General features: G+C 41.0%; 1 protein-coding gene, 1 non-coding gene and 1 pseudogene across 4 annotated transcripts; 1 reads left to right on the forward strand and 2 right to left on the reverse strand.

Moving 5' to 3' along the window:
* The first annotated feature begins 16,848 nt into the window (after positions 1 to 16,848).
* Positions 16,849 to 79,801, forward strand: ATL2 (atlastin GTPase 2). Of its 3 annotated transcripts, XM_065890662.1 has the most exons (14): positions 16,873 to 16,990; positions 47,327 to 47,571; positions 64,017 to 64,151; positions 64,446 to 64,550; positions 67,867 to 67,917; positions 68,217 to 68,273; positions 69,743 to 69,835; positions 71,921 to 72,059; positions 72,844 to 72,971; positions 74,254 to 74,310; positions 75,239 to 75,310; positions 75,993 to 76,424; positions 77,967 to 77,981; positions 78,079 to 78,186. In XM_065890662.1, exons 1-14 carry the CDS (start codon positions 16,873 to 16,875, stop codon positions 78,184 to 78,186), a joined length of 1,755 nt encoding a protein of 584 aa, XP_065746734.1. The 3 variants fall into 3 exon arrangements, with proteins under 3 accessions (XP_065746735.1, XP_065746734.1, XP_065746736.1); XM_065890663.1 differs by lacking the exons at positions 77,967 to 77,981; positions 78,079 to 78,186 and adding an exon at positions 78,568 to 79,801 and having other exon boundaries at positions 16,849 to 16,990; XM_065890664.1 differs by lacking the exon at positions 77,967 to 77,981.
* A 4,736-nt stretch (positions 79,802 to 84,537) lies between these two features.
* Positions 84,538 to 99,870, reverse strand: LOC136133593 (DNA polymerase subunit gamma-1 pseudogene; annotated as a pseudogene).
* Positions 98,639 to 98,711, reverse strand: TRNAG-CCC (transfer RNA glycine (anticodon CCC)). Its single transcript has one exon. It is a non-coding gene; the product is annotated as a tRNA-Gly (tRNA).
* Positions 99,871 to 144,179: the final 44,309 nt, after the last annotated feature.

Consider the following 144,179-nt stretch of genomic DNA (forward strand, 5'->3'; position numbering starts at 1 on the left):
TTCATACCGAATATTGGCTCTTTCTGACTGAGATCCTGAGATGTCACGTTAGTACATTTTAACTGTTCTGATTGAGTTTGGAATTAGGCACTTATTGAAAACAATTGGTGGAAATATCCACCCTCCACCCCCTTTCTTTCAGTTTTGGACTCTCTCATTGGGAAGATGGGTTTTAAAGGGCGTGGTCATGAAGGGGGGATGAAAGAAGGAAGAAAAGATGGATCTCGAGAAACATATATAGCGTGCTGATCAAACTAAGCCAGTTTTCCAGACTCCATCTGGGCCCCCTGCTGTCAGGCATATCAAGGTAGAGAGTGTGTGTGCTTGTGTCTGGGGGATGGTGGCAGAAATGAGAAATCCCTGAAAAGAATATTGTGGTAAGATCCCCAAAGCATATCAGATTGTAATTGTATACAGTCACTAATGGGAACAGGCTTGTTCTGCAATCTGCAATCATGATCAGCAGGTAATCAGATCTAGTGCTCTGGGGCCTCCCACGACACAGCGATTGTTGTAGACTAGACTCAAAAACAATGGGCTGTTTGACTCTCTCTTATCCGGGCTGGGCAGCTTCCCAAGATTTGTGGGGAGAGGGAGGGGGGCTCTGAGTTTCAGAATGTTTTTCCTCTGGGGATGGGCCTCATGTCTCAAATCTCCTGATAGGAGATCACATGTCACATACATATACGTTTCTCCCTTCGTTTATGTATTTGCTTTTCAATCTCAGATTGAACTGGCTCTGACTCTTGGGTTTATTAAATTCAGGTCCATTAGGTTACTCCATGGGTATATTTGTCAGGTAGCCAGGTGCCATAGTTCAAATGCTTGGGGTAGATCAAGCAGGCAGCATGAATATGAAGTGGGGTTTGTAGCGAGCTGGAGAATCTATTTCTCTTCCAAAGGGGGATACACTAGTCAGCATCAGACAATGGTAACTATGTAGGTAGGCTGGCCCAGGGGGCCAGATCTTCTGATTTTTCAAGAAAAGCCTGAAATCCAGATTTAAAAAAAAAAAAGTGTGTAATTTGCTGATTTTTCCAATGTTTATAATTAATTCAAAATTTTAAAAAATCATTTTGCAGGCCAACTGTGTAACAAACAAAACAAATCTGCAGGTCTTATCCAGTTCCCAAGCCTCAGCCTCCAGGTTAAACTGATTTTCTGGTGGGAAAAACCCAACTTATTCAAGTCACTTCAAGTTATAGAGGACTATATAGATGGTACCTGATGTGTGATGTTTCGACTTAATGATTTTTCGACTTTATGATGGTGTGAAAGTGGTATGCATTCAGTAGAAACCGTACTTTGAATTTTGATCTTTTCCTGGGCTAGTGATGTGCAGTACCGTCCTCTCTCAGTGATGCTGGGTAGTGGCAGTGAACTGCAATTCCCAAGCAGCCACACCATCATGATGGTAAACAACCGATACACTTACAACTGTTCTGTTCCCAGGCAACCATTCTATTTTTCACTTCCAGTATTTAATAAATTATATGAATATTCAACACTTTCTTATAAAATAGGCTTTGCGTTAGATGATTCTGCCTGACTGTAGGCTGATATAAGGACTCTGAGCACGTTTAAGGGAGGCTAGGCTAAGCGATGATGTCCTGTAGGTTAGGTGTATTAAATGCCTTTACAATTTAATGATACTTTCAAATTAAGATAGGTTTATGGGTTTATCATGGATTTATTCCATCGTGAGTGGAAGAAGATCTGTATTATAAGGATACGTGTGACAATAAGATAAACAGGATTTTCAACCACACGGCAGGGTCTCGTAGAAAGCCAAGAACTCTATAAACATGCCAGGTCAAGGGCTGAATAGGAACAGCACATAACTGGTACTTACTGAGAATTGGATGGTTCTTTGTCACCATCAGTGGTGTAACTTACGCTTCTCGATTGGTGGCACGTTTCAATATAAGCTGCCTATGACTACATTAATTTCTCTGGTAATTGTGGACTTCTTGAGTGAGTCTCAGGGCTTCCAGGCTGCTCCTAGCTTCATTACTTCAGTTATGCCCAAATTTGGGGGGTGTGGGGCTAAGTTTATTTTCCTTGTGGCAAGTGGATTGTTGGAGCAGAGGAGGAGGAGCTGCTGCTCAGGGTGTATTTGGAAGTCATGCCCCATGTTCTGATCTATGACAGACAGAGCTGCTTCTCCATTGACCACACCTCCTTTCATCCTTGCTAACAATATCCCAACTTTGTTCAGGTATCCGGCAATTTATGGGCTTCAGAGAAATCTGCTCCCAGCCCAAAGCAGGGTGGATCTTAATTACCTCAAACCAGTCATGGTAAGTCCATTTTCCTTGTCAGAGATTAGTTTTAGAAATCAGCATGGGTAGCAATTCTGAGCATTGAGATTGAGAGAAAGCCTAAGGGAAATTTTTGTCCTAGATTTAAATCCCCCTCACTCATTGAACTGCAAATGATCTATAAATGATCAAAGGATCGATGAGCCTAGGAAGTTGCCTTTTGGCTGCGATCTCCATTTGCAAGCCCAGTGCAAGCCGCCCTGAGGCTGTCTCCCAGATCCTAGCTCACTGTAGATCCTGCACTCGTCTCTCCGTGTTTCCCCAGCAGCACCTCCCAAGTCTCTCTTATTAAGATATTTGCTGCCTGTTGTCCTTTATATTTCCTTCCCACCTTTGCGGTCTGCATCCTTCTCCTTTCCCCTGCCACCCAAGAGAGAATAGCTGGCCAGATTGCTTTGGTGGATGTTGGAGACTTTGGTGGGTGTTGGAGAGGATAGACTAGAAACCAAGATCTTCTTATTCTTCATTTCCTTGCTTGTGGGGCTTGGGAACACCATCATTTAGTGAGCAGGTGCAGATCGACCAGACTCACATGGGACTCCAGTATATCCCACTTATACTCTCTCTTTTTTTTCTGGTTCCTGAATTTTTGTTGCCTCATTTCTCCTTCTTCACTCTTGACCCACAATGGGCTTTTTCTCACCTTTATAAGTCTAACTTCCTCTTAGCCTCACTTTCCCATTCTTGACTGCTGACAACTAGCTCTTTTATCCCCTAATATCCCTTTTCCTTTCTCTTCACCAGAGGCCCGTTATTTTCCTTCCACTCTCCCCGAAGCATCTGTGTGTGCATGTGGAATTTCTCCTGACTTAATTTGGAAAGTAGCCGTGTATTAGTCTTCTGTACATACTACTTAACCTCCCCCCAGAATGACTACCAGCTCCTCAGGCCTCAAGTAAGCATCATGAAAGATATTAAAACCACTCTGTAATCATTTTCCTTGTTAAAGTATTACACTGAGAGGCTTTGTGTTCTCTTCTACAACTACAAGTTTTATTGTGGGAAATAACCTGCTTATCTTGTAAAGAACGAGTACCCTACCTCCAGTCATGGTGAGCTTCCCATGGTTTTTTCCATTGACCTGAATTTGATAAATCCTATCAGTCATCATCAGTGAAGGATGAAATAAAAGAAAACATGAATGTATTCGAGGAGAGAGTCCCAGCATGGGATCCAGGGTGCTGTTGGTCATGACCTCCAGATTTAAATACGTCCATGATCTAAAATTTTTAAATGATGTTTCCCAGATGGACATACCCTTTTTTGGTTCTGTATCAGTAAAACAAGAACAGGAGGAAAGTATCTAATCCATGCTGAAATTCCTAAGTATGTTTATTTTTAACATCTGTTACAGGACAATTTTGCCGTACAGAGCTGGGGCCAAAATACAGTTAGTGAGGACAGTATTTCTCCTTCAAATCCTTTTCAGCTTTGCACCCATTGTCATCACTAATGTGCATCGTTTTGTGCTGGGTTGGTCAAATATCCAGTGCCCTTGATGGGAGGACAGGTCGGAATAGTTGAGAGTAGGGCCTGAGAGGCAGGAGGTAGAGGAGAGGCACAGCATCTGCTCCCTGCCTGTCTTCTTGGAAGCTGCTGGAGACCTTGGTTAGAGGGGTGAGACCAGAAACTGAGGAAATGGCTTCATGGCACTTGGAGGCAGCAAGAGGTGGGAGGAAAAAAACTGCAAAGTCTCCCTTCAGGAAAGACTTTGGGAATCTTTAGACACACGCAGAACTGCTTAGAGCAAAGCATAGCAGGGCTGGTTGGAGGCTGATCTCGCTGTCTCTGTATGGAATCTTTCAGCCATGGTACCCAGTAGACCAGAGGCTCTAGGAGCATCAGTAGTCTGCAGGCTTGGCACAGATCCTAGCTCTCTCTGCCAGCAAGGATATGGCTTTGTCCTCAAGAGCTCTGAAGAAAGCAGATGCTGATGGGTGTTGGAGGAGGTGGCAAGGCTGGGCAGAGAAGAACCCTGAACACGAATACTTGCTCAAGAAAAAACAAATCAACCAGCCTATAAATGATAGTAGTATGTTGCACCCCCTTCAGTTTGGTGGAAATGAAAGTCCATAAAGGTTAAATATATTTTCAAGGGTTCTCATCACGGAGTCAGAATTGCAATCCAGACCCCTTGCTGCTCCATTTTCTGGGTTATCCTTAGCAAGTGTGGTTATTTTTAAGGATGAATTTCCATGGATTAAAACATGGTTGTGCTGGAAGTGAGCGTGTCTTTAAAAGGCACCATAGGCTTCTGGAATGGAAGACGTGGTCAGCCACTGCCAGCATGCCCCAGTGTGGTATCCACAGGGTGGTGACAGCTGATGTGTAGTTCTTCTCCAGCAACAGGGGACCCTCCTCCAAAGCAGTCTGGGCTCTGGATTTGAGAAGCAGACTACACCTGATACATTGGAGCAGCAATCTTATATTCTGAGATCTGCCATTGATGTCACGTGGTGACATGTAGTGGGGGATAGTCAGGCCAACCCCAAGGAGCTAGTGGTATCATACACCTGGAATTCCTCAAGTTGCTACAGGAGAACCGAATTTAGTAGTTCCAAGTGTGAACTCCTGAGTTCTACCAGTAGGTTCAAAGCCTAGCTCCACTATTTTATAAGCTGGGTAACCTTGGGCCAATTATTTAATTTCTCTTGGCTTCAGGCTTCTTGGTATAAAATGGAAATAGTAATAGTACCTCTGCTTTGGAGTTATTGTGAAACTTAACTAAAAATAAAAAGTAATATAATATAAATATACTTATTATGGTAACATGAATTACCAGACACATACAAGTACCTGATAAATGTTACTTTTTTGTGTGCTGTGTACAAGAAATGCACTTTATTTTTTTCTTCCAGTTTTATTGAGATATAACTGACATACAGCACTGTACAAGTTTAAGATGTGCAGCATAATGATTTGACTTACAGACATCATGAAATGATTGTCACAATAAGTTTAGTGAACATCTATCATCTCATATAGATACAAAATTAAAGAAATAGAAAAAATTTTTTTCCTTGTGCTCTTATAAGTCTTAGTAGAGGATTCCAGGAATCTTCCCCTGTGACTTGAAAATCCAATTCTAGTATGTTAGGTTCCATTGTTTCTACTTGCTCCTAAAGCACTAGCTAAAGGAACACAGAGGGTTGCAGACAGAGTGGAGAGCTTATTCGGTTGACCACTTGGCAAGGGGAGGGTCCCAGATACACATCTGGATCCCAGTGGTCTTGTTCGGGGCCTTGCTGGACTCTGCTGTGAGGTGGCTTGGCTAGTCTGGTCCCTAGGCACCTTGCACTCATCTGCAGAGCTGGAGCTGACCTGCCTGTGCTTTGTTCTTTGGTGTGTCCAGGACCCAGTGCTCTTTTTTGCTGGTTCAGGGCACCTTGGAGTGGCATACCTGTATGAATCTCGCCTACAACCTCCATCTGACTCCTAGCTTAGGGTGAACACTCTGTACTCACAACGATGACCTCTGGTTCCCAAATCAGCTACCTTCCTAGTCCTCCATTGTGTGTGTGGTGGCCTCTAGGCCCCAGCCAAGGGGAGCTCAGAAGGGATAAATAAGGCCTGTTTCCACTTAACCTCTGTGCACCATCGTTTTTATTTTTTATTTTTTTGGCTTTACCACTCGGCCTGCAGGATCTTCTTCTCTGACCAGGGATCAAACCTGAGCCCCCTGCAATAGAAGCGTGGAGTCTTAACCACTGGACCCCCAGGGAAGTCCCGCACCATCGTTTTTAATCTGCTATGACCATTTCTTGAAGGAGCAAGGACACTTAGTGGAGCAGTTTGCTCCCTGAGTACTAAATGGGGGAGAGGGCACAAACTCTCTCTGCTTTCTGTTTAACATCGACTTCCTGATATAAGCCCTAGCGGGGCAGACCAGATCCCATGTCCCCTTTGTCTCTCTTCCTGCTCTCAGACTCAGAGGAGAGAGGAACGTGTGCAAGGTCAGGAGTAAAAGTGTCGACAGTGTATATGTGGGGAGTGGAGGGAAAATAATGTTTGAAAAGTATGTAGCCAGAAACTAGCCTCTGGAAAATTCTTCCAACCACTAGATGGGTAAAAATGTAAAAAGAGGATTTTGTACTCATCAGTGATGATGAAAAATGGAATTTCTCTCCTGTTAAGCCTCTACTGCGAAATGCAGCACATACAGTTATAAACGCCCCATGCATTTTCAATTCAAAGAGTATGTGAGGGCTTCCCTGGCGGCGCAGTGGTTGAGAGTCCGCCTGCCAATGCGGGGGACATGGGTTCGTGCCCCGGTCCGGGAAGATCCCACATGCCGCGGAGCGGCTGGGCCCGTGAGCCATGGCCGCTGAGCCTGTGTGTCCGGAGCCTGTGCTCCGCAACGGGAGAGGCCACAACAGTGAGAGGCCCGCGTACTGCAAAAAAAAAAAAAAAAAAAAGAGTATGTGAGATTAGTCACTGAAAAGAAAAGTTGATATGCCCTGAAATCTGAAGCTCCTACATGAAAGAGACCTGATATTTTCCCAAATTTGACAATAATCCTAAAAATTTACATATCAATAATAAAATGTTATGAAGCTAAAAGAGACTTTTCTAAGCTATCAATAAATGAAAATTTTATTAACTATGTTGGAGGAAAAACTAAATTGTCTTTATTTTCTCTTCAGAAGATGATATCCCAATTCACATAATATGAAAAGCCAATCAAGGACCGTGCAGCCACAAAAGTCAGGAAAAAAGTATGAGACGTATGCCATGGGCTTAATCAATAAACATATAAATCTTCTGTACATTTGTGGAATGTTAACTTTATAAAATTTGTGATTTCTTTTCTTATTCTAAATATTTACTTTCAAATCTACTTTTGATTCATAATTTGTTTTCTTAAAGAAGTTCCCCAAATTTGTAGATGCTTTAGACCCCACAGATCCTGGATCTGCTCCTGTTGGGAGTTGCACAGCCAGTAGTCTAATTGACAGTGGCCAACAGAGGATATTTGTGCATGCCTACGGGAACACGACCTGTAAATGAATGCCACTTGTTATCTGTATCACTGTCAAATAAAACAAAACAACAACAACAAATTAAGAACCACTGCTCTAACTTAAATGTCCATCGTTGGATGAATGGATAAAGAAGGCGTGGGGCTTCCCTGGTGGCGCAGTGGTTGAGAGTCTGCCTGCCGATGCAGGGGACACGGGTTCGTGCCCCGGTCCGGGAAGATCCCACATGCTGTGGAGCAGCTGGGCCCGTGAGCCATGGCCGCTGAGCCTGCGCGTCCAGAGCCTGTGCTCTGCAACGGGAGAGGCCACAACAGTGAGAGGCCTGCGTACCGCAAAAAAAAAAAAAAAAAAAGAAGGTGTGGCACATATATACAATGGAATATTACTCAGCCATAAAAAGAAACAAAATTGAGTTATTTGTAGTGAGGTGGATGGACTTAAGAGTCTGTCATGCAGAGTGAAGTAAGTCAGAAAGAGAAAAACAAATACCGTATGCGAACACATATATATGGAATCTAAAAAAAAAAAAAAATGGTACTGATGAACCTAGTGGCAGGACAGGAATAAAGACGCAGACATAGAGGATGGACTTGAGGACACCGTGGAGGGGGAGGAAGCTGGGGCGAAGTGAGAGTAGCATCGGCATATATACGCTACCTAATGTAAAACAGTTACCTGGTGGGAAGCAGCCGCATAGCACAGGGAGATCAGCTCAGTGCTTTGCTAAGACCTAGAGGGGTGGGATAGGGAGGGTGGGAGGGAGGCTCAAGAGGGAGGGGATATGGGGACATATGTATGCATATGGCTGATTCACTTTGTTGTACAACAGAACCTAACATAGTATTGTGAAGCAATGATACTCCAATAAAGATCTGTTAAAAAAAACAAACCCACTGCTCAAGACAGCAAAAGCAAACGAGTAACTATACCAGAGTGATAACCACTGTCCTGAAGTCAATGCTTATTATTGTTATGTACTGATATTAGTTTATACTTTTCTATGTATATATGTTCATGTTCACACATCGGTAGTACGCTCTGGGCATGTGGTCTGGTTATCTATTGCTTTATAACAATTTTATTATATTGCTTTTATTATATTGCTTTATAACAATTTTATTATATTGCTTATAATAGCTCACCTTCTTAGAGGGTGATCAGGACAAGCTTGAAAGATAAATATTCACCAGTCAGACCAGATGGCAGTGGTATCACCTGCAGATATATCAGCTTGAGCAAGGAACTGTCATGGGAAAAGAAAGAAGGAACTCACTTTCTGAGTGTTTATACCTGAAGACAGACCTCAAGAAGATTGGGGGTGTGGAGAAATGGCACTGGGCTGGGGGGAAGTGTTTGAGGTGAGGTGCAGCTTTAACAGTCAAAATATGACGATGAAACTACACTGGTGGCAGTGAATCCAAGGATTAAGTAGGTTACAAGAGGGACAATTAATTCTAAGGGTATCGTCAAGGTGGAGTGTTTTGCCTGCCAACTAGCCAGCTAGTTTTGGGGAGTTTGGAATTAAGCTTGGGTGTGAGATAGAAAGATTTCGCTGCCCTCCCGTTACAAATACAATATGTTGATTTTAACAAGGCCAAAGTGGATATTGTCTTTTTTTTTTTTTTTTTTTTTTTTTTTGCGGTACGCGGGCCTCTCACCGCTGCGGCCCCCCCCACTGCGGAGCACAGGCTCCGGATGCGCAGGCTCAGCGACCACGGCTCACGGGCCCAGCCACTCCGCGGCATGTGGGATCCTCCCGGACCGGGGCACGAACCCGTGTCCCCTGCACCGGCAGGCGGACTCTCAACCACTGCGCCACCAGGGAAGCCCTATTGTCTTAATCTTAAAAGAGGCTAAGATGTGTAGTTCCTTCTGTGAAACATGGTTTTCCCACTGACTTCAAAGGCATTCCTGAGGGCGGGAGTAATGCGGGGGGCTGTAATGCAGGGGGCTGTTAGGTGTGTCTGGATGGGCTGTCTGGGGTGGATATCATTCACTGCCCCGTTCTCAGAGGAGTTGAAAGCACATGGCAGTGTTTGCTTCAAGCTTCTAGCACATTTTTGGTATCCTAGTGGCTGCATTCACTCCCTCATCGTTATTTTTGAAAAGGTGTTATTGAATATAGTATAGTTCCTAAAGAGTTCTCGCCAGTGTTCATTGCAGTACGCAGGCCTCTCACTGCTGTGGCCTCTCCCGTTGCAGAGCACAGGCTCCGGACGCGCAGGCTCAGCAGCCATGGCTCACGGCCCAGCCACTCCGCGGCATGTGGGATCTTCCCGGACCGGGGCACGAACCCGTGTCCCCTGCATTGGCAGGCGGACTCTCAACCACTGCGCCACCAGGGAAGCCCTCGCCAGTGTTCTTTTGTATGCTGATCATAATTTAAAAACCAATCACTATCTACTTCTCAAAATGTTCTCAAGCAAGTTCAGTTCACGAATTGGGATTTTTGTTACTCCCACTACTAGACGATTTTAGTGACCACAAGACACCCTTGAATTCCATAGAAGTCGATCAGCAAGTAATGTTTCCATTGCATCAAGGAGAGTGCTTGTCATGGTGCTCATGGGTACACTTGTGCAGGACTTTTCTGAAAATAAATTTATTTATTTACGTATTTATGTATATTTTTGGCTGTGTTGGGTCTTCATTGCTGCGCGTGGGCTTTCTCTAGTTGCGGCGAGCAGGGGCTACTCTTTGTTGTGGTGCACGGGCTTCTCATTGCAGTGGCTTCTCTTGTTGTGGAGCACGGGCTCTAGGCGCATGGGCTTCAGTAGTTGTGGCTCGTGGGCTCTAGAGCGCAGGCTCAGTAGTTGTGGTGCACGGGCTTAGTTGTTCCGTGGCATATGGGATCTTCCCAGACCAGGGCTTGAACCCGTGTCCCCTGCATTGGCAGGCGGATTCTTAACCACTGCACCACCAGGGAAGTCTCTTGGGTTGGACTTTGAGTGATGTTTACCTCCACTCCAGCTACCTGAAACAGCTTCCTGGATATCCAGAAGCTGTTTCTAGCTACTTAGTGGTCAGCATAAATGGTTCTTATGATTATAACGTTTCCAGCATCTAGCCCCTAGACCATGTGTTATCCAGAGCTAGACAGTTAAGAAAATAGACTCTGGAGGCAGACAGAGCTGCGTTTAGATCTCAACTCCTCAATTTACTAATCATGTGGGCTTGAACAAATTATGCCACCTTTTAAAGCCCCAGTTTCTTGTTCTGTAAAAGGCTGATGGTACCAGTAATGCTTGCCTCATAGAGGTATTTTATAGATTAAATGAAATTATGAACAGGTATTATCATTTTTAATTATGCTCTCATTCTTCAGTTTCTTCTTAGACTTGATTGGAGTAATAATCATGATGGTTATCATTTATTGCCATGTGCCAGCCCCTGGGCTAAATACTTTATCTATATTATCTGTAATCATGAAAAAATGCCAGGAAGAGACCTTTACTTTACAGCAGAGGAAACTGAGGATCGAAGAGGTTACTTAACTTTCTCAGGGTCATAAAACCAAGTGGCATAGCTGGGGTTTGAACTCCAGAGTTGGTGTTCTTTTCACTAAGTGACACTGATGCTCATGTACCCAGTTCAGATAATTACATCTGAGGATGAATATGGATTGGAAGGGTCATTATTTCCCTCTCACATTCATGAGGGACAGCTGTCCCTTGCTTCAGAGAACAATGGACACCTAATATTAAGCAGCAAGCTGGATGGAAACCCATCTGCCCACAGTGTTCCATATGGAGCAAGTGCCTTTCAAGATGTCCACAATTTTCAACATGAGTTCAGCACGGCTGTGTCGGAGAGGCGTGCACCCACGTCCGGGGTGCTACTAGTATTAGCCTCAAGGAACCCTTGATGTTCATGATTTGATCTCCTTTATAAGATGTAATTCAATGACTCTGGCATATCAGCTTTGTATATAAATAAAATTTCCCTGCCAATCAATAATTCAGAGTCCCTCTTCTTTTTTTTTTTTTTTTTTTTTTTTGCGGTACGCGGGCCTCTCACCGTCGTGGCCTCCCCCGTTGCGGAGCACAGGCTCCGGACGCGCAGGCTCAGCTGCCATGGCTCATGGGCCCAGTCGCTCCGCGGCATGTGGGATCTTCCCGGACCCGTACGAACCCGTGTCCCCTGCATCGGCAGGCGGACTCTCAACCACTGCGCCACCAGGGAAGCCCCAGAGTCCCTCTTCTTGTTCACAGCTACTCCAGCAAGAACTTTGATTTCCCTCCTTCCTTGCAAAAAAATTTCCTCTTTGGCCCCTCCCTCAAAATGGTAATCCCAAAGAAAGCCAAAGCCAATGTGGCAAATCGGTTTGTTAGCCACAGCCACTGTACAACTTCTGGGATCAATCAGTGGCCACTGCCCCCGAGGTCAGTGAGAGGCGCCTGCAAGTCCACCAAGAGATGCCTATGATTGGATTAAGCTCACTAGTGCTCCCAACGCTGCCAGGGAATTTCCCAGCTTTGTTCTTCTTTTTGTCTACTGGCCCCTGAAGCAGTCCTGCCTGTGCCCAGATCTGGTCTCACATAGCCTTCTGGAAATGGCTCATTCATCTTCTGTCAACCATTCTTGGACAAAAAAGCACATCTCTTCACACAAAGGAGCAATGGTATGCAAACATGGTGGTTACCTTAAATTATATTTCCAGTAAACACATCACTGAAAGGATAAGGTCTACAAAGATGCAGTTTGCCCCTAACACAACCTTTTTCATCCTCAGAGAGCATTTTATCTTTTAGCCACAGCAATATTCAACGTCTTTTCTATGGTGGTCACTGTTTTATATTTGTTTACCTGTTCCCCTACTCTCACCCTGCCCTATCCATCTGATGCCCCTAAATCAAGGTAATAGTTTCCATTAATAGATACTCAAATCTCTAGCTCTTACAGGGGAGAAGATTCCTTCTATATTACACCATTTCCATAAAGGTGAAAAAGATCCTAGGGTTGGTTCCAGTCACATCTCATATCCCCAGTACCCTGTGCTTTCCTTCCCTAGAAGACTCAGAAAGAAAGTCTCTCTGAGGTAGGCTCCATCATATTTTGGACTACCTCCTTAATTTCTGCCACAAAGATGATGCTCATGGTTTGCCTTGTACCTACCCTACCCCAGCTCTGGAACTAGCTGTTTCTCCAATGACTCCACTTCTTTTTAGAAGGGAATAGTATTAGAGATCAAGAGTGGGCACTAGGTATGATCATTACTACCCGGGTGTCGTTGCTTAGGCCTTTTCTGTGGACAGAGCTAGGAAATATATGCATGTATATACACATCTGTACATATGCAACACATATACATGAATGTTTACACTTGCATACACACACATATTCATACATATTTTAGAAACCTTTGGTCAGTATCAACACCTCCAATTTAATCCATCCCATATAGTTTATCTTACCTCCCCCTTTTGTTATTTGTATGTCCCTTCTTTCCCATCAAGAACGCTGGCTCTCAACAATAAAACACACTTACTCATTTGTTTACTTCTATAAAACGTTGAAAATAGGTTCAGAATTGCTTTGCCCATACCTCTACAAAAACAAGCCTACTAAAAAGAGTTCAGGACTTGTTTGCTGTTCTCCCTCCACCCTGACCAGGACCAAGAAATATTTGTAGTTCAATACTATGTTTGTAGGTTACTTGGATTAGTTGGCTTTCTTTTCTTCCCTCTTCAGTTTGGTTCTGTTATTCATTTAAATACTGTTAACATTTATTTGGTTTGCTTTCAGTTTTAGTACCCCCTTCCTTTTCTTGTTGATTTAATTTTATTTTTTTTATCATGTAGAACATGTTTCCAAAAGTCAACACGACATAAAAAGGTGTACTGTGTTCTGTGTTACTTCTATCTTATTCCCCCCACTCCCAACTCCTTGGAGGCCACGAACTTTACTATTTAACCTCGCCGAGTTTCTTTTTGGATAGGCAAGTAGATATTGTATGTTTCCTTATTCCTCTCACACAAAAGGTAGGCTCTACATAGGCTCTTTTGCAGTTTGGCTTTTTCACTTAAGAATGTCTCTTGGAAATCACTGTATGTCAGTTCATAGAGATCTTCCTCTTCTTTCTTTACAGTTAAAAAGTGCTCATCGTGAGAAATTATCATAGTTTATTTAACCGATCACCTACACTTGGATATTTAGATAGTTTCCAATATTTTGCAACTGCAAATAATGCTGCAGTGAATAACCTTCTGCAAAAAAAATTTTTTTTTGATTATTGGAGTTGTATCTTCAGGGTTAATGCCCAGAAGTGAGATTGGCATGTCGAAGTGTAAATGGGAATGAAATTTGTTGGATGTTGCCAAGTTCTTCTCCATAGGGGTTATACCATTTTGCATTCCCAGCGAGAATGCAATGTAGGAGAGTGCCTGCATTCCCCCATATCCTTGCCAACAGAGTGTAATCGTAAGCTTTTGAATTTTTGCCAACCTGACGGGTGAGAAATGGTGTCTCAGTGTTGTTTTAATTTGCATTTCTCTTGTTATGAGTAAAACTGAACCTTTTTTCATGTTTAAGGTCCACTTTGCTAATTCTTTTTGGTGAATTGCCTGTGGATGTCTTTGCCCAATTATTAATAGGATTTAAAAAATTTTTAAGTTATTTGGTAGAAATAGCTTTTAATACAATTTACATTAACTGAAAGCAGAATCCCAAAGACCTGGCTGTGGATAAGCTATGGATTCTGCCCTCCAGGAATTCACAGTCTATAAGCTGGGCTTCCCTGGTGGGGCAGTGGTTGAGAGTCTGCCTGCTGATGCAGGGGACGTGGGTTCGTGTCCCGGTCTGGGAAGATCCCACATGCCGCGGAGCGGCTGGGCCCGTGAGCCATGGCCGCTGAGCCTGCGCGTCCGGAGCCTGTGCTCTACAACGGGAGAGGCCACAACAGTGAGAGGCCCACGTACCAGAAAAAATGAACAAAGACAAAAAACCACAGTCTATAAGCTGAACACTATTAGGGTGGATATGAGCATAATATCTGGACCCAGATTGCCTGCCTTCAAATGCCAGTCCTGCCACTTAAGCAAGTTTTTCACCACTTGGTGCCTCAGTTTCTCTATCTGTAAGATGAGAATAGCATTAGCATTTACCGCTTAGGATTACTGTTAGGATTAAATGACTTACCATATGTAAAGTACTTTAAGCAGTAAACATTCCATAAATGTTGGCTATTTTAGAGCCAAGAAAATGCTCTCAATATGTTGATTTGATCCCATAAGAATCCTGTTATATAGTTAGTTATAAAAATGAGGACCTGGAAGTTTAAAAACATTAGGTGAATCAGTGGTAGAATCAGGTTGTAACCCATTCATTCATTCATTCATTCGTTTATTCATTCATTTATTCTACAACTATTTTTTGAGACCCTGTTATGTACTAGGCACTGGCTTAGGTGCTGGAGATATAGCCTGAACAAGACAGATATTTGAGCTCTTGGATGCTCACTTTTTTGTGGTGGGGCGGCCTGTGTGGGTGTGGAAAGAAACAAAAACCAAGGAAACCAATTTTGTCTGTCTTGTTTGTCCTTGTCTGTTCAGCACACACAACAGTGTCAAAATTCTTTTGTTAAATGAAAGAATAAAGGAATAAATGACAGAGTAGTGAAAAATGAGGCTTGATGCATAGGTAGGGCCCAAATCATGAAAGGTCTTAACTATTTTGAAGAGCTTGGACTTTATCCTGAGCAGAGAAATCACATGAATAGATTTGCATCTAAGAAAACTCAAGCCAGTCTGTGTGGAGGACCCACAGGAGAAGGGGGAACAGCAGGGAGGTTGTTGTAATAAGTCCAGTGGGAGATAATGGGGTCTGAATCAAGAGGGAAGTTGAGGGGATGGAGAGGAGGTGAGCTGGAGGGAAATTTAGAAGTCAGAATTGACTTCACTGGGACTTGATGGGTGTAGAGGGAGGGAGAAGTCTGCAGTAACACTGAGGTTTCACTGTGATAAGAAATTGAAGAGGGATGGCTGACGGGGGAAAATGGAGGAAGGCCTTTTAAACATAGGGATTTGAGGTGACCATGGGACAACGCTCAATCTCTTGACTGTATTTGCGTTTGGCTTCTTTACACTCCATGGAGTCAGGAGATTTGGACCTGTCAGGGCACTGTAGTAGCATATGGGATAAACTGTCTGATAGTGGAACGGACACTGGTTAGGAGGTCACTTGACTAGTAGTGCAGCCTTAACCCTCTGGGGGTCCCTAATGGGGTGTGCTCAGGGCTAAGTTAACTGCTAACTTGTAACTGGAAGTTTATTCTTTGATGGCAAAAATACTCATCTTTGCATTTTGTCTCACACCTTAGATGATACCCTGCATAAAGCAGACTGTGGCAATATTAAATAGATGCCTCATAGGGAGATTATGAAAGGAAATCCATCATCAAGCAGGGCTTATGGCTTGGGGCTTAGGTTGTCCCGGGGCATCAATCCAGGATGCAGGGACTTAGGAAGTCCGGGAGGAGCTCCAAATCCCTTTCCATGAATACAGAAAACAGATGAATAAACAGCCCCCAAAACCCCTCTAGAATGGCACCTTGCAAGCTTTGGTGACACACAGTGCTTTTCCAGAGGTCATGCTGGATGAAAGTCTGTGAGAAGACCTGCACAAGGCAGCGATTTGGACACCTGGACACATGCCTTTACCAGAGAGAAGGAATTTCTAGTGCAGCTGGTGATAATGGAAAAAATCCAAAAGAATAGGGGCCATGTTTCACAGAAGCTTCCACAGGCAGATATTTATTTTTAAAAGTGACCTGAACTTTCTATAGGATGTCACTGGATCCCCACAAGAAGGTTCATCACAGTTAGGAAAGGACCAGCTACAATTCATTTTCTGATTAGAGTGCTTTCTGGTTTGAACCTGTAAGGGGCTAGGAGCAGCAGGGGAAGGGTGTGCACAGTAAGAAGACAGGAGGAGGGCCTCATAAGTAGAAGGAAGCTATGCCAAACAAAGCATAGGATGGTCTCTAGATGGGAAACAATATTAGAGACCTGTGCAAAGAAAGATCAAAAGGAAAAGCAGGGCACCAGCAATAGCTTGGGAGTGCGGGGCGGGGGGGAGCGAAGGAGGGAGGGGGGAGAATAGCAGAGGAGGAGGTAAAAAGGAGAGAAGGAAAGGAGCATGAAAGCAACCTCACGTGCAGTGCACGAGTCAACGATTATGGAGAAGAGCCGCAAAGAGAATTGGGTTACTCGATTGGGAAGGAGGGACTTGGTTCTCTGGAGAGCCCTTCGGCTTTTACACAGACCCGCTCAGCGCTAAGGGGGTGTGGTCCTGGGCTTACGGCAGTAGGAGTGTGAGACGATTGCGGTGGAGGCGCCGCCCAATTTCTCCCCAAGGTGGAAGGCTGGGAAAACCGAGCGGCAGGCTGCAAGGCAAGCAGGGCGGAGGCGGAGCGAGGGCGCCGAGGGGCGGGACGAGGGAGGGCGTGGGGAGGAAAAGGAGGCCCTGGTGAGGGCGGCACTAGGACCCGCCGGCGCCCCGCCGGCTCCCGGGAGGTTGATAAAGCGGCGGCGGCGTTTGACGTCAGTGGGGAGTTAATTTTAAATCGGTACAAGATGGCGGAGGGGGACGAGGCAGCGCGGAGGCAGCAGTCGCACGAGGGGCTGCGGCGCCGGAGGCGAACCAGCGACCCAAACACCGGGGTTAACCACGTCTCGTCCACAACCCTCCTAGGTACGGGCCGGCGAGGTGTAGGCTGCAGGGCCCGGGTGGGGAGAGGGCGCGGGCCGCTCGGGCTCGCTGGCACCGGCCGCAGGCTGTGGGGTCGTCGTCCGCCGCTGGGTCGGCTCTCCTCCAGCCGCCGCGTCTGGCCGCCGCGCCTAGCCCCCGCCGCGCCCCCGAGCTCCCGCGGCGCGCGGCCTGAAAGGGCGGTCCTCCGGCCGCGGCTCCCGCAGCTGTCGGGTGCACGGGCGGCGCGCGCGTCTGCGCCCGGCCCGGCCCCCTGCCTTCCCGCCCGCCGCGTGGTTGTAGCGGCGTCCTCCCCCCCAGAGGGGGCGGCCTGGAGCAGGGGTCGCAGACCCGGGGCGCGGGGAGGTTGGCGGCGGCGCGGGGAGGTCCTAGGGAGCTCCGGGCGACCTGTCACCCGGCCGGCACTCGCTGTTCTCTGTCCTTCGCGCGGAAAGGGAGGAAGGGTTAACCAGGTCGTGATGGGCCCAGCAGAGGAGGAGGACGCGCAGCTCGCGGGGGGAGGAGACACCTCGCTGCCAGGTTGGAAGGTTCTCCAGACACCCTTCCAGGAGGGAACCGCGGTCCGCAGGCCAGGGTTGTGTCCGGGGGCTCGGATTCCGGGGACCCTCGGTTGCCGAACCCATTCATGCGGATAGCGCGTGTTTAGGATGCAAGTTCAGATTTAATTATCAAAACTGGGGTTATGAGCTGTTTACTAATATTGAGATAACAGTAAGGCCCGATCGGACTGAAAGTGTCGGTGGTGTGAAGTCACCTGATCCTTCGCTCCCCGGTTTTGCTGAATGTGAGCTCCTACTGTACGTGTACAAGGAGCGCCCCTGTCCCCTGGAAGACGCATTTGCCTTGGCGGCGGAGTGTTGTGTGTCCCTCTCACTCACAACGCCCTATTTTTAGGAGTTTAGCATTTGATCCTTCACTGTGGTGTGAAGTGAACGCCTGAAATCCTGATTGAGAATTTTGATGTTACTTAAAGACATAAAGTTTTTCCAAGGCTTATAAATAGTAAAAGCCTACGGTTAGGTAAGTATGGCCATGGCATAGATAAGAGTTTATTAACTATACTAAGTATGAACTGTGTTTTTCAAATTTCTCTCCACAATCTGATAAAGGTTTTGTGAGGTAAAATGTAAAACATTTTGATAAAAGACTCACTTTAAAAGAAAAGTTTATGTGAAATGTACTTCGTCATTCATGGTAGACCTTGGACGTGTGGAACGTATGTCAGAGGTGATGACAAACTGTAAGTTTTGCTAAGGGAAAAGAACAGGAAATAAAGCTGATTTTATTATTGCTTGCCAACCAAAGCACTTGACAGAACTGTTTACACAGAAGAAAATGCTGCCAGAGGAGAGAGGTTTGCCTTAGACCTACTCTGGTTGGAATTCTCAAGTAATAAGTTGTTCTGGAATGCTGATGGATTGGTTAATTTAGCTCTTTTGGACCCTGGAGAGGGAGGGTTGTGCGTATTTATTTACTTATCTACTTATGCCGTTTTAGATGTAGTTTCAAAGCGTTTTATGTGTTTGCCTTATTAGGAAAAGCATTGCTTTATGACTCAGGGTTATGAACATCGTTTTTAGGCTGTGGCACAGTGAGAAGAGATGCTATTCTTTTTTTAAAAAATTAATTAATTAATTTATTGGCCGAGTTGGGTCTTTGTTGCTGCGTGTGGGCTTTCTCTAGTTGCGGCGAGGGGGCTACTCTTCATTGTGGTGGTGGGCTTCTCATTGCAGTGGCTTCTCTCGTTGTGGAGCACGAGCTCTAGAGCGCAGCCTCAGTAGTTGTGGCGCACAGGCTTAGTTGCTCTGTGGCATGTGGGATCGTCCCGGACCAGGACTCAAACCCATGTCCCCTGCATTGGCAAGCAGATTCTTAACTACTGCGCCACCGGGGAAGCCCCGAGATGCTATTCTTAAGACTTGATAAATAGGGGTCATCATTTATTAAATGCTCCGTCTGCTACTCACAGGTTTTTGTTTTTGTGTGTGTGTGTGGAGTTAGTCCTTCACTTGATAGCCATTCCTATCAAACGACTGCCTAAAATAGTCCCTCTTCCTGCTCATTTGCTCTGAGTCACCCATTAATACATTAAAAACAAAGTGAACTTTTTGAGATTTGTGTTTAAAGTAAGAGGGCTGTGAATGAGTAGGGACTCATCTGATTTTGGCTGTAGAAACTCTTTGTCTCCCTCTGCTTTCTGGATAAAGTCATAAGAGTTGAGTTGGGGTGAGTCAGGTGCCACTCCAGTAGTTTCGTCTTAGGAAGATGCTTTGTGTCTCTTAAAAGGAAGTGCTTACGCTTTCTAGGGTTATATTGTAAGACCTTTATAAAGCACTTATGAACTCTTCTAATGACTTTGTCGGATGCCAAGAATCTGTGGATATGATTAAGTATTTAGTAAAGTGTTTTGAAATCCTTTGAAATTCTTTATTTGGGGAAGAAAGAGCTTCCTTACAGTAAAGCGGTACTTCTTATAGGGCAAATAAACCATGAGTTAAAATGAGATTCTGGCCTTAAGTCCAAGGCACCTATTTTTGGATTCATTTTTAGTTTACCTCTGTGTTTTAACTTTAGGATAAAGTTTTTGAGTATTCACAAGTGAAAGTAACTTTCTTGAAATCGTTAGACTGTTTCCAAAATTGTGTCTTTTCCATTCATCTGCTATTAAGCAGCTGCTAAGAGTATACCTGGAGGACTGTCATGTAGTTTGATGCTGGAGTTCAAGACATATTTAAAATTGTGAGACCTAGTAGTAAGATACATTTTAAAAAGTTGTTTATGCTCAATTGGAAGACCTTTTTGACACACAGGATTGTAAGCAAAACTGTTTGGCAGGCTGTCAAAGAGCCAGAAATGTAAGGGATGGGAATAGAAGTTAAACTTTTTTGTAGTAGTGATTTATAGCTTTACAGAAGGAGTTTTTTCCAGAGTGGGTGCAGGGAAACAGTTTTTCTTTTTTTCTTTTTTTTTTTTAAGTGTAAACATATTCTGATTGTCTAGCCATTTTACAGTTGTATTGTTTACTCTTTTGGGTATTATTTAACTTAAGGAAGAGAGATGTGAATATAGAATAACTAAACTTGATCCCCCAATTAATTCATTACTCATGTAAGTTTCTTCCTATCCTTTACTCTTTCACCACCCATAATACAGAAGAACTGTTGAGGGTTTTCTTCATAGCTTTAAAAGTGGATATCCAGAAAAAAAGACCAACCTGAAAATATGTCAGTAGGATAATACTTTTTTTTTTTTTTAAACATCTTTATTGGGGTATAACTGCTTTACAGTGGTGTGTTAGTTTCTGCTTTATAACAAAGTGAATCAGTTATACATATGTTCCCATAATTAGGATAATACTTGATACTTTATAAAGCACTTTAAACACCTTGCTTTGATTTTATTCTTAAAACCTTCCTGTGAGGGAATTAAGTTATTCCCATTGAAGGGAGTGATTGTGACTGGTCTACAGTCACAGAAACTACTCAGAGGTACTCTTACTGCTCCTCACCAGACTTGGAGGAGGGTGGGGGCCTTTCTTCATTGCAAATTATTACATATCATTAGAGATGACTGGGTAAAACTGTTGAATGAAGTCTGAAATCATACTAATGAGAAGATGGGACAGTTAAAAAGTAAAGATAGGGCAGGTCACTAAGTGGAGTGGGAAATTTTAAAGAAGGCAAAAGATGGATACTGTAGAAAGAAGTAGAAGAATTAATAAAGTAGGCTTTGGGGTTAATCTGGGCAATACAAGTAGAATCTAGGGGATTCCCTTGCTAAGGTACCAGTTTAATAAAATTATTTGTATAACTTGTATTTCTGTGATTGGCATCAAAATAAGCAGTAACTAATAACTTGGGGAAATGTGTAACTGACGTTATTTATCTAGGCTCTGTAGCACATTTTACCTGCTTATTGTGTAATACTCTGATTGTGAGGGTAGTGTTTCTTTAATCACAGGGAATCAAGATCGTGTAGTGGAAAAAGAATGAGGAATCAAAAGCTGAGTGACTTGGTTTAAACTCTTTGAGCTTGAAACCCCTCACATACAGTAGTGATGATAATTCCATAAGGGCTGTAGGGGGAACAAATGAGGTGATAGGGTACAAGTGTTCTGTAAATTGTAAGACACAGTAATATGTATGTAAGAATGTGCCAGTTTGACTACTTGTTCTATTATATATGTGTATATTTGCAATCAGAAAGTCTCTTCTAATTTTTTTTCCCTATAATGTGGACAAAGGTTTAATGTGGGTGAGGATGGTGGGTAGATTTTTAACTTTATCTGTAAAATGCTGATAACGTGTTCATGATTAGAGTTATTGTATTAAATGTGATTAAAATGCTTAACCCAATGGCAAACATTCTATTTGATGGTACTTACTACTATAATATGTGGTTATTTAAGAGATTTTGAACTAAACATTTAATTTTTAAAATAAGTGATTTAAAAGGTCTCTGTTCAGTTTTTTTTTTTTTTTAAAGAAGATGTTGGGGGTAGGAGTTTATTAATTAATTATTTTTTGCTGTGTTGGGTCTTAGTTTCTGTGCGAGGGCTTTCTCTTGGGGGCCACTCTTCATCGCGGTGCGGGGGCCTCTCACTATCGTGGCCTCTCTTGTTGTGGAGCACAGGCTCCAGACGTGCAGGCTCAGTAGTTGTGGCTCACAGGCCTAGCTGCTCCGCGGCATGTGGGATCGTCCCAGACCAGGGCTCAAACCCGTGTCCCCTGCATTAGCAGGCAGATTCTCAACCACTGCGCCACCAGGGAAGCCCGTTTTATTCAGTTTTTATAAGATAAAAACAAGCATTCACGCTTGTCAGCTATCTTTATTTTAATAAACTTGAATCATTTAATCATGTGGCAAAATAGTCTTTCAGTTACAGGATTCAATGTGAATTAATTTCTTAGTTAAGGTCATGGCAGTTTTCCAGTAGGGTTTTCAAACAGTAAAGGTACAAAATCTAATTTACGTCTCTTATGCACAAGAATGCCTAAAAAAGTGATTGACTTGAAACCACACTAATCGTGAATCCCATAAAAAGCTTTTTTTCCCCTTCATGTAATGGTCATTTATGGAAGAGTCATGGACTAAAGACTTAATTTTGAGTACTGTAAACTTCCTATGGCCTTCAGAATGGAATAACATTTTTTCCTTCCTGATGGTTAATATCTACCCTAGCAAGCTTGTAGGTCTTTTTTTGGGTTATTAAATAGATAATAATCTATGAAGGCACTTTAGAAACTTTAAAGCCTTCTACAAAGAAACTCTGTAAAGGGGGTGAAATTGGCACATTCAGCGAGCTGCTCTTTTTGTTATTTGAATGAATGGGTTTATGAGATATTAAAAGCTGGATTAAGTTCACTTTTATTGAAATGGTGGGGGGGAAGTTGAATTTTGAATGATAAGTTGGAGAGAAATTTTGGCACGAAAATCACCCCTCTTCTTAGTTTTTTTGACAAAACAGTTATTAATCATCAGAAAATGCTGTTTTATAGCCCTTTAATTTTAAGGTAGATTTGACAATGTGAGCAGGCTATGTGGAATTTTTGTTTAGAGTCAAGAAGCTTTTTATTGCATACACTTGGATATTGTTTCTCAAAAAATTCTGACGTAGGCTAAAAGTTCTTGTGAAGGTTGAGCAATGTACCAGATAACAAATGTCTTACAACTGGATATTAAGACAGAAATTTACTGCCTTTTAAGTTACAGCTAAACTTGTGATTTAACAGGACTTGTGATCACAGCTCTTAACCTAATTGAGTAATACGGTAATTTATGCTTTGTTATAAAAGTTTAAAATTTAATTCCAAAAGCAGTAAATCTTTGTAGACACTTTGGAAAATACAAATAAAGGAAAAAAGAAGAGAGTAGAAATCATACCAACTAGTGGTAACCACTGCTAACATTTTAGTATACATCATTTTTAAAATGCATAGTTTAATTTTTCCTAGATTAGGATCTTACTGTAATTTTGTAATTTACTTTTTCATTTCATATTGCATTTCTCTATATGATTAAATCTCTACAACATGATTTTTTAAATGGCATTATTCTGCTACTTAACTAATCTTCCTTTTGGTTATGGAATTGTTTCTCGTGAATAATGCCAGCTAAGCATCTTTATAGATAAACCTTGACATATAGGGTAAGGTCTTAAAAGTAGATTTCTGGGTCACATGGCCTTTACATTTTCAAAATTGAAGACGTGCATCAGCAAATCCATTCAAAAAGGTTGTATCCATTTATTCTGTCTCCATTAAGGTTAGATTTGTGCTTGTTCACAAGTGGGTGTTAATTAAAAATAAATGCCAACACATAGGAAAAATGGGGATCTCACTGTTTGTTTCATTTGCATTTCTTCAATTACAGTTGATGTTGAAATTTTAATATGGTAATTGAACGTGAATTCTTTTTTAAATTATATTTTTGTATTCTTTGACCAGCTCTCAGTGTTTCTTTTATCTTTGTGAAAACTCTTTTGTATACAAGAAATTCTTTTTTATGTCTGTTTTTTTAACAAACATGAATAGTATGTTTTAAAAATGGTATATTTATTATTATATTATTTGTATATTATTTATTATTTAAAAAATAGTATACTAGTATATAAAAAATAGAATAGTTTGTTTTAAAAAATATTTAAAATGGTTCCATATGGGTGTTTTTCTTAAATAAATTGGCAACTCTCAACTTAATAACTTAGTGCTAGTCTCTTTTGAATATTTAGGTATGCTGTTGGGAGTTTCTTTTCTCTTTTTCTGTTTTTATTGTTTTAAATTCTTTGTGAGATGTTGAATATTTATTCCTGTCTCTTTATAATGCCAGAGTATGGGCATCTGCTTCAGTGCCCAGTAGTGTGGTAGAAGTTTCCAAGCTGAGGAGCTGGGTTCAGATCACCACCACCACCACCAAGCTTTGGCTTCCTTAACAAAAAAATCTACTTTAGAAATTTAAGGTTAAAAGATAGTGTCTTAAAACACCTGACGTGTATTGAGCGTACAAAGGAAGTTATTCCTTCTCAAGGGTAAAGGAGAACGTGAAGGGGCTGAGATTAGTTGTCTTTTGGGAGTAAAGAGATGGAGTAGGACAGGCAGATGGAGGACCATACTTGGACAAAGAACTACCTTTTTTGTCCCCTTGATGTTATGTTGCTGTATTGAGCACCTACCTTGTAAAAGGGCTTCTTCTCTGTTGCTTGTAATTAATACCTACATAGAAAAGTGTAGAACAGATCCCTGTTTCTAAGCTTTTATGTAGATGGGAGATCAGATAGACCTTATGCATATTTGTGAGTAAAGTTTATCATTAAGTTTATAATTTCAGAAGTAGAAAGTAATGTGTGTTAATATTGTTGAGCAAGACTTCATGGGGGAGGTTGGGCTTATCAATCCTTGAAGAATGGGTGGGTCTTAGCAGAGTTGTAGGATATACCACTTGTTTGAAGATAGAAAGATAGGCAGTATGTTGGGAAGCTTTAGTTAAAGCCCTTGTTCCTGCTTTCTAAGAATATTTCTAAAAGGGATGCTTAAAAAGTATTTGAAAGCAATTAGATGAAACAATTGAAAAATCAAATGTGTTAGAGCATGTTTACTAAAAAAAGGAATATGAGTTTTCCTGTAGCCAAGTAGAGCAAAGAATTGATTTAAATAACTGAATAATTCCTAGAAAAACTGAATAGTCCCTCAAATGTGACTAAAAACGGTAAAAATGTGTGTTCCCTCCCTGCCCCTATTTTTGAGCATGTGTATTTCTCCGCCACAAGGAATCCTGACACATACTCTAAAATTGCCAACCTTAGGAAAGGACAAAAGGAGAGTATAGTGAGAACCTCTGACTCTCTTATCTCATTTGTTTTTTTCAAATTAGTCACATTTTATCTAGCTGGAAGGATGTTTAATTGTCTCTTTTTGGCACTATTTCTTTTTTACAACTGCTCTCTTAGTAGGAATTTTGCCTGTATTGAGCCAAGGTTGGGATTTGAGTATATGCTCTACTTTTCTTTCCTTTTTTTTAAACTGCAGCTGTAACAAGTCATTTGAGGTTGAGAGCTGGAGCAAAGTGGAACTTAGTGTCTTATTTCCAGAGTCTTGGCAGATACCTATTTGAGATTTGTCATGAAAACGCTATTCTAAATTTAAACTTGTATGTATTTTTTAAAAAAATAACTCCTTTGTTAGCTGGTTATCCCAAATTTCAATAGCTCTTCTATGAGTTTAATATCTTTTAACTTACTACAGAGTTAATTTGGGGGCCACAAAGAGAATGGTTAAACTATTTGCCTAAATCGAGGCAACGTATGTACTCTGGTTTTGTTGGATTCCCGATTGCTGTGTTACAAAACCTTGGAGTCAGTACCAACAATACTTTTGGAAGTGGAAATTTAGTACACTGTCGCTTTATAAAGGCCTATAGAAAATAGAATGTATACGGAATAATTTAGTGTTATCTGTTGCCTACTCCAAAGAAGGATGTTGAAGAACTAGCTAGCTCTTGCATGCATCGCTTTCTATTTTTACTGTCACATCTTGACTTTGGGCTTTTCACCTTACATTCAGGCTCTTCCATTTGCCTTATATCTGATTTCCCTGTTTTTAGACTCTCATTATACTTCTTACTCACTCATCACTTTCAGTTTATCTCTGCAGCACAGCTTTGATCCTATCACTCTGCTTCAGAATTTTCCATGGCTCTCCTCAGGATAATGCCTAGCATTCTTAGCCTAAACTTTTAAGGTTAGCTTAATCTGAGTCTCATGGATACAGCCTTCTCCAGGGTGTCTTCACTGATAATCCTAGTTTAAATAATCCAGTATAGCTCTTTTTCTTTGTACTGTCCTTTTATACTTGTTTGTGTCAGAACTTTGAGAGTAAGGACTATTAGTAGCAAATTGTACTACTTTAGTATCTAGCATAGTGCCTTGCTCTCTGATTACTAGTTTGAAGTAGGTATGGTGGGGAACCTTCCTCAATTCATGACACATTGTATAGGTGTACTGAGCCTTGTTGGAAACAGCGAATATGAAACAATGAGTTGCACATTTATTTACATATATATGCATATCTTACTAAATATGGGAAAGTATAATTTTATTGCATCTTATGTTTCAAAAGTCTGCAGTTTTAAAACCTGCCCTTCTACATAGCTTATGAAGAAAAAATTGTTTCCCAAATATTGGGGGACTGTATAAATGATTTGCTGACTATAAATCATTAAGTTTTGACAAGGAGATTTTTGGAAAAAATAAAGAGAAAAATAGCTGTTGCCAAGATTTGTTATGAAGATGTGAAATAAACTTCTCTGCTTTTAAACAAACTGTATTTTTGTTAACTTTTTTAAGCTTTCTAAAAATCTTGAGCACATAAGAATTCACTTCTGAGTTTGTTTAACGAACGTGCATAGTTGGAAAATGATGGATCTGACAATTACAAAGACCTGGGTGTACGTCATGATCCGATTACTTACAAAATGTTAAATTTTGTTTAAGCAAACTGCTTAATCTAAACCTCAGTGTCCTCCTTTATACAAATAAGGAAACTCTTAGCTAATCCCACAAAGTGATTTTGAGGATTATATAGTCATTAGTATAGAGTAAGCACTCTTAAGTGTTTTTCTCTCTTCTATAGTAAAAGGAACAACATCTTAAATTATTTCAAGGAATGAGAAAGTTCCTAATAATGTTTTCACCTCTTCTCCCAGATAGCCACTTCTTTCAGTTCTCTGTTCTCTGTTCAAATGTCTCCTTATTAGAGAAGGCTTGCCTGAATGTTCTTTTGTACAATGGCAACCCCGGCTTTCATTTCCCTTAACCTGTTTTATTTTTCTCTGTAGCACTTAACACCAGCTGATGTCATATATTTGTTTTCTATCTCCTCACCTTTTGGATGTAATAAATTCCTAAGGGAAGGATTTTCTTTGTTGTTTATTTTGTTTGATACCGAATCTGCAGTTCTTAGAACCATGTTATAGGTGTTCAGTGAATATTGAAGGAATAAAGGCTTATGCATCCCCACCTCTAGTCCTTTCACCCCTGCATCAGAATTGCCTTGGTGGTTGTTAGTGGGGTGCTTGTTACAGATGTAGATTCCTGGACCCCATATCTGAGCTGAATCAACTTTGGAGATGAGAATCAAGAGTCTGTATTCCAGGGCTTCCCTGGTGGCGCAGTGGTTGAGAGTCCGCCTGCCGATGCAGGGGACGCGGGTTCGTGCCCCGGTCTGGGAGGATCCCACGTGCCGCGGAGCGGCTGGGCCCGTGAGCCATGGCCGCTGAGCCTGCGCGTCCGGAGCCTGTCCCGTTAAAAGAGTCTGTATTCCAAACAAGCCACCCAGGTGGTTCTTTTAAGCTTTAGTGCATGGGACTCAGTGTTTTACGGTGTGGCTGGGGCTTATTAAATATTGACAGTATAACTTGGTTTCAGACCCATGTATAATTAAATTTCAGATGAATCGACTATTCTGTAGCAAACATTTTTTTTTCCTGTTGCTATGTCAAGGAATAGTTATGTATTTTTGTAGTTTTGATTATTTTGGTTACTCTAGTTTTTGTCCAGAAATCCAGTTTAATCCAGACCTTAAAATCTCAAATACGGGATGCTTATCAGTCCACCTTTCCCAAACAAAACCAAACCCTTTAAACCCATACATAATCTGTACTTGTTATTTTTTACTCATAAGAATAGATGAGCTAATATCAGGGATTTACTTTAAGTGATAAGCATCATTTAAAAATATGGACTGATTTGCATCTTCTTTCTATGGCTATACCACTGGAGAACAAAGATTGATCTTTATAAGAATTATCCTGTAACTTTGAAAGGCAGTTTGGTATAGAGGAAACAGCATGGGCTTAATAAAAAGACTTAAATAGAAATCTTGATTCCTTTACTACTTTTTAGCTGTAGAATCTTGGAAGAATTTTTTTTTTTTAAACTTCTTTGAATTTCTTTTCTGAAATGGGGATAACTGCTAAGTCACAGTGTTGTTGAGAGGATTCCTTTCACAGTGCCCAGCATAAAGTTACAGAGTCATTCAATAAATAAGTTCCTTTCCTATGGAAGTAAATTCTTAAGCAACTTAAAATACTTCATTAGAAACAATTGTAATGTATTTCAAACTTACAAAAATGACAGAGGAAAATATAGTAGATGCCCAAGTGCCCATTGCATAGATCTAATACATAATATTTGCCATATTTGTTTTGAATCCTTTTTTTTAAAAGAAATAAAATGTTACTGTACAGTTAGTGTTCTCCTGACATCTTTCTTTTTTCCTCTTCCCTCCCTCCTTAGATATACACCTATCTTGAAGTTAGTATGTATGTTTCCTGATTTTTTAATAGTCCTATAATATATATATTTATTTTTTTCATAAACAATATATGGTATAGTGCTATATTTAAAAATTTTTAGAAAGTGACTCAAACTATGTATTTGTGGCTTGATTTGTTTTTTCATTCAACATTGGTTTTGAGTTTTATCTATGTGTACACATTTAATCGTATTCATTAATTTTAATTCTCTATTTCATGGTTTATCTGTGGATATTTAGGTTCCAATTTTTTTTTTTTTGCAGTTACAAACAATACTTCAGTGAACAAGGAACCTTGTCTCTTCTGTGCATTTGTGTAGGAATTCCTCTAGCATATAAATAACTTGTCTAAAAATTAAATTTAAAAAGTTTCAGTATTGTGTACTCTAATTCTTTAAAAATCTGGACCACAGAACAAGAGTGTGTCTCCCCACCCTTTGAAAAAAGGTACAAAAGATGTCGGACCCTGTGGGTGACTTGGGTGAGATTTTCTGCAAGACTTTCCTTTAGAAGAAAATAGAGAAGAACCTTACTGAGGACTCTAAGTTGCAGAACCTAAATATAATTTTTCTGAATTTCTGTCTTGTTGCTTAGAGTCTCCTGAGCCATTATTTATTCTATGGAGTATACTTACTTCTTATTTCAATGTATGCTTTAAGAGCTGGTTAATACTTGATGATAAACTTTGGGGAAAATATTTTGTGATCTATTTTACAATTTTCTTCATCTGTTTAGATAAATGCATAAAAGCATTTTTATCTTCAGTATTTTTTAAATGGGAACAGCAAAGATTCTGTGACATCAGTGCTGGTTACTGTGGAAACAGAGTAGATTTCAAGTGAAAAATGTTTGAATCTTATAGGAAAACAACTTTTTGTTTATCTCCTGATTTGATAGTAATGGAAGAAGGAAATATGAACTACATTATATGCTCTTTAAACATATTTTTAAAGCTTGGTTATTCAGGATGGTCTTGTTGGTCAAGTGGCCAAAGCTGATGGGGGAAAGTATCTGATATCTGACGTTATTAGTAGGTCTTCTGGAGTCTTTATAGTTTTTATTTTTGCAGTTTGCATCATAGTTCCAGTTTTATATGAGAGAAATTTAACTTTATAAGTTATTAATAACATTATTTTATAGGAGCAAATAGTTAAACCCTTTCTTGTAGTAGCTGCTTCTCTCCTTAAATTTTTTTGAAGTCCAAGTTTGTGTCTTTGTCAGTATTCTTATTCCAGGTGGCATCTTTTTGGGCAGGGAGAGGGAAGCCTGCTATTAAAAGCTCACCCAGGTGACCGATGATGACTCCAGACCAAATTTGTACATTTATATTCTTAAAGTAGGGATGTCTATGTACACTGCCTCTTTTCACTTTATATAGAATCCACAGTACTTCGACTGGAGTGGTTAGTTTTGTCAGAGTATTAGCAGTCTCCTAGGAAAAATGGAGGATTATAGTTTAGCTTGAAAACTTTTTTTTCCTTCAGTGAAAACGGTAGCATCACTAGAAACTACATGAAGTAAAATAAACTGAACGATCTTTATGTACTAAATACCTGTAAAATATCATGATCCTTGGTACTCTGTTCAGAGGACAGAGGACATTGGCATCTCCATGAAGTTATTTAGAAATGCAGTTTGAGGCTCCATCCCACATTTCCTGAATCAGAATATTCATTTTAACAAGATCCCCAGGTGATTCATATGCATTTTAAAAGTTTGAGAAGCACTAATGTAGAGGAAATAACATTAAATTAATAAGACTACGCCCAGTTCTCCCTCAAAACAGTGGTCTAGTCTTGTGTTTTCCTTATCTTTAAAAAGAGTGAATTTGGCTGCATAATCTCTGAAGCCCCTGTGAGTGATATATTAGATTTAATTTTAAGTATTGAGGCTAATTTTTTTTTTATAAACACTTTACTATGGAGAATTTCAAACACAGAAGTAGAGAGAATAGTGTAATGAACCCATTACCCACATTCAACAATTATGAACTTCAGCAATTATTAATTTATGGCCTATTGATTTTTTTAAAACTTACTTTTGGCTGTGTTGGGTCTTTGTTGCTGTGCACAGGCATTCTCTAGTTGTGGTGAGCAGGGGCTACTCTTCGTTGTGGTGCACGGCTTCTCACTGCGGTGGCTTCTCTTCTTGCGGAGCATGGGCTCTAGGCTTGCGGGCTTCAGTAGTTGTGGCGTGTGTGCTCAGTAGTTGTGGCTCACAGGCTCTAGAGTGCAGGCTCAATAGTTGGGGTGCACGGGCTTAGTTGCTCCATGGCATGTGGGAACTTCCCGGATCAGGGCTCGAACCCACGTCCCCTGCGTTGGCAGGCGGATTCTTAACCACTGCACCACCAGGGAAACCCTTTAGAATTCACCTTTTATATTGTTTTGCCCTTTTTTGGTTGTTGTTTATTTTGGTCGCACCGTGTGGCATGTAGGATCTTAGTTCCCTATCAGGGATCAAACCTGCTCCCCGTACAGTGCAAGTGTGGAGTCTTAACCACTGGACCACCAGGGAAGTCCCTATGGCCTATTGTGTTTCATGTTTACTCCCTTTCTTCCCTGGCACTTCCTTCTTTCCCTTATTATTTTGAAGCAAATCCCACACATCATGTCTTCCTCCACAAAGAGTTCAGTATGTATCTCTAAAAAATAAGTATTGTAAAACTTCATACATTTAGAACTAACATACAGGTATGCACAACGATCAAAGATCATGTTTATTGGTTGAATTTTCTTTACTCAGTTCTTTTAAATTAAATAATAAGAAGGTAGATCTTAGAGTCAGGACATAATGGAGTTGGAAAGCAATTTAGAGATATCATTGAAATGTCCTTAATTAGCCAGTGCAATATCTTAAAGTCAAGGTGTTTAAGTGACTTCCTAAAGTTGACATGCTGTTTGGAGGTAAAGTCTAAATTAGTACCCAGGTTTATCTGGAATCAGTGAGCTTCAAAGAAATATACATTTATGACTGTATGGATTATAGGATTTTGTAACGTCTGCTACTTACTATGGTGACTTGGGGTTGTGTGAGATCAGCTGAGCCAGAAACATGTTTCCTTGAATGATTTGAGTTGGAATTGGCTGAAAGAGAAAGGTATTCGAGATTTAGAAGGTGGAAAGGGAAGCAGCAGCCATGTTTACGCTGGGAAGACTGGCTGAGACTCAAGCACTATTGTGGCTCACAGCATGCACATTGTCACAGATCTGCTGGGTCACCTTGGTGGTGTGGGGCAATAGCCAGGCCTCAGTTCTTCCAGCTCTATTGAGGCTAATTTTCAAGCATCTGTACTAGAACTTGAATGTCCTAAAATTTCTTGACATTCTAAGGAGTGTATGCATAGTCTCTTGATGCTTAAAACTTAAAACTCTTGTAGGAGTTAAAAAATGACCCCTTCTCCAATATACAGACATATGTGTTTGAGTTATTTGTTGTCATATGTTTAATTTCTCTTTTAAGTACCTAGGAGCATGATTGCTGGTTGTATGGTATGTGTTTAACTTTATATAATATATTGCCAGAAGGTTTTTTCAACTGATTGTATCGTTTTATACTCTCACCAGAAATAGATGTGAGTGCTAGTTGTTTCCCACCAATTCTATTTTTGTCAGTCTTGTAAATTTTAGCTATTTCAGTGAGTATGTAGTGGTATATCATTGTGGTATTAATTTGTATTTCCTTAGCATCTAATGGTGTGAGTATATTTTCGTGTGCTTATTTGATCATTCATGTATCTTCTTTGAAGCATCTCTTGCCCATTTAAAAATTGTTCTTATTGAGTTGTAAGAGTTCTTTATGTATTCTGAATACTGGATTTTGATTAAGGGTTTTTATGTCTGTTCATGAGGGATGTTGGTCGGTAGTTTTGTTTTCTTGTAATGTCTTTGTCTGGTTTTGATATTGGGATAATTATATTGGCTTCATAAAATGAGTTGGAAAATGTTCCTTTCCTTTTTTTTCCTGTAAAAGTCTGTGTAGAATTTGTATAATTTCATTCTTAAATGGTTGGTAGTTCACCAAATTTCCAGTGAAGCCATCTGGGCCTAAAGTTTTCTTTTTAGGGGTTTAATGCATTTGATTTTAAACCTGATTTTTTTCAGTTCTCCTTTCTAAAGACTGAGTATATTCTTTTAGTTAGCCAACTAGTAATACATTTCTTAGAATAGGGTTTTTTCTTCCAGCTTTTAGGAGGCAAGAATTGATATGTGTTTAGAACTGTATTTCTGGAGAAGTGGGGTGAGGGGAGTGATGGGGTGGGTTCAGAATTTTATAGTCACTTGACCTTGTATATTTTGAAAACATTTTGTTTTGCTCCTTCACAGCACCCTCCTGCCCCTCCCAATCACTAAAATCCTGTGGAAGCAGAAGGAAGATTGAGAAGCAGTGTTCTGGAATATTTGAGAGACTTTTTCTCGCTTCTAATAGCTGTAGCCTGTATCTCTATCTTTCGAACTTAGATCTACATTTCCTAATAAAGCCTTTGTTAGCTTCACCACTTAAAAAAAAAACACACTTACTCTTATGGAATTTTCAAATATGTACAGAAGTAAAGAGAACAACATAAAGAACCTGTGTATATACATCTCCCAAATTAAACAATTATCAATATAATGGCCACTTTGTTTTATCTATTTTCCATAGCCAGCCTCCCTACCAGACTATTTTGAAGCAAATAACAGATTGTATGAATGTTTTGTGTCTTTAAAAGATTAAAGATTTTTAAAAAACATAGCCGTGGTACTGTTATCATGCTAGAAAAATAACTCCTTAATACCAAATATCCGGACTTCATATTTCCCTGATTGTTTCAAATTTGTTAATAGTTGATTTTCTTGAACAAGGCCCACACACTGCATTTGATTGATACGGCTCTTGAGTCTCTTTCCCCCCCTTTTTACCTGCTTTCCCCCCTTTGCTCTTGCAATTTATTTGTCCAGGTTTGTTTGTCCAGTGGAATTTCCTATGTTCTAGAGTTTTCTGACTCCATCTCTGTGGTGGTGAACGTGTCTCTTATCTTTCCTTTCCCATAGTTAGATCTAGAGGCTTGATCAGTTTCATGTTTTTAAAAATTTTTCCTCAGACATACATCTTTGATGGTGTCTTATGCTTCCTGATGCATCACATCAGGAGCCACAAAACTTTTGGTTGTCTCTTTGTAATGTTAAGACTGATTCAGGAGGTTAGGCGTTAATCTAGCCATTACAATCTATCCCATCAGCTTTTCGCTCAGTAGTCTTAGTAGTCATAGTAGTCATTGTGCATTGCTGCCTTTTTGAAGTCCCCATTTCTAGGGAGTGAAGACCACCTGGATTCTCTTTATGCATGACCTTAGACCTTACTACTTAATTGGTTCCTGGGTAAACAGTGTTAAGTCAGATCATTAGTTCCTGTAAGTTTGCATTGTTTCTAATTGAGTTTTGTTTTAGGGGATCTATTTCATTCTATATCATGCTTGATCTTGAAAATAAATGAAGAGAAAATTGGACAAGATAATTTCAGGCATTTATTGAGCATAAATTAGATACCTAGCATAAATATAAATATATTATTACTTAGTAATGATTATATACTTAATACTAACACAACCTTTTAAGGACTATTTTTTTTCTTGAACTAGATTGGCTGAATTAATTGATTGACTTTTTTTTTTTTTTTTTTGGCCATGCCACAGGGCTTGTGGGATCTTGGTTCCCTGACCAGGTTGAACCTGTGTCCCCTGCAGTGGAAGCTCGGAGTCCTAACCAGTGAACCACCAGGGAATTCCCTAGAGCCTCTTCTTAAGAGCAAGATAAAAATGCAAGTCAGGAGACCCTCTTTCCCTGGTAGAATTTGCTTTAGCAAGTTTAAGAGGTCTACAATATTCCAAAGACCTTATATCCAAAGTTATTGTCATCTGGTTCATATTTTGCTTGGTGATACTTTAGAACTTTGAATAGCAAATGCTGTCTTCAGTGATTCCTTGCTTTTTCCACTTTGAAAGTGCCTTGTTGCTGAACTATTTTGAGTGAGATTCTAACAATTAGGTCAAGTTTGCCTTGAAACTATGCATTGCTGTCTCTTTCTTGGCTTTACTTATGCATTCACTTCCTGAAAAACTTTGTTTTGTTGATAGTGATTTCAAATAGTGAATTCCTTCTTAACTTCCAGGTAACACTACTGGAAAATTTTTCAGTCCATCTGTAATGGCATTTAACAGTTCCCACTGAATTTTCAGAGCTGATCAGTTTTCTTTCTAAACCTCTCAAATCATCTTTGAAGCTAAAAACCTATTCCTTTGATAGCTCACTTACCCAGTTTTTAAGCATTTTGAAGACTGTACATAGTGCCTTTAAGAAAATGTTCTCTTTGGTTCAGAGTTTTATGGATTTGCTGATACATACATTCTATCAGAGTTTTCCCACATTGTTAATCAATCTGTCCCTTTTAACAAAAATGACGGATAATTGTATTGACCTAGAGATCTATGCTTCTTTCAGTTATATTTTCTTGTCTTTCACAACTGTACTTCGTTGAACATGATAGATTGAACCTGGAATATAACCCGTACTCTTTTATTCCTCACTTCTCTAGATTTAAAATGCCATGCTTTATTTCTAGAGTGATAATTTTTTTACTTACAATTTTTTTTGACTTTTGATGATATACTTTTTTTGAGATCATAGTTAAAGGAAAATTCCAAAATTTGAAGAAAATATAAAAAAAGTAGAAAGTAGAATACATTTTTTTGTGCTAAGCACTGACTCCAGATTTTTTTGCTCGATTATTAATGTCAGCTCATTAGCCAATGATCCTTAATTTCGAGTTGGTCATAGTGTTTATAGTTATAAATTTGAATTTTGACCTTTATTGTGGGAATCTTAATTGTAATAAAGGTCATGAAAGCAGGGTAGGGTTATTGAAAGTAAAGCCATTTCAATTTGAGGCTTTGCCTGTTTGTGCTTATAAGAGAGGCAGCAATGGGGCTTTAACCAGTTTTGCTATCTGTTGTGTGTTTATAGGCAGTTCCAGCTTTTTTACCCCCATTCGGTTGAGAGAACCACATTATTCCTATAGGAAAAACACAATTTGCTTTATAATGTTAAACTTAAACAAAACGTTCCTGACTGAGCATTCTCTAAGAAGTATATCATAGATGTATTATGTAAACAAATTTATAGGAACTATAAACCTTTTTGATTAGTTTCCAGCATTAAATTATGTACTGTATACAAGGTACCCCACTGTACTCTAAAATATGCAAGCAGCACATCATTTTTTTTGAAAACTATCTGCAAAATTCACTGTTTAAGCATTTAATAATTTGCTACTATAGAATTAAAGGGACTTCTGGGACTAAAGGGACTACACTCTTTGTTTTCTTAAAGCTGCCTAGATTATGAATAGACAGTTCATACAAGAGGAAACAAACATTATACGTGGAAAAATGGTCAGCGTCGGTCAATTATATGCATGTTAAAGCAAAATGGGGCCTTCCCTGGTGGCGCAGTGGTTGAGAATCCATCTGCCAGTGCAGGGGACACAGGTTCGATCCCTGGTCCAGGAAGATCCCACATGCCACGGAGCAGCTAAGCCCATGCGCCACAACTACTGAAGTCGGTGTGCCTAGAGCCTGCGCTCCGCAGCAAGAGAAGCCACCGCAATGAGAAGCCCGCGCACCACAATGAAGAGTAGCCCCCGCTCGCCACAAAAAGCCCGTGCGCAGCAACGAAGACCCGATGCAGCCAAAAATAAATTAATTAAATGAATTTTAAATTTAATTTTAGTTTATATTTAAAAAACAGAAGTAATTTTGTCAGTATGGATGCACATATCAATGGAAAATGATTTTTAGGTGTTTGATTCAATTATTGGAAAACTTAAGTATGTTTGGAACAACTTGTGTATGTGAATCTACCTCTTCAGTTGTAAATTTTATGAAATCTAAGTGATCATGTGTTTTTGATAAGCATTTAGTGTCTGAATTGAAAGGTGCTGTAAGTGTAAATACACAGTAGATTTTAAAGACAGTATGAAAGAAGAATGTAAATATCTTAATTTTAAAATATTGAGTTTGAGTCCAAATGAGAGTATGTTGGATATATTGGGTTAATAAATAAACTAATATTAAAATTGTTTTCTTCTTTTACTTTTTAGTGACTAAGGAAAACAAAGTTACACGTGGCTCATCTATCATGTGGACAGGGCTATCTGTTCTATAGTCTTAGTGGTAATTTTTTGTCTCCTTATAGCAGTTACTGAGAGAGGGTTGTTAATATCTCCAAGTATGATTATGCATTTGTCTATTTTTCTCTTTAATTGTCTAAATTTTTGCTTCATGTATTTTAAATCTCTTATTTAGGGTTATTATGTTTTTCTGATGTTGACCCATTTTATATCTAGAAATACTTTTACTCTTGAAGTCTACTTTGACATTCATATAGCAGCACCATTTTTCCTATAGTTATTTGCATATGTATCTTTTTTCCTACCTTTTACTTTCAACCTATCTCTGTCTTTATATTAAAAGTGCCCCTGCTCGGGCTTCCCTGGTGGCGCAGTGGTTGAGAGTCCGCCTGCCGATGCAGGGTACGCGGGTTCGTGCCCCGGTCCGGGAGGATCCCACATGCCGCGGAGTGGCTGGGCCTGTGAGCCGTGGCCGCTGAGCCTGCGCGTCCGGAGCCTGTGCTCCGCAACGGGAGAGGTCACAACGGTGCGAGGCCCGCGTACGGCAAAAAAAAAAAAAAAAAGTGCCCCTACTATACACAGTATGTAGGGTTTTTTTTTTTTTTTTTTTTTGCGGTACGTGGGCCTCTCACCTTTGTGGCCTCTCCCACAGCGGAGCGCAGGCCCAGCGGCCACGGCTCACGGGCCCAGCCACTCCACGGCATGTGGGATCCTCCCGGACCGGGGCATGAACCCGCGTCCCCTGCATCGGCAGGCAGACTCTCAACCACTGCGCCACCAGGGAAGCCCCAGTATATAGTTTTGCTTCTGTTATCCAGTCTGACAATCTCTGTCTTTTTTGAATGTTTAGTGTATTTACATTTAATGTAATCATTGATTTAGTTGGGTTTAAGTTTGCCATCTTCCTATTTTTTTTCCATTTGTTCCTTTTGTCTTGTTTTTTCTTTGGGTTAATTGGATATTTTTTAATATTTCATTTTGGTTCCTCATTGGCTTATTTAGCTATATCTCTTTATTTTTTTAGTTATTGCTCTAGAGCTAACAGTATGTATCTTTAATGTATCAAAGTCCATTTAGAATCAGTGTTTTTACCGCTTTCCACTTCAAAATAATAATAACCTTAGAATGAATTTAATTACTTGTCCCCACAACATTTGTCTTAATTTTTAAAAGCCCCACCTTACAATCTATTATTTTTCTTCTAAATGATCAGTTATCTTTTAAGGAAATTACTTGGGGGAAACAACCAGTCTTTTATTTTTGTACCCATTTATTTACTACTTTGCATACTATAGGAGGGAATGAAAAGGCTTTCCATTTGGTATCATTTCTTTTCAGCCTGAAGAATGAAGAACATCATTTAGCATCTCATGTAGTACACATCTGCTGATGACAAATTTGCTTAGCTCTTTTGCTCATTGTCTTTATTTTGCTTTCATTTTTCAGTAATACTTTCACTGAATATACAAGTCTGAGTTGACATTCTTTTTTTTCTTTAAGAACTCTAAGGATATCATTTTATTGTCTTCTGGCTTCCATTGCTTCTGATGAGAAGCAGTCATTTGAATTATTCCCTCCACCACACCACTTTTTAAAAAAAATATAAATTTATTTATTTATTTTTGGCTGCATTGGGTCTTTGTTGCTGTGCCTGAGCTTTCTCTAGTTGCAGCGAGTGGGGGCTACTCTTTGCTGTGGTGCATGGGCTTCTCATTGCGGTGGTTTCTCTTGTTGCGGATCACGGGCTCTAGGTGCGCGGGCTTCAGTAGTTGCAGCATGTGGGCTCAGTAGTTGTGGCTCGCAGGCTCTAGAGCTCAGGCTCTAGAGCGCAGCCTCAGTAGTTGTGGTGCATGGGCTTAGTTGCTTCACGGCATGTGGGATCTTCCCAGACCAGGGCTCGAACCCATGTCTCCTGCATTGGCAGGTGGATTCTTAACCACTGTGCCACCAGGGAAGTCCCCACCACACCACTTCTTTAAAAATTTTCCCTTTACCTTTGGTTTTTAGCAGTCTGACTGATGTTGTTTTCTTTGTGTTTACGCTACTTGAGGTTTGCTGAGCTTCTTGGATCTGTAAGTCTCTGTCATCAAATTTAGTAACATTTTGACTATTATATCTTCAAATATTTTTTCAGTATTTTTTCTCTTTGTTCTCCTTCTGGGACTCTAACTGCATATTGGATGTAGCTCTACAGGTCCCTGAGACTCTGTTAGTTTTTCTTCATTCTTTTTTCTTTTTCTTCTTTGAATTAGAGAACTTTGGTCTGATTTCAAGTTCACTGACCCTTTGTTCTGCTGTTTACAATCTGCTGTTAAGTCTATCCAGTGAATATTTCATTTTAATTATTGTACTTTTCAGTTCTAGAATATTCATTTGTTTTTTAGTAGTCGGTTTATTGGCTGAGGCTTCCTAAGTATTCACTTATTAAGAACTTATTTTCCTTTAAATCCTTGAACATATTTATAATGTCTTAAAAGCTTTTATCTGCTAAGTTGAACATCTGAGCCATTGCAGGATTGCATTTATTTATTTATCTATCTATATATTTATTTATGGTTGTGTGTGTCTTCGTTGCTGTGTGCAGGCTTTCTGTAGTTGTGGTGAGTGGGGGCAACTCTTTGTTGTGGTGCGTGAGCTTCTCATTGCAGTGGCTTCTCTTGTTGTGGATCAGAAGCTCTAGGCACGCGGACTTCAGTAGTTGTGGCACGCAGGCTCAGTAGTTGTGGCTTGCGGGCTCTAGAGCTCAGGCTCAGTAGTTGTGGTGTGTGGGCTTAGTTGCTCCGCAGAATGTGGGATCTTCCCAAATCAGGGATTGAACCCTTGTACCCTGCGTTGGCAGGCGGATTCTTAACGACTTCACTACCAGGGAAGTCCCAGGATTGCTTTCTATTAACTGCTTTTTTGTTTTTTTTGTGGTATATGGGCCTCTCACTGTTGTGGCCTCTCCTGTTGCGGAGCACAGGCTCCGGATGCGCAGGCTCAGCAGCCATGGCTCACGGGCCCAGCTGCTCCGCAGCATGTGGGATCCTCCTGGACCTGGGCGTGAACCTGTGTCCCCTGCATCGGCAGGCGGACTCTCAACCACTGCGCCACCAGGGAAGCCCTATCAGCTGCTTTTTTTTCTTTACTGTGGGCCACATTTTCTTCTTTCTTTGCATTTCTAATAATTTCTGTTCATATACTTTATGTTACACAGTGTGGAGATTCTGGATTTTGTTATCTAGTTTTTGTTGTTACTTGCAGTTCAGTTACTAATTGCTCTTGAGCTTTTGGAGTCTTGGCTTTATACTTTTTAGTGTGGATCTGTGGGAAGCTTAGAGGCAATCCTCCTAACTTGGGGGGGACTAAATCTCCAAACTGTCTCCCGTCTTTTCAAGTCTTAGTATTAGGCTTTGTTTGGGTGGATCTTCAGTAGGCCTTACTCTAGAACATCGTCTTTGATTTGTAGATGTGGCCTTTCTGGTGTTTCAGCTTGATGCCTGAAGTGTTCATCTGTTCATCATGGCTGGGCCAAAATGCCACAGTGTCCCAGTACTGTTTGACTTCTGGTATCTCTGTTCCTCTTACAACCCTGTAGTTGCTGCTTTTTGGTAAGCCTTGCATAGTGTGTTCCTCTGCACCTGTGAAGCTTATCGCCCTTGGCCAAGGACTTCTGGGCTCTACCTCTGCATAGTTCCTTTTTCTCTGTCCTGCTGCACAGCTTCCAACTGCTTTTAGTAGTCCTGAACTCACATCTTTGCTTGTGCTTTGGTTCCCCACGCTGTTTAGGAAATTGTTCTTAGCAGAGTGTGGATGGGAGGCATGTGTGTGTGTGACCTTTTCTCAAGGATTACCCTCTTCTGCCTGTTGTCCAGTGCTTGAAAAAAGGTGCCTTGTGTATTTTGTTTAGATTTATAGTTTGTGGCACAGGACCAGTCTGGTAGCAGTTACTCTAATGACTGGAAGAACAAGCCTCAAGCCTCAAATGTTTCTCTCTCCCCCCCCAACTCCCAAGTGTACCTGTGTTTTTAAAAACAAGGCAAAACAGAATTGGGGAAGATTTGTACTACTTTGTGATTTGCCTTTTCTCCACTTATTTTATACTGAGTTGAAGACTATCTTTGATTTTTTAAATGTGTGTATGTGGTTTAAAGCTGCATAATATGTCAACATGTAGTTAAGATATTAGGCCGGGACTTCCCTGGTGTTGCAGTGGTTAAGAATCCGCCTGCCAATGCAGGGGACATGGGTTTGAGCCCTGCTCCGGCAAGATCCCTCATGCCGCGGGGCAAGTAAGCCCGTGCGCCACAACTACTGAGCCTGCGCTCTAGAGCCCGTGGGCCACAACTACTGAGCCCGTGGGCCACAGCTACTGAATCCCACACACCTAGAGCCCATGCTCTGCAACAAGAGAAGCTAACGCAATGAGAAGCCCACACACCGCAATGAAGAGTAGCCCCTGCTCACTGCAACTAGAGAAAGCCCGCGCTCATCAGCGAAGACCCAATGCAGCCAAAAATAAATAAATTTATTTTAAAAAAATATATTAGGCCAATTTCCAGTTTTAAGAAGTTTAACATTAGGGACTTCCGTGGTGGTCCAGTGGTTAAGACTCCGCACTCCCAATGCAGGGGGCCTGGGTTCTATCCCTGGTCAGGGAACTAGATCCCACATGCTACAACTTAAAAAAAAAAAAAAAAAAAGATCCCGTATGCTGCAGTGAAGATCCCACATGCCACAACTGAGACCCGGCACAGCCAAATAAATAAATGAATAAATATTAAAAAAGACATTGAACATTAATTTTCACTACCATAAATAACACTGATAAACCAACTTATATATCTGTGTTAGCATCTTTGTTTCTTATAATAAATATCTACAAATAGGTTTGCCATGGTATAACCTTTTTAAGGCTTTTTAAAATATGTGCTGGATTCAACTTTTGAATACTTAGATACTATTTTCATTTTGTTATGGAGTATAAATGTTGAGGTCCAAGTACCAGACATCAAAATATCACTTTGCTTTTGTTGAATAGCTAATTTTTTTTTTTTTGCGGTACGCGGGCCTCTCACTGCCGTGGCCTCTCCCATTGCAGAGCACAGGCTCCGGACGCGCAGGCTCAGCGGCCACGGCCCATGGGCCCAGCCGCTCCGCGGCATGTGGGATCTTCCCGGACCAGGGCACGAACCCGTGTCCCCTGCATCGGCAGGCGGATTCTCAACCACTGCGCCACCAGGGAAGCACTGAATAGCTAATTTTTTTTGTTTGTTTGTTTTTGTTTTTTTTTTTGCGATACGCGGGCCTCTCACTACTGTGGCCCCTCCCATTGCGGAGCACAGGCTCCGGACGCGCAGGCTCAGCGGCCATGGCTTACGGGCCCAGCCGCTCCGCGGCATGTGGGATCTTCCCGGATCGGGGCGCGAACCCGTGTCCCCTGCATCGGCAGGCGGACTCCCAACCACTGCGCCACCAGGGAAGCCCTGAATAGCTAATTTTTATAGATAGACTGAGTGCACTGAGTCCAGGCTACTATCCATAAAAATTTGTTACAAGTTTTTATTTGGAATGTGAATAATAAAAGTGAAATACTTTTGTTTCTCTTTCTACAAGTTTAGTTTTGGGTTGATGTAATCTAATGTTAGTAACATTGTAATGCAGATTTGTAGCACCTTTTTATTGTCATAGTTTATGATTAAGATTGAAATTTGCAAATATACCTAGGTTGGTCCTGAAGTGTAAATTTTCCTGTTGGAATGTGTGCTGAATGTATGAATTAAGATAAAGTATGATTAAATAGCAGTAAAAAAAGACAGATGTCTTTTTCTTTTTTTTTAATAGACTTATTTTTTAGAGCCGTTTTAAGTTCACAGCAAAATTGAACACAAAGTAAAGTCTGGCCGCACGCATGTGCACCCCCCAACCCCTGACCCCCCACCCCCGGTCCTCACACACCTGCAGCCTCTCGCCCTGTCAGCATCCCACACCAGAGTGGTACACTTGTCACAATCAGTGAACTTTTATTGACACCTGATTATCACCCAAAGTCTGTAGTTTACATTAGGGTTCACTTTGGGGGTTGTATATTCTATGGGTTTTGACAAATGTATGATGATACAGCTCTACCATTAGCATCATAGAGAATAGTTTCATGGCCCTAAAAATCCTCTTGTGTTCCACCTAGTCATCTCTCTTTCCCCACTTTTTTACCAAGACGGTGTCTTTTTGTAGGCCTTGTGGTAAATAGGTTAAGTATACTCAGTGTTAAGGTATGGAGAAATATTTGAGTTGATTGTCTGTATGTGTCTTTCAGCTTTGACCCTGAAAGATCCACGTCGGGGAGAACTGACTTGGAACAGTGAATTAGGAAAATCTGTTGGAGGGCCGAAATCTCTTTTTCCGGCAATCTCTTGGCATTAAAGAGTGGAAATAAAATCACTATTCTCTACATAGAATTTAACTTCAGTTTAAGATCTTAGTGCTAAATTTAAAAAGACTTCCAATTGTAGGTGATCACAGAGTATTAATATTTATAGGTATTCTAAAGAAATTTGCATATAATTCTCTTTTATATGGTGGCCTATATCAGTGTTTGATGAATGAAGTACTTTATCTGTAGTTCGTCCAAATTTAGTAGGGAAATTATGATGGGGGAGTAAATTTAGCTGAATCATGTCATTGTACTCCATGATACCTGTGAAACATATTCGCTACACTTCCCTTTAGAGGTCTGTTGACTAGAAATAGTGACAAATATGCTGCCTCTATATCTGCAGTATCTATCTTTATTCGTGCTAATAAAAGAAAACTGGCCACTGTAGTCAATTAATTTAGGTGAAATTTTAAAGTAGCAAAGATTTCCTGCCAAATGGTTTATTTTTATTTTTAAGAAACCAACTAATGCTTTCTTTACATTAAGAATAAGACTACTTGTTGGTTTTAACAAAATCAGCAATCTCCAAATTTGGTCATTATGATACTTTAGCACTTATTAATTTTGAGTTCTTTTTAATTAAAACGTGTTACTTGGTAGAACTTCATACTTTTAATTGTAATTTTGTGATAAATATACTACTCTTGAGTTGCTACAAGTATTTCCCCAAACTAATTATGTGAATGTCAAATTTGCTTATAAAACAGGTAGGGACATGTGTAAAACTCCTGAGTAAAATATGTAAATTTCATTCATTCAAGAAATATTTATTAAGCACCTGCTAGGTGCCAAGCGTGTTCTAAGAGAGTGGTCAGTAGGGTGACTGGGATCCTTATTTTTGTGGCACATACTTTCTATGGAGGGGGAGATATAAGGCACACATGTAAACAAATGAAAAAAGTTATTTTAAATACTGGAAAGGGCTGTGGGAAAAAACCCTGTTTTGTTAAAGTGATGGAGAGGGGTCTGTAACTTAGACTGAGTGGTTGAGGAAAGCCACATGGAGGAGATAACATTCGCACTGAGACCTAGATGATGGAGAAGCAAGCCACGTAAATTTCTAGGGACAGAGCGTTCCAGACAGGGGAGAACACAGGACAAAGATTCTGGGGTGGGAAACAGGTTTGGCCTGTTCAAGGAACAGCAAGAAGGGCAGATTGCAGTGGCCAGATCACACAGAACTGGGGAGACTATGGTAAGGGATTTAGAAGATTTTTTTTTCCCCCTCTATTTTCTGGTTATGGTGGGGAACTAATTGAGGGTTTTAAGCAGAGGATTGGCAGTCTAGGAGGGGAGACATGTAATAAATAAGTACTTACATAAATATTCAAATGATGGGTGGATTAAAATTGGGGGAGTGTAGGAGGACTGAATTTGGTTAGGAACCTTGGGGGAAGATATTCCTGAGAACATGACGTTTAAACTGAGATTTAAGGAATTAATTAGGGGAACAGCATGGGAAAGAGTATTCCAGGCAGAGAAATATCATGGGTGAAATAAGGGTCTAGAAAGAGCTTAATAGCATAAGGATCTGAAAAAAGGTTAGCTTGTCTATTGGTAGTTTACACAGGGGAAAATAGCACCAAATGGGGCAGGAGAGATTTGGCAGTGAGTACAGGATTTTATGAGGCACGTGTAGGATTTTAGTTGTTAATGCTCTGTAACAGTGATTTTAAGGAGAGTAACTTAATCACATTTACATTTAACCGTATTATTCAGTTTCTACTCTGTGAGGATTGGTTTGGAGGAGGGGGCAAGAAGGGAGACCAGTTCGATACCACCTTAAGTGAGATAAGATGGTGGTGATGATGAGAATAGGGATGGTATTAGAAGATTTTGAATGAAGACAAATTTAAGACTTCGTTATTGGTTAGATTTAGGGGTAAGGAAAAGGAGGGATGTATCATGGACAGCCCTCAGGTTTGTGCCTGCAAATGGGTAGATGGTGATGTTACACAGCTACACAGGTCAATTGAAGGTCACTGTAGAGTTTTAGCATTTTAAGGTGTAAATAAAAGGTTTTCTGTAGGATTGATTATTTTAAAATTACTGTCACCTTAATGACAAGCACCTGTAATGCTTACGATGTATCAAGCATATTTCAAATCATTTAATCCTGATGACAACTTAATGTGGTAGGTGCTATTATTATCCCCATGTTACAGATGAGGAAGCAGGCATAGAGAAGTTAAATGACACGCATCTAGGCAGTTTTGCTTCTTGGTTCATTCTTTTTAAAAAAAATTTATTTATTTTATTATTTTATTTATTTATTGCTTCTGGCAGCGTTGGGTCTTCATTGCTACATGCGGGCTTTTCTCTGGTTGCGGTGAGCGAGGGCTACTCTTCGTTGCAGCGCGCAGGCTTCTCATTGCGGTGGCTTCTCTTGTTGCGGAGCACGGGCTCTAGGCCTGCGGGCTTCAGTAGTTGTGGCACGTGGGCTCAGTAGTTGTGGCTTGTGGGCTCTAGAGCACAGGCTTAGTAGTTGTGGCACACAGGCTTAGCTGCTCTGCGGCATGCGGGATTTTCCCGGACTGGGAATCGAACCCATTTTCCCTGCACTGGCAGGCGGATTCTCAACCACTGCACCACCAGGGAAGCCCCTCCTGGTTCATTCTTAAACACTAATAGGTTTGGAAGGTTTTAATCACACAATTTGCGTACTGTTTGGTAATATATTAAATTGGAATTTAACTATGTTGTACTTTTCCTGGAAGGTTTACTTTTTGTGCATTCAAGTAGCATACCCGGCTATATCTGTATAGCATTGAAACAAGCAGTGATAATATCCTTTTTAATTAAATACTGTTTGCTTTTACTTTAAAAAATTCTCCTTTGAAACTGACTGCTCTTTATATTACATTATATTGTTACTGTTTGCAACAGCTTTTGAAATAGTGTTGATTTTGCTTTGTACAGTTAAATGCGCCTTGTGATGTGAAGGTAAAGACTCTAATAGTCTTTGCACATCAAATAAGCTAGATGTTTCTTTCTGTAAAGAAATTAAAAATTCATTAATGTAAGTATATAATCTTCGTGCTGAGAATAGTGTTTGTGTGGATAAGGTATTGGTGCACTAATAATGTGCCACTCCTCAGTGGACTGGCTGTCTCCTCGGTGAGGAGGGGCTGTCATTGCATTGAACACAGTAGATACTGTATGTCTCCTTAGATTGGAAACTGGCACTTAGTAGACAATCTCAAGGGGAGAGTCTTAAAAATGTTGATGTGGGAGAGGATAAGATCCCCAGGAGTGTTGCTAGTGGGATCAAGCAATTGATAGGGAAGAAAGGCAGACAAGGTACATAGTCTCTGAAACTAGCTATTAAGTGGGTTTAAAAACAAACAAACAGGGCTTCCGTGGTGGCGCAGTGGTTGAGAGTCCGCCTGCTGATGCAGGGGACACGGGTTCGTGCCCTGGTCCGGGAGGATCCCACATGCTGCAGTGCGGCTGGGCCCATGAGCCATGGCCACTGAGCCTGCGCGTCCGGAGCCTGTGCTCCGCAACAGGAGAGGCCACAACAGTGAGAGGCCCGTGTACCGCAAACAAACAAACAAAAAACAGAAAACAAAACACAAACCTAAACTTTAAAAAACTCTCTCACCTATTACATATTCTATAGTTATTTCTTCATCACTATTCAGTAAAGTTCTTCTGCAAAGGTTAACTTCTTTTGGTGTGCTGGGTGAACAAAAGAGTTTATATAGCTGTTTTTTAGGAGCTGTATAATTTTGAAGGGGTGTCTGTGGTGTTTGGTGAAAAAGGGCCCTAGAGACAGATGAATCTCTGTACCTCATTGACTGTTCTTCTTATGTCTTCCACTAAAACATTAATCCTGTGCTTTGTTTTAATAAGGGATGCTATACTTTTAGGTAACTCTTACTAAATTAGGGAACCATTAGCTTTATCATGTGTCATTTTTGGAAATTTCTTAGGACCTTAACCCTTGAAGTTTCAGAATGAAAAATAATGTTTACAATTTATATGTATATTTTAATCTTTGTAACTTGGAGTAATTTCCAGGTGATGTCTATAGGGAAATTGGAATCTGAATTATTAGGTGAAATTGATTTTCCATTCACTACATCTGGTTTGTGTGTGCATACAGTAGCAAAAGTTGTTTATAGAATCATACAGTGTTCAAGAACAGCTGCTGTGCACGTTTAGCTGTTAAGACCTGATTGAGATAGAGGCCTTACTTAGTATTCCTGCTTATCTCTATATATAGTAAGAAACTGACTGGTATTCTTGGTCCTATTATAGAGGGAGTGAGAAATCCAGTGTGTGTTTGAGCATCACTTTTTGTAACTATTTCCAAATGACCTATAATGGAGGAGAAGTTATTTGAAATTTTGCTTTAGTTGTGATCCTTTAGGAAAAGTTTAGAATGCAGGAATTAAGGTAACCTGTTTTTCTCTTTTTTAACTCTAGGTGAGAATTATGAAGATGATGACCTAGTAAACTCTGATGAGGTTATGAAGAAACCATGTCCAGTACAGATTGTTCTTGCACATGAAGATGACCATAACTTTGAGCTTGATGAAGAAGCTTTGGAGCAGATATTGCTACAGGAGCACATACGAGATCTTAACATAGTAGTGGTATCCGTGGCAGGAGCTTTTCGTAAAGGGAAATCATTTCTACTGGACTTCATGCTTAGATATATGTATAACAAGGTGAATAGTGTCTTTTAAATTGAACTGAGTTAAAAACAAAAATTACCAACCAATATTGTTTAAAAATAATAGACAAAAAACAGTAAGAGCTGTATCTTTAATTTTATGAAAATACAGTTCTTGATAAGACTTCTCAGTTAAGACAGTAATGTAAGTTTGAGCTCTTGATTCTTCATCTCCATAATTCCTTTTTGCATGTAGTACATATTGAGGCATATGATTGAGCACCTGTGTTCCAAGCATCGTAGCTCTAACCTAAGATGTCTGAGTAGACTCTAAAGTCTCTGAAGCACTGTTCAGTCTCTCGCTTTTTGTTATTTCCTTCCCCTTCTCAGTCGCCTTTACAACAGTGGGTGAACTAGGCTGATAGAGACTTCTGTAAAGGTATACTTATGCTCCTCAAATAAGTCTCCTGCAGAGACTTACTTTTTGAGATAAGGTTCGGTTCCTTAAAGTGACTTCCATGGTCTTCCATGATCTCTGAGCCTCATCCCTTGTCTCTGTATGTCAGGTATACTATAGTTTTTGCAGTTCCTCGAGTATGTCGTGTTATCTCTCAAATGTTGCTGTACTGTTGGCTAATCTTTTTTCATAGGAAGCCTTCTTTGGTTTCTAAGGCTGTGTTATGACCATATGGCACAGGTCCTATGTTTCATTGATACTACTTTAGTTACTTATTTTTCCTGGCTAGTTTACTGTCAGGAGTGGGCTTTATCTTGGTTACCATATCTCCGATGCCTGGCACGATAATTGGCCCATAGTCAGAACTTATTTTCTATTTTGACTGATGGATCACCCTTTCTCTACACATTTTCACTTTTTGGTGGTACCAGACAATTATTTCCCTCCCCCTCCCTGACTTTGACTTTCTCCCCTGAACAAAAGCAAGAAAAAAAATTTTTTTTTCCCGCTTGAGTCAGAGTAGTTTTCTAACAGTTGAAAGTTGGGCTGAGGGAATGAGAGTTTGATAGGAACCAAGAAGGAGGAATTGGAAATTTGTAGTGGAGCACTTAAGGGGAAGGGCTTTATAGGAGTAGGCTTTAGACATTCAGAAGGCCACATGACGGTGCTAGAAATAACACTTTGACAGAATTACATAATTGTCTAAACATCTGTCAGGGTGTTCACCTTTACGTGTTCTGTGTAAATCTGTAACTGGATATGCATCCTACTTGAGATAAGTAATAAGGCAAACATTCCTAGTTGATTTTCAGGAAGCTTTTCAATATTCTTTCCATAGGGATCTCATCAGGCATGTCCAAGCATGCCTGAGTATCAAGAATGTAGTTCATGATAAAGAACACTATTTTACACAAGTTGGAAATTGAGAAAGATATAGTATTTTAAGGTTTTTCTACTTAGACTTGATTATTTTCCAGAAATATACATCTGAAATAGAGAAATGTATAAATAATGACTTATTCTTTTTTTTTGTGACTTATTCTTTAAAAAAAAAAGTCTGTACATTTAAAGATGATAAAGAATTTCTGTATTTTGAGGCTCTGACTCCTTAAGTTAGCTTGTGTATATTGTTTCTATCTGTGTCTGAGCTGTTCACTGCAAATGTATTTGATTCCAAGTAGGTCACAGACAGAATGTTAGAAGGGGAAGGAAGCTTAGATCACTTGTCTAGCAAGTTTCACCTTAGGTGCCATTTCTTATTTGATCTCTTATCAATTAGTAGTGGCTGTTCAGAGGGCGAGTAGCAGCCCACATGTGTCGTATATTTGTAATCTCTGAACTAATAGAATTTCCTCCTTTGTGGGTAAAGATACTGAAGGCACAGAATGGTAAGGAGGACCTCAGGCTACACAACTAGTTAGTGGTTTCTAAGCTAAATGTCTTTTCATTCATAAAGTTTCCATATAGGATTCCTGATGTAAATAATCTTATTCTGTCAATTGAAAATCACATTAAACAGTGTTTGATTTGGAGGAATAACAGGATTCTACTTATACTGACTTAGTGGTGGGTCATGCTTTTCCTAGGAGATGAAAGTAAAGGAGAAAAAACAGTGGGATGGTTTTGGAATATTTCATTAACCTATATGCCTGCAAAGATGGGATGGTAGTTGAAGAAGGTAGGAGATAACAGTGGCTTTATACAGTCGTCCCTAGGTATCCCAGAGTGGGGGCGGGATTGGGGGGGCTATTGATTCCAAGACCTCCAGTGGATGCCAAAATCCCTGGATGTCCAGGTTCCTTATATAAAATGGCATAGTACAGTCAGCCCACTGTATCTGTGGGTTTCACATCGGGAGGACCTACTGTACTGATTTCGTATGTCTTCGGTATTGACTTGAGTCAATTTATGTAAAGCAGTTCACTAAAGGAGCCAAATGTAAATATTTTACTTCATGATTTAGAAATAGATATGTTTTAATTTTGATTAGTTAGTAAAGGAATCATAACAAAGCTGAATGTGAGCTCTTTTCTGTTGGATAAAAACAAAAACTTCAGTAGCTAAGTTCTTAAAACCAAGAATTTTCTGAGATTGTTACCAAACATTTCCAGATTACAGGGGAAATTCTGATTTTTAGGTCTCATTTTCTTGCAAAGTAAATAGCTTCCTACACAGATTTTTTTTTCTTAAGCTGCTACTTGTATTATGAAAATAGGTTGTTTTTGCTTGAAATATAGAAGGAAAGAAATCAGTCTTTTGTAAACTTGAGAAGTGAATTAAAAGTTTTTCTAGAATAAAATTCCTTCATGTCATGTTCAAATTAATCGGTTATTTATTTTTAAGATAAATTTATTTTATTTATTTATTTTTGGCAGCGTTGGCTCTTCATTGCTGTGTGTGGGCTTTCTCTAGTTGTGGCGAGTGGGGACTACTCTTTGTTGTGGTGTGTGGGATTTTCATTGCAGTGGCTCCTCTTGTTGTGGAGCACGGGCTCTAGGCATGTGGGCTTCAGTAGTTGTGGCACATGGGCTCAGTAGTTGTGGTGCACGGGTTTAGTTGCTCTGTGGCATGTGGGATCTTCCCGGACCAGGGCTTGAACCCGTGTCCCCTGCATTGGCAGGCGGATCCTTAACCACTGTGCCACCAGGAAGCCCAAGACTGAATAATATTCTATTGTATACATATATCACATTTTATTTATCCCCTCATCGTTAGTGGGCATTTGGGTTGTTTCCACCTTTTGGCTTATGAATAATGCTATAATTCTATGAATATGTTAATATAACATATATTCACTAATTATATATAATACATTAATATATAATAATGAATGATAATGGTATGAGGTAAGGGTTCAGCTTCATTTTTTTTGTATATGCCTATCCAGTTGTCCCAGCACTGTTTGTTAGAAAGGCTATTCTTTCCCCATTGAATGATCTTGGCACCCTTGTTGACAGCTAGTTGGCCATAGACGTGTGGCTTTATTTCTGAACCCTCAGTTCTGTTGCATTGGTCTGTATGTCTGTTCTCATGCCAGTACTAGACTGTCTTGATTACCTTTGCTTTGTAGTAAGTTTTCAAAACAGGAAGTGAGTTCTCTTATTTTGTTCTTTTTTCAAGATTGTTTGTTCTAAGTCTCTTGCAATTCCATATGATTTTTGGACTTAGTCTATCAGCTTCTATGGGAGGTTAGCTGGGATTCTGTTGGTGATTGGATTGAATCTAAAAGGTCAGTTTGGGTAGTGTTACCATCTTAATATTAAGCATTTCAATCTTTGAACATGGGATGTTTTCCCACTTATGTGGATCTTCTTTAATTTCTTCCAAAAATGTTTCGTAGTTTGCAGAGTATGTTTTACACTTCTTTTGTTAAATTTATTCATTTTTTGTTGATGTTATAAACAAAATTGTTTTCTTTCTTTCTTTTTTTTTTTTTTTTTTGCGATACGCGGGCCTCTCACTGTTGTGGCCTCTCCCGTTGCGGAGCACAGGCTCCGGACGCGCAGGCTCAGCAGCCATGGCTCACGGGCCCAGCCGCTCTGCAGCATGTGGGATCTTCCTGGACCAGGGCACGAACCCGCGTCCCCTGCATCGGCAGGTGGACTCTCAACCACTGCCACCAGGGAAGCCCCCCAGAATTGTTTTCTTAATTTCATTTTCAGATAGTTTGTTGCAAGTTTACAGAAATACAGTTGATTGTTTTATATTGGTCTTGTATCCTGCAACCTTGTTCAACTCATTTATTCATTCCAATAGTTTTTTTTTTTTTTTTTTTTTTTTTTTGCGGTACCCGGGCCCCTCACTGCTGTGGCCTCTCCCGTTGCGGAGCACAGGCTCCGGACGCGCAGGCTCAGCAGCCATGGCTCACGGGCCCAGCCGCTCTGCGGCATGTGGGATCTTCCCGGACTGGGGCACGAACCCGCGTCCCCTGCATCGGCAGGCGGACTCTCACGCACTGCGCCACCAGGGAAGCCCCCAATAGTTTTTTTTAAAATCATTTTAAGTGAACAATTTTTATTTATTTATTTAAATTTATTTATTTTTGGCTGTGTTTTGTCTTCGTTGCTGTGCACGGGCTTTCTCTAGTTGCCTCGAGCAGGGGCTTCTCTTTTTTGCGCAGATTTCTCATTGCGGTGGCTTCTCTTGTTGCGGAGCAAGGGCTCTAGGCGCGTGGGCTTAGTTGCTCCGCGGCATGTGGGGTCGTCCTCGACCAGGGCTCAAACCTGTGTCCCTGCATTGGCAGGCGGATTCTTAACCACTGCACCCCAAGGAAGTCCCCGTTCCAATAGTTTTTTAGTGGACTTTTTAATGTTTTCTATATATAAGATCATGTCACCTGTAAATACAGTTTCCCTTTTTCCTTTCCAATCTGAGTACCTCTTATCTCGCTCTTTCTTAGCTAATTTTCCTGGCTAGAGTCTGCAGTACAGTGTTGAGTACAAAGTGATAAGAGCAAATATCCTTATCTCTTTCCTAATCTTTAGGGAGAAGCATCTAGGTTTTCACACTATGTATGTTGTTAGCTGTAGAATAGTTCTGTATATGTTTTCATCAAGTTCAGGAAGTTCAATCAAGTTCAGGAAGTTCTCTGTTTCTAGCATGCTGAGAGGGTTTTTGTTTTCTTAATCATGAGTGGATGTTGGATTTTTTCAGATGCTTTTTCTGCATCTGTTGATGTGATCATATGATTTTTCTTTAGCCTGTTGATGTGATGGATCACATTATTAATTTTTTGAATGTTGAGTTAGCCTTGTGTCCCTGGAATAGTTAGTTGTGGTGTATAATTCTTTTTATACAATGTTGGATTTAATTTGCTAATATTTTGTTGAGTGTTTTTATATCTATGTTCATGAGATATATTGATCTTTAGTTTTCCTTTCTTGTTATGTCTCTATTTGGTTTTGGTATTAAGATAACACTGGCCTCATAGCATGAGTTAGGAAGTGTTCCCTCTGCTTCTATTTCCTGGAAAAGCTTAGAGAGAACTGGCATCATTTCTTTCTTAAATGTTTGGTAGAACTTACCAGTGAAACTGTCTGAATTTGGTTCATTCTCTTTTGAAGGTTATTAATTATTGATTAAATTTCTTTAGTAGATACAGGTCTATTCAGATGATCCATTTTTTTCTCGTGTGGGTTTGGTAGGTTGTGTCTTTCAAATAATTGGTCCATTTCAACTAAGTTATCAAAATTGTGGGCATAGAATTGTTCTTAATATTCTTTTACTATCTTTCTAATGTCCATGAAATTAGTAGTTTTGACTCCTCTTTGATTTCTGATATTATTATTTGTCTTTTCTCTGTCAAATCAATTTTATTGATCTTTTCAAAGGACCAGCTTTCGTTCCATTAATTTTTTTTCCCTGTTGTGTTGTCATCCTGTTTTCTGTGTTCAGCTTTTTTGGTGTCTGCTGTATTTTTATCCTGCTTCTTTAGGTTATATCTAGTTTCCTAAGGTAGAAGTTTAGATGATTGATTTTAGATCTTTTTTCCTAATATATGCACCCAGTGCTATAAATTCTCCTCGTAAATATTGCTTTCACTGCATTTTACATATTTTCATGGGTTGTATTTTCATTTTCATTTAGTTCAAAATATTTTAAAATTTCTGTTGAGACTTTTTTGACCCGTGTGTTATTTAGAAGTGTATTGTGTAAACTCCAAGTATTATGGGGTTTTCCAGCTGTGTTTCTATTACTGGTTTCTAGTTTAATTCAGTTGTAGTCTGAGAGCATACTTTGTGTGATCTGTTCTTTAAAATTTATTTTAAGGTGTGTTTTAAGGCCCAGTATATGTCCTATTTTGGGGAATGTTGTGTATGAGTTTGAGAGGAATGTGTATTCTGTTGTTGTTGGATGAAGGATTCTATTGGGTTGGCCAAAAAGTTCCTTCGGTTTTTAAGTAAAAATAAAAGACACATTTTTCATTTTCACCAGGAACTTTATTGAACAGCGTATTCCCCGTTTTGTTCCACTACCTTCTGCCATTTTTCAGGCAACTTCACAATTCCATCCACCCAAAACGTTTTATCTTTTTGAGCAAAGAACTGTTCCAGGTGCCTTTTATAGGGAATTGAAATTTTTTCCATTAAGAGAATTTTGTAAAGACCAAAATAAATGGAAATCCGAAGGTGCAATGTCTGGTGAATATGGCGGATGAATCAGAACCTCCCAGCCAAGCTGTAACAGTTTTTGCCTGGTTGTCAAAGAAACATGCGGTCTTGGTTATCCTGATGGAAAAGTATGCATTTTCTGTTGACTAATTCCAGATGCTTTTTGTCGAGTGCTGCTTTCATTTGGTCTAATTGGGAGCAGTACTTTTTGGAATTTTCGTTTGGTTTTCCGGAAGGAGCTCATAATAGAGGACTCTCTTCCAATCCCACCATATACACAACATCACCTTCTTTGGATGAAGAATGGTGTTTGGTGTGGATGGTGGTGGTTCATTTCGCTTGCCCCACAATGTCTTCTGTTCCACATTATTGTACAGTATCCACTTTTCATCACCTGTCACAATTTGTTTTAAAAATGGAACATTTTCCTTATGTTTAAGTAGAGAATCACGTCAGAAATATGGTCAAGAAGGTTTTTTTTGCTTCTTATGTGGAACGTAAACATCAAAGAGATGAACATAACTAGGGTGGTGCAAATGATTTTCATTGCTTGATTTGGATATTTTGAGTATGTCAGCTATCTCCCGCGTGGTATAACGTTGATGGTTCTCAATTAATGTCTCAATTCAATCACTATCAACTTCAGCTGGTCTACCCGAATGTGGAGCATCATCCAGAGAGAAATCTCCAGCATGAAACTTCACAAACCACTTTTGACACGTCGGATCAGTCACAGCACCTTCTCCATACACTGCACAAATCTTTTTTTGCGTTTCAGTTGCATTCTTACGTTTCTTGAAGTAATAAAGCATAACATGCCAAAAATGTGGCTTTTTTTCTTCCATCTTCAGTATTAAAATGGCTACACAAAAATTCACCAACTTTGATAAATTTTTTTTTAAAGGCATGCTGGTATGACAGCTGTCACAATACAATCTAACAAAATTGTTTCGAATGAAGTTAAAGACAACTAAGCACTACTAGAGCCATCTTATGGAAAAAACCAAATGAACCTTTTGGCCAACCCAATTAGATCCACCTGATTGTTGGTGCTGTTCAGTTCAGCTACATCCTTACTGATATTCTGTCTTCTGGGTCTGTCAATTACTGATGGAGGGGTGTTGAAGTCTCCAAGTGTAATAGTGGACTTGTCTTGTTTCTTCTTACAGTTCAGTTCTTGCCTCACGTATTTTGATGCTTTGTTGTTAAGTGCATACACATTAAAGATAACTGTTAAGTTTTTCTGGAGAATTGACCCCTTTATTATTATGTAATACCACTCTTTATCCTGATAATTTCCTTGTCCTTAAGTCAGCTTGGTCGGAAATTAGTATAGCTACTCTAGCTTTTGTTTGATTAGTGTCAGTATGGTATATCTTCCTCCATTCCTTTTCTTTATGTTTAAACTGGGTTTTTTGTGGACAACAAATATTTGGGTCTTTTTTTTTAATCCACAGTGACAGTTTCTGTCATTTAATTGGTTTATTTCAATCATGCACATCTAAAGTGATTTTTGATAGGATTGGATTGTTATTTCTTGTTTGTAATTTTCTATTTGTTGTACTTGTTTGTTCTTTTTTATTTTTTTCTGCCTTCTCTAGCTTTAATTGACTATTTTATATGATTCTACATTCTGTTCTTCCTTAGTATATCTATTATACTTCTCTAAACATTAGAAAAAAAAAAACTGGTTGCCTGGAGTTTGCAATATACATTTACAACTAGTCTAAGTCTGCTTTAGAATATTACTATACTGCTTCATCGGTAGAGCAGGTACATTATGACAGAGTATTCCCAATTCCTCCCTCCTGTGCCTTATGATGTTAATTTCCTCTGTGTTATGTACACAATCACCCAATACATTGTTGCTATTAGCACTTCATACACATAGTTGTCTATTAGATGAATTAAGAGAAAGAAGAATAAAAGATTTACTTTCTTGTCTTTCTTTGACATTCTTTTATATATATGTCTGAGTTTCTGACCTATATTATTTTCTTTCCCTTGGAAGAACTTTGAACACTTCTTTCAAGGCAGGTGTACTGGTAACAATCTCCCTCAGTTTTTGTCTAAGGAAGACTATTTCTCCTTCACTTTTGTAGGATAACTTTGCTGGATACAGAATTCTAGGTTGGTGGCTTTTTTCTTTCAGCACTTGAAATATTTCACTCTATTCTCTTCCTGTTTGTGTGTGAGAAGTCCAAAGTGATTCTTATCCTTCCTTGTTCCTCTACAGGTAAAGTGTTTTTTGTCTCTGTTTTCTTTCAGGATTTCCTTTTTGTCTTTGTTATTTTGCAGTTAGACTGTGATATGCCTGGTAGAGATCTTTTGGTATTTATCCTATTTGGTGTTCTCTGACTTTATTGGATATGTTTTTTAGTATTTGTCATTAATTTTAGAAAATTCTCAGCCATTATTACTTCTGATGTTTCTTTTATGCTTTTCTCCCTTCTCCTTCTGCTATTTCCATTACACCTAGATTACACCTTTTGCAGTTGTCCCACAGTCCTTGAGTGGTCTGTTCTGTTATTCTTATCCTTTTTTGTCTATGCATTTCAATTTGGGAAGTTTCTATTGATATATATTCATGTTCACTTATTCTTTCCTTGGCTGTGTCCAGTCTGTGGATAAGTATATTAAAGGCATTCTTTACTTCTATTACAGTGTTTTTTATATCTACCATTTTCTTTTAATTCTTTGAGTTTCCATCTCTCTGCTTATATTACTTGTTTTTGCACATTTTCTACTTTTCTCATTAGAGCCCATAAGATATTAATCCTAGTTATTTTAAATTTACTACCTCATATTTCAAAATCTGCATCATATCTGAGTTTGGTTCTGATGGTTGCTTTGTCTTGTCAGTCTGTTTTTCCTTACCTTTTGGCATGGCTTGTAATTTTTTTGTTGAAAGTTAGGCATGAAATATCAGAAAATAGGAACTGACAGTTAAGTTTTTAGTGCGAGGTGTTATGTTAATCTAGCTTTAGCTCAGAGATGTGTTTAATGTTTTCTGCTGCTTTAGGTCCCAGAGACTTCAGTTTTCTCCCCCTCCCCCATTATCCTTGGGTTTCTCTAAGAACTCCTTAAATAGAATGTGTCTTGCAGCTCTCTCATTTGTAATCCACTGTCATCGTAGTGGAGCCTGGTTGATGTGGTGGTAAGGTGTGGGAGAGGAAAGCTATATCATTTTACGATTAAATCTCAGTTTTGTAAGTGGGCCTGAGTCCCTGGGCTGTGACCTTCAGAAGTGTTTCTTAGCCTTAACAATTCTTTTTCTCCCCTTACTTGAGACAGGAAGGATAGAGGGGGCTGGAGTTGATGAATTGCCCTTTCCAGGCTTAGATAAAGCTCTGATAAGGTAGTTTGTCTTGGAGGGCAGGTCTTTGTTAATGGGGACTGCTATCAGTGCTTACTTTCCTGAGTGTATTTGAAAATGGTTGCAGGGAATTCCCTGGCAGTCCAGTGGTTAGGACTCAGTGCTATCACTGCTGTGGCCCAAGTTCAGTCCCTGCTCAGGGAACTAAGATCCTGCAAGCTGTGTGCCATGGCCAAAAAAAAAAAAGAAAACCTCAGGGAGCTCCTTGAGGTAAAACCCAAGAAAGTGGGGGCCTATGAAGCCTGAACCTCCATGAGAGGTCTTAGGTCTCAAGCTAGTCTACTCTTAGCTTCCAGCAGTTTGTCCAAATTACCATTTAAGTGTTTCTTCCAGTTGCTCCAGCAGCTTCTGCTCCTTGGTAACTGACCTCAGCTTGTGATTCTTTGTATTTGCCTGTCTCTCAGATTTTGGTGTGCAATTTGCCCTGTGACCTCAATTCTCTGATCTAAGAAAGAAAGTTTGTTGATTTTCGTATTGAGCTTTTTTCTTGTTGTGAGACCACTGTGCTTTTTACATTAGCTTTACATATGGGAGCACTGAGGCTGGAAGTCCAGTGGAAGACTGTGAAGTCAAATCTCCATGCCAAACCTTAATTTAATAACTAGAGGTGTTTCGCCTTTCTGTTCGAGTAGCACTCAAGTACACTTAAAAAAACTGTGGTTAAAAAATGCATAACAGAGTTTACCATTTTAATCATCTTTAAGTGTACAGTTTAGTGGCATTAAGTATATTCATATTATTGTACAATCGTCATCACCAGTGCATCTCCAGAACTTTTTCCTTCCCAAACTGAAACTCTGTACACATTAAACTCCTCATTCCTCCCCTTCCTCCAGCCCCTGATAACCACTTTTCTACTTTCTGTATGAGTTTGACTACTGTAGGTACCTCATATAAGTAGAATCATACAATTTTGTTATTTTATATCTGGCTTATTTTACTTAGCATAATGTCTTCCAGGTCAAGGTCACCTTTTAACCAGAGCCTTAAAAAAAAGGTTATTTACATTTCTTTGGTATGTACCTAAGTTGATATAGTTGTCCTTGTTTGAGCTAGTGCCTTGGGTCAGTCATAATGTTATCAGTTTGTCCAGCCCCAAAAGGGAGGAGTTGGACATGGGGGTGGTTAAGATGTTAGACAGTTTTAAAACTGTTTTAAGAGTCTGATGTTGCTTAATTTGTTCCAGGACCTGTAGAGTATTCTTACATATTCAAATGAAAACTGTAAATTATGTTTGGTGGTCAGAATGTTTATATTAACTCATTCTATCCACTGATTTGTGTGTTTAATGTTAATAACCTATCTCCAGAATTAGGTACTAGTTTTATACAGATTAAGATTTTCATCTGTTATTTTATTTTATTTTATTTTTTTGCGGTACGCGGGCCTCTCACTGTTGTGGCCTCTCCCGTTGCGGAGCACAGGCTCTGGACGCGCAGGCCCAGCGGCCATGGCTCATGGGCCCAGCCGCTCCGCGGCATGTGAGATCCTCCTGGACCGGGGCATGAACCCGTGTCCCCTGCATTGGCAGGCGGACTCTCAACCACTGCACCACCAGGGAAGCCCTGTTATGTTTTTTTAATTTATTTTTGACTGTGTTGGGTCTTTGTTGCTGCATGCAGGCTTTCTCTAGTTGCGTTGAGCGGGGGCTACTCTTCGTTGCGGTGCGCGGACTTCTCATTGCGGTGGCTTCCCTTGTTGCGGAGCACGGGCTCTAGGCACACAGCCTTCTGTAGTTGTGGCTCAGAGTGCAGGCTCAGTAGGTGTGGCACACGGGCTTAATTGCTCCGCGGCATGTGGGATCTTCCCAGACCAGGACTCGAACCTGTGTCCCCTGCGTTGGCAGGCGGATTCTTAACCATTGCACCACCAGGGAAGTCCCATCTGTTATGTTTTTATGGGGAATGTTTCATAACTAGGAAGGATCTGCTCTTTCATTGTACAGTTACTTGGGTCTTTAATTTCATCCTTTTTGTCCCTTTCCTCCTCGCTGTGATGAGTTACTATGGCTTTTGAATGGGCCTTTATTCTTCTGGCCTGCCCATTGTTGGAGTCAGTAAGACTGGGAACAGGGTATATGGTCTGATACATGTAAACCTGGTTGGACCACCAAGTCTGTGTTTCAAGTTTACCAGCTGTTGTTTCACTTTGTTGCTACAGAATGTTATCTTTCCTATGGTGAAATAAGAATTTGTTTCTTATTATTCAGAGTAGGTAGGGGTTCTTTATTGTTTTTTTTTAATTTTTTAAAAATTTATTTATTTTGGGCTTCCCTGGTGGCGCAGTGGTTGAGCGTCCACCTGCCGATGCAGGGGACACGGGTTCGTGCCCCGGTCCGGGAAGATCCCACATGCCGCGAAGCGGCTGAGCCCGTGAGCCATGGCCTCTGAGCCTGCGCGTCTGGAGCCTGTGCTCCGCAGCGGGAGAGGCCACAACAGTGAGAGGCCCGCGTACCGCAAAAAAAAAAAAAAAAAAAATTTATTTATTTTATTTTTGGCTGTGTTGGGTCTTCGTTGTCTTCGTTGATGCACATGGGCTTTCTCTAGTTGCAGCGAGGGGGACTACTCTTCGTTGCAGTGCGCAGGCTTCTCATTGCAGTGGCTTCCCTTGTAGCAGAGCACGGGCTCTAGGCGCGCAGGCTTCAGTAGTTGCAGCATGCGGGTTTAGTAGTTGTGGCTCACGGGCTTAGTTGCTCTGCGGCATGTGGGATCTTCCTGGACCAGGGCTCGAACCTGTGTCTCCTGCATTGGCAGGTGGTTTCTTAACCGCTGTGCTACCAGGGAAGCCCGGGTTCTTTATTGTTGATAATTATATTACACTGGTAAGTCTTCTTGGCAAGAGTTTATGTTTATTCACTATAATATTTGACTACATTTAAAGTTCAGGTGTTTTCATATTGCCTTTTGCAACTGAGATTTATTCAATAAGATTTTTTTATTTTACTGGAGGATTAAAATCATTTTAGAAGTTTCGAGTTTTAAGGCCTGTTTTGTCCCTACAGTAGTAAATGGTATCAGATTACTGTTTTTCAAGTTCTTAAGTTTGCTTTTACTAACTTATGACAGCAAATAGTATCTGTTATCAGCAAGGCTGCTTCTAGAATTCATTAGAATGCTCCTTGAGGGCAGGAATGTTTGTTCTTTTTCACTGCTGTATCCCTAGAACCTAAAACAGTGGCAGGCACATGGTAGGGGTTCAATAAATATTTGAATGAGTATATTAAATTTATCAGTATTCAATATGTTAGAGAAATAGCAAGACTTCTTAATTTCATGTTTTGAAATATCAAAACTTAGTGGTTTTAATTAGCTAGGTTCTCTGACTTACTTTTTCTTTCGTCCTTTTATTGACTAATCAGTTTAGTAAACATTTCCATTACAGGGTAAACTAAGAAGAGATGATATATAGTCAATAGATTTTTTAAATGAGACACCAGTTCTTTTTAAAGTTTCTTTGGAGAGGGTAAGGTTAACAAACATCTTAGCCTATGATATCAGTCATCTATACTTTTTAAAATTTGTTTTTACTCTTTTGTTCATGTAATTGTTTCTAGGAATAATTAAAAGGATCATATTTGTTTTTTTTTTTTTTAGTAAACGTATTTATGTATGTATGTATGGCTGCATTGGGTCTTTGTTGCTGCACACGGGCTAGTTGTGGTGCACGGGCTTAGTTGCTCTGAGGCATGTGGGGTCTTCCCGGACCAGGGCTTGAACCTGTGTGCCCTGCATTGGCAGGCAGACTCCCAACCACTGCGCCACCAGGGAAGTCCCTAAAAGGATCTTATTTCTTAGGTATCTCTTACACATGCTCAAAAGGGAACACAGTGAAGCTTAATAATTAAAATTTTTAATGTATTTATTTATTGAGCAAATATTTTGAGTGCCTACTGCAAGCCAGGCACCATTCTCTCTTCTGGGAGTACTATTCTATGTTTGAGAGGAAAAAAAGACAAAACTTTCTTTCTTCATGGAACTTACATTCTCATAGGAGAGATAGGGAAACAAGATGTAGAATAAAAACAGATTTCTCTAATAGGGTAGATTCTTTTAAGTTACTTTTGTAGGTTGGACCTTTTAAAAATAATCAGTTCATTAAATACCACTTTGACATTGTTGGGGAATGAGATGCCACATGTGAGAGCCTAGAATAGGGCAAGGCACTTTGGTAGGAACAGTTTTGTAAACAAAAATGGAGTTTACAGCCCGTGCTCTCAGTATTCACACAAGAACTGCAGTGCAAAGCTATTTAAAAATAACCACCTGCAGTGTCGGTAATATGCTTTAAGAGTCCACAAAAGTAGGAGTTTCTTGACAGCTGGCTCAGTCTAGGCAGACAGCGGGTGGAACAAAAGTATAGAGATGCTAAACAACATACATATTTGGGAATAGTGACCTTTTTGGAGTGGTAGAAACTGGAAGAGGGGTGTGTTTGTGTGTGTGTGTGTGTATGTGTGTGTGTGTGTGTGTGTGTGTGTGTTGGGGAACTTATGAGTAGTATCAGGAGCAGAGATAGAAAAAGTAAATTAAAGGTGGATTGTATGCAGCAGGTCTCTAGATGGTCCTGTAAATAATGGGGAGCCACAGATGACTTTTTAGTAGGACAGTGGCAAGATTACATTTCTTGTTGAGAAAATTAAGTGACTATGGGAAGGATGGGTTGGAGAGTATGACAGGGAGGTTCCAGGCTATTTGGGGCATCTAAAGTATAGCCCAGGGGCAAGACCGTAATCCCTGTAAGGGTGCCTCCTGAAGCACAAGTCCATAGTATATAATGTGAATAGAATTGTGCCACGTGGCAGGCAGCCTTGTGACCAACAGAAGGATGAGGGTCAAAAGTTGAAGATACTGAAAGTGAAGAAGAGAATCCAAGAGAATTTTGTGGTTAATAGGATTGGTAACCTACTGGGGATGGGAGTTTTGTGGGATAATAATAATTATAGATGGTTTGAAGTTTAAGACGGATCTTCACATTAGGTAGTGATGGTCTGGACAACACTTTTTTCCCCCACCTTGTATCTCGTTTTCATAAATTGCTTCATCCCTCATTGAGCCTACCATACCCATCTTTTTTCCACCCCTAATTTGAGCTTTGATGTCTGTTTTGGACTATATAGTAAAGCTTATTAGAAGTATTTCTGAAACAAAGGAATTTTTCCTGTGGGGGGAGGTACTTTGAGAAAAAGGTATATGGGCTTTAAGTATATTTAAAGTATAGGGCTCTTTTAAAAAAATTATTTATTTTATTTATTTATTTTTGGCTGTGTTGGGTCTTGGTTGCTGCACGCGGGCTTTCTCTAGTTTTGGCGAGCGGGGGCTACTCTTCGTTGTGGTGCACGGGCTTCTCGTTGCGGTGGCTTCTCTTGTTGTGGAGCACGGGCTCTAGGCGTGCAGCCTTCAGAAGTTGCGGCTCGCTGGCTTTAGAGCACAGGCTCAGTAGTTGTGGCACATGGGCTTAGTTGCTCTGCACCTTAACCACTGTGCCACCAGGGGAGTCCCTAGGGCTCTTAATATATGTCAAAGTTAACTCATTTATTATATTCCAGATTTAATTTTCTAGATAAATTACCTTATGGTATAGTAACTAATAAAATTTTATGATATTTAATTATAACAGTCTAGCCCTGTGAGGTACGTTAAAACATTTGATTATGGAAAAATTTAAATATACCCCAAAATACTAGAGTATAATGAACCCCAGTATACCTATCAACATTTTGCTGGTCTTGTTTCATCTGTTTTTCTCTCTGCCCTTTTACTCTTTTTTTTATTTTTGCTGAAATATTTTAAAGCAAATGCTAAGCATATTCTTTCACCATAAATACTCGAATATATAACAGTTAAGGACTTTATTATTATTATTAATACAACCACAAAACCATTATCACACCAAGCAATCATCTTTACCCCAACTTAACACCATCTAATATAATACCCAGTCTGGATTCAGATTTCCCTTTTGGTTTCGAAAAAGAGTTTTATAGCTGGATTGTTTGAATCAGGTTTCAAACAAGTCTTGTGGTTATTTTTAAAGTTGATATTTTTTAAAGAGAAAATTAAGGCAGTGTGAAAACATTTTAGTATAAGCTATTCTAAGAGAGCAATGCTGTTTTGACAGCCATTCTGTCTGGAACTTAGTTTTGTACAAGGAGGTATCGAAATAGCTAGTATCTATTTTTTATGATTTTTAAACATAGGAAATCTTTCCAAAATGGGGGAAGTGGGTGTGACCCCACTTATCTAGAAGCCTAGAGTATGAAAATGTGAGCTATTCAAGAAGGTTCAGGTTTGGGGGAAGACCACATCTCTCTTAGTCAAAACACCCTAGATGGGATTTGGGACTGTTTTTGTAACTACTTGTGTAATGTTACAGTATATTTTATCTCCCCGGATGTACCTTCCTCATCTGTAAAATGAGTGGCTGATTTCTTTTTTTATTTTAATTTTTATTCAAGTGTAGTTGATTTACAATGTTGTGAAGAATGGGTGATTTCTTATATTCCTTTTGAGTTCTTATTTTTGTGTGTTTTATTTTCTGTTTATTCTTAACTTTAACAGGATTCTCAAAGTTGGATTGGTGGAAACAATGAACCATTGACTGGCTTTACATGGAGAGGTGGTTGCGAAAGAGAAACTACAGGCATACAAGTCTGGAATGAAGTGTTTGTGATCGACAGACCTAATGGAACAAAAGTGAGATTCTCTTTATAGTTTTTTACTATATATAGTAAAATATATATATATAGCTTTTTACTAAAAAAACTAGGTTTTTTTCTTCCATATTCTGTCTTGAGCAAAACAACACAGAACTATTAATATCTGATAACTTTAACATGTGGATTATTATGTCAAAATGTGTGAGATACTTAAGTTAGAGGACTTTTCTTGACTTAATTACTGATTTTGATATTAACCATTTTATATTTGACTTTTATAGTCACTATTGGTGAATTTTTTACTTAGTATTTTAAACTTTTAAATTCCTAGGTGGCTGTGCTGCTAATGGATACCCAGGGTGCCTTTGATAGCCAGTCAACTATCAAAGATTGTGCAACAGTGTTTGCTCTGAGCACTATGACTAGCTCTGTCCAGGTGAGATACAGAGATCCCGTGGTATGATCAGGTCAGACAATCCTAATACCTTTGCTCTTCCTCAAAATGCCTTTTGATTGAAGGGAAAAAAAGGATTAAAATCAGAGAAACTATTTACATTTAGTATTGGTCACTTACATTTCTATGCTTGCTGTTCTGGCTTACAATGTGAAATTTCATACTTTTAGTGCTTACCAGGGAAACAGTGAACCAATAGCCAATCCCTTTGGTATAGCATCTATGCTTTTTTCTTTTTAAAGGAGTATGTATTATTGCATGTTATCCTTAATTGAATTCAAGGATATTCAGTTGATATTGAATTCAATTGAATTCAGTCATATACAGTAAAGTATAGGGTGTTTCTTTATTTTTTGGCTAAACCAACCAACCAAACAACAAAACCAAGTAATTTAGTTTTCTACGCAATATGTATGACAACTAGTACATGATTATTTGAACTAATGGAGGTAGAGGCATAATAATTCTTATTTAGGAAACCTTAATGATGTTTATATAATAAACTAAGGAGTTAAAGCACCTGTTTCATTTAGAAAGGGGTAAAATCCTTTCTGTTTTTTCGCTTATGCTGTACCCTAGAGTTATGTTTGGTGTTCTATCAAGTTCTAGTCTCTTCAAGCTAGGCTATCTCTTTTCTGTATAATTTAGACTAATTGCACTGAATTAAACCACCACAGGTCATTTTTTATTTCTTTACTTTCTGTTTCCTGAGCTCATCTGTGGTTGATACTTCTCTGGCTGAAAAATGAATTATTGAAGTATGGTGGTTCGATCCAGCTGATGATGTATCAAGATGTATATTTGCAAATATTTTAAAAAGTTTGTGCTTCTCCTGAGATAAATATTTCTTATGGATGGTAGATTATAGGTGATACCATCACAGTGTCTTGGAATTTTTGTGCTTTCCATTAATATCTGGAATGTACGACCAGTTTCTATTAAAGTTCCCATTTCCTTTCTTCCTCAATTTGAAGTATCTAGCTGTCAGAGTGGAAACAAGTTTTGGAATTATTATGAGATAAAAGAGAAGTGGCTTCTTTTTATTATAGGGATGGGAATATCTGTCACTACAAACTAAGTGATATTACTGGGGACTCTCAGAGTCTCTTGTTTTCAGTTTGTCCTACCTCTTCTCTGATCTCGCAGGGCAGCACAACTGCCATTTTCTTGAGGCGAGCAGAAGCCACATCTTTGTATTTATATTATCACATTACAGCCCTTCAGATTAGCTGGCTCTGTGGCTTGCATTAAATTATAAGTTCTCTGTCCTAAAACTTATACCATGGTGTTCTCTTGTTTATTCAACTTTATGATAGCAAGAGAACTGGTTTTGGACAACCACGTAAAGCCATTCAGCCACTTTCTTATCGTAAAACAAAGATTTTGCCCATCTTGCCTATCTCACATGTGGTTTTGTGTGCAGTCAGAAATGAGATACAAATGAGATAATGCATAAGAAAGCGGTTTGTAAACTAAATAATCAAGAATATTAATTTTTTTTTTCTTTTTTAAGGCCGAACCGTGCGGCATATGGGATCTTAGTTTCCCAACCAGGGATTGAACCCATGCCTGCGTGCATTGGAAGTGTGGAGTCTTTTTAAAATTTTATTTATTTATTTATTTATGGCTGTGTTGCTGTGCGTGGGCTTTTCTCTAGTTGCAGCGAGTGGGGGCTATTCTTCGTTGTGGTGCGCAGGCTTCTCTTTCTCTGGCTTCTCGTTGCAGAGCACGGGCTCTAGAGCACAGGCTCAGTAGTTGTGGCACACGGGCTTAGTTGCTCCGTGGCATGTGGGATCTTCCCGGACCAGGGCTCAAACCTGTGTCTCCTGCGTTGGCAGGCGGATTCTTAACAACTGCGCCACCAGGGAAGTCCCAGGAATGCAGGGTCTTAACCACAGGGACCACCAGGGAAGTCCCTAATATTAGTTTTTATTATTGCTTCTTTCCTGATTCTTGAGGCTAGATTTCTCTCCTTCCTTACATAAGTTATCTGGCTGATAGATCAATAACAAATTGATCCCTTTGTCATTTATTCTTTCAAAAAATAATTACTGAGCATATATTAAGTACAACACAATATGCTAAGTACTAATGATCTACAATAAACAAATCTTTTCTGTTTGCTATTTAAAACCTGGCCCTGACAGTGTAGGGATCTGGTCCTATTTTCTAAAAGGTAAGGCCCATATGAGTGAGAATAGGTTGGTTATTCTTTCAGTTTTTGAGTTTAAATCTAGAGTTTAATCACCTCATCATTAATTACTTTTTAAGAACCTGTTTGGAATTAGTCAACTGAGAATTATCATTTTAGGTTTGCCAGGCTATATTGGCTGTTTATATTCTTGACCTCCAAGTGATTAAGTTAGATTATCACTTATTTGCTGTTAGAACAAATTGTTCTATATTTGGAGTAACACTATTTTATTAGATATAAGTTATTTCCCAGCAGAGGTGACAACTATGGACATCCACTTTTGTCCTTTGGTGGTCCAGGTCATCTTTTAAAGACCTGACTCAGAAGGATTGGACCTAGCGAATCTTTTCTCCAATTACTGTTTCTTGAGAGTAGTGAAGTTTGCGTTACCAGCTCTGGTCTGTGGGCCTTGGAAAGTCGAAGAGTGCTACCTACTCTGTGTGTGTGTGTGTGTGTGTGTGTGTGTGTGTGTGTGTGTGTGTGTGTGTGTGTGTGTGTGGTAAAATGTTCATGTTATTTAGACTGACTTTGCTTAAGTAAAACGATAACCATAATATTACAGTCAAGTTAGTTGAGGCACCCACTGAATAAACCATAAACTATGTACTATGAATGCTCCAGGGAGGAATTTATCTTTGTATTGGGTTGGCCAAAAAGTTCGTTTGGGTTTTCTGTAACATCTTACAGAGAAAAACCCGAACGAACTTTTTGGCCAAACCAATAGAACTATGCCCTTCACATTCATTGACTTAGAAAAACAGTTGGGTAGTTGGGGGAACTCTTCACTTAAAAAAAAAAATCATGTCATAACATTAAAGAAACTTACTATGTAATATACTTTTTTTTTTTTTAATGTCTGCTGCCTTCTTGGCCCCATATGTGTATATTCATGATTTTTACACAGTTTACCACCACTGCTTCCCCCTTAATGTTTTATCCTGTTAGGAAAAAAGAAAATTCTTTTCATGGACCACTGGTTAAGATAGTGACTGAGTCATTCATTTGTGCTCAGGTGTAAAATAGCCTTCGTTTCCACAAGTAAACTTATACACAGCTGGGTATTCAAAGTAAAACACTAATAAAAACAAAAATTTGTTTTAACAGGTGTATAATTTGTCTCAAAATATTCAAGAAGATGATCTTCAACACTTGCAAGTATGTATGTCTCAAAGAATGTATGCCAAAGTATTGAAAATTTAATTCCCACTTTGTTGTGACTTTACATCAAGAACCTGTAATATTGTAAGAAGATTGACTATTATATGGTTTTAAACAGATGTACGACTTCTTAACTAGAAGAAATTTTAAAGTATATGCAGTCTTAAAAAATTAAATGCTTGGCTTTCAAATGATTTTAAAGGCTCTGACATCTAGTCGTCTGATATAGAATAGCTTTACAGAGGTCTTCTTTCAACCTCTTCAGGGGCATTATTTTAAATAATTTGATTTAATAGTTATTTACAGAATACGGCAGACTTGCAATGGAAGAAATCTACCAGAAGCCATTTCAGGTAAATAAATATTTTATCATTAAAAAAAATTTTATCTATGAAAAGCTATCATCTTGTATCTCTGGAGATATGAGGACATTATGCGAAACTCATTTTTAGCAAAAGATCTAGTGGAATTGAAACTAATTTATGGTAATGTCGTCACCATCTCATCAGTAGCAGCTTACAGGATAGGAAATAGAACAAATGAATATAGGCTGGTTCTTAATACTTTTACTTAAAAGGTTAATAACATTTCTTTTAACTGGATATTACTTCCAAAACTTGAGATAGTCATGTAAATTTCTTTTATATGTGATACACTACTAGAAAATGTTATTGGTTGTACACGTGTGTGTGTGTGTGTGTGTGTGTGTGTGTGGTATATTACAAGTTGAGGTTAGACCTATTATTCTTTATTTTTGTTTCAAATAGAAAAGTTTCAGAATTTATTATATCTCTCCCCCATGTGTTTTTTCATTACTTTTAAATGCTAGGTACAGAATATTAAGTCAGAAATTAACCTTGATTTAGAAGCATATGCTCTGCTTGCTTCTGTGGAGTCTTATCATTAGAGATTTTTTAAAAAGCAGATCTAATTTCAGATAGATTCTTTTTTGAAACAAGTGTAATTTGTAAGTAGACATTGTACTATTTGGTTAGTTGTGTTATAGTAGGTGAGAATGACTCCACCCTGTTTGCTCATCAGTGTGTGAAGTCCTTCCTGTGTGATAGCATCACTGGTGATTCTGTTAGTGGGTTACATTGATTCTGCCTCAGTCTTGTCTGGCTCAGGTGATCACTTTTATGAAATATTTGGGCAGGTTATGGTGTTATTTTGTGTATATGATGAAATATACTCTATTTGGCCTCTATCAGTTTTTCTGAACTGGGGTAATTTTGCCACCCAGAGGGCATTTACCAGTGACTGGAGACATTTTTGGTTGTCACAGTTTTGGGGAGGAAGCTCATGCCATTGGCATCTAGTTTATAGAGGCCAGACATGCTGTTCAACATCCTACAAAATGTAGGACAGCCGTGCACAGCTAAGAATTATCTGACCCGAAGTGTCAGTAGTGCTGAGTTGAGGAACTTAAGCATATAGGAATTAAAAATTCTATGAAAAGAACTAATTGGTCTAGAATTAGGTTAGTTGGTCTTCTAGTTACACAATCTTGACTTAAAATTATGATCTGTATACCCTGATATGTCTTTTGTTTCTTTTTAAAATATCCTGTATTACTGCTTGTGGTGACTCTTATACACAGTGAGGTTCTCAGATGGAGGCAGTTTCTTGGTATAGGAGCTGGGAGTATTGTTGGCTTATGTAGGCTCTTGTTATAACTATGAGTAATATTAAGCCATTTGGTTACTATAACTTTTGATAAGGATTGTTTTTGGGGAGTAAGGGGTGCTTCAGTTATTCAAGTAGTAATTTTTGGTAAAGTTTTATAAGAAATGATTTCAATTTTTTCCCCTTCTTTCTGTAGACACTAATGTTTTTGATTCGAGACTGGAGTTATCCTTATGAACATTCATATGGTTTGGAAGGTGGAAAACAATTCCTTGAAAAGAGATTGCAGGTAAGCCCCCATTTCTTAGAGAGGAGAGCATAAGCACCAAGCGCCAGGTGAAGGTGTGGACTGTCTGGACTGCTGCTTAGACTACCAACCTCTGAGTGTCATTGGGACAAATTGAGTATCCCAAGTTAACCCAGATAACTGCATACATAATTGATGAGAAGTAAATTGGTATAGCACTCCTGTGAAAGAGGACAATAGAAATGCCCTCAAGTAGAAGTTAAGGAATGGATATTTCTCTCCAGAGCCAACTGCCCCTTCAATAAATCAATATTCAAAGGATAAAAGTTTGAAGTAGACTAACTTTTTGATCTGCTCAGGTTGCATGCATTTCTCTTTCTGGCCCAGCTGTGCTTCTGAGCATTTGGGACAGGCTGGATAATCTAGTGTGGATGCATTGAACACAGATGATGTGAGACTCTCTTTCCAAGGATACTATCTCGTAGAGTGGCAGCATATAGAGAAAAAAGGGATCTTAAACATTATCTAGTATAGCCTTTACACACACCCACACACACACACACACACAAAACTGGGACCCAGAAAAGTGACTTGCCTTTGGTCACTTAACTAATTATAGATAACTGGGAGTAGGACCCAAATGTCCAAGCTCCTGGCCTGGCCTGTGCAAATGCCACACCAAGTCATTCCTGGAAAATAACATGGAAGTACTTTGGGAAACCCTCAGGTCAGATACTACCTACCTACTGACGTCCACAAAAGATACATAAAAATACCTTTATTCATAAGTAGGAGGTTTAGCTCTTTGGAGTAATAAAATTTTGTTTGTTTCCTATGAAAAAATGCATTTCATTTCGCAGCCACATTCAAAGACTTAGGGTATAATGTAATTTTTCTTAATCCTAAAATAAGATCAAAACCAACTGCTCATTTCTTGGATTATTTGAAAGGCATTTCTAGACTTGTCAGAGATAATTTCATTCATCAGCGTTTTCTCTGGTTTGTTCAGAAGAAATTAACCCACAGCACATCAGGCATATTAACTAAATTCAGAATTATGTACTTCAAAGATAAGGAGGTTTTTAAATATATTATTGAAGCCATAAAGAAAAGTACTCAGATCATAAGTGTGCAGCTTGAGGAGTTTGTACAAATTGAACATAGCCACGTAACCACCCAGAAGCAACTGCCTGTATCCACTAACTCCCGCGCCCCCCCAACCCTTCATTACTCTTTTGACCTCCAACAGGCTTGGTTTTTGGACTTTTTATGAAAGGAATCATATACAGTATGTATTCTTTTGTGTCCAGCTTCTTTTGCCCAGTATTACATTTCTGAGATTAATCCACATTGTTGCATGTAGTTTAGTTCACTTATTCTCATTGCTATGCAGTCTTCCATTGTATGAACAGGCAACAGGTTTTCCATTCTACTCTTGATGGAGATTTAGGTAGTTTCCAGATTTTGTTGATTACGAATGGTGCATGTTTTTTAGAATGGTTTTTGAGACGAGTTTGGGAGAATACGTGAGTTATATTGGGATAAGGAGTTATTAAAAATCTAACATTAGGATTTCCTTCCAGAAAATATATAGCAGTCTCTCTTCTGCAAAACACTGATAAACTAGCATAAATCATAAATAATCATTTGGAGTGAGTGCCGAAATCCTAATAAACTTTTAAGGCTCTTTGGACTGCATTGGCGCTTTTCGCCTTATCTGTTGTTTTGCTCAGGGGCTGACCTTTTTATTTGTAGGCAAATTAGTACTTTGTTTTTCTCTTTGCCATTATAAGTACTTTAAAGGCAAATTCTTAATTTATTTACTGGTTTATAAATCACAACCACACCTGTTGTTCTGGTGTTAGATATTATGATTAATTATTATTTGTATTTATTTATATCCTTGGCAGCTAACATGGGGAAAAAAAGTCTTTTTTGGTTTAAGACAGAGTGGGGTCTTATCAAATGGTTAGAAATGGGTCTATAGTAAAATTTTATTGTCAAGAAACACACACCTAGACTAGCATCTGAGTTAATGTGTGTGCATGTGAGTACGTATGTGTGTTTTCTTAAAAAAATGTGTTTTTCTCTTGTTTGCACCTTCACCGTGCCTCCTTCTGTCCCCAGGTAAAACAAAATCAACATGAAGAGCTACAGAATGTAAGGAAGCACATTCACAATTGTTTCTCAAATCTTGGTTGCTTCCTTTTGCCACATCCTGGTCTTAAAGTTGCAACTAATCCTAGTTTTGATGGGAGATTGAAAGGTGGGAATTCCCATTCTTGCTAAAATCAGAACTTAAGTTTTAGAGGCTGAAAGTTAAAAAAAATACATGGTTCCTTAAATTTTTTCTTTTATACTGGAGGACGTTTTGATGCATTATTAATGGTGTGATTGTAATGTATTGGTTTCTTGCAAACACCTGGCATATTGATTAACATTTTATAAGGTGGTCTGTTGCTCAGCACTGATGTCCTAAAAATACTGAAGGCTAAGAACATGTCAGTATTTCATCTGATTGCACTCTGCTAAAAAGCATCACCAATATATTATATTGATGTAATTAGATTTAAGTCTGTTCGGGGGTGATGGTGTAATTTTTTGTGTATGTTTTAGGATTATTTTGAGCATGATGGCAAAAGGCTTGAGGATTGACAAAACTTTTAACAGTATGGCTGGAGAAACAAAATTTAGTATTAAAATTTAATACAATTTCATGAATTGCTTGCCATTTGGAAAGGATAGTTTAGTTAAAATACTTGATGTGGAATTTGTTCTGGTAGGCCACAGTTTTATTTGTTATTTGGGCTGAAAGAATTATTGGGAGATGAGGGAAGTGGGGTAGTAGAGTGGAGGGGTGGTTATATATTTTCCTAGGAGATGTGACAGTGTGACGTGTTTGGATGAGTTTTTTGAAATGAATCTACACTTAAGTAGCATATTTTTATTTTATGAAATAGAATTTTATTAACTCTTACCAATGGGGACTTTACTTTTTTTTTTTTTTTTTTTTTTTTTACTAACATATTGACTAACTTCATGTCCACTAGATATTGATGAAGAGTTTAAACGAGAGCTTCGAAATCTGGTTCCATTGCTGCTTGCCCCAGAAAATTTGGTAGAAAAAGAGATAAGTGGATCTAAAGTCACTTGTAGAGATCTTGTAGAATACTTTAAGGTAGGAAAATTCTTACATTAAATGGCTTTGTCTAAGTTAGAAATATAGCTGACTTAAAACTCATTTATATGTACAAGAAATTTCTTACCTTTATTTTAAAGCAAAAAAGTAAAATTTATATTTTTTTGCCTTGAATTGGATGTATCAGTATTTAAGAATATTTAACATTGTCGCAGACAACATGTATCTTCTAGACAGTGATTTTATTCTTTGTAGAGTTATCCTACTTTTTCTCCAGCTCTGATATGGAAAGAAGAACCATTCACCATAGTATTACAATACCACTCTATCATTTGAGAATGATAATAGGTACTGGGAGCATAATTCTGTATCCTGAGTTCTCACAAAAGCCTTCTCTCAGAGTCTGGGACTTGATAAGAGCAGCTGAAAGTATCCAGACTGGGTTTGAGCTCAAGTGCAGGCCTCTCACCGTTGTGGCCTCTCCCGCTGTGGGGCACAGTCTCCGGATGCGCAGGCTCAGTGGCCGTGGTTCATGGGCCCAGCCGCTCCGTGGCATGTGGGATCTTCCCGGACTGGGGCACAAACCCGTGTCCCCTGCATCGGCAGGCGGACTCTCAACCACTGCGCCACCAGGGAAGCCCTGTTCTCTAGTCTTTATAGCTTGCTTGCCAGAGCAAGACTATTGTAGAGGTTTGTATTTATTCATTGTAGTTGTAAATAGAAGGGAAATACAGTTAACTAAGAGTGTATTTTTGTATTATTTAATGGACACTTGATCACTTTCATACTATCTTTGTTCAGTTATGAATTAATTTAGAGTCAGTAGAAAGTTGAGGTGAAAGATTCCTATGTAGAACTTAACTTAAAAACGTTCATCTTTCTTTCTTACTCTTAAACCACAAATTCAGTAATTTTTTTCCCCTTGAACTGAAGTATATTTTAAGCTGGTCAAAGTAGAATACTGAGTTAAAATATTTTCTTACATATTTATTTGAAATGTTGGCATTAGGGGAGAATTATGGATTTCTTTTCATAAAGTAGATGACATTTTATATATAACTTTTAAATATGAGACATAATTTTTATGCCAAGTTGGAGTTATATTTAGAGACATTTCTCTAGGATATTATTTAGCAACATACACACTTAATAATGTTGAGAATAGGGTTAACTCTGTTGGAATGAGAGTATATGATTTTTAAAGCCTAGACTTTCCTTATAATAGTGTGAATCATTTTTCTATTTAATGATTTTTCTTTCTTTGGGGATGTGGAGCCAACTTGCATAACCTATGAATATAATGAGTCTTCTGTATTTTTAGGCTTACATTAAAATTTATCAAGGAGAGGAACTTCCACATCCAAAGTCCATGCTTCAGGTAGTGTGTGTGTTGTACATACATTTATTTACGAAGGAGAAAAAAAAATCTTTGCTTTAGAGATAAATGCTGGAAATGGGGTAGTGTTTCTTTCCATGCAAATACATTTTAGATACTTAAGGCATGGGTCCTGAAGTTTTAATGAGTTTTTGTAACTACAGGTTGCACACCTTGCACACCAGAAATGAGGGTCCTCGGTGCCTTCTCTTCAGTTGCTCAAAAAGTGTAGGAGAATTTCTGCTTCAGAAGATAGCTTCATATGGGCCTTGCCAAACCAAGAGCCTTGCTTCTGCTTTCTGAGTCTTTGACAACGAATGTTGTTTGAAATAAGGCTTATTTTCTCTTGATATTAATGATTCACCCAGTCTGGTTCTAGTGAATATAGATTTTGTTTTTATTTTTTTTAAAAAGGTGTTCTTTAGGGACAATGTTATTTTAACCTAATTCATTTTTTTTTAAATTTGCTACTTTGGGCAGTTTCTCAGTTTTATAGTAGATTAAACTTTTTTTCATAAAACCCATACAATAAGCAGTTTTGTGGATTTAAAAATGTATCTTGTGTGTAATACTGATTATGAGAGAGAGGACCATATGAGTAATTCTTGATTCTTTGCACCTGGGGACTTGACACATTTTAGGGTTGTATATGTTTAATTTTCTATAATTTCCTGGGCATATGTGGTATTTTCTACAAACCCACTTTAACAAACCTAAGCAAAACAAGATTAAGCAGGTAGTCCTATTAGAAGCAATTATTATGTCCTTTATACTGGTGTTTCCTTCAATTAGAAAGGGAAACTGGAAGTTGATAATATTTTCTCTGATTCATTTTCAGACTTGGTCATTGTACATAATTTATTGTCTTAATCAGAATTTATAGTTATCAGGTATTTCACATAAAATTGGCACATTTTATTTTATTTCTTAGGCAACAGCTGAAGCTAATAATCTTGCTGCAGTTGCAGGAGCAAGAGAGATCTATTGCAAAAGTATGGAGCAGGTTTGTAACTAAAATTTAAATTTGACACTAGAGTAAGATAGAAGATTTTTATATTTAAAATAATTGAACCAATTTGTGCTCCTTTTACATTGTCATGTTACATCATTCCCAAATTTCCCTTTATCATCTCTGCTGGAAATAAACTAAGAATATAATTCCCATGGTTAGAGTGCAGGATATGGGTAGTAAGTTATTACATAGACCACACTGAAATCTTTTCTGACACATGATTCAGAGTGCTGTTATTAGTAGCTTCTGATGCAAGCAACATCAGCTTAAGGGCAATAGCAGCTTCTTTGCTAAGCTTGCTAACTCAAACATTAAAGTACCTTTTTTATGTTATCTTTTACCCACTTTCTTGCCAGCAATCTTTTGTACTCTTTTGGTGTATTGCTGGGTCAGGTGAAGTCAGGTACAGATTGCAGTGTAATTCTTTTTGTCTTTATTGGTATATAATTAATACCAATATAATTAATTTTGGAAAGTTTATTTTGCTTGAGTCAGTTAAACATATAAGAAATAAGTAGGTTATGATAATGTGTGAAGTATTATGAACAGATGTAAAACTAAACCATGTAGGTGGTTTGACTTTTTGAGATTAAAAATTATGATCAGGGAATTTCTTTCAAGTGTGAATTATTTCCAGCATGTAATCTGTCCTAATGTCACCCTGCCTGTACAGGTATGTGGTGGGGACAAGCCTTACATTGCACCTTCAGATCTGGAGCGAAGACACCTGGATCTCAAGGAAATGGCGATTAAACAGTTTCGTTCAGTAAAAAAAATGGGTGGAGATGAATTCTGCCGTCGTTATCAGGACCAGCTTGAGGCTGAAATAGAAGAAACCTATGCAAATTTTATAAAGCACAATGATGGCAAAAATATCTTCTATGCTGCTCGTACCCCTGCCACACTATTTGCAGTCATGTTTGCTATGTATATAATCTCAGGACTGACTGGCTTCGTTGGCCTAAACTCTATAGCCGTCTTGTGTAACCTTGTCATGGGGTTAGCACTGACGTCTCTTTGTACTTGGGCATATGTTAAATACTCTGGGGAGTTCAGAGAAATTGGAACAATGATTGATCAGATTGCTGAAACACTATGGGAACAGGTTGGTATCTGTCTTTTGGTTTTTCAGTGACTAATCTTATCCCTGTGACTCCCCACCCCTCCTTCCAGTCCCCCATTCCCCACCCCCAGTATTTGCACACCTACTTTTCCTTTATCTGGAGAATGGTAAAAGGATATTTTCCTTTTTGTTTAGATGCATAATTTGAATATAAAGTATGAACTGTTTCTTCTCCCCTTTAAAGTTGTAATTATAGTGTGCTTTGGTTGGCTTACATCTGTAATATCCTTTGGATAGATTCTTAGTCATAGGCCTGATTATACCAGACAAGTGGGCAGGGCCAGAGTCTTTAAGGATTTTTTTTTTAAGAAAAGAAAATATAATTAGTGCAAGAGTTATGAAGGTCAGGAAAGAAGTTTGGAAGTGTAATTCTTTTGCTTTAGGAAAGCAAAAGAAGTTTCTTACTAATATTGGCAAGAACCAAGGCATGCTTATATTCCAGGAAAAATATTGTGTCTTCATTGCCTTCCATGAAGTTAGTAGTGACTTACTGATGTACTACACGGAACAATCTTATAGGGAATTCTTACATCAAAGAAACTTTGTTTGACCTCTATACTGTGGAAATACTAATGAACAAAGCAAAGCACCACAAACGGAGAACCAGCTTTTCTTAATCATAATCCGTTATCTCAACCAGAATTCAAATCATGATTTTTTACCTCAAACCAGAATTCAAAGTTGGGCCTGACAAGTATCTACTAAGGAAAGCCTTGTTGTATGTATATCAGCCAACTGTTGTCTGGAATTGCCTGTGTTCAGAAAATTTCATTTAAGGATGTTGTCATTAAAATGATCATCGTGAAATACTTGAGCATCATGTCAAGGACCAGAGTGAAAACTGCAGTTATTACCGGTGGACAGTTATAAAAGGTGTTTTCAGATACCATTTCTGGGCTGATGAAGTATTGGGCTTACTTGAAGATCTAAGATATGCAGGTCCATGTTGGTCTGGCTTTAAATTCAAAGACTGAAGTTGATTGGATGTTGACTTTTCTATTAATAATGTCATTATTATTTTATACAGTGACCCACTATATTAATTTGGATTTTATATTTCTTCTTTATAGAAATGCTCTATTTATTCAGATCTGATTTGGAAACTTGTGTCTGGATATTTGTAAAATTTAAATTTTTATATCAAAAATAATCTCATTCTTTATATTCCTTTGATATCTTCTGACCGAAGATGGATTAAAAGCTATCACAACCTCAAAAAAAAAAAGCTATCACAATGTCATTTAAAATATTACCTACTTTAAAAATGTTGGACCATTACTAATTTTGTGCAACATGAATTTCGATAGTTGTACATTGTCTTCTTTTGAAAACCACTCATCTCCCATGCAGCATTGATTTTAGGAGTTTAGAAGTGCCATTATTACAAAACAAGTAAATGGAAGAATCTAAAGTGTGTAAAATTATTTTCAGTATAGTTGAGGTAAGATGATCACTAGTCAGAAGATCTGTGCTGTGTCAACACTTGTCTAAATTTTTTTGCATTTCTCTTTTCTTTTGCTTCAGAGGAGTCCCAGGAAGGTGAGAAACCTACAAAGTCTCAAATTCTTGTAGTCTTAAGTTCTTTAACTTCAAGGCACTCTGAGTCATTCTCCTAACGAATCACTCCATGTTTTAGGTGTTTTCCAAACTGTTTGAAGTTACTAGACGTCGAATGGTTCATCGTGCTCTTTCATCAGCACAGCGACAGAGACTGTCATCCAACAATAACAAGAAGAAAAATTAGACAGTATTTTTAACTTTTTTCTCTATCCGAAGTGTTCACACTTACACATGTAGGACAATAAGCAGGACCGTCTGGGCCGGTCTGCATAAATGCTGTATACATACCAGATTTGATGCTGCATATAGGGTATGGAATTGCACATCCATCTCATAGGAATTGTAAATGGTTTGAATAGGAGGAAAGTAATTTTTGTTGCATTATAAAATGTCTAACTGCATTATTTGTAGCATCATAACTTTTTTTGGGAGAAGCACCTTTTTATTTCCCACATTCCTGGTTATTTTCTTCATTGCTTTGAATTGAATTTTTATATCTATTTTTATATGTAACTCTTTTTTTACCTCATGTTTTTATTTGTTTTGCACATTTCTCATACCACAGGTATTGAAGCCCCTGGGTGATAATTTGATGGAGGAAAACATAAGGCAGTCTGTAACAAACTCTATCAAAGCAGGCCTGACTGACCAGGTGTCTCATCATGCCAGATTAAAGACAGACTGACAGTTCATCTCCTCATGGACTCCACTCTTTCTTTTTTTCATGCTTGCTGTACAATGAGAACTCAAATAAAAATAAACCAAAGTTTACAATCAACTGTAGAAGTAGTTTAGCTAACTGGCTTCACAGATGGCTGCCACAGAGTGTGAAATTGTTTGTTGGTTTTAAGCATTCTGTTCATGGCTCCTAAGGCATGAAGACTGCCTGAGGAGCATTAGTTTTCATGCACACTTGTACCATGTTTAATTCTTTTTTTCCCCCTTTTACATAATCTAATGTTAGTGAAATTTGTCTTATGTAAAGGATATTTCAGGGAAATATTTTAAGAAATCTATTTAGAGTCTCTTTAACACAGTGTCCCATTGAAATTTTAATTTTTAGAAAAGTTTTGAATCACTGTATCAAGAATCAGATTGGAATGACAATGAAGCCTTTATTGAGCCACGACATTAAAAGTATATATTGCTTTACTGCCTTCAATACCAGTATTACATAAATGCATGTATCAGAAACTTCACAGAAATTACATGACAACTCTTGTAGCTAAGAAAGTGATTCTGAGGTGTACATTTGTCTTGCCTTTTTAAATTTATAAACCTGCCCTAAAAGGAGATGCATATCTGGGAAACTGAACTGTCTTTATGCAGTTTAGCCTTCATGTACATAAAATATGCCGTTAATTTATTGGGGGAGAAATTCCATCCAAAAATGTTGCCTACAGCTATGAGTTAAGAGTGTCTATACAGTGTGTAGCTTTTATTTTCTAAAATCACAGGTAGGGCATGTATATGAATTATAAATATATAAATACGATTTTGTATTAAAAGTTTTGTAGTTTATGACAAAATCTGGTTCTGTGGTAGGCTAATGAGTACAGTCCCTGTGAAGGAATGTTTGTGGCTCATGTCAGTGTGTGAATGCATAGACAATTTGAAGTTTTTGATATATTTGTGATATTTATCTTCTTGAGCACTGCAGTCTCACCACCCTCCCCCCACCCCCTCCCCCCAGGGGAATTCAATGGGAATGTTTATCGTGACTTTGTCCTCTGTTGCATTTTAAAGTTCCTTACTGTAATTTATTTTCAGTACATAATTAAAAATTTGTATATATAAAATGGAACTTGTGATTTTTTTTTTTAAGGAATTCTTCAAATATGTATTCCATTACATAAACCTATTTGTTTATACTGAAAAGAGCATGAGTGGGAAACACCCAAGTGAGAGCTGTAAGGTATCGTACCTCATACCTCGAATCTAAGCTTGTAAAAAGTTATTTTTCTGTGTCTGTCTCTGTTAGGGAAAACTTGTTGTGATTAGCCTAGGGGATTTATTAATTTTGTTTCTCTCTTTTTTGTGGTGTACGTAAGGCTAACATTCTGTAATACTTTTGTAGCCTTCTCTATGAACACCTATTAAAGCGTCTAGTTTGGTTTTTAAGTGAAGAGAACTCAGATGTTGAGTTGCATGGCCGAAAGCTCTAAATTTACTTTGGTTGATATATCTGCCTCCTGCTTCAAATCCTGTTTTTATATGGATTGTATTTGTTTCCATCTGTATTAAACTGCTACCAACTCATCTGTTCTTAAACAGAATCCACCTGAAATGTGTCTCTTTTTATTTCTTTTACCACCCTGTTTTATGAATGCCGTAGACTGCTTTTATGAATGGAAAAAATAAAAAGTTTGTTGTATAATAGCAATTCTTCTGTAATTAAAGACAGGTTGGTTATTTATTTATTTATTTTTAAGCAAAAGTGCTGTGAAATCTAAACCATTGGATTTCTTAGTATTTCTTGTTGGAAAGAGTGTTTTCCCCAAAGACACAATTCTACAAAGGATTCTAAGAAAGTACTTTGGTTTCAGCTGGAAGACTGAATATTGCTACACAAGAAGCAATAAAAGGGAATAAAGACAAACTCAAAACTGTTTGCTGAAATAAGTTTTGTGTTAGTATATTTTCTGTGGTATAATTTTTTAGTAATTTATATTATAAGGTAGGTTTTTAAAAAAGAAACCCAATAACAAACAGTCTATCTTCCTAATTAAGACATAAATAATTTACTTTTGTGGAAGGGACAGTCATTTGTGACCCTACTATTGAGTATGCCTTGTATGTCTCTAATGAAGATAGCTCGTCATCCTTGCTTCACTGAACATATTCTACTTGTGAAGCTGAAGAGCAGAATTTAATTTTTGAGGGTTTATATTTTCGGTGAACTTTGAGCAGGACTTCCTTTAGTTATTTTACTCCCACAATTGGGCTAGCTACTAGGGACTTGACCTTGCTGTAGGCGTGAGTGCTGCTGGAGTTAGTTACATTGTTTCATTATTGTGGGATTAAAAAAATTTTTTTTGGTCTTAACTTGGTTAAGAACCTATTAAAATATACCATGAAATTTCAGCAAACACTGACGTTGCTGTTACTGGTCCACTGAGGTCAGACGGCCTTACGGAAAGCTTTCTGATGAGCTGCTTCTCTGCTAGCGCGGGTTGCTTGGGTCTGCCGCACACACTTTTAGGTGTCAGCAGCTCCATTCCTGGCTTGAATTTTCCCGTACTTTGACCATAATTGATCTGTGCACCTAAATGTTTTTCCATTTGTGTCCTGGTTGTGGGGTGATGGTGAGAGCCAGCTTGGAGAGCTGGCAGCTGTTCCAGGCAGCCATCTTAACTTGGCCAGAGTTTACTAATCAAATGACTGTCTTACTTGGATTCAGTGTGGAGCCTCTGTCAGAGAGAATCCTTCCACTTGGCTTTTGGGCAAACAAAGCTACATTAGAGCTTTCCCAAGCAGGACAGAGAAATGCCACCTTCTCTACCTAAGTCTTCTATCAGATCCTAGGAATTTTTCTCTCCAGATTTGCAGTTTGCTGGAATTTAGGCTGAAGAATTGATCTACCCTTGACATACTTGAGTGCGATACAGCTCCTATTATGTTCTCTTTAGGTTTGTGACGTTTTCGATTCTTCAGTGCCAAAGCTAGCAGTTGACTAGGTCAAAAGTGCCTAAAGATTGTAAAAAAGCTTAGGAGAAGAGGGGATCATAGCCTTTGCATAGCTCAGTCAAGCGCTTAAATATACATTAGCACTTTTTGTACAACAGTCGTGTGGTAGGAAACCACTTTATCGAAAAAAGTGTCTCGGGTATCTCAGGCTTGCAAACCAGGATTCTGCAACTCCACACCTCCAAGGGTTTTGAGTCAGTGGAAGGTTTCAGACACAGATGAGTAACATTCCTAACTCAAAGCTCTGTCTTAGCTGCATTCTGAAAAGTACTAAATGTGGAGAAAAAAGATTCTGTTAATACTGAAACAAGGTGAAAATTACCCATAATACTACATTAAAAACACAAGTCACATGAGGCAAGAAGTGAAAATCTTCCGGTCCTTTTGATACACCCCAGAGGTAACCGTATATTTGGTGTGTGTGCTGTGGAAATCTTTCCCTGTGCTTATTGACACGTCACTATACTGCATAAAACATACTCAATTTTTATTTTACACAAAAATAGAATTACCCTGTACGTGATATATTTTTTTCATATAACTGACATTCTAGGCCATTAAGTAAGTCTTTAATGCTCACATGGTTGCTTTGACCCTTCTGAGGGTAAGAGGGGTTTTGAGGAGAGAGCAGTAGACCTTGGATCTCTGCTAACAGTTTCCTTACTTTTTATGACAATTCCTGCCCTCTCAACAGGATTGGTGAGAGAATCAAATATGAAAAGGAGCAGGTAGCATAGAAAATTTGTACTCAGTTTTGCTTGTCTTAAGTCTCCATCTGCTGGCTCTATTTGGCCAATAGTCTGTCTGATAACTACTTCCTGAAGCTTGTCCATAACGATTTTTTTTTTTTTTTTTTTTGGTGGGGCATGGGAGTGATTTGGGCTGTTATTTAAATAAGTTATTTTTAAGCTTTCTGACAAATATGTTTATATGGCAAACACAGTCATTGTGGAGGAAAATGGGTCTATAGCTACTGACAGAGCAAGCAAGAAAGGTCATCTAAAATGGCATAGTTTAGATTTCCCAAACACAAAACGTGAAGACTCCGTAAACACTTATGTAATCTAGAACTGGAAGAATACTTGAATTTCAACTCCAGGAAAAGGAGATGGACCTTGGAGTTAAAACGGAACTTTGTTCCCAGCACCACCACTTCCAAGCTTTGTGAACTTGGTTGGGCAAATACTTAGGTAACAGCTGAGCCTCACCTTCTTCATCTATAAAATGGAGATAATACCTACCTCTCAGGGTTGTGAGGAGGATGAGATGAAAACATATATCAAAATCCTGGTAGACATTCTTCTGAATCCCTTTTATGGGGATGATATTTGTGAAACGTGCATCTATCCTTCCAAACCATACGTACTTAATTTTACACCCTTTGCTTCCTGAAGAGAAAAAACATGATGAATCTTGGAGGGTGGTGGTCATTGTTATTTTGTCTATGGAGAAAAGCAGTATCATTAAGTTCTTTTTTCCTCAACTGGATTAAGCACCTTGGAAAGAAGAAACCATACTTCATGCATCTTTTAATCTTTCATATTATCTAGTATTTTTGTATATGGTAAATGCTCAGTATTTTTTTTTTTTTTTTAATGAAAGCTTCTTTCTTTATGGCTGTGTTGGGTCTTAGTTTCTGTGCAGGGGCTTTCTCTAGTTGTGGTGAGCGAGGGCCGCTGTTCATCGCGGTGCGTGGGCCTCTCACTATCGTGGCCTCTCCCGTTGCGGAACACAAGCTCCAGATGCGCAGGCTCAGTAGTTGTGGCTCACGGTCCCAGTTGCTCCATGGCACGTGGGATCGTCCCTGACCAGGGCTCGAACCCGTGTCCCCTGCGTTGGCAGGCAGATTCCCAACCACTGCACCACAAGGGAAGCCCTCAGAGTATTTTAACATGGGCTGGACTGTTCAACTTCATCCCCTTCACCCACCTTCTGTATTTAAACATATACCGTCCGCTATACATGAGCGAGGTGGTTACGTGGCAGCTATGGGCCCGAAAGTATCAATGTTTTGCATTATTTCCCCTTGGCCTCAAGATGCGAAGGAACATGATCATTAAGTAAAAAGTATCTGGTATAATAACTTTGGGGTAGAGTGAGGTTAGGTTACCCTTAAGGATTTGGATTATCTTTAGAACTTTAGTATACTGATTTGATCTAATGCAGCTTAAGTATCTGCTCTTAAGTCCTTAACAGAATTGGGTTTATAGACCTGTGCAGTAAGGAGATAAGGGTTTTTATATACATTGAGTATCTCTAGAAATGCTAGCACTGCTTAGAACAGAGGAGAGAGCAGTTCTTCCAGGGAGGATTGAAGGTTTTACAGGAGGCAAAACCCCCAAACTAACACATTTAGCATCTAAACGAAATACCGCCAGTGCTGGTGTAATAATAACCTTGGGGTGGGTATTTTAATCTCCGTTTTGATAGAGCAGTCATCTGAGGCTCACAGAGGTTAGCCACTTTTTTTTTTTTTTTTTTTTGGTGAGAAGATAAAGGATCTTTGTTTTTATTTCCACTGCCTCTGAGCAGGCTTATTCCATTTAGAGCATTACTTCTCTCCCCTTCTAGGGCACTGCATCAGAGCATGAGGGACAGAACAAAGAACCAGCCAAGAAGAAAAGGAATGAAATGCCTGAGTTAATGTGAACTTTGGGGCTTCTGCTTTCTTTTTACCCAACAAGCAACAATGCCCCCTTGTCCTACAGCCTGCACCAACGTTGGCATCTTGGTTCTGAACTCAATTGCACCGTCAATTAGAGGCAATCATTCTTGGCAGGTCCTGCTACTGAAAAATGGCTGGCCTTAGGCAAGCCCTCTTGTAAAAAGCACGGCTGAAAGCCTGAGTTTAGGAGCCTGCACCGCCCCGATGAAACTCCACGGGAGCAAATACAGAGCCTCCAGGCAGAGCTACCATCCAGGCTGGCTTCATTTTTCCAGGGAGCCTTTGGTGAGTTCAATTATCTGGTAAATATCCATTGCTTCCCCCTCGGGAATCCCGTATCTGCTTTCCACCCCAGTTGGGTTGGAAGGGGTTTTACAATCCATGGTCACTTCCTTCCTGAGGCACTGGTCAATATCGGCTGTACTGAAGAAGGCGACTGACTGGGGGCAAGTCATTCAGACCCAGCTTGTAGGCAAACATGCACCTGGTCAAGAGGCTGGCGATCTGCAGGGCGAGGGCAGCACAGTAGCAGTCCTCCTCCCGCACCAGGTAGCGAACCTCATCATGGATGCTGATGCAGAAGCACCCATCGATGGCAAACACCTCAAACAGCCACTTCATGGCCACAAGCATGAGGTGTAAGTAGTCCGCAGCGGAGCTTTGCACCGCTCGATTCACACAGCTGGTCATAAACTCCCCCTGGACAGCAGAGGGCTCCAGGGCTCGGCTGCTGCAGCGGCCCAGCACCGGGGTACTGGTGTGTCAGACATCGCAATGCTTTCCAGCTTATTGAACATTTCTGACTCTGTGTCCCCCATCCAGGCTTATTCAGCAACCTCCTCCCACTTCTTCCATTGTGATTTCCTAGAAGCTTCTCTGGATCTTGCGTAGATCCAGCAGGGAAACCAAGCCGTCCTCCATCCTGTCCGCAGGGAGGTCCAACTCCCTCACCAGCCACTCGCCCTCATCTAACAGCCGATACCTGCGGTGGCCCTTGGTGACTGCATACATCTGTCGGGCCTTCTCAGCTGCCTCCTGCCGCGTGAGCCAGTGGTTGAACTGCATTAGGAGGCGCTCAGCAAAGGGCTGCCCCCCCCATAGATGCAGCCATAGTTGAAGACCTTGGTGTGCTCATGGGTGATGCCCACTGTGGCAGCTCTCTTGCTGTGTAGATTGGTGCCCCTGCTCTTCCTGCCCTGCAGTGTCATCCATCCAAAGGCCGTGCAGCCATGCACGCCAGCAAAGTGGGCGTCTCCAAGCACAGCTGCAATCTACAGCGCCTGTGAGCCCACGTCAGCACCCACGAGGGCGTAGCCGGGTGGGGCCTGCACCATGGCCTTCAACTCACTGCCTACTCGGTCAGTTCGGGCGTTGCTGGCAATGAGCCAGGTGGGCTCTACAGCCCACGTGATGGGCTGTAGATGGTGATGGTGCCAGCGGTCACCCCCTGGGGCAGGATGGCCCCATAGCGGCCTTCCTCATCATAGTTTGGGTGCCTGGTCACAGCACGGGTCAGAGCTGACCTGGGCAGCCACACCACCATCTGGGACCTGATACATTTATGGGTATTCCTACAAAAAGAAATCATTTTGTTGATTTCCAAGGCACAGGGCCCACTGGCACCTCCTGGGCCAGCCTGCAGGGTGCCGTCCGCCATCTTGGGCAGGAAGTCTTTGGCAAAGGGGCTGCCAGCATTGCAGCTGTTACCATCCTTGTGAGGCAGCTTGAAGAACCAGCAGCCGGGGATATCCACATCATTGTAGGGTCCGTTGTCATGGTGATAAGCTGGCTGGCTGGCTTTTGGGCCACCAGCAGCAGTCAGAGCTAGGGACTGACCTGGAACTGCCACTCGCAAGTTCTCCATCCTGGCCTCGGCCTCCACTTCTAAGCGGCCCATTTCTCCCACCGTCTGCCACATGGCGCTGCTGTCAGTGAGCAGGAACTCCTCAGCCAGGTCTGCCTCCTGCGGCTCCAGCTGCTGCTTGCCCTGTTCAAGACAGTGCTTCCTGTACAGGGACTCGATGGCTATGTAGGGGCAGGCGCCCCCAGGGTCGGCCACTTTTACCAAAGGGTTCTGGGATTGGAAGCCAGGTCTACCGGCTTTAGAGTCCAAATAGCCAGGAACTGTCCACGCTATTGCACTGCTGTGAAAAATAAACAGTCCTGCACAGGCAGGGGAAGGGAGAGGGAAAGAGGTCAACAGCAAGGAGGACTGCAGCCGTGGGCCAGTTGGGCTCCAGGATGGGAGGCGGTTGTAGGGCAGAGATGGATGGAGTGGTGGGAGAGGAAGTTGTGAGACACCAGTCAGATTGTGAAGTGCCTTACGGACCCTGTAGACAGACTTGGCATGTAGATGTTAAGCATACACGGTGATTCTTAGAAAAATGGAAGTTCAGCAGGTTTTAGTTGTCTAGATAATTTCTCAAAGTGTGGTTTTATGTATTTTTAAATCAGTCACCCGGAGTGCTTGTTTTAAATGCACAGTGTTGCCCCGCCCCACACTGTACGATGAACTCAAATCCGTATGTCTAATAGGCCTCTCAGATCATTCTGATGTACACTGGAGCTGAAGGATTTGAGAAGTGTTTCCTAATGGGTCGTAGGGTGATCAATTTCTGCTGATTTTATACTGACTAGGAAAGTTCTGCAGACAGCTGAAATTATGTTCTTATGTTGTTTACCTAAGAGGGAGGTGGAGCCTGTGTTGGAAAGACAGCTATTAACAGTAGATTAAAAGTATATTCTTCCAGGGCTTCCCTGGTGGCGCAGTGGTTAAGAATCTGCCTGCCAATGCAGGGGACACGGGTTCGAGCCCTGGTCCGGGAAGATCCCACATGCTGTGGAGCAACTAAGCCCATGCACCACAACTATGGAGCCTGCGCTCTAGAGCCCACGAGCCACAACTACTGAAGCCCGCGCACCAAGAGCCTGTGCTCCACAACAAGAGAAGCCACCGCAATGAGAAGTCCATGCACCGCAATGAAGAGTAGCCCCCGCTCACCACAACTAGAGAAAGCCCACACGCAGCAACAAAGACCCAACACAGCCAAAAATAAAATAAATGTTTAAAAAAGTATATTCTTCCATATTAAAGTGAATATTGTCTCTCCCAAATTACAGACCCATTTTTAACTTTAGACATTCTTTTAAAACTGCCGCTCTGGACTTCCCTGGTGGCGCAGTGGTTGAGAATCTGCCTGCCGATGCAGGGGACACAGGTTCGAGCCCTGGTCTGGGAGGATCCCACATGCCGCGGAGCAACTGGGCCCGTGAGCCACAATTACTGAGCCTGCGCGTCTGGAGCCCATGCTCTGCAACAAGAGAGGCCGCGACAGTGAGAGGCCCGCGCACCGTGATGAAGAGTGGCCCCAACTTGTCGCAACTAGAGAAAGCCCTCGCACAGAGACAAAGACCCAACACAGCCATAAATAAATAAATAAAATTAAAAACAAAAAAAAAAACCCTGCCGCTCTGCTTCCCAAGCTTTTGACTGGTTCTCTCTTAAACACTTTCCTCGAGGAACAAAGTAGTTTTAGGCACAGCTGATCATCACAGTTGTCTTATTTCATTTCATTAGGGAAATGTTTAAGAGTAAGATTTTCATAGTGTTCCTTGCTTCATCCACCTTTGAATGCAAAGAAAAGAACTCCAGGGCTAAATCGTAAATGTCTTTATGAATCAGCAGAGATTACACCTCCTATTGAAGTATAATCTTCAAAAGATCAAACTTGACTCTTATACATATATAATGAGTATTAGTCAAATTTGTTCACCTCCTTAATGAGGAAACTGATAAGATGGCAAAGCTGGTTTGAAGCAGAATCGGAGGAACAGGAATTATGCGGTCTACCAGGAAGGGTGTTTTGAAATGAGTGAGCTGAGTGATCTGAGCCCTCCAAAGTGAAGAGCAAAGTCAAGCATGGAGCTCAGCGAGTCTCAAAGTTTCGTTCTCAGTATCCCTCAATACTCTTAAAAACTGAGGATCCCAATGATCTAGCAAAGTCAAGCATGGAGCTCAGCGAGTCTCAAAGTTTCGTTCTCAGTATCCCTCAATACTCTTAAAAACTGAGGATCCCAATGATCTAGCAAAGTCAAGCATGGAGCTCAGCGAGTCTCAAAGTTTCGTTCTCAGTATCCCTCAATACTCTTAAAAACTGAGGATCCCAATGATCTATCAAAGTCAAGCATGGAGCTCAGCGAGTCTCAAAGTTTCGTTCTCAGTATCCCTCAATACTCTTAAAAACTGAGGATCCCAATGATCTATCAACATTAACCTTATTAGAAACTAAAACACAAATGTTTAAGTATTAGTTATAGTGGACCCTTGAACAAGGTGAGGGTTAGGGTTACCCACCCCTTCCCACAGTCAAGAATCCAGGAATAGCTTTACAGTCCACCGTTTGTCTTGGGTTCTACATCTCTGGGTCCAACCAACCATGGATCATGTAGCACAGCAGTTGGTATCTAAGGGAAAATATCCGTTTATAAGTTGACCTGCGCAGTTCAAACCCGTGTGTTCAAGGGTCAACTGTATTTTAAAAATAAAAATGACAAGCCCATTATATGTTAACATTTTTAAAGGAAAAATAACTTCAGATATATTTTGAGAAAAAAGGCATTGTTTTACACTTTTGCAAATAGAACACTTAATTGGCTTATCAGAAGACAGCTGAATCCTTATATCAATTTCTGCATTCATATGTTGCAATATGTTGTTTTTGGTTGAAGTATATGAGGAAAATTTGGCCTCACAGAGTTATGTAGTTGGAAAGGGAGGACCTTACAAAATCCCTAAAGTGTCTTGGGAACCCTCAGCAGTCCTTAGATTACACTTTGAGAACCACTGCCCTGGATTAAGAAATACCCTGGCAGGCACGTTAAACAAAGCACCATTATGACCTTGAAAGGACATGCTATAACTGTCTTTTGGTTATTTCCAAGTTTTGGATGATTTTTCTTAATACTTCAGGGCCTATGTCATGCTCCTGTCACCAGAAACAGACTGGGTCAGACAGACCAAATTCCACTTGTGAACAGTGGGAATTGGGACTATATTGTAAACCCATTTCTTTAAACAATCCCCCTAAATAAAAACATCTTTTTTTCCTTTCATTATAAAATGCAAGAAATTTAGAAGATATAAAAACCAATTATCTTGAATACTTTGAACTTCTTGGAGATAAACACTGATACCTTCTTCCTTTTTTTGTTTTAACTTTTTATTTTATATTGGAGTATCACCAATTAACAACGTTGTGATAGTTTCAGGTGCACAGCAAAGGGACTCAGCCATACATACACATGTATCCATTCACCCCCAAACTCCCCTCCCATCCAGGCTGCCACATAACATTGAGAAGAGTTCCCTGTGCTATACAGTAGGTCCTTGTTGGTTATTCATTTTCTTTTTTTTTGTTTGTTTGTTTGTTTGTTTTTGTACGCAGGCCTCTCACTGTTGTGGCCTCTCCCGTTGCAGAGCACAGGCTCCGGACGCGCAGGCCCAGCGGCCATGGCTCACGGGCCCAGCCGCTCCGCAGCATGTGGGATCTTCCAGGACCGGGGCACGAACTCATGTCCCCTGCATCGGCAGGCGGACTCTCAACCACTGCGCCACCAGGGAAGCCTGGTTATTCATTTTCTAAAAGTTCCCCAGGTGATTCTATTGTGCACTTAGGACTGAGAACCGCTACCTAGTCTAACCCCATTTTCTTTTTCTCTTTTTTTAACATCTTTATTGCAGTATAATTGCTTTACAATGTTGTGTTAGTTTCTGCTGTATAACACAGTGAGTCAGCTATACGTATACATATATCCCCATATCCCCTCCCTCTTGCCTCTCCCTCCCACCCTCCGTATCCCACCCCTCTAGGTGGTCACAAAGCACCAAGCTTATCTCCCTGTGCTATACAGCTGCTACTCTCTCACTTCATCCCAGCTTACTCTTCCCCCTCCCCGTGTCCTCGAGTCCATTCTCTACGTCTGCGTCTTTATTCCTGTCCTGCCCCTACGTTCTTCAGAACTTTCTTTTTTTTTAGATTCCATATATATGTGTTAGCATACGGTATTCGTTTTTCTCTTTCTGACTTACTTCACTCTGTGTGACAGACTCTAGGTCCATCCACCTCACTACAAATAACTCCATTTCTTTTTATGGCTGAGTAATATTCCATTGTATATATGTCCCACATCTTCTTTATCTATTCATCTGTTGATGAACACTTAGGTTGCTTTCATGTCCTGGCTATTGTAAATACTGCTGCAATGAACTTTGGAGTGCATGTGTCTTTTTGAATTAAGCACGGGAGTGGGATTGCTGGGTCACATGGTAGTTCTATTTTTAGTTTTTTAAGGAACCTCCGTACTGTTCCTCATAGAGTTTTTTTACATATAAGACATTTTGTATTATTTCTGGTCTTTACAACAGTGCTTGAAAGTTTTCAAGGATGACAAAGCTGAGGCTGAGAGAGGCAAAGCAAACTGCCTTGGGCACATAGCTACTAACTTTTTTCTATTCTAATCAGACGTCTTAGTTCTAAGATAGAATCCTCTCTAGCTAGTCTACGTGGGAAGGGATTCACAAAGGCTATTAGAAATTTGTGGAATTTCTGGAGAAGCTAGGTTGAGCTTCTTGGAACAACTCTCAGAACCACACCTCAGATTTGACCATGTAACGGAGCCCAGCCAAAACACATGGACTCTGCTGTGGACGCTGGAGACAGTCCCACCACCACTTGACTTCAGAACTGGCTGCCTTTGCTGGCCTGGACCTTCTCTGTTTTCTCAGAAAATTCACTTTCAAAACAAAGTCTTACACATGTATATCTGATTGGTAGACTCTAACACACCTGTTGTGTTAATTTCAAAATTTCAATGTATTTTAAAAAAGTTATTCCAGATGAGGGAGGTAGGATTTATACTTGGAGAATTATCCAAGCGAGAAGAAGCTGTTTGAAAGATTCGGGGTAGGGACAGATGTCCACCGCAGTCACCCTCTGGAGGCCCAACATCAATGTACACCCTGCCTCCATCCTTAAATCTCTAGCCTGCAGAACACAATGCAACAATCCCTTATACAAAATATGCTACTCTTTCCTCAAAAGGGGAAGCCCCAAATTTCAGTTGATTGCATTCAGCTCCATATTCAGAATTTTGATGTTCATTCTTCTAATTTAAACGCACTCTTTTCTTAATGCCCTGTTAGCCATGGATAAATTGTAGAATAAATCCACAGAGGCTATATACACTATATATCTGGGGAAGGGAGAGGGGAAAAATTTAACATATATTCTTATATAACGTAACTCACCTGCAAGGGGAAATATAAGGCTAGAGCTGATATTTACCCACTCCATGTTACCTTTGCCCTCGGCCACAACTTGGTCTGCCTTTACCTGGCGGAGTGACCCTAACCTTTATTCCTGAGCATCTGAGTTCTTGGCGGCCCTCTACTTCTCTAAGGTTGCTCTAGTCCTGCTAACTTGCAGCATGCTGTGGGGAGGTACAAGGAGGACCCCTCAGTTTGTGAACATTGCTCCGTGCTGTCTAAGGAAGCACTCCTATTTTCCCTAACACCCAAGATCAACGGCCTCAGCTGAAATGGTCGACACTCCCCACTGCACCCCATCTTATTTGCTGGTTTAGTGGCGTGGTGCAAGGAACCTGAAATGGCCAAGTGCCAGTCTCAACTGGTAGTAAGATTCCCCTGGTGGAAACATTTCTCTTTCGACATTTTCTATATCACATCCATTGACACTTAATTATCTTCCCTTTAGAACTGTTCTGCATGCACTGATTTTTTTTTTTTTTTTAAACATCTTTATTGGGGTATAATTGCTTTACAATGGTGTGTTAGTTTCTGCTTTATAACAAAGTGAATCAGCTGTACATATACATATGTTCCCATATGTCTTCCCTCTTGCGTCTCCCTCCCTCCCACTCTCCCCATCCCACCCCTCCAGGCTGTCACAAAGCCCCGAGCTAATATCCCTGTGCCTTGCGGCTGCTTCCCCCTAGCTATCTACCTTACTACGTTTGTTAGTGTGTATATGTCCATGACTCTCTCTCGCCCTGTCAAAACTCACCCTTCCCCCTCCCCATATCCTCAAGTCCGTTCTCCAGTAGGTCTGCGTCTTTATTCCTGTCTTACCCCTAGGTTCTTCATGACATTTTTTTTTTTCCCTTAAATTCCATATATATGTGTTAGCATACGGTATTTGTCTTTTTATTTCTGACTTACTTCACTCTGTATGACAGACTCTAGGTCTATCCATCTCATTACAAATAGCTCAATTTCATTTCTTTTTAAGGCTGAGTAATATTCCATTGTGTATATGTGCCACATCTTCTTTATCCATTCATCCAATGATGGGCGCTTAGGTTGTTTCCATCTCCGGGCTATTGTAAATAGAGGTGCAATGAACATTTTGGTACATGACTCTTTTTGAATTTTGGTTTTCTCAGGGTATATGCCCAGTAGTGGGATTGCTGGGTCATATGGTAGTTCTATTTGTAGTTTTTTAAGGAACCTCCATACTGTTCTCCATAGTGGCTGAACCAATTCACATTCCCACCAGCAGTGCAAGAGTGTCCCCTTTTCTCCACACCCTCTCCAGCATTTATTGTTTCTAGATTTTTTGATGATGGCCATTCTGACTGGTGTGAGATGATATCTCATTGTAGTTTTGATTTGCATTTCTCTAATGATTAATGATGTTGAGCATTCTTTCATGTGTTTGTTGGCATTCTGTATATCTTCTTTGGAGAAATTGCACTGATTTTTTGAGTCATCAGAGAAGCCTAACCTTCAGGGTAGGTATGGAGGTATATCAAATGTCTAAATCTTAGCCCTAACGTGACTTCTTTCGTATTCAATAAATCCACCCCCAACTAAGGAAGATGCCTATTATTTTTGTCCTTGCCTTCACTAGTGTTTGAGAGATATACGGATAATGACTAGAGGGCTGGTAGCAGCAGGCGTCTCTGGAGAAAGGGATGAAAGAGATAACACAGCGAATTTTATGATATCTCAACCAGTCCTCCATCTTGGAAATAATCACATGGTCTTTTTTTTTTTTTTTTTTTTTTTTTTTTTGTGGTACGCGGGCCTCTCACTGTTGTGGCCTCTCCCGTTGCAGAGCACAGGCTCCGGACGCGCAGGCTCAGCAGCCATGGCTCACGGGCCTAGCTGCTCCGCGGCACGTGGGATCTTCCTGGACCAGGGCACGAACCTGTGTCACCTGCATCGGCAGGCGGACTCTCAACCACTGCGCCACCAGGGAAGCCCAATAATATGGTCTTTTAACCTTGTGGCTTTTAGATCCTAAAATCTCAAAGACTTATTTCTTGGCAGTAAGCAACATTTAGGAAATCGATCTTTGTTGTTAACTCTGAATATTCCAATTTATTATTTTGTTTAGCCCAGTGGAATTATTAGAGGACGTCAGTCATGCCCAGTTGCCACCAGTTTATTTCAAACACTTACGAACAGAGAATTGCAAAATATCTTTTTTTCCCCTTGGGCCTATACGCGCTTGGTATTATGCTTATGCAAACAGAGTATGTAAGAACAGCTTCCTTTCCTGTATGTGCAGGCATTCGGCACATATTAATGTCATGCCTGCTACATTCCAGCTACGCTCCGTTCTGGAGACACAGTGGTGAAGCCCAGGCACGGTCTTTTTGCCATAGCCTTTCTATTCTTTCTATTCTAGTAAGGGGTGCTAGTACACACCACGTCTGGCTCTGTCTCCTGCTGCTAAATTAGGATGTCCTGTCATTTACCCAGAATACAGCAGGGGGCAGATAAAGTCCATCTTTCAAAATCATTTGCGGCAGCCCAGCATTTTAGATGGCAGCCCATTAGAATTGTCACTTCAGTTTTTGAAGGAAACTAGAATCTGGTTTTGCATTTTGCTCATTGCTTATCCGACTTTCGGTATCTCTGGTATCAAATCTGGGAAAAAGCCAAACTGCAGGTACATTTTCTCTTTCAGAGTAAATATTTTTGGGAAATAGCTGTGAGGGACGCTTGCTAAGTAAAGGAATTCTACTCTGAATGCTTTCAAAAATAAAGACTATTCAGTGGATTTAACATTAATTCAATTTAATATTTTCAATAAATCTGAATTTTTATTTAAGTATTTGCTTAAGTTGAACTGTAGCTGTGTTTTGATTTTTGCTGAGAGGATGGGTAAAAAGACCATCCTCATTAGCTAATCTTATTCCTATTTCAGAAATAGTAGCCACTCCTACATCCTTTTGGAGTGAATTAAGAGGAAATGTTAGAAATGTAGAGAAAGCAGATGCATGCGTGTGCGCACGTGTGTGTGTGTGTGTGTGTGTGTGTGTGTGTGTTTGGCATACTGTTATGGCCACAAGAATGTCATCAGAGGGGCAGAAGAAAGGAGAGGACCGAGGATGTGGGGTGTTGCATTTTGGGCAAAGATGTCGAGAGAATATCCTAATTTTGGACTTTTTAATGGTATGTTAGGTTTGCTGGGTCCTTTAAAGCAATAAGTATTCAACTGAGCTGTGAAGCTAGACATTGGAATTTCCTATGAAAAGGAAAATCTGAGCTAAAGAGAAGAGAGTTACCTGAGCAGATACCTTTAATCAACCAGCACCTTACTGGATCTTTTATGAATCTATGGTTTCCCTGGGCCTCCTCTTCTATTACTTTCTACGGGACAAACACAGGAAAACTACGCCAACTCCCTCTGGCAAAGGCTCCTTAGAGAGCCAGTGGGTGAGTAGAGGTGGGAGGGGAGAGGGCTAAATCAATTTCTAGTGAATCTGAGAGCCAATCAAATCTTATTATTCTGTTGAATTATTTCTCTTCTCCTGTACATAGTAAGTTCTGTGGAACAGGGTCACGTTTATCTTGTTCACCACTGACTTTCCTGTGACCATGACATTTTTCATACACCAGTGCCTTAGGAGCAAAAATAACAGCCCTCCCACTGACCTCATTAAGAAAAGACTAAAGAGATTAAGAAACGTGGATAATCCCAGCCATGAGTTATTTGGAAATTGTGTGTGTGTGTGTGTGTGTGAGATTTCCAATCATCTGTCCCTGTTCACCTATGAATATGATGAAATGCAGAGGTACTGAGTAAGAATAGTTAAGGAGTTCTGAAATGCCTTCGAAGTTGACCTAATATTGTAGATTCCTTGAATTAGAAGGGCCTTACCCTGCCCCACCCATCCAGTTCAGGAATTCTGCAATGTCCCTAAAGGGAAGTCACCTTATTCTGCTGGAACACTCACCAAATCTTGAAGTAGTGATTCCATTACGAGAAAGCTCTTCTTCCTTTTTCTTTTTCTTTCTTTCTTTCTTTCCTTATTTATTTATTTATTTTTTTTGGCAAGGGGTGTTTAAAAAATATAGAAAAGAATGTAATGACTTTCACATGCCCACTGTCTAAGAATAAACAAGTACTAATGTTTTGTCCTTTTGGTCTCAGCTGTCCACTGTTGGGATATAGTCCTCCATGGGTCTCTCACCTTTTAGTGCATTTGCGAGTGAACTACTGGGCCATCTTTTCCAGGGTGTTTGGATGGTGAACGACTGTGGAAGGTAGAGATGGTGGTTCCCTTCAGAATAAAGGGCAGGTTACTTATGACCTTGGAAGACAGAGTGTGTCTCGCAATGGAGCAAATGGCAGGTATGCTTAGTGCCCATTGTGAAATTATCAGGTTCCTTAAACCCAGGGTTCTTCTCTCCTGTAGTCCAACCACTGCATGTGCAGGTGTCATCTGGTCCTCTTCACATTGCCCTTAGGAAATTGGGACCAAAATGCTGATCTGTCACTACTGCTATTGCTGTGAGTAACAAGCTGCCTTTTGTCTCTGATCCAGGAGTTTCGTGCCAGCATCCATGAAACTGTTGTAGGTTACTATTTAAACCATCATAGGCCAGAGAAACAGGTGGAAATAGCTCCCAAGTAATATCAATATTAAAACTTGATGAGGATAGAAAAAGAAAACTAGAAAATTTCATGTATGAATGTAGAAGCTAAGATACTAAACAAAAATTAGTAAGCACAATCCAGTGAAAGTTACAAAAAGAATGAAAGGAAATTAAGCCCATGTTTATAAAGATAGTTTCAAATTTGGAAATTCATCAAAAAAATTTACTGTGTTAGATTGAAAGAGAAAAAACCTGTATTATTATAGCAGTAGAAAGTAAAAGCATTTGATAAAATCTAGCAACAATTACTAATAAAAATTCCATGTAAGTTAGGGATAGAATAAAACTTTTTAGACATGCTGATGACTGTATCAAACTATGAAATAGAGAAGCCATTTTAAAATCTGGAACAAATAGCATTGACCACTTGTATCGTTATTTAGTATTGTTTTGGAAGTTTCAAATAACGCAGTAGGACAGTAAAATATGTAAAATGTCAGAGAAAAACCAGTCACAAAGAGGCGGTATGAGCCAAGGAAAGATTAGGAACTTGAGATGCACAGACGTGGGTCAGAATCTCACTTTGGCTCCATTTTATCTGTGGAACTTTGGGCAAGCTATTTAATTTTTTACAATTCAATTTTCTCTTCAGTGAAATAGGCATCATAATAATTTTTGGAGATCCTGCACGGATTAAATTCCCTGCTGTCTTGCTTTTTTTTAAAATATTTATTTACTGGGACTTCCCTGGTGGTCGGTCCAGTGGGTAAGACTCTGCACTCCCAATGCAGGGGGCCTGGGTTCGATCCCTGTTTGGGGAACTAGATCCCACATGCATGCTGCATCTAAGAGTCCGCATGCCGCAACTAAACATGTCTCAGCGAAGATCCCGAGTGCCTAAATATTTATTTATTTAGGCTGTGCCAGTCTTAGTTGCGGCACTCAGGATCTAGGCCCCTGACCAGGGATCGAACCCAGACCCCCTGCATTGGGAGTGCGGATTCTTACCCACTGGACCACCAGGGAAGTCCTCCTGCGGTATTGTTAAGGGGCCCAGCTCAGTGCCTGACACATGTTCGGTGTTCCACAAATGTCCATTCCTTCTGACACTTTCAACCTCTGAGAATTTGAAAAAGAATAAGGATTTGGATGTCTGCGAAGCCTGTCACGATAGCAACCTCTGTGATTAAGAATAAAACCAGGGCTCCCCTGGTGGCGCAGTGGTTGAGAGTCCGCCTGCCGATGCAGGGGACACGGGTTCGTGCCCCGGTCTGGGAAGATCCCACATGCCGCGGAGCGGCTGGGCCCGTGAGCCATGGCCGCTGAGCCTGCGCGTCCGGAGCCTGTGCTCCGCAACGGGAGAGGCCGCGACGGTGAGAGGCCCGTGTACCGAAAAAAAAAAAAAAAAAAAGAATAAAACCAGTATAGAGATGCCTAATTCTTTTTGTTCAAGCTTCTTCCAGAAACCTGAGAACTTTCAACAGTGGCAACCCAAATTGATGATTCTGCCTCTTACAGAAGAAAATCAATAAACATTAGCTCCTCTGAAGCAGACAAATTACAGGAACAACAAGTTCCACAGTGTTTCATAATCTTATGACAAACACCATCCGAGTTCCTGGACGAGGAATCTTTTCTTACCAGGATCCCACTGGCCAGTCCCAAAGTGGGCTTTGTCTCCCTCTCTTGGTTTTGTCACTTTGCTCATATGATTTGTTTGCCCTTTTGCCTATTGTGAGCTTGGCCATCTCCTGGTTTGGTAAGTTCCCAGCACTTTAGAGGCAGCCCATGTCCATGGAGAGTCCTGGGAGGCCTCCTGATCTGGCCACTAACTATTGGGCCTCGGCTCTAGCGATAACAATGAAGGTTTATTTCTCTGGAACATCTTTAAAGCCTATGGCTCAGTCTTCTCTGCTCATCTGAGAGAAGTATCTTTGAGTCAGCTTAGGGAGACACCACTCCCACTGTCAACTCTGGGATTTAGGGTCTGTCCTGGGCCACAAAAGAGCCCTCAGACCTACCCCTGCCTCAGGCAAGTCCTCATGTATGAGCTGGGCCCCATGTTCCAATCTGAGTATGTTGTCCTCAGGCAGTTCTATTAGGAGTAGGGGTGCAGGGAATGTGAGGTTGGGGCACTGGTGGAGAAAGTTGGGCTGCTCTGGACATGTAGAGAAAGGTATAACTTGGGCTTGAGAGCAAAGGAAACAAGTCATGAAACTGACTCTGTGGCTCGATCATCTTTATTTATTTGTTTGTTTGTTTATGTATTTGGCTGCGCTGGGTCTTAGTTGCAGCATGCAAGATCTTTTTTAGTTGTGGCATGTGGAATCTTTAGCTGTGGCATGAGGGCTCTTAGTTGTGGCATGCAGGATCTAGGTCCCTGGCCAGGGATCGAACCTGGGCCCCCTGCATTGGGAGCACAGAGTCTTAACCACTGGACTACCAGGGAAGTTCCTGGATCATATTTATACATCACAGAAATGTCACTGGACTTGATAGCTGAGATAGCTCAGGCTCAGAGGGGTTAGGTGATTTGCCCAACGCTGCACAGCACTGGAATCAAGACTGGATCCAGATCCTCTGACTCCTGGTCCAGTGCTCACTCCTTTCACTCAAGGTCCTGCTCCCCCCAGGTTTGCTTTGGTGATGCAGCAGGTAGGACTCAGCACATTAGTGGAGCGCTTGGAGACTTGGTTTGGTCACCACCTCAACACCTGGTGTGGTCACACTCTTCAGATCCTAAAGCCTTTCAAGGCTGGGGTGATGGGGTGGGACAGGAAAGGGGAGGAGGAGAAGCAGGAGGGATTGGGGGACCTGTCGGGGCAGGAAAGGCTGGGGCTCAGAACTCTAGATGATGTGCCAGAGGATGTCTGACTCACAGACAGCAGGGTGGGGTGTAGAGGATAACCAGACAGACCCTCACTGTGCCTCCAGCAGGCCCATAGTTTAGGGAAGGTACAAAAGATGTGGAAGATCCTCTCTCTGCTAGCAGGACCTCTTCTGAGGTGGAATTGGTAGTGCTGGAAATTCCTGCCCAGGGTAGGCCCAGCTGCGTAGACCCTACTGCATGGCCGTGTCCAGTAGGTAACAGGGCCATCCCTGGGCAGTGACATGAATTTGACCTTGGGGAAGGGAACCCAGGGCAGCATCCTTTCCCTTCATATATCTACTTCCCTTTTGACTGGCTTCCCTCTTTTTTTTTTTCGGTACGCGGGCCTCTCACTGTTGTGGCCTCTCCCGTTGCGGAGCACAGGCTCCGGACGCGCAGGCTCAGCGGCCATGGCTCACGGGCCCAGCCGCTCCGTGGCATGTGGGATCTTCCCGGACCGGGGCACGAACCCGTGTCCCCTGCATCGGCAGGCGGACTCTCAACCACTGCGCCACCAGGGAAGCCCTGGCTTCCCTCTTGACCCACACCCCTGCTTTTTGCTGCCAAATGAGTGGTGAGGGCTGTGACGATAGTCACAGAGGATCACAGGCAGTTTTCAGGGTGTGCATTCACACCCTTTTCCTGTCATTAGGAAACATGCAGTTTCCTTGAGATTCGACTCACCACGTTTCTTGCTCTTGCCTTCTTTCTCTTGAAGCATGGGGCCATCTGGGTTCATTTCTGCTGTAGTAGAAACATAGACGCCTCCTCTTTACCGTAAGAAAATCAACACCGTGGACATGATGACCAATGGCAGCTGATGCTGAGGCTCAGAGCTGGGGAAGCCACAGGACTGATGGCGCCTGAAGAGGACGCATCCCACAGCGGGCCGTAGCTTCCTGGCACCCACCTCTAACCGTCATGGAAGCCTGCAGTCACCAGCTCTTTCTATTTTTTTAAGAGAAGCTGAAAATCTAAATTGAAAAACTTCGGCACAAAATTGGCAGAAAATTTCTTAAAGATACAGATAGAACGAGCAAAACATGATTTGATTTGAAGGCGGGTTCGTTTGTAACTTCTGAGCTACCTGTTCTTTAAAAAAATTCCTCCGAGGTATTTCACCTCTGGGTCTCTTCCTCAAAACCCATAATTTTAGTCTATTCTGAGACAATATCAGACAACTTGAATCGAGGGACAGTGTATGACATACCTGACCAGTAATTTTCACAATGGTCAAGGTCATGATAAACAAGGAAACACAGAAAAACGGTCACAGATTGGAAGAGACGAAGAAGACATGATGACTGCATGCCATGTGGGATTCTGGAACGTTAATGGAGAAATGGGTGAAATCTGACTAATGTCTGGAGTGTAGCTGATGTCAGGGTACCAATGTTAATTTCTTAACTTGGACAAATGCAGCGCGGTCAGGAAAGATTTTATCATTAGTGGACACTGGGCTTAGGGTATATGGTGGGAAATGTTGGCACTACATTTGCAACTTTTCTGTAAATCTAAATTTATTCCAAAATCAAAAGCTTATTAAAAAGAAAAAGTCCCTTCCAGGCCTGAGATAACCTCTGGCTGCTATGGTTCAGAAAATGAAGCCAGGTTTCTCATGTCAAAACAAATGCTGTCCCACTGGTGTTCTCCCTCCCGCCCTGTGAAGTGTACTTAGTACAGGATCAAGTTCTACTATCATCTTCTTTCAGATCAGATGGGAACAAGCGCTCCTAAAATGGGCCTGTGAGTGAGCCCGGAAGCATGCAGGTGGTCAGGCAACTTTACAAAATGGCGTCTCTCTTCCTACTAGAAAGAGAAACTCTAATGGCCACACACACTGCTGTGCTCCCACTCTACCTGCCCTACAGTGACCGGAGTTTGAAATTCAGAGGCAGAGTTCTAGGCGCACTCCCAGGACTGACATTTGCCTAAGGGTACGGTGGCTGCATCACTTCCTAAATGGCTTCTGGCATTGCGTAGTAGGATCCAAGAAGAGCCCCCTCCTTTCTAAGAAAACATTCTCAGCATCAGGAGCATTGGGGAGAGAGAGAGAGAGAGAGAGAGAGAGAGGGCTGAAGTGAGCTGTCAGAGAGAGGAAGGGGCCAGCATGGGAGTGAGAAACCTTGACAAATATTTTCATCTCTGTAGAGGAGTCAGGTTTCTCCAAACGAGTGGTTCCTCCAACTCCACAGGAATTGTATAACTCTGCAGCGTTCCTGCTCGCAGATCTGAGCCTCCCCTTTCAGGATCCAAACAAGTGACCACAAATCAAACAGAGCTTGGACTCATTCCACTAATAGCATGGAAAGCCATTAGCTGAAGTTGTTTGAAAAGGGAAGTGGCTCAGATATCTCTGGTCTCACAAGAAAAGCTTCTGTAATATCAGATTATGGTTACCAAAGGGCTTAGGGACTGAGGCATCGTGTGTCTCGTAACGAGAGGTTATTTATTGCACCACTGAACCAACACTCTCCCTTGCTCACTTGCACAAGATATGATGAAGAGTCCTTTCAAGTTGAATTAAGTTTAAATGGAAAAGTAACACACATGCTCCCAGCTAATGCTTGGGTTTAGCTCTGGTGGTGTGGGCAGAGAGGGTAGAGGGCTCCCTCTGTGGGTGGTCCCGGGGGCTCTGCAAGGCTCTCTTTGCCCCGGTCTCTAATGCTTGAAGTTCAACTCATGGGGATCATTCCTTGGGGTTAGGGCCCTGTTTCCAAGAGAGTCTTTGCCACAAATGTTGAGAATCTGGGCTGTTCACGATCATTAACCTAACGGGGCCCCCACTTTCTTTGGGGAACTATTTCTCCCAGTCCCCCTTCCCCGTGGTTCTGAGGGGCTGCCAATCCCAGAACTCCACGCTCTTGGCCAGGGCTTAGGCATGTACCCATCCCTTGGGCCACAGTGATTGGTTCAGGGATGGCAGAATCTGGGCCAATCGGAGGCCCCGTTCTAAGAGCTAGTGGTGAAGTCATCCTAACTCAGGGAGGTTGGAGGGATGTTTGGGAATCTAGAGCCCCCCAGGCTATGTTTTCAGTCGCGCAGAGAAAATCCATCTTCACTGGAGTAATAAAGCTGAGTAGAGGTAAGGAGAGCGGGGAGGCGGAGAGAGAGGGGAGGCGGGGAGAGAGGGGAGGCGGAGAGAGAGGGGTCTTCCTGGCGTCGAGGCCCAATTCTAGGCACTGAGAGCCCAGACATGTGTCTGGACGCTCCAGGATCTTTACAACGAAGCTGCATCTTAATTAAGCTTGTTTGTACTGGGCTTCTACCACTCTCAAGAGAGAACATTCTAACGCTTTCATCAATGTGCCCATCTTCCACGGCTTTCCATAAACACCATTCCTGCACGGGCAAGAGAAGGCTGCCTGCCGGCCTGGCTTTAGAGTCTCTGAGGGCACACCGTAGGTGGGCTCCAAGATGTCAGGGGCCCCAGCTGGTCAAGATGGAAGGGAGATAAAATCAAAACACCTGGGCTCCATAGATGCGAAAGCGGAGGGCTTTTCTTCCTGGGGTTTCATCCGTTTTGCTCATTGGGTTTTCTGGTAAGATTCTTTTGAAGAAAGGGCTCTGCAGCTTAGAATAGTTTTACGTTCACCCTCTTAGAGGATCTTTACCTGCCTCTCCAGGGCTAATGTTCTTTATGGTTTCACTTTCCTAGTCCCCTGGCCTGGACATGATTCACGTTACAGGCCTAAGAGCTTGCTATGTTCACGGGCGGGGTAGGCCCAGGCCCAGGGGATGCGAGCTCCCACCCAGGCCCTCCCAGCGGCGTCCGTTTCTGTCACGACTCTGCAGGCCCCGCCGAGATAAACCTGGAGTAAGTCAGTCTTGTGGAGTTTCCGCCTCAGCTAGACATTCTCATCCTTGGATGCCCCATCCCAGTCGGAAGGGTATGTGTGGGCGTCCCGGGTGGTCTGCGATTCCGGACTCCTGGAACAATCCGGCGGGAAGGTGGCCGCTGGCCAGCCCAGGTGCCCTGAGGCCCCCGCAAGCCAGAGAGCCTGCTGTGAGTGCGGCAGGATGTCAGGCCGGAGGGGGAGGCCAGAGGACAGAGGGAAGCCTGTGGGGTGGAGAATAATAAACTCCTTCATGGCTCTGGAGGCTCGTGGAGACTGATGTTCAATTATAAATAATCCCAGGATTTGTTCAAAGCTCACCAGCAGCCCTGAGCGCCCTACAGCTGGGCAGAGCGGCCCACGTGACTTTTCAGATCTCAGAGGTGTGACAACCTCCCTGATGGCCTTCGCAGTGATGCTGGGGGGAGTGGGTGGGCGCGTTTGAGAACACAACTGAGAGACATTTATCGAACTGAAATCGAAGTTCCCACCACGCATGTTTACTGAGTTTTTGTGCAGGTATGTTAAAGAACTCTGCGCTTGCAGTGGAGAACTTTTAATTTGTACAGCTAATCTTTTAATTTTATTTTATCTTTTTTATATATTTTTTTAACATCTTTATTGGAGTATAATTGCTTTACAATGGTGTGTTACTTTCTGCTGTATAACAAAGTGAATCAGCTATACGTATACATATATCCCCATACCTCTTCCCTCTTGCGTCTCCCACCCTCCCTATCCCACCCCTCTAGGTGGTCACAGAGCACCGAGCTGATCTCCCCGTGCGATGCAGCTGCTTCCCACTAGCTATTTTACATTTGGTAGTGTACAGCTAGTCTTTATTGAGCACCTACATACATATTCTGAGCTAGGCATTGGGGTGGACGGGGAGGCAGAGAAAAATACGTCCTTGCGCCGGAGTGGGAGAAGCAAAGATGAGGCGAAGATAATTGCTAGAATCCTGGCCTTGCTTAGATGCTCTAGGATGGTTCTGGGAGCAATGAGGGAGGCCTGGAGGGGCCATTGCATTTGAACTGGTTCCTTTGTTTATTTTTTTGGCCATGCTGGGCAGCTTTCGGGATGTTAGTTCCCCAACCAGGATCGAACCTGGGCCCCCTTCAGTGAAAGCGCCGAGTCCTAATTACTGGACAGCCAGGGAATTCCCTCGAACTGGTTCTTGCAAGAGCACGAGGAGAACTGGGCGGAGGACTGAATTCTGAGTCCTGGTGAGGAAGCTCAGGAAGTGAGTGAGAATTCTGAAGTCCAGCACGCAGGAGCCGGTGGACAGAAAGAGCCCGACCAGAGCGAGGGGTCTGGCGGGAGGGCTGCGGGGCAGAGGTGCGACCCAGGCAGGGCCCGAGGGTCAGGGGTGGAGCCTGAAGCGATCCCCCCAGCATGGAAGCCAGAGGCTGTGAGCTTGTTTGTAAACCCTGTGGCTGGTGGTGGCTGGAAAGGGCGTTCCCCAAGAAAGTATGAGCAGCCTGAAAGCTGAGAGAGCGTGTGATGGCCCCTGAGGAGGCCCTTTTCCCTTCTACGCAACCCCGGTCCCAGTTGGCTTTGTCACTGCATGCTAGCCGTGGCCTGGGCCAAAACGTTTTGAAAGAAGTAGTTTTCAGGCAACATCAAGAAATCCCAGAAAACATATCATTCGAAGAAAATGTACTTCTAGAGTTTTAATGAAGGTGGAGGGAAGGCCGGGTGGAGTTCAAAACCATGTTTCCCCCCAAAGGAATGAAATGGTACATGGTGTCCTTTCAAACATTGCTGTGTTTTGGGAATGACGTGGGCTCTAGGGATGTAGGGGAGGGTAAAAATATCTCACTGTAATTTGAGGGCAAGTGTCCATTTTCTTCTTATTCCCTGTAGAAGTGAAAACAAAATGTGTGTGTGCGTGTGTGCGTGTGTGTGTGGTGCCGGCTGGAATATCATATGACATGACAGCTGATAAAAGACTCCTGTTACATGTGTTATTCAATCAGTTGCCAGCAAAGTAATTGTTAAATCTTTCAAAATCAGCATTTCCGAGCCTCACAGCAAGGGTTTTACCAGAAAAACAGGAAAAGACTTCACATCTTTCCCAATTCAGTCCTCCTAGCACTCTCTTCATTCCCCTGCTGTTTTTTCTTCATAGAAAAGAAGACATTTGTCCAAGGGAGGAGGATTCAGGACACTGCATCAGGACTTCCTGTTCTCCCCTAAACCCCACCTTGAACAATTCATTTCTTAAGTATCCATTTTATTTTATTTTATTGTTTTAAATTTATTGATAGCTAGTGGGAAGCAGCCACATAGCACAGGTAGATCAGCTCAGGGCTTTGTGACCATCTAGAGGGGTGGGATCGGGAGGGTGGGAGGGAGACACAAGAGCAAGGAGATATGCGGATATATGTATATGTATAGCTGATTCACTTTGTTCTACAGCAGAAACCAACACACTATTGTAAAGCAATTTTACTCCAATAAAGATGTTAAAAAATATTTATTGGAGTATAGTTGATTTACAATGTTGTGTTAGTTTCTGCTGTACAGCAAAGTGAAGCAGTTATAAATATACATATATCCACTCTTTTTTAAGCTTCTTTTCCCACATAGGTCATTACAGAGTATCGAGAAGAGTTCCTTGTGCTATACAGCATTTCCCAAACTTTTAAAAGCCTTATGGACTTACTAGAAGCCTAACATTCCCAAGAACAGAACACATGTCTGTTGAAAGTCTCCAGGTGCCCAGGGCTGGCGGGACATAATTGGTGGTGTAAGATATTGTCTGGCCATTAAATGTGTGGGAGTGATGCCTAGCGGGGGAATCAAGGATGGTCAGAATGTGGCCAAAATACGCAGAGCTGCAAAGAATGCTGGGAGCTTGGCTCCACTGCCCTTGAACCCTGGAGACAAGGCTGGCTCTGGGAACCCTCGGATCATGTGGGAGCCGGTGGGCGCCAGGAAACCTGGACAAGGACAGATCGGGAGATGTGGGTCCCTCTGGATTTAGCGCGTTTCAGTAAACCCCTAGCTCACTCCTCAAGGTCTGAAGATGGATGAAGTTCCTCCCAACCTACCCTTCTCTTTTCATTTCCTGAGCAAGATGTCCCTTCACTTCTCTGGGCCTCATCTTCCTTGTCCAGTGAAGGGATTGAGCTAGATCATCTGTAGGGTCTTTTCAGCACTGACCTCCTATGCAGGGCTGGCTACCTAATTTGTTGGGCCAAGTGCACAGTGAAAATGCAAGACCCTTGTTCAAAAATGAGGGGAAAAGTGCCATTAAAGGTCCTAAAATACAAAGCTTTTCCTTTCTCCTGTGTTCTCTTTCGACTTATGATTTTTTTATTTACTAATGTTTTCGTAAGTAAAGTTAAAATTTAATATTAGCGTGAATTTTACCATTCATCCTTATGTTGTGCAATGCCTGTTTTAAGTTATTAAATATAAGAGCATTTAACTTATATGCACAATCACTGAAATTACACAATTCATATTTTGTAGCTCACACATGCAGATATATTTGGTCTTTACCAGAACAGTAGAAACACTGCACACAATGAGTTCAGCTCTTTTCACTTTACTTCTTCTTTTTTTTAAAATAAATTTATTTATCTATTTATTTATTTTTGGCTGCATTGGGTCTTAGTTGCTGCATGCGGGCATTCTCTAGTTGTGGTAAGCAGGGGCTACTCTTTGTTGCGGTGCGCGGGCTTCTCATTGCGGTGGCTTCTCTTGTTGTGGAACACGGGCTCTAGGCACGTGGACTTAAGTAGTTGTGGCTCACGGGCCCTAGAGCACAGGCTCAGTAGTTGTGGCACACGGGCTTAGTTGCTCTGTGGCATGTGGGATCTTCCCGGACCAGGGCTCGAACCCGTGTCCCCTGCACTGGCAGGTGGATTCTTAACCATTGCGCCACCAGGGAAGTACCCCACTTTACTTCTGATATGCACACATTCTACCTACACTCTCAACTTCCTGATGAGTAAGGAAGGACTGAAAGGAAAAGAACTATGGAAGTGCCTTATCTCTCCCCTTCCTTCTGCGTCACCATTTTCAGCGTAAATGGTGGACTAACACAGGCAAGTAACGTAAGAAAGCAAAAATCTAATACAGGAAAATATCACCTGCTTCTATAAAAAGAAATTAAAAAGGAACCACCATAACATCTTGTAAAGTACAAAGATATTATAAGAGGAAAGAAAGAAAGGAACAGGAAAAACAAATATCAAGGAAAGTACAAGCTCCAGAGAAATGTTACAGTCTAGCTGATAAAATCATGACATTAAAACAACATTACACACTCATTAGAATGGCCCAAATTTGAAACACTGACAGTACAGAATGCTGAACAGGGTGTGGAGCAACAGGAACTCTCATTCATTGCTGATGGGAATGCAAAGTGGTACAGCCATTTTTTTTTTTTAATTGAAGTATAGTTGATTTACAATGTTGTGCTAATTTCTGCTCTACAGCAAGGTGACTCAGTTAGCTACAGCCACTTTGGAAGACAGTTTGTCAGTTTCACACGATTCAGCAATTGTGCTCCTTGGTATTTACCCAAATGAGTTGAAAACGCATGTCTACACAAAAACCTGCACACTGATGTTTATAGAAGATTTTTTTCATAATTGCCAAAACTTGGGAGCAATGAAGACATCCTTCAGTAGGTGAATGGATGTGGTACATCCCAACAATGGAATGTTATTCAGTGCTAAAAGGAAATGGACAATTAAGCTATGAAGAGATTTAGAGGAACCTTAAATGCATATTATTACTTAGTGAAAGAAGTTAATCTGAAAAGGCTACATATTGTATGATTCCAACTATGACATTCTGGAAAATGCAGAACTGTGGTGAGAGTAAAAAATAGATCTGTGGTTGCCAGGGGCTAGTGAGGAGGGAGGGATGAATAGATGGAACACAGTGGATTTCTAGGGTGGTGGAACTATTCTGTATGATACTATTATGGTGGATACATGCCATCATTCATTTGTCAAAACACATAGAATGTACAACACCAACAGTGACCCCTAATGTAAACTAAGGACGTTGAGTGATAATGATGTGTCAGGGTGGGTTCATCAACTGTAACAAATGCGCCACTCTGGTTGCGGATGTTGACAGTGGGGAGGCCACGCATGCGTGAGCGCAGTGGGTATAAGGGAACTCTCTGTACTTTCCACTCGATTTTGCTGTGGACCTAAAACTTCTCTAAAAAATAGAGTCTATTTTAAACAATTATGACAAAACATTTTGGAATTAATTTCAAGAGTAATCAAGAGCCCAAGGTAGAGATACAAAAGATCGGGGGAAATATGCTGCAATGACAAAAGTTGCTGAAATGTAAACAGGTGTAAGTGACCAAATAAGATTCACGGGAAGTTAGAGCCTTTAAGAGCCTTTGCTGAGTTAGAGCAGGAGGCTGCCAAGTCCCCACAAACGAGGATCCTGTCTCAGCCTTCTGGTGATAGGAAAGGTCTGGGAAAACCAGGGGAGGAAGAATAATGACACTTGAATTGGGCTGATTTGCTTTTGGATTCTTGCATCCACAGTGAAAACAAGGCCACGTCAGTCTCCTGGAAGATAGGCGATCCTGTGGAGGAGACCCGAGGGACTCCAGTTACCAGCCAACCATTCAGCTTCTTGGCTAACCAACCCAGAGCTGACCACCAATGTACAACATAACTTAGCCAACACTGTGAAACCATCCTAAGCTGTTGATGCACAGAATTTTAAGCTTGACGTGTTTCTATGATCTTAACACTCTGTATTTCGGGGCAGTTTATTCCACAGCAAGAGTAACTGATTCAACTCTGCAACTGCGGACTTCTTATCAAAACGCACATGCCTTCAGCCTTTTCGTCTGTAATGTGTGGGTAAAATCAACTTGAGGTTGTAATCATGTTAACAAATGAACGTTTAAAACATATAGAACATAGTAGGGTTCCAACAATATTTTAAGTGAATGAATAAAAGGTGAGTATTCAATAAACCTTTTCCAAAAAAAAAAAAGTATAATGATGATGATACCTGAGGGGACTTTCACCACACAGACTTCTGGGACTGGGGAAACCCGAGGTTCAGGGAAGCCATCAGTGAAGTAAGATGGAAAACGCTTGCCTTGCCAGGAACTTACAGGACTGCGATCAGCCAGGCTGTTATTGCAGATCTAATGGAAGAGAAAGCGCTTCCACTGCTCATTCCGCAGCCAAACCACAGATCCTGGCAACTCCTTGCCTCTGAGGCAACAAAGACACATTCACAGGGCTTGGCTTCTTTCTTCTGAAATCTACACCTCAAGCTACAGAAGTCAGTCACGCGAGGCTAGCCTGCTGGGACCAGCTGGGAAATCCATCCATGGCTACTGCTGAGATCTCTGGCCTCCCTTCCCTCAGATGCCTCCTCCCGTGTGCCCACACATGTGAGTTCCGGGAATGCCTGCTAATGACAGGCCTGAGAGTTTCTTCTGTTTTGCTTCCAGGAATTTTTTTTTGGTTTGAAGCTCTTGAACCAGGAAAGAGAATTACCTTTTACCACTTGAGAGACACCTTGTGGGCAATCCATCAAGAATTCCGTAATATCCAGTGAACAGATATTTTGAGAGCCAACAAATTGTCAGGCCTTGTTTCAGGTCTTAGAGAGACAAAGATAAAGAAGATTAGAGCTTCCTTTTCTTTTTATTATCCACCAGACCAAAGGAATGGCCTGGGGACTTGGTGCAAGGCAGGAAGTGTCAGAAGAGCTGGATGTGGCTCCTGCCTCTGCCAGGTGATCACGGAACAGTCGCTTATGGTTGTTGAGCCTCAGTTTCCTCATCTGTAAAGTTAGTGATGGGCCTAGATGACCTTGCTGCCCTGTCCACCTCTAACATTATATGTTGGCAAGCCTGTGGGCACCGGCAAAATCATCAGTTACTGGAAGAATCTTTTTTTTTTTTGCGGTACGCGGGCCTCTCACTGTTGTGGCCTCTCCCGTTGCGGAGCACAGGCTCCAGACGCGCAGGTTCAGCGGCCATGGCTCACGGGCCCAGCCGCTCCGCGGCATGTGGGATCTTCCCCGACCGGGGCACGAACCCGTGTCCCCTGCATCGGCAGGCAGACTTTCAACCACTGCACCACCAGGGAAGCCCTACTGGAAGAATCTTGTTTCCGTGTTCTCAGAAAAGCCTGGCCACCTGATTTTTCCTTTTATAATTATTACATCATAGTTGATATTGGCAAAAGAACGTAACTATCACACAGGTAATGATGAACAAGAATAGCAACAGGAAGATCTGTGGGCCTTAGAGATCACAGCCAATACCATTGCTTCAGCTTGTGGGCTCCTTTCCTGTACCACGCCCTGCCTACCCCAAGAAGTGACCAGCATTCTGAATTTATTTCTATAAACTCCTGGTTTTAAAAAATAAGCCCATACATATACAACATCAAATAATATACTATTTAATTTTGCTTGCTTTATAAAAATGATATTATACTATACCATACCCAGTCTTCTTTTCACTTGCTTTTTTTCACTCAGTATTAATGTTTCTAAGGTTCATCCATGTGGCAAGGAGTTCATTATTTTCGCTATGGTATGTAACATTTTATTGCACAAGTATGAATAAATAATTGTTCTCATTCTCCAGCTACTTTGGACAAGGGTTGTCTGGTTGTTATTACAATATTGCTGTGAATGTTCCTGTACATAAGCGCTGTGCAAAAGCTTCTCTAGAGTTTATACTGAGAAAGAAGTAGAATCAAACGAACCTTAGGCACGTGTGCAAGAGTTTCTCTAGGGTAGAATTACTAGGCTATAAAGTATGTGAACGTTCAATTTATGTTTTCCAGAGGAGTTGGTCTAGTTTAGACTCCTGTCAACAGCGTATAAAAATTCCGATTGACTCACACCCTCTCCAAGATTTTGACAGTGTCCGACTTCTTAATTTTTGCCAACCCAGTGGGCGAAAAGTGGCATCTCACTGGTGTCTTAATTTGTCTCCCTGATTACTAATGAGATTGAGTGTTCTTTGATGTATTTATGGACGACTCAAGTTTACTACTCTGTGAACTACCTGTTCCTGTCTTTTGCCCATTTTTCTACTGGGCTGTTGGCTTTGTATTTATTCATTTAATTATTGGACTTTGAAGATTGAAAGAAATCCTCTTTACATATGTTTTATTGGTCATACGTATTGCAAATATCTTTTCCTGGTTTGTGGCTTTTCTGATCACTTTCATCACGGATCTATTGTGAAACAGAAATTCTTAATTTGAAAGAGGCCAAATTTATAATTTTTTTCTTTTGTAGTTTGTACTTTCATGTTTTAAGAAATCTTTGCCACCGTGAGGTCCTAAAGATACTCGCCTACATTTTCTTCAAATACTTTAGAGTTTTGCCTTTTACATCTGAGTCTGAAGACCCACCAGGATTTGATTTTTCTGTATGGTGTGAAGCAGGATCTGATTACAGGTTTTTTGGTTTTTTTTCCATATAGTAACCAGTGGATCCTGTACCATTTAAGGAGAATTCGTTGTTTCCTTAGTGATCTGCAGTGCTTTCTCCATCATATCTCAAGCACCCACCCCTATCTCCTCTTTCTGTCGCTGTTTCTGGGTTCTCTAGTCTATTCCAGTGAGCAGTTTGTCTATATCTGTGCCAGCAAACACTGTCTTCATTACTTCAGCTTTGTAATAAATCTTGATATTTCTCTTCAGGAGTGCCTTGTTTACTCTTAGATCTTGGCTTCTCCACATAAATTTGAGAATTATTGGTCAAATTCCTCAACAATTCTATTTGAATTTTTTTACAGGCATTGTATCCAATCATTAGAGCAGTCTGGGGAGAAGTGCATATGTATGAGGTTTCCAAAAGATTATATTATGGTCCTTGAATAGCTGATGGTCTAGTGGGGAAGACAGACACAGACACATTGGTATAATACCATGTGGTAAATATTATATAAACATGAAACAGAGGAGGAGCTAGGGAAAGTGTTATAGAGAAGATAACATATGTGAAGGCTCTCAGCGAACAAAGATTCTGTATTCTGGCTTCAGATGTAAAAAGTCTGTCTATCCCATTTTGTCAGACCCCCTCAGGAGATAACCACCAAGGTTACCCTCATTGAAACCCTAGAAATTTTGTGATGGTTGCACGGTGGGATCAGTTTGCCCTGGACTTAAACCCAAACGAGTATGCCCCATCCCTTCTTTTCTCTGTATCCAAACCTGGACATCAGCACATGGTATCTCTTTCAGTATTATGTTCACCCCACAGCCTACGTGTTGGTTACCTTCATAGGTCTGACTTGTCTTTCCCAGAGAAACCTGCTTAGGGTCTCTTCAGTCTTTTTATGAAGCTGATTTGTTTTACAACTCAGTTTTACAAGTTCAACTTTCCATAGCTTTGCCTTCTAGACCATGTTTTTCCTGGTGGTACGTCAAAAATCAATTAGTACAGAGCCCTGAGTGCCTATTGTGGGGCTAGGCAGTTTCAGGGCATGCAGAGCCAAGGGATATGGGGTCAGGCAGACCTGGGTTTGAGTCTTGAGTCTTTATTAGCTGGGTGACTTGGGCCAACCATTTAATTTTCCTGATTACGTGGTTCTTCGGGTATAACAAAAGATGATAATTCTGGGTTCAGATAATATATTTAAAGGATCTTGTACATATAATTTTTTTTTTTTTTTTTTTTTTTGCGGTACGCGGGCCTCACACTGTTGTGGCCTCTCCCATTGCGGAGCACAGGCTCCAGACGCGCAGGCTCAGCGGCCATGGCTCACGGGCCTAGCCGCTCCGGGGCATGTGGGATCTTCCTGGACTGGGGCACGAACCCGCGTCCCCCGTATCGGCAGGCGGACTCTCAACCACTGCGCCACCAGGGAAGCCCATGTACATATAATATTTTAATCAAAGGAAGAACAAAAAAAAAAATGTTAGTTTCAAAAAACTAAAACAGAGCTGCGTTGCCGGGGTGGGGCGGAGGCGCCGACTATCCCCATGGCGGCTGCGCCGGAGCCCGGGGAGCCCCGGACGGGGAAGGTAGAGTTACGTCATGTGACATTGGAGTAGGAGGATTTATCTTGGTGACTTTAGGACGCTGGTTCCATTGTAGGTATAATTATGCAAAGCTAAGAATCCAGGGAAGACTTGCCAGAGAAGGAATTAAAAACAAGATTTTATATGAAAGTACCCACCTTGATCTTGAAAGAAAACAACGGCGGCAGCAGCCGCAGTTCAGCAGCCTTGAGTACGGAAAACCCAGACGCAACTCACTTCCGTGGGAACAAAGCTGAGATCGACTATAGAAAGCATTTTACGTACCAATAAGGCTTTCAGTCAAGTAAATAAAGCATGTGTAAGTTGTAGTCTTTTTTACACGTGTATGAATATTTACAAACTTATTCTGGCCCTGTATCTACTGTCGGTATAGCATATAGTGCACTCGTACTTAAAATAAACCTCGTGTCTAACATGCTTAGAAAAAAAACAAACAAAAAACTAGAACAAAAGATGATAAATTGCTTATGAGATCATTTTTTCTTCAGAGGAGCATATGATGTAGTGGGAGGTAAGACCCTCCAAGAGGACATGTACTAAGGGAAAAGCACATGCTAATAAGGTCCAAAAAATCACGTTGACACTCTGCTTTGATCCAGAAAAGATTGAAGACACCACATAAAATAGATAAATGCAAGCAAAGTAACAACTTAGAAGTGATGAAAAAGCAAAGCAAAATCAAGGGTGAGGCTTACAGTGAAGGTGGTAAGGAGGAAGTGCAGAAAAATGCACACCAGAGAGTCCATTCCACACGCTTGCCTTAAGGGGGCACATATTCCATGCTAAGCTTTCCAGTGGCCCCACCAGTAGTCATAGTGACAACTTACAGATAACTACCGGGAATGCCAAGTACAGGAGAAGGATCAACACGGAGACAGGCTGGATAGGGAAGGCGCCTTGACATTAATGAGGTTTGAGCCAGGTTTTGATGGACATTGGAGCTATGGATTCCAGAGGGAGCCACCCAAGCAGAGTATATAGGAGGAGAATAAAGAGGTCGTCCTGGGGTGTAGGGATCCTTTTGGCTGGTCTCAAGGTAGGGCAGGCAGACGACTGAGGTCTTTAATACCAGCCGTTAGATTTCACACAAAAGAGAGCCCTAGCTCTCCCTGATGAGAAAATGACCTGATGGGAGTGGTATTTGGAGGAAATTACCCTGGCACCACACAGCTGCAATTTTCCCCTTTGCAAATTATAATTCATCACGGGCATTTAGGAAAACGCTGTCATGCATGTCTCTCCTGATATGGTTCACATCTGGCTCTGCCATTGGCAATACAAAGTATTTAGGAAATCTGTGCAGCATTAGTGTCTAATAACCTTTACTTTAAATACAGTGAAGCCGACCACAAACTTAGAAATGGCACCCATTCCTCCAGAGTAATCTATTCCAGGTTCTCTTGTGACTGAGGAAATCCCTTGCTGTGGCTGCATCTAGTAGTCTGGACACTGTCATGAGTGTTGAAAACCAGGGAGGTTGAAACTAATCTTAGAAATAAGAGTAAACTGAGTGACTTTCACTTTCATTTTGCGCATGTATAAAGTTTTGAGAGTTTGAAATGGCTCTAGACTGAACAGCATTCTACATAAAATAGTACAATCACCAGGATTTTCTTTTTAAAAGAAAGTTGTGTTTTGTAGCATGTGGACATCATGATCACTTCAAATATTTGGATTTTAAACTTAGGCTTGAATTTTGGCTGAACAGATTTTTCCTCTGTTGTATTTTGAGGGACTAAGGAGCTCCTTCAGTCCTTAGAAGAAATAAAATTAATAGCTTCTTAGTTGTTCAATGACAGAAATCCATAGAAGGTAGGAACTAGTACCATAGGCGGTAGGAAAATATCTGAGGGAGCACACACTTTCTCAGCCCAAGAAGAGCTCTGGGCAAAACTGTAGGCAATCTCTTCTTGACCCCAATTAGTTGTAATCCATGTGCAATCCATCCTCTGGGACAGCTGTTATGAGGCTATGCAGGCTATGTGGGGAAATCGTATCCTTGCTAAACTTTTGAAGGAGAAGGGGAAAGAGCAAGGCTTTATTGCTCTGACAGTCATGAATTCATATAATCCAACTGGTTGTTTTCTTTGGAGGCCATTCCCAGCTGACTCTTGTGAAGCAAGTTGAATTTGTTGAAGGGGGAGCAGTAAGATGAACCACAGACCCATCTTCCTTGATTTGTCCGTAACTCTCAGCTGGGAAGAGAATTTCTTTTGTCAGGGACAGAAACACTTGGGAAAGACAGTCCTGATGAAAGGGTCTAGATTTTTAATTCTTCCACGCCTATGTGGATTGCTCCAGTTGGGATGGTCTCTGTAGGGAAGTGTAAGTAAAATCTGGAAGGGAAACAGAAGGTGTAGAGTTTTGTTAAGTCAATTTTTCTTAATGAAGTTCATTCATTCACTTACTTAACAAATATTTGAGAGTCTTCTGTGTACTAGCTGCTGTGCCTGGTGCTGCAGGTACTAGGGGATATAGAGACAAAGAAGATAAATCATGGCGCATGAATCACTGATGTGACGTATGGCAGGGTTAACACTTCTCAAAGCGTGTAACAAATGATGATGCCCATTCCGTAAAATTCTCTTGCCCCCACACAAAGCAGAGAGGGTGATTTTTTTCTCAAATAAATTTGGGAAATACTGTATACTCTGTTTTGGAGTTACATATTGTATCATAGAACAAAAAGGGCTTTGATAGGTTCTGCTCTCAATAACTGTGCTCTTCTTTGTTTGATCTAGCATTTATCAAAAGCCTCTAACCATGGAAATCCACCTACTGATACCTGGGAGACTAGTTTTCTGTGAAACACCCTTTGGAAAACACGGGTAGAGGAAACTCAGTGGAAATTATCAAGTGTTAAAAACTCTCAGGATCACAAAGCTGGCTGTGGTTAGTGGTGGTCAAGGGTTGCTGCCACTGAGTGAAATCCACTGCAGAAGCCACTGGGCTTGTCCTCTGGGGCCACCAAAGACAGTTCTGTGCAGTACCAGGGCTCTCGCTGTGTACTTTCCCTGCAAGAAATGACCTTTCTCCACCCACCCACTCACCCCACTCCAATTCGTATGTTTTCACAATCCTGGCTCCAAATTCACCTTTGCCTGGGAGTATTCTGTAAAGTGGCATCTTTAGAATAAAAGAAAAATTACTTTTATTATTTTATTTTCTTATTACAACGGCAAAGCATGCGTATCATAGAAACACTACGAAATGAGATGAACCAGTAAAAGGAAATAAAGCCCATCCAGAAATAACTACTGTTACTGTCTTAGTGACCATCCTCTCTAAGCTCTCCTCCACCCCTGACACACACACACACACACACACACACACACACACACACACACACACGTATCAAAATGGGATAATTTGACCTTGTTCACTTAGTACTCTACTGCGATGGGGCCGTCTTCTTCTCGTTGAACTTGCCATGCCTCACACAGAGTGACACTCTGCAAGCGTCCCATAAATATGTGATGAACGAATGACCAATCCTAAGGTCTCTTCTAGCTCTGAACCCGTTTGATCTTTGTCATTCTTTTACTCTGTGAATCTTCCATGCATCCTCAATTTACCCTGTACTGGTTTTTTAAAAATTAGGAGACTTCAGTTTTTAGAACAGTTTTCAATTTACACAAAAATTGGGCAGATAATACAGAGGGTCCCCATATGCAGTCCCTCCCCACCAAAACCGTTTCCCTATTATTAACATCTCGCATTAGTGTGGAACATTTGGTACTGTCAGTTTATTTGTTTTGTTTTGTTTTGAACCACTCTAATAGATGTGTATTAGTAGCTCACTATTGCAATTCCCTAATGATATATGATGTCATCTTTTCATGTATTATTTAAAGTCTGTATTTTTATTCAGTGAGGGGTGTGTTCATTGCCTATTTTTTAATTGGGTTGTTCATTTCTTATTGTTGAGTTTTATGTGTTCTTTGTATATCCAGTGATAATTTCACTGGATACAGAACTCTAGGTTGATGGCTTTTCCTTCAATACTTTAAATATTTCACTCCATTCTTTTCTTGCCTGCATGTATTCTGAAGAGAAGTCCAATGTAATTTTTTTTTTTTTTTGCGGTACGTGGGCCTCTCACTGTTGTGGCCCCTCCCGTTGTGGAGCACAGGCTCTGGATGCGCAGGCTCAGCGGCCATGGCTCACGGGCCCAGCCACTCCGTGGCATGTGGGATCCTCCCGGACCAGGGCATGAGCCCGTGTCCCCTATATCGGCAGGCGGACTCTCAACCACTGCGCCACCAGGGAAGCCCCCAATGTAATTTTTATCTTTGATCTTCTACAGATCAGGTTTCTTTTTTTCTTAAAAAAATTTTTTTCTCTTTGGCTTTCTGTAGTTTGATATAGATTTTTTTGGTATTTATTCTCCTTGGTATTCTCTGAGCTTCTCTGGATCTGTGGTTTGGTCTCTGTCATTAATTTTGAGACTTTTTCAGCCATTACTACTTCAAATATATCTTCTGTTCCTTTCTTTCTTCTTCTTCTAGTATTTCCACTTCACATTTATTCTACCTTTTGTACTTGTTCCACAGTTCCTTGATATTCTGTTCCATTTAAAAAAATCATTCTTTCTCTTTGCCTTTCTTTTTAGAGATGACATATCTTCAAGCTCACTGATTCCTTTTAGAGTTTCCATTGCTCTGTTTACATAACCCATCTTGCATGTTGTCTCATTTTCCTTGAGAGCTCTTAACATATTAATCATAGTTGTTTTAAACTCCCTGTCTGATAATTCCAAAAACTATGTTATGCCTGAGTCTCTTATGCTTCTTTTGTCTCTTCAGACTATGTTTTTCCTTGTTTTCTAGAATGTCATCTCCTTTTTTTGCTGAAAGCTGGACATGATATATTGGGTAAAGAAACTGAGATAATTAGGCTTTTAGCATGAGCTGTGCTATGTTTAATGTCTTCTGCTGCTGTAGGTGCCAGAGGCTCTATTTTCTTCTGGTTTCCTTGTTGTTTTTCCTTCTCGTGTTGTCTTTATGTCTCCCTAAGCACTTCTTAAATAGAATCTGTGTCTTGCAGCTCTCAGTTGTATGCCACTGTAATTGTAGTGGAGCCCTACTGGTGTAGTGATTGGATGTGGGTGGGGGGAGGTGTTTTATAATTTTATGATTAAATGTCAGGCTTTTAGTGGGCCTGAGTCCCTGGGCTGTGGCCTTCAGAAATGTTCCTTAGCCTTCTCCCTCCCCTTATATGAGACAAGAAGACTAGAGGGGGTTAGAGGTGGCTAATTTCCCTTTTCTTAGGTTGATTTCTTTTTTTTATTATTATTAATTTATTTTTATTTATTTTTGGCTGCATTGGGTCTTCGTTACTGCGTGTGGGCTTTCTCTAGTTGTGGTGACTGGGGCTACTCTTTGTTGCAGTGTGTGGGCTTCTCATTGCGGTGGCTTCTCTTGTTGCGGAGCAAGGGCTCTAGGCACGTGGGCTTCAGTAGTTGTGACATGTGGGCTCAGTAGTTGCGGCTCACAGGCTCTAGAGTGCAGGCTCAGTAGTTGTGGCGCATGGGCTTAGTTGCTCCACGGCATGTGGGATCTTCGCGGACCAGGGCTTGAACCTGTGTCCCCCGCATTGGCAGGCAGATTCTTAACTACTGCGTCACGAGGGAAGCCCTCTTAGGTCAATTTCTGTTAGAGTACAGGTCTTACTTATGGAGAATGCTCTGGACTTACATCACAAGGGTTACTTTTCCCCTGGTATAATTAAAAATTGTTACTTCCCTCCTCCCTCTGCTGGAAACAGGAGGGAATTGTCCTCCAATCTTCACTGTGAGAACCTGGTAGGAATCTTTGAGGTAAAAACCATGAAAAGGTAGCCTAACCTCCTTCCCCCAAAATCTGCCCCAACCCACACCAGGGTTTCTAAATCTCAAATTGTCCACACTCAGCCTCCATTAATTCCTCAAAATTACCATTAAAGTGTTCCTACTGGTCACTGCTTCTAGTGGCTTCTTCTTCAGGTAAGCTGATCTCAGCTTTCATTTTCCATATGCACCTGTCTCTCCAGATTTCAAGATGGTAGTTTGTCCTGTGATTTAAATTCTCTGATGTTCCTAAGAAAAGTTGTTAGTTTTCAATTTGCTTAGTTTTTTTTTTCTTGTTGTGAGTATAGGACTGATGACTTTCAAGCTCTTTAAATGTCAGAGTTTGAACCAGAAGGTCCTCTAGATTTTCACCTGATTCACTTAATGGTCGTTTATTGAGCACTACCTGTTACTAGGACATTATACTGAATCTAGTGTGGGACACAGGCATAGTCAGTCCGAGCCTCTATCCTCAGGGACCATCTGAGGTTATTTTCTTTCTTTTTTTATAAATTTATTTATTTATTATTTTATTTTATTGGCTGCATTGGGTCTTCATTGCCACGCGTGGGCTTTCTCTAGTTGCGGTGAGCGGGGGCTACTCTTCTTTGCGGTGCGTGGGCTTCTCATTGCAGTGGCTCCTCTTATTGTGGAGCACGGGCTCTAGGCACGTGGGCTTCAGTAGTTGTGGCTTGTGGGCTCTAGAGCGCAGGCTCAGTAGTTGTGGTGCAGGGGCTTAGCTGTTCCTCGGCACGTGGGATCTTCCCAGACCAGGGGTCGAACCTGCGTCCCCTGCACTGGCAGACAGATTCTTAATCACTGTGCCACCAGAGAAGTCCCTGAGGTTATTTTCATGGTGTATACTTTGTCTCTCAAACTGGGCCAAGGTTCCCCATTCCTGGTCTGTGTGTTTATATTCTGGCTTCCTCAGGCAAGTTTTTCTCAAACAAGTCCATAGATCTACATTCTCAAGAGCTCAACAGTTCTCCAAGAACACTTTAAAATTTCATGTTACCATTTTAATTATAACATAAAATTTAGGATAGTTTAAGGATATTCTAGAACAGGGGTTGGCAAATTATGGCCTATGGACTAAATCTGGCCCTCTACCTGTTTATTTGTGTAACAAGTTTTATTTTTATTTATTTTTAAAAATATTTACTTATTTGGTTGCACCAGGTCTTAGTTGCAACATGTGGGCTCCTTAGTTGCAGCAGGCAGGTTCCTTAGTTGTGGCATGTGGGTTTCTTAGTTGTGGCATGCGAACTATTAGTTGAGGCACACATGTGGGATCTAGTTTCCTGACCAGGGATCGAACCCAGGCCCCCTGCATTGGGAGCGCAGAGTCTTATCCACTGCGCCACCAGGGAAGTCCCTGTATAGCAAGTTTTATTGAAGCACAGCTATGCTCATTTGTTTATGTAATGTTTATGGCTGTTTTCATGCTACAATGGTGGAGCTGAAAATAGTGGAGAAAGGGTATGGCCCACGATGCCTAAAATATTTACCATCTGGTACTTTACAGAAAGAGTTCACTACCTTTGCTCTAGAAGATCTTTAGTTGATTATGATCACATGATATCAGCATCAGTGCTTGTGTCTATGCTCATGAGGTCAAATGAAGATTTCAAATTAGGTTTTTTTGGAATTTGAAAGTAAAAAATTGGAGAGTGAATTGGATAAGCACATGAGAAATTTGAGAACAAATCATGCAACGTGCAAAAGAACCTGCCCTGAAGTAGACAGAACCGGATTCATGTTGGGGGCGCGTGTGTGTGTCTGGGTATGTGCTGACTTGCTGTAGCTCAATAACGACAACTGTAGTGGTCATGGCAATGACCACATTGAAAAACCCTTTTAATTCCATTTCTAATTTCTGTCCCAGAAATAATGAAGTTGATATCCATTTCATGCTGCTTCCAGTGATATCACAATGCTAATTTGTCTTCAATGGAAGACAATCATCTTTACATAATTAGCAGGTAACACCTTATTAAAATCAGCATTGGAGAGTTGCCTGCTGACAGAGTTTTCCTTAAGTGTGAGATCTCAATATCCTAAACCAGCAATACCATATCCTAATCCAGTTATACCATTTTGTACAATATACTTACGTGTATTCTGGGCAGGAATTCCAGACTCTCCCTCTCAAGGAATTTCAGACTCTCCCTCTACCTTATAGGCCCATGACCCTGGGTGTTCTTTATCATTCTGCCTGCTCCTGTATTGGGGCCGTGAGGGATGCCTGGATGGGCTCTACAAGCACCCCTACCCCTACCCTAACCAAGAGCCTGCTCTTGAGGCAGTCTCTGTTCTAGACTCTCTTTTCTTCTTGTTGAGATTCCTTTTGGTGTCCTTTCTTGCCTGAGAACCTCTGTTAAAACCCATTGTGTTACACAGGTCTAATATCATTGATCTTCTCGAGGGAACAGGTGTTAAGTCTTGGTCAGTTTCCTCCTTGGAAGTATCTTGGGCCCGTTAACATTTCCCATCTCCTTCCCCCAGAGCTCTGTACCAAGCAGTGTGCTTTGGGAACAGCAGTCCTTGTGACGCCACAAAAGTACCCTGTTACATTTTTCACCCAAGACAACAGGGACTCTCAGAAGTCCACTGTGTGTGATGGATAAACCGTGAGGAAGACTCTGGGTAGTGAAGTAAGTGTAGTGCAGACATTCTTCTCACCCCTTTTACAGGTACAGAAGCCAGGAGAAGTCAGTTGTGCGCTTCTGTCCTTCTGTGGGATGTAAGGGTCCTAATACAATTTAGCTAGATGCGATTTGAAGACGTTTTTTAAAAAGAGCATAAAGCGCTCTAAGGCAGTGTTCATTTCTGGCTTTTTTTGTTACAGCTTTATTGAGATATAATTCACAGACTCGATTAAAGTGTACAATTCAATGGTTTTAATACATTCAGAGTTGTGCACCACCACAATCAATTTCTGAGCATTTCATCAACTCAAAGCTAAATTCCATATCCGCTAGCTGTCATACTTCAGTTTCTCCATTCCTCTTGCTAAGTGTGACACTAAGCTAATTTACTTTTGTCTCTCTATATTTACTTATTCTGGACAATTCATATAAATGGAATATTATAATATGTGTTTTGTTATGTGTGACTGCTCCCTTTCACTTAGCGTATTGTTTTCAAGGTTCATCTATGTTATAATATGTATCGGTACTTCATTCTTCTGTTTGGCCAAATAAAATTCCATTGTATGGATATAACTCATTTTGTTTATCCATTCATCACTTGGTGGACATTTGGGTTGTTTCCACCTTTTGGCTATTGTAAATAATGCCACTATAAACATGTACGTGCAAGTTTTTGTGTAGATACATGGGTTTAATTCTGGATTCTCAATTGTATTTCATTCGTCTATATAGCTGTCCTTCTGCCAGTAACACACTGTATTGATTACTGTTGATCCTGAATTTAAAAATCAGGATGTGTAAGTCCTCCAAATTTGTTCTCTTTTGTCTTGGCTGTTCTGGTTTCCTTTGTTTCCATGTGAATTTTTAGCATTCAGCTGGGTTTCTGATAGAGATTGCATTGAATCTGTAGATCATTTTGGGGACTATTGCTGTCTAAACCATATTAAGTCTTCCAGCCCATAAACATGGATGTTTTCTCATTGATTTAGATCTTATAAATTCTCTCAACAATGTCTTATAGTTTGCAGAATATAAGTTCCCCTGCTGAGTGCTCAACATACATGAGACACATCAACGGTATAATTCCTCAACCACATGGCCTTTCCTCCCACGTGGTCCAGAGAGTACAGACCATAACTTAATTCCAGTTTTCTTCTCTACTTCGCACAGAGGAGGTGCTCAATATGGATTTGTTGAGAAAATAACTAAGGAACGAATAAATTCCTCACTTTGCTTCCTGTGCCCTGGAAATAAGAGCAGCAGGACCCTTTTCAGTTCGTTAACAATCACATCGCACAAAGCAGATGCTGGCTCGTAGCAGATGTGCTTCCAATACAGATGCGTTGATGTGCTGCTTCTGGAGTCCTTCATTTTGACCAAAAAAAAAAAAAAAGGGTCCTTGTTTATATCCACAGTTTTTCCCTGGGAGGAGCCACCTCTACAAGCGTCTCCAGATAAGGAGGGGAGGTTGCCCCTGAACCCCAGGCTTTTACAATTCCATGCAGTTTTGCATGCACAGTCCTGTCTGCTGAGCAGGGCTGGGACAGCACAGAGAAGGTCCCAGGATGCTGTGGCATGCAGACCCACAGATGTGCGATCGTCTCAAACCACGAAGCCTCTCAGAAAATGGGTGTGGGGTTTGCAGGCTTGGTCAGATGCACAACCAGAGCTTTTGTCTTCAGTCTCCTACCAAACCTTTGCCTTCCTCTGGCCAGTCCACCCCATCTTTGGCCCCCAGGCAGCCATCCCTGATCTCCGGACCTCAGCCCCCTTTCTAAACCTACCCGATCTCTCCTCCCTGAGAAAGGGCCCCAGAGAGGGTTTGCTCCACCTCCTTCTAAATGTTCAAAATCAGTTAAACAAATGGAACAGATATTAGTAAATAACAGAGTGTTTTTGTAATAAAGGATAAAGGGAAAAAATGTGTTCTTCCACCCACCCCACAACATGGTTCCTGGTTCCTCAGCACCAAACCAGCAGTAGCTGAGTTGAGCCCTGTGGAGTACTGGGAACTAGATCTTTAAGGAAGACAGGGAGAATCTTTGTGGGGACAGGGCAGGAAGCACCTACTCTGGATGCCAACCCCAGCCCAGTGCCTGTGGGACCTTAGGCAAGTTAAGGTGAGTTAATCAAGTTAATTAAACTCCCATGCCAACCGTTCCTTATCCTTAGAGGAAGGAACACCTGCCTCACCTAGCCTTCTGTTAGGATTATATGGACAGTACTGGCACGTGGTGAACTCAATCACTGTTATTTTCTTTTCCTTTCATGGAGGTACTGAGGATGGCAAAGAGACCGTAACTCAGAGTCGGGCACAGGCAGAAACTGGACAAATATTTATGAAATTCCCAGCAAGTACAGGAGCCCAGGGTCTGGTGGAGGATGCAGACGAGCACACAGGCAATTAGAGACAGGGTAATAGTGACCATACTATGAGTAAGATTGGGTGCTTGTGAGGTCATGGAAGGGGCACCTACTCTTGGTGGTACAGGGAAGGTACCTATACACCTAGGTCAGAGGATTAACACGAATTACTTGGGCCAAGTGTACGGGACAGTATACTGGACAGAAGAAACCATAAGTGTAAGTGCCTGGAAGTGAGAAATCCTTATGCATTAATGGACTGTTGGTAATAAAAATAACAATAATAGCAACATTTGTTGTGGACCTACTGTGTCCTAAGCATGCTGCAAAATTCTGTATATACACTGTGTTATTAATTCTCACAGCTCTTTAAGCAATGTATTATTAGGTGTACAGATAAAGAAACTGAGATTCAGAATGATGAAGGAATCGTTGTAAGATCGCAGAGCTGACGGGTGGTGGTAGATGCTTTCATCAAGACTCGTTGGGTACCAGAGCCAGTGCTCTCTCCTAACCTCTGTACAGAGCTGCCTTTAGAAACTGGCTGTGGCTGAGAAAGAGCTTTCTGAGGATGCTGGGGTGGCCATTGCTCCAAGCAAGGCTGTGAAATCAACAGTTAGATGAACAAAACGGATCTCACTCCGCCTTTCACCCGACTTGGCCATTTTGCAGATGCCCCTTAGGTCAGTGCAAATCACTCCCGTGTTTGACTAAAGAGCAACTCTCAAGGACATTTCCTGTTAAAGGTGTGTTGGGAAAGGCTGCCTCACAAAGTGGGCACTGCCCAGCTCCAGGGGGCTCCAGGCACATAGCTGACATTGTGAATGGCACTCTAGGGCTTTGCAGAGTGTCAGCCTTGTGAAATTCAAGTCACCTGGCATGCTACGATTTATTGAGAAAGTGAATTATTGGCACGATTTTGGAGTTCATCTGTTTTTCAGAGTTTTGTAGAAATACGTGTTTTGCAATAGAGTTTGGCTCAGTTCAGGGCATAGTAATGAAGTTAGGTGAATTGCGGGGAGCGCTGGGGGAGATAGTTCCCATAACTTAAGTAAAAACATTTTCAGTCTTCAAATGAGAAGTACACTTGACAGACATAGAAAACAATTGATGCTTACAGAGTTTCATCTATCTTGACATCTTACACTATTAAATTTCCTGCCACTATCTTAAAAAATAAAGACTCATTGTGATCACATGAAAAGATGTTCAACATTACTAGCCGTCAGGGAAAGGCAAATCAAAATCACAATGGGGTACTACTTTGTATCCACTAGGACTGCTATGATCAAAAAGACAAATAATAACAAGTGTTGGTAAGAATGTGGAGAGATTGGAACCTTCATATACTGCTGGTGGGAATTGGAAATGGTGTAGCTGTTTTGAAAAAGTCTGGCAGCTCCTCAAAAGGTTATATATAGAGTTACCATAGGTTAAACATAGAACTACTCCCAGGTACATATCCAGAAGAAATGAAAATACATGTCCACAAAAAAAACAAAAAACAAAAAACTTGTACATGTTTTTAGTGTTCAATTATGTTCGGAGCAGCATTATTCAAAATAGCTGAAACATGGACACAGTCTAAGTGTCCTTCAACTGATGAATGGCTAAACAAAACATGGTATATCTATACAATGGAATATTATTCTTCAATAAAAACAAATGAACTAATGATGAACCCTGAAAACATGCTAAGTGGAAAAAGCTAGTCGCAAAGGATTCTATATTATGTGATTCCATTTATATGAAATGTCCAGAATAGGTAAATCTGTGCAGACAGAAATTAGATTGGAGGTTGCCTGAGGCTGCATGTGAGGTGGGGAGAAATGGGGAGTGACCGCTAATGAGAACAGGGTTTCTTTTGGGGATGATGAAAATGTTTTATTTTTTTAAATTTATTTATTTTTTCCTTTAAAAATATTTTCTTTTTTTTAACATCTTTATTGGAGTATAATTGGTTTACAATGTTGTGTTAGTTTCTGCTGTATGACACAGTGAATCAGCTATATGTATACATATATCCCCATATCCCCTGCCTCTTGTATCTCCCTCCCACCCTCCCTTTCCTACCCCTCTAGGTGGTCACAAAGCACCGAGCTGATCTCCCTGTGCTATGCGGCTGCTTCCCACTAGCTATCTATTTTACATTTGCCAGTATGTACAATGCTACTCTCTCACTTCGTCCCAGTTTACCCTTCCCCCTCCCCGTGTCCTCAAGTCCATTCTCTATGTCTGCGTCTTTATTCCTGTCCTGCCCCTAGATTCTTCAGAGCCGTTTATTTTTTTAGATTCCAAGGAGGCAAGAATATACAATGGAGAAAAGACAGCCTCTTCAATAAGTGGTGCTGGGAAAACTGGACAGCTACACGTAAAAGAATGAAATTAGAACACTCCCTAACACCATACACAAAAATAAACTCAAAATGGATTAAAGACCTAAATGTAAGGCCAGACACTATAAGTCTCTTAGGGGAGAACATAGGCAGAACACTCTATGACATAAATCACAGCAAGATCCTTTTTGACCCACCTCCTAGAGAAATGGAAATAAAACCAAAAATAAACAAATGGGACCTAATGAAACTTAAAAGCTTTTGCACAGCAAAGATGAAAATGTTTTAATATTGACTGTGGTGATAGTTGTAAACCTCTGTGAATATATTAAAACCATTGAGTTGTATTCTTTCAATGGGTGACTTATATAAAGTTATTTTAAGAAACAACCATTAAGGGACTTCCCTGGCGGTCCAGTGGTTGGGACTCCGTGCTTTCACTGCAGGGGGCATGGGTTCGAGCGCTGTGGCCAAAAAAAGAAAAAAAAGAAACAACCCTTATGGGCAGTGGTGGGGTGCCATGGGCTTATGGGCAGATTTTCCTCTCTATTCCAAATCCATTCCAGCCCCATTGGGCAGGTGGAATAAGGGATCCGTATTTACCAGGTGAGAAAGCCAGACACAGTGAGACCATGGAGCTTCCCCAAGCTCACAACAGCTTTGCAGAAGGTCTATTAGGCATCAAGGTCTTTAAGCGACCAGTGCAGGCACGTTTGACAGACCTGTGGTTTTCAAGCCATACTCTACAGAGCCTCTTTAGGGGACCCCACTGGTGGGGGCAGTGGGTTAGGGTGGACATGAGGAGTAGGGCTGCTGATCAGGTGAGCTCTAGTCTCCTACTTGGTTTGAATCAAAGCACTTCTGGGTTTAAATTGACATATTGGGCTTGCACATATGCCTTCTCTGAAAAAAAAGAAAAGTTTCTCTGCCAAAATCCATTGCCCTTAACTCCGTGGTTCTCAGATTGCAAAGACAGTAAACCGAACACTTTCCTCGACCTCAGCGCCCAAAGTGCTCATTTATCTTTAGAAAAATGTCCATAATTCAAACAAAAAGTGATAACTCAGGCTGCCAAGCTCTTGTTGCTTTGGTGGTGTTTCTCTGTTGAGGAATGCACCCACAAGGTATCTGTTTCAACAATAATTGCCAATGAACGAGTGAGAAATATTGCTCTTGGCCAAAATATAGTCTGTTGCTAGAAAACAATACAGCTAAAGCGTTTATGAAATTATCAAAAAACACTGTCACTTAAGAATAATATTGTACAGGATGTCCTTGTCCCCAGAAACACTCCCATCATCATCCAAGACTGCCTTTGGAAGCAAAAGTTGTTTCCCAACAAAATCTAGGTTTGTTCGCAATTTGTCTTAACAAGGAATAACGTAAGTTTACCAGACAAAAGAGTTCCATTTTTTGTTCCCTATGTTTAATCTGCGCGGACAGAAAGCTGTAAATATCCTAAGTGGTTGTTACCGGCTGGCTTCCGAGGGGCCCCGTTCGTTAAAGACCATGGTTCGCTGGTTTCTTGTGTGTCTTCCAAGGACCAAGATGCTTGCTCATCATCACTATGAGGTCTGGCAAACAAAAGCCGGATTCCCAGGAGCCTGTGTGGAAGGATGATGTGATCTTTGACCTCCACTAGCAAGGCCCGGAGGGAAAGAGGCAAAGTCAGGCTCCGGTAACGTTTAATGACAGATCTTGTTAGGGTTAAAAAAAACAGCTCTGGCGTCCAGCTGGGACTTCAGCTGGGGAGGTGCTCAGAGGGCCTTCAGAAACAGCCATGGGGCCCCGTGAACAGCTGCCCCGGGTGCCCGCTAAGCAGTCTTTCTGAACCTGCTCCTGCTGAGAACCCCACCCCCAGTCATTGTGAGTCAGGGGGGAGAACCATTCATTTTTTCCCTATTGCCACCAGCAAGTATCACCCCTCTGGATGCTATGGTGAGGTTCTGACAGCAGCAAGGCACAGATCCTGGTTTTTCTCGTCTAAAAATAAATATCTAGAAAGCGGCTGAGATTAGTGCCCTTATAAAAGAGACCCCAGAGAGTTCTCTAGCCTCTTCTACCATGTGAAGCTACAGTGAGAAGACAGCTGTTTATAACCCAGGAAATGGGCTCTCACTGGAACCAAACCATGCTGGCACCGTGATCTTGGAATTCCAGTCTCTAGAACTGTGAGAAATAAATTTCTCTCTTGTGGATAAGATGGCAAGTCTATGGTATTTTTGTTCTATAGCAGCCCGAGCTGACTAAGACAACACCTTACATAAATGTTTTCAGCGGGGTGTGATTAACGTTTAACTTGCAGGTTGAATGGTGTGAGATGAAGGTCTAGGATGTAGCACTACCTTGAAATATTCAAACTTCAGGTTGAGAGAATCATGCCATAAACAGAAGGCCTTCATTAGCTTCACTTTTGAATAATTGCTCTCTGCCATCATACATGTTTTTGGCACTTCTGAATAGATATTAACGACCCCTCTTTTTCATGCAGAAAAAAGGAAGTGGCGTGGCATGCCCTAGACATCTCCAGATTTGGCACTATGGTCCTCACTAATGTGTGCAGCAATTTGGAATTTTTCTGCCAAGATTTGAGCATCCCAAGACCTGGCATCTGCTGCCCCCTGAAGCAGATCCATGGTCTTGATTCGTCCTCGCGTGCAGCGACTCTGGGAAATAAGGATGGCTCTGTGGAAATAAACATAAAGAGGAGGGTAAAACTCCAGCAAAAGTTGAAAATGTAGTGAGGTGAACTGAACATGTTCCAGCGGACCTGTGATTCCAGAGGAAGTGTGATATGGGAGCAGGCCTGTAGGTGCACATCCATTTTCTGATATTTGGGGATTCTTGAAGCTTTGGATATGTTATTCTTAGTATCAAGTGTTTGTTACAAAAAAGAGTGTGACATAAGAAATGCTTTTTAAGACAATTATTGATTCACATGCACTTGTAAGAAATAATACTGAGAGATCCCATGTGCCCTTTCCTCAGTTTCTCCCAAAGGTAACATTTTGAAAACTATAATGCAATCCTATTACCAGGACACTGACAGTGATGCAGTCACGATGCAGAACATTTCCATCACCACGAGGATCCCTCATGTTGCCCCTTTATAGCCACACACACCTCCCTCTCACCCTCACCCCCTCCTTAGTCCCAGGCCACCACTAATTTGTTCACCGTTTCTATAATTTTGTAGTTTCAGAATGGTATATCCATGGGATCACACAGTACGTAACTTCTAGGGATTGGCTTTTTCCAGTCAACACCATTCTCTGGAGATTCGTCCAGGTTGTTGTGGGTATCAGTAGTGTATTCTTTTTTTTATTTCTGAGTAGTATTCCATCATATGGATGTACCACAGTTGTTGTTGTTTTTTTAAAGCAGTCATCCATTGAAGGATATCTGAGTTGTTTCCAGTTTGGGGCTATTATGAATAAAGCTACTATAAACACTTGTATACAGGCCTTTGTGTGAACATAAGCCTTCATTTCTTTGGGATAAACGCCCAAGAGTGCGATTGCTGAGGTTTATGATAGATTCGTTTTACAAGAAAACGAAGTGTTTAGCTTCTTAGAAACCGTCCAGTTGTCTTCCAGAGTGGCTGTACCATTTTACGTTCCCACCACGAGTGTCTGAGTCATCTAGTTTCTCCACGTGCTTGCCAGCGTTTGGCATCATTGCTGTTTTTTATGTTAGCCATTCTGATAGGCGTGTAGTGACACCCCATGTGTGACTTACTTTCAACCTGTCTATAGGATGTTTGAAGTGAGTTTCTTGTAGACAGATCACAGCTGGGTCATGTTTTTTAATCTACTCTGCCAATCTCTTTTAATCGGTGTATTTAAACCATTTACATTTCATGGAATTATTGATGTTTTAGGGCTTAAATGTGCCATTTTGTTTTCTGCTTATTCTCTCTGTTTCTCATGTCTTTGTTTTCATTTTCTTGCATTATGAAATGCTTGAATATTCTAAAGAATTCTATATTGATTTATATGTAGTATTTTTTTGTTGTTGTTGTTTTTGTTTTTGTTTCTTGTGGTACGCGGGCCTCTCACTGTTGTGGCCTCTCCCGTTGCGGAGCACAGGCTCCGGACGCGCAGGCTCAGCGGCCATGGCTCACGGGCCCAGCCGCTCCGCGGCATGTGGGATCTTCCCGGACCGGGGCACGAACCCGCGTCCCCTGCATCGGCAGGCGGACCCTCAACCACGGCGCCACCAGGGAAGCCCTATATGTAGTATTTTAAAGTATCTCTCTTTTAAAGTGGCTTGTTCTAGGTGTTCCATTATGTATATATAACGTATCACAGGCTACTAGTGCCATCTTGCCAGTTTGAGTGAAGTATTGAAACTTTACTTCCATTTATGTCCCTTTACCTTCTTATAATATAATTGCCTTAAATATTTTCTGTATGTACATCTAGAACTTCATCAGACAGTGTTATAATTTTTCTCCAAATATCAAACAATTTAGAAAACTCAAAAGAAGGAAAATCTATTATATTTACCCACATTTTTACTTACTGAGTTCTTCCTGCCTTCCTGATGTTCCAAGTTTCCTTTTTTCCCCATTTCCCTTTTGTTTAGAAGACTTCCTTTATCTATCCATTAGTATAGGTCTTTGAGCAACAAATTCTGTTTTCTTTCATCTGAGAGTGTCTTATTTTTCCCTTCATTCCTGAAAGACATCTTCATTGGATATAGGATTCTGTGTCGACAATTCTTTTCTTTCTACACTTGAAATATATTGTAACACTTTCTTTTGGCTTCCATGATTTTTGAAGAGAGAAATGTGTGCTGTCATCCTAATTATTTCCTCCCTATAGATAAAATGTCAGTTTTCTCTGGCTGCTTTTAAGGTTGTTTTTTTTTGTCTCTATTTTTCAGAAGTGGGTTTGTGTCTTTTGCCAAATCATATGCATTTTATCCCTTGGGCAGCCACTCAGTGGCCCACTGGAAAAGAAACTTGAGATGGAACCGTTGAGTTGGTGTTTTGTGGACAATCGTCTAGGGCTCTTCTCTCCTTCCTGGGTGGGTTTTGTTGGGGAGGCTTCTTAATCTGAGAAACAGGAACTCTTCCCAAGCATCATTTCTGTAGGATAGTTATGGCTGCTTTCAAACTTCTAGGCAACTGAGAAAACCAATGATTCTTTCTGGGCCACATGCCTGGAGGTCTCTGCCTAATGGGAAACCTGGCCAACCTCTGGCCTCCACCCTCCTGGCTGGAATGTGAGTGAATGAACACTTGGGAACCGGAGAGGTTGACAGTAATGTTGCGCTAGAAAGCTGGAGGATCCACTTGTGGCCTTTTGGGCACTGCTTGCTCATCACTGGTTCACTCTTTCTGAAATCTATTTTCTCACCATACTTTGGAATCTTGCTTCTGCCCTCCCCCTGCCATTACTCTGCTAACATCTCAAGTCCTAACTACTAAATCAAACAGCCTTTTCTCACACTTTTCTCATCCTCCTGGAGCTCTCCGGATCACTAGCCGTTAGCCACTGTTCAGATGCACTAACCCAATGAGGTAATGTCCATTTGTAGCCCCATTTTACAGACAAGGAAATGGAGGATTCGAACCCAGAAACTCTGACTCCAAAGCCCATGCTCTTAACCACTGTGCTGCGTTTTTTAAAAAAATTTTATTTTATTAAAAGAATTTTTTTGGCCGTACCACGTGGCTTGTGGGATCTTAGTTCCCTGACCAGGGATCGAACCTGGGCCCACAGCAGTGAAAGCACCAAGTCCTAACCCCTGGACCGCCAGGGAATTCCCTGTCCTGCACCTGCAGTTGCTGATCAGCTGCCCCTCTTCTCTCTATGAAGCATTCTTCTGGGTTGGCTTATGTGCATTCATTTCTTGATCCTTTTCTATCTGTTTTCTTCTCTATTTTTCTTTTTCCAACACCTACGGGTAAACATTCCCCAAGATTCTTTCTTTAGTTTTCTCTCTCCTTTCTCTTTATCATCATCTATGACTATTGTAATGCGTGACAAATGCATTTATCTCCAGTAACATCCTGTCAACTCCTAACATAGATCCACATTTCCTCCTTGTTTAGTATCTGTATTTCCACAAAAATTATCATTTCTAATTCTGACTGCATCATCTAACCCCCAAACTTGCTTTCTGTAGGAATACATTTTTTATTAATGTATAACAGAAGTTTATTCACATTCAAGGAATTTTCACAGAGGGAACACACCATTGTAACCAGCACCAAGATCAGGAAACAGAACATTACCAGCACCCCCAGATATGCCCCTCCTGCCCCCTTCTAGTCACTACCCCAAATAAACACTCCCAAATAACCACTATCCTGATTTTTAACACAATAGATTAGTTTTTTCTGTTTTTGAACTTAAATGGAATCATATTTATGTATTTTGTGACTGTCTTTTTTCATTCAGCATCATCTTTTTAATATCATTCCAAGTTGTTACATGTTACATTCTCATTAATAAATAATATTCCATTATGCAAATATACCGTATTTCTTAAAATCCATTCTGTTGTTAAAAGGCATTTGGGTAGTTTCCAGTTTCCGGCTGTTATATGAATAATGCTGCTTTAAACATTCTTGTAAGTTTTTTTGGTGGACATATGCTTTTCTGTTCTGCTTAGGAATGGAATTGCTGGGTCTCTGGATACGTGTTCATTTTTAGTAGATATTGCCGAACAGTTTTCCAAAGTGGCTGTACCAATACCAACTGACCTTTCTACCAGCAATGTATGAAAATCCAATTGGTCCACACTTTTGCCAACATTTGGTATTGGCTGTTTTTTTTCTTTTTAATTTTAGTTATTTCTGGTAGGTGTGCAATGTTATCTCTTTAAGGCTTGAATTTATATCTCCCCAGTGACTAATGAAGTTAAGCAACTTTTCATATGTTTATTGCCCATTTGCAAAGCATCCTGTGAAGTACCTATTCATGTCTTTCTGTCCATTTTTCTATTGGGTTGTTTGTTTTCTTCATATTGATTTGTACCAGTTCTTTATATATCCTGGAGATGATTCCTTTGTTAGATATTTCAACCACTCTGTGGTTTGCTTTCCATTCTCTTAATGGTGTTTTTTGGATGAACAGAACTGTTAATTTTAATGTAATCCAAATATTCATTTTCCCCGTTTCTTGTTATCACTCCTTTTATCCTGTTCAAATGTCCTTTTATTCTTGACTTCTGTATTTCTAATAATGGTCTTCCGATTTTTACAGTCAAGCAAGTTTGCCATTTTGGAGTCCCTTTGATTTGTTTCTCTCCTCTGGTCCAATTTAATTAGTCACTATATCAATTTGATGCTACCTTAAAATCAATTCTTACAGACCTGTCATTCTTTCAGCCACCATCTCTGTTCAGGCCCCACCTAGCTCATCACAAAAGCTTCTAAGTCGTTCTTCCCACCTCTCAGCTCTCCTTTGGCCATATCGCTGCCATAGTCATCCTGCTTACACACAACACGATATCACTCCTTGGCTCAAGACACACCAAAGTACCCTAATGTATTCAGAATGAAGTCCAAACTCCTTGCCTGCTATCCAAGACCTTCCGGGATCTGACCTTCCTTGCTCACACGTGCTTTCACACAACCTGTGCTCCACTAATGCTGCACTATTTGCTGTCGTTCTCAATGCTCCTGCTTTCTTTCTCTGTGCTATTATATCCAGAGTTTCTTTATCCCCAGCAGCTTTTCCTGGTGAGATGCCACCATCCTTCTAGGCTCAGCTTAAGCACTATTTTCTCTATGAGATTTTTCCACGACCCTCTCTTATAATACCATATTTGCTTCTAGTTATTGCTATCTTGTGCTATAGTTATCTGTGTATGTTTTGTTTCCAATTCTAGAGCATAAGATTCTGGAGGATAGGGACTCTGTCTTATTCATCATTTTATCTCTCTACAGGGCATTCCACTGGGTCTTTCACATAATGAATGAAAAAAGGCAGTCACAAAATACATAAATATGATTCCATTTACGTTCAAAAACAGAAAAAACTAATCTATTGTGTTAAACATATATCAACATATATTGATTCATTTATTTATTATTAATAAGAAATTAGTAAGAAAGTAATAATAATGACTACAATTTATTGCATATAATGGTAAGTACTAAACATGCATTATCTCAAATATGATGGAGTTTAGAGGATTAAATGAGATACGGAAAGTAAAGACCTTGAAACATAGTAAGAACTCAGTAAGTGGTAGCAATTATTATTCTTCTTATTCCTATTTAATGGGTGAGAAAATTAAGCAGGTAGGTATTAAGTCACTTGCTCAATGTTGCATAGCCAAGTGGAGTTGGGACTTGAGCCCAGCTGTCTATTTTTGCCTAGTTTCTTTTATTCAGCATAGTGATTTTGAGATCCAGCCATGTTGTCGTATGTATTGATAATTCATCCCTTTAAATGATGAGTAGTACTCCACTGTATGGACAGACTATAATTTACTAACTCGTTAACCTGTTGATAGATACTTGGATTGTTTCCAATTTTTCGCTTTTACAAATAAACCTGCTAAGAACATTCATGCATAATCTTTGTGTAAATATACGTTTTTATTTCTTTTGGTTAAATACCTAGGAGTGAAATGGCTTTGTCACATGATAGGTGTACATTCAACTTTTAAGAAGATGCCAAATTGTTTGGGCAGTGCTCGTATCGTTTTATATTCCTATCATCAGGGTATAAGAGTTTCGATTCCTTAACATATTCACTCATTTCATATTCATTCATTTGGTGATACATTCAATCTTTTTAATCTTAGCCAAACGAATGGGTGTGTAGTGGTATCACATTGTGGTTTTAATCTGCATTGTTATACATATGTCACAACTGATGACTAACAATGTTGAACATCTTTTCATGTATTTATTGGCTATTTACATCTACTCTTTGGTGAGGAGTCAGTTCATATCATTTTTTAAAAAATAAATTTATTTATTTTTGGCAGTTTTGGGTCTTCGTTGCTGCGAGCAGTCTTTCTCTAGTTGTGGCGAGCGGGGGCTACTCTTGGTTGCGGTGCCCGGGCTTCTCACTGTGGTGGCTTCTCTTGTTGTGGAGCGTGGGCTCTAGGCGCGCAGGCTCAGTAGTTGTGGCTCACGGGATCTAGAGCTCAGGCTCAGTAGTTGTGGTGCACGGGCTTAGTTGTTCCGTGGCATGTGGGATCTTCCCGGACCGGGGCTTGAACCCTTGTTCCCTGCATTGGCAGGCAGATTCTCAACCACTGCCCCACCAGGGAAGCCCCAGGCTGGTATACTTTTAATATTTTAAGTATCGAGGCAAGATAGTACCCAAAGATTCTTGCCTCCTGAGAGTCATACCCATAGGTAGTCCCCTCCCACATCGAATTGGGCTGACCTGTGTAATCACTAGGATATTGTGGATATGATGGTACATGACTTCTGAGGCTACGACATGAAAGTTCCATCTTTCTCTCTCTTGGATTATTGCTCTGGGGGAAGCTAGCTGCCATGTCCTGAAGACACTCAGCTCTACGGAGAGGCTGAGCGGCAAGGAACTGTGGCCTCTGTAATACAGCAGGCGCTAATTTGCCAGACATGTGAGTGAGCCAGCTTGAAAGTGAATCCTCCAGCCCCAGACAAGCCTCCACATGATATCACAGCCTTGGTCGTCACCTTGACTGCAACCTCATGAGGTCGCCCAAAGAGACTATGTGGGATAATAAAAGTTAATTGTTGTTTGAGCCACTGTGCTTTGTGATAATTTGTTATGAGGCAATTGATAACTAGTACAACTAGTTAGGAAAGCTTGAGAAATTTTTTCCTAAATGTTATTATAAAAACCCTTGTATAGGGCTTCCCTGGTGGCACAGTGGTTGAGAGTCTGCCTGCCGATGCAGGGGACACGGGTTCGTGCCCCAGTCTGGGAGGATCCCACATGCTGTGGAGCGGCTGGGCCCGTGAGCCATGGCCACTGAGCCTGTGCGTCCGGAGCCTGTGCTCCACAATGGGAGAGGCCACAAGAGTGAGAGGCCCGTGTACAGCCAAAAAAAACCCCAAAAAACAAAAAAACCCTTGTATAATCTTATTTAACCCAGTGGTAAGTTCTTTTTATGAGATGATGTGACTGTTTTTGCAAGACATGAGTGATTCTTATTTTAAATGAGGTGGCAAATGAGCAGGTATTACTTCTGGTTTTGCTGGAGAAAGAGTTGAGATGAACAGTCTGAGATGCGTCCTCATCCTCATCTCTATTAGGAGATAGGGCCAGGGCATCCATAAAAGTGGTCTCTTTTCAAAGTCCCAGGCACTAAATGAAGACCCAGAGAACTTCAGGGTTTCTTCTGTGAAATGTCTCTGTCTCAGAAAATGTTGGACAAAGCAAACAAAAATCTGATTCCATTTCTCCATTGTTCCATGGAAGCGTTCTGATGTGGCAAAAAAATCCTTCCTTTGTGCCACATATCAGCATTGAGAATGATTAAGGTGTAGACCCTTGTGAGACTTTCATTTAATTACACACGAAGCTCCAGAGAATTTCACCCACAGAACAGTGGGGTTGTTTTGTCGAGTGCTCAAGACCTAAATTTGCCGTTGGCTCACCCCCAGCGCAGTCATGCGATTAGTCACGCAAGGAGTCACAAAACCCCTTGGCCATAAAGAAATCCTAGCTGACGGCCCCACCAGTGCTCTTTTCCCAAAACACGTCTCTGGAAACTAAACTCAAACATGCGTGTCAATTTGGACTTATTTTTCGTGTTTGTTTTGCCCAAAGCATGGACCATGTCGGAGAAGATGGAGACACCTTCACGGCCTGTTAGTCACATCTCACCAAAGCTTCTCAATGGGCTGTCAGACAAGAAAGGAGCCTCATGTAGCCACCTTAATCAGCATCCCCCATCTGTGAGGTCATCGGGATATTTCAAACCATTTTCAGCTCTCATTAGTTGAGCGTGTTCCACAGGCAAGTCCTTATCTTTTGTAACTTTTGCTGCCACATCCTGAGAAAGCCTCTCTGCTAAATGACACGTTCCCCATGGGTCAACCCCCAGTAATGAGTCACCAGCTGATGTGCCCTTTGCACTCACTAGCAGTATATGTTGATATTAACCTTTTGTGTTGTGAGATGTCGCTTTTACCTTTGGCTTCTGCCATGTAAGTCTCATTATTTCTAATAGGCTGTGGCAATTAGGGTCTTGGGGCTGTTGATCGCAGCCATTCGGAGCAGGGAAGGGGCGCTAGGGGAGAACAGTTGCTTTTTCTTTACGTGAACAATGTGATGCTTACCTCAGCCCAAATCTGCACACAGCGAGGCAGTGGTGGACCTCCGACCGTGGACGGGAAACTCCTCGTCGAGTCCCTTCACATGCTCTCTCCTCGAACTAGCTTCTGGCTATTTTCAAACCCCTTTTGTGCAGAATGACACGTGTGGCAGAAATTTCAGCGCATTGGGTTTGGCCTAACAGGGAATTCATGAAACAGAATTATTTGGGAAAGAAATGGGTGCGTTCAAAGAGGCCTTTTTTTTTTTCCTTTCTTTCAAAGATAGTTGGCTGGAAAAGGAAAAGGGTGACACACTGACAACCAGCCATCTTGGGTGGTTCATGGGGCCTCTGAGGAGGCAGCATGGAGCCCAAGTTACCCAGGAAGGCCCCTCGGACTTGTGACTGGGAAATCTTGACTCCTGATGGAATTCCACAGTAGTGAGAATCTGGTGGGCCTCTCATGGCTATAAGTAGGTTAAGAAGCTGTTCCTTCAAGGTCAGAACGATCCCCAGGGGGTAAGGGGATGAATGGGGAAAAAGTCCACAGTAGAGTAGGGACAGAAGGAAACCAAAAATAACTAAAAGCATAATATAGAGTCAGCATTCACATTCCCTCCAGTTCTTTGACCTGAAGTGCTTTCTACATTTTAAGGAAAACAAAACAAAATTAAGGTCGCATTTTATGCTTCAGACAAGATGAGACTGAAGTCTCAGGGGCAACAACTCAGAAGAAAGATTTTAGCTTCCTTGTAGGCAGTGGAGCTTGAATGTTTTACATCAGGATAAGATTTTTCCAAATGAATGCAAGAAAAAGCCCCTATATTAATCTGACTGTTTACGAAAATAACACTTGGGAAAGCCCCTCCAATAAATTAAGGACATGCAATGTCAGAGACCCTAGGGCCTGCTGCTGAAATAACCACTCTTGGTGATGCAGCAGTATGGTCTGAGAGCCCCTTGCTGACTTATTCTTTGCTCTGAAAAATGACACATTTAAAATGTAAGTTTGTTTCAGTTGGATTGGTCCACAGTATAAATGTATGGCAGTTGTGAGGTGAAGAGTTCAAAATGTATGACCAATAATAACTGAAACTTAATTCTTCCTTGAATAAGTATAATAAGAAGTCTCCAGAAGAAAGCCAGAAGAAGCTCTCTTCCTCTTTTTTTCCTTTCTTCCTTCTTTCCTTCCACAAACATTTAACCTGCTTGTTCTATGAGTAGGTGTTGGGCTGGGAGCTGTTGACAATCACTAGTGAATGAACCATAGCCTTATTCCCAGAGGACTTCAAATGGCAAAGATGGACTGAGGGTGCCAACTTAAGGCAACACAGAAAGAATGATACAAAGAATGGACAGGACAATAAGATACCAGAAGAGAGGTAAGAGTACGAGTTAGTGCCAGGCTCTGAGGTCCTATACCTTATTATCACACTCTTTTTTGCGATACGCGGGCCTCTCCCTGTTGCGGCCTCTCCCGTTGCGGAGCACAGGCTCCGGACGCGCAGGCTCAGCGGCCATGACTCACGGGCCCAGCTGCTCCGTGGCATGTGGGATCCTCCCGGACCGGGGCATGAACCCGCGTCCCCTGCATCGGCAGGCGGACTCTCAACCACTTCGCCACCAGGGAAGCCCTATGCCTTCTTATTTGCATTCATAAAGTCCTTTTTCCAGACTACTTTCTCTGTTCCCCATCCCCCCATCACAACTCCATTGTTGGGAAATTGGCGTGTGACCCACATCCAGGGAAAGGATACAATTGGGATTTTAGGGGAGTTTTTTTATTATTTTTTTTTTATTTTATTTATTTATTTATTTATTTATTTATTTTTAAACATCTTTATTGGGGTATAATTGCTTTACAATGGTGTGTTTTTAGGGGAGTTTAAAGGCGCTTATATATTTATGTTGTTGACCCTTTGGATTTTCTTTCTTGCATCGTTTTCCTCCCACTTGGAGTCCTACTCCCCAGGCCTCTGGAGCAGTACAAAGGGCATGGAGCTGCCTCACACGGTGGAGCGTCTTGTTCTGGGAAGGCCAGGCAGGAATAGGATAGGGCACAGGGAATGATGATTTGGAGCAGCTGCTGTCAGCCTCAGGGAGAAGAGCTCTCTTTCCTCTCGTTTCCTGCGTTCATCCTTCCTTCCTTTTCCAAGTTGTTAAGACCATAGCGCACTGCCCCACCCCCGCCAAGGTGAGAGTGTGAGCCATAGGGAAGAGGCCAAGTTGGCTACTATGCTGCTGTTGATCTGGGCTGTTCAAGCCTTCTGGGCAACAGAAGTCCTCCCTGTTTACATGTCTGGCCCACATCAGCACGGCTAGGGCTCAGGCCCTAGGTCCAGTTGGCAACAAGGAATTTACATCATTTTGGAGCCATCTGTCTTCATAATTCCCCCAAGAGCCTTTGGAAGCAGTTGATGGATTAAAAAAAATGTGGATTTGGAGTTCTCCTCTGACTCTCTAGCTCTTTACATTTTGAAAATGCAACAACCCAAGTCTTTGTAATTTATCGCACATCCACACAGAGACTATTGACTCTGTCAGAACAGCATTACAAGAAGGGATGCTCCTTACTTGGGTTTGCTCACTTTGAACACCAGAGTCTTAATTATGATTGTTCTATCTGGTCCAGATTATCTATCTATCTATGTATCTACCTACTTACCTATCTGTCTATCATCATCATCATCAATCTATCCATCATCTATCCTAGTTTGCTAGGGCTGCCATAGCAAATTACCATAGACCAAGTGGCCTAAACAACAGAAACTTATTTTCTCACAGTTCTGGAGGCCAGAAGTCTGAGATCGAGGTTGATTTCTTCTCAGGACTCTCTCCTTGGCTTGTAAGTGGCCGCTTTCTCTCTGTGTGTATCTGTGTCTCAACCTCTTATTCTTACAAGGACACTAGTCATTTTAGATTAGGGCTCGCCTGAAGGACCTCATTGTAAGCTAATTACCTCTTTAAAGATCCTATCTCCAAATGCAGTCATGTTCTAAGGTACTGGGGTTAAGACTCCAACATATGAATTTTGAGGGGACACAATTCAGCTCATAATGCTTTCTATCCCTCCATCTACCTTCCCATCTCTTCCACCCATTATCTATCTATCTATCTATACAGTCATCTCTCTCTCTATCACAATAGCTAAAGGGGACTTGAGAAGATAATAAAAATGATTGCGAATGACTGAACCTATGAACAATTAACAGATGAGAAAACTGAAGCTCAAAGAAGGCAAGTGACTTTCCCAGGGTAACACACCCAGTATCTGGTGGAAGCTGCACTCAATCCTATATTTTTAGTCTTTAAATCCAGCATTTGTTCCCTACAATGTTGTAAGTCTTGGAATAGCTATTGAAATTTTCCCCTCTTATATCTCCCATTAGGATCACATAAGTGACACTTATTAAGAAAAAATTTCTAAGTTCAAGAAGAGAGGACATGTGGGAGTGGGTGAATTACGGAGCTGGAGCTGGAAAGAATTCAGTGGCGTGACTGTGCTACTCATACTGTTGTCAGCTGTAATTCAACAAGAGCTCTTATAAATTTCTTAATTTATGACACAGAGAATTTAAAGTTACCCCCCAGGTACTATGTCCATAAATGGCCAAATTATATGGGACCTTTTTCTTTGGTATGTTTATAGTTAGCTTGGGTCAATATACAAGGTTGAAGTATTTTTTCAGAAAATAAAATTATGTATGTTATGGTAAACTACTATTTGGAAATAAACTCGGTGGTGAATGAGCTCTTCACAGCCACACGGGGACCATGGATGGCAGCAAAGAGGTGATCAGCCCTCTGACCTTGGAAGAACTCTAAGGAAGAATGCTGGCACCTTACAGGAGGACATCATTTTCTCTGTAGCTCTTCCCACAATTAACATCTGTTCTTTAGAGACCATAAGACGTTTTTCAGTTTAATTTCAAACTACTTCTGACGACTGAGAGAATTTCACAGTTTTACAACCTGATCAGCAGTCCAGGCTTTCAATTATTTGATGACTTGAGTATTTCATGAAGAAGTATTTTATTTTTTATTTTTTTTAAACCTACCCACTTAAAAAAATTATTTATTTATTTGGCTGCATTGGGTCTTTGTTGCTGCGCGTGGCTTTTCTCTAGTCGCGGTGAGTGGGGGCTACTCTTCGTTGCGGTGAGCAGGCTTCTCAATGCGGTGGCTTCTCTTGTTACAGAGCACGGGCTCTAAGTGCCCAGGCTTCAGTAGTTGTGGCACACGGGCTCAGTAGTTGTGGTTCACGGGCTCTAGAGCACAGGCTCAGTAGTTGTGGCGCATGGGCTTAGTTGCTACGCGGCATGTGGGATCTTCCCGGACGAGGGCTCAGACCCCTGTTTCCTGTACTGGCAGGCGGATTCTTAACTACTGCACCACCAGGGAAGCCCTGAAGAAGTATTTTAGATAGAACGTTCACATTCACTTGTATTTCAACCAGATGGTTGCACGGGCAAAATTCAGTGGTGCAGCATCTCGCGGTGAACAGATTCAACCTGACAGTGGGTAAACATTTGATCCCTGGGTTTCAAGTTTTAAAGTTTCAAAGTGAAAAATAAGTCTTGTATTGAAATGACTGATTGTGGAATCTAAAGGGCCTGTGAGCATGCAAAGGTGAGAGAAAGTAGGGTGTTTGGGGCAAGGAGGGAGGTTGTTTGGGGGTAAAGAAGATAACTTCTAAGGGACGGGCAGAGGAATGCAGGACACTAAGGCGTCTGGGCTAGGTTTCATTCTGAGTCAGCACTTGTTGGCTTCATCTGAGTCCTGGGGCAGGGGTACAGCTCATAGAGCTGAATTCGTGGTTATGCAAAATCTCTGAGGCTTTGGGAGGACCTAAGCCCTGCTTAGGATTATTGATTCAGAGAACGATCTAGGTGTTCGTGTGTGTGTGTAGAAAGTGTATGCTCTCTGTCTGCAGAGGTAGGTCAGTGACATATGGTTTGGGTTCCCTGTGACTCCAGGCAGCTAACAGCAGGAAGCAAGTCCTGGAGTGAGGGTGGCAGTAGTGGGGACCCCAAAGTAAGAAAGCATATTCTTCTGACTCTCCTCACTTGATTGTGTGGGACAATCCAAATGTTTCCCCAGTTGTTTCTGGGAGTCCCAAAGAGGTATTTCCTGAGTCTTCTCAAATTATCTCAGTCCTTCCTGGACCCACCTTCTGCCCTTTTCTCTACCTCTGAATCCATTTGGTAATGTTGTCCCAGAAGCCACATGAAGACTGCATTCCAGTGGGTGGTGGCTGAGAGGACTTGTGTAAGAACACACCTAAGTTCCAGGGGAGACTCCCAGGAGGACTTGGGGAGGCTTTAGGGTCAGAGCCAGCAGAGAATCACGCTGTGCATCTATTTGTGTAACACAGGCAATCTGTCACTTATTTCACATGTTGTCACTTATTCTATATGTCATTCAAGGCCCTGGAAGGATAAGTCGGAAAACGACACTAACAACAAAACTAAAATGAAGAGACAAACAAAACAAAAACTTTGATTTTATAATAACCTATAAGGGAAAAGAATCTGAAAAAGAATATATATATATACACACACACACACGTATATATGACTGAATCACTGTGCTGTACACCTGAAACTAACATGACATTGTAAATCAACTATATTTCAATAAAATAAAACAAACAAACAAACCAGGGACTTCCCTCATGGTGCAGTGGTTAAGAATCTGCCTGCCAATGCAGGGGACACGGCTTCGAGCCCTGGTCGGGGAAGATCCCACATGCTGTGGAGCAACTAAGCCCGTGCACCACAACTACTGAGCCTGCGCTCTAGAGCCCGTGTGCCACGACTACTGAGCCCGAGTGCCACAACTACTGAAGCCTGCGCACCTAGAGCCTGTGTCCTGCAACAAGAGAAGCCACCGCAATGAGAAGCCCGTGCACCACAACGAAGAGTAACCCCCGCTCGCCGCAACTAGAGAAAGCCCATGCACAGCAACAAAGATCCAACGCAGCCAAAAATAATAAATAAATAAATTTAAAAAGCGAAACAAAACAAAAACCAACAACTTTGAAACATGGCTCCTGTTCTCCAGGAGCACATAATCCCAACAGGGAGACACACACACACCAGGGCAACATGAGTATGTGTGCAAATAATGGTGCTAGAGTCTCTCTGACATTACGTCCTGTGGGGCCATGTCAGGAACGACTCCGTGGAAGACGTGAGATTTTCGTGATGGGAACCATACTTTGAAGGATGAGTAAAATGTGGACAAGTTCAATTGCGAGGAGAAGCTCCCTAGCAGAGAAATGGATGTGACAGAGACATGCATGAGGAAAAGTGAAAGCCAAGTTTGGGGACAGTAGAAAGATCAGTTTGCCAGGAGTGGACGGTCAGTGTAGACAATCCACAAAGCTAAGACTGGCAAGGTAGATGAGAGTCATGTTATGGAGGGTTTAAGGGAAGGTAGAAGGATTTGGGATTTTATTCTGCAGGCACTGGGGAGCCACCAAATGTTTTCAAAAAGGCAAGAGATATATCCACTGGAGATTTTAATAAAGTTAATCTAATAGAGGAGTTTAATATGCTCTTATGTGGGGACAAGTTGGGAGGGTGATGAGTTAGAAGCCTTTAGCAATAGTCCAGGTGTGGGCTAATAAAGATATGCTAAGGTGATGGTGGAATATAAGGGAACGTATTTAGGAAGAATTGTCAAAGTAAGACCATGGAACACAGAAACACACAAAGAAATGAAATAGATAATATTCCATAACTATAGATACCAAGGAATCACTTAGGATGCTTTCAAGTTACA

This window comes from Phocoena phocoena, chromosome 14 (assembly GCF_963924675.1).
Source record: "Phocoena phocoena chromosome 14, mPhoPho1.1, whole genome shotgun sequence".
Lineage (NCBI taxonomy): Eukaryota > Metazoa > Chordata > Mammalia > Artiodactyla > Phocoenidae > Phocoena > Phocoena phocoena.

Bases quoted from the DNA above. Each gene is read 5' to 3' on its own strand.
- ATL2 (XM_065890662.1), top strand. From the start codon at position 16,873: ATGGCGGAGGGGGACGAGGCAGCGCGGAGGCAGCAGTCGCACGAGGGG. The intron at 67,918-68,216 runs GTATGTATGTCT...TTGATTTAATAG, and splicing joins ATGATCTTCAACACTTGCAA to TTATTTACAGAATACGGCAG. The intron at 72,060-72,843 runs GTGGGAATTCCC...CATGTCCACTAG, and splicing joins TTTTGATGGGAGATTGAAAG to ATATTGATGAAGAGTTTAAA.